Source organism: Cetorhinus maximus, chromosome 13 (genome assembly GCF_964194155.1).
Source record: "Cetorhinus maximus chromosome 13, sCetMax3.hap1.1, whole genome shotgun sequence".
NCBI lineage: Eukaryota > Metazoa > Chordata > Chondrichthyes > Lamniformes > Cetorhinidae > Cetorhinus > Cetorhinus maximus.
In genome coordinates, this window is record NC_135891.1 from 79,977,160 (window position 1) to 80,121,338 (window position 144,179).

The 144,179-nt window shown below is 42.7% G+C and overlaps 1 protein-coding gene across 1 annotated transcript; it reads left to right on the forward strand.

Annotated features, from left to right (window-relative positions):
- Nucleotides 1–7,279: 7,279 nt before the first annotated feature.
- On the forward strand, nt 7,280–98,111 carry LOC144688742 (dual specificity mitogen-activated protein kinase kinase 2). Its single transcript, XM_078555638.1, has 11 exons — nt 7,280–7,614; nt 30,423–30,633; nt 36,271–36,417; nt 50,507–50,584; nt 55,942–55,993; nt 61,281–61,405; nt 62,464–62,677; nt 67,634–67,698; nt 75,815–75,876; nt 80,944–80,989; nt 94,473–98,111. Exons 1-11 carry the CDS (start codon nt 7,523–7,525, stop codon nt 94,581–94,583), a joined length of 1,203 nt encoding a protein of 400 aa, XP_078411764.1. The 5' UTR covers nt 7,280–7,522; the 3' UTR covers nt 94,584–98,111.
- The last annotated feature ends 46,068 nt before the right edge of the window (nt 98,112–144,179 follow it).

Genomic DNA, 144,179 nt, shown 5'->3' on the forward strand with positions numbered 1-144,179 from the left:
CATGGAGGGATCAGAAAACAAGAATGAGAATTTTAAAATCAAGGCATTGCTTTACCAGGAGCAAACATAGGTCAGCAAGTACTGGGATGATGAGTGAACAGGTCTTGGTGCAAGTAAGGATACCAGCAGCAGAGTTTTGGATGACTTCAAGTTTATAGAGGATAAAATATAGGTGACCAGCTAGGAGTGCATTGGAATAGTAAAGTCTAGAAGTAACAAAGGTATGAAAGGGGGTTTCAGCGGGAGATGAGCTGAGCCAGGGTGAAGTCGGGTGATGTTGCAGGCGCAGACTTAGGTGATGTCAGAGATGTTAGTGGAAAGCTTATCTTGGCATCAAGTATTAAACAAGTTCAGGGATCCAACCCGAAGTCAGTGATTGAGGCAGGACCGTGCAACCCATTGCAGGAGTTTGTGTGGCTGACCCACCTGACACAACTGGCGTAGATAGCTCAGCCAGTATGTCAGGGTTTGCAGGAATAAGCAAGACCGGTGGGGACTATTCACCATAGATGGTAGGATCATAGCCAGAAGTGGAGCAGATCACAGAGCCAGTGTAGAAGGAAGGAACCTTGTAGCATTCAGGTCTCTTGACTCGATAAGTTGTGCTCCAGAGCTGGGACCCAAAGAATAAGTGCAGTATTGCAACAGCCTTCATCGTTGGAGATAACAAAATGGAGGGCCTGTGATTTGTGATTGGCATGAAGGTAAATCAGATCACCAGCATTAATTGAGGTGAGTGTTGGCTACACTCCTCGCAAAGCCTTGGATGTGTGATTGTATGGGTGATTGGCCTGGTGAAGCCAATGCTGAGTCTCAGTACCCTGTTGTCAGACAAGGGAGTCCACACATTGGTGAACTGGTCTCTCTGTGTCCATAATTCTGTAGCAGAAAGGCCTTGACAATGAAGATGTGACTTGAGTCATGCAGTGGCAATGGACAGAGCCAAAGGTGTGATAGGGTCTCCATGCGATTCGTGGCATAGGAGCTCATCCTCCAATGCCTGTAGTGCCTTCTCTGCTGGCTGGAGTTCTTCGATCTCCCAAGATCAATAGCAATGGCAGTGTTCCTGAAGCAGCTTGTCTCCTAACAGGGTGGAAAAGCCAGGGGCAGGATCAGTCCATATGACAGCTAGGGGGCCATCCAGTGGATGAAACCCAGTGCACAACTGGAGAGCATCCCTCAAGCTGCCATGGTATTCAGTGTCAATGATGCAAGCAGCTGTGTGAGAGATGATACACACTCATACAACTGGGTTGCCACTCATGCTTGATACCGTCAGCCGCTAGTGAGGCACCAACCGCCTCTAGAGAGTCACTCAAAGACTGAGGGGCAGTGTGCAGGATGGTCCAGAGGGCAGCGCAAGTATGACAAGCTAGCTGTAACCCATTCAACGGAGGCATCCATGTCAAGCGCATAGATATATCGGCAGGTAAACAATTTGAGCTGATGACATGACATTTTAGTTGTATGATGACCAAGACATAGGCGGAGAGCAATGATAAGGCCTTTCAGAACATCATGTGGAATTATAATGCCTTTCCTGGAGGGGGAAAGAGACTTATTGAGCTAAATGAGCAAACCATCTCATGCAATGGTAGCAACCCAGGGGTAGTTGACATCGTGAATATTGGTAAGCTTCTTAGAAGGGTGGGTGCCTTGCAGTAGGTAGGCATGCATGCGACAAAGGAGTGGATATTCTGCCTGGATAACTAGCCATGTTGGTGAAAGGGAGTTTGGTTGCGACTGACACAATGTCATTAAAGGATATCTAGTGAATAGTGAAATCTAAGGTCTGGCGCATGAAGGAACTGGCTTGGGATGTGGGATCCTCACAGTCAGGTGCATTGCAGCTTGCAAAATCTGATGGGATGTTCATGGATCCAGATAGGTGTCTGACAGAGGCCTGGTAGCCACTGACTGTGGAAAAGAAGGTAGTGACACAGGGACTGACAGAAAATTGTCCCCTGCTGAGTTTCTCAGAGACTTGCACACCAAGGATTGCTGCCTGTGAGGACACAAGGCCGATGCTTGGACTGCATAATATATGGACAAAGTACTTGATAGAAGTTGCAATGGACAGAGCTTTGATTTCACAAGGCAACCAGGTGATTTGACGGCCATGCAGTTTAGCACTGAAAAAACCAGCGACTTTTAAGTCTGTCACCACAGGTCACATGCAAGGTGGATACAATGCCATGTTTAACAGCACCATCCATGACAACCCAGGGTGATCATCTAGACGAGTAAGAGTAATGGTTTTAGTAGATGAAACAGCAGATTGTGTCAATTGAAAGTTCGTGTGCAGGGATCATCTGTCTGCTCGCTCCTTTCATTGGACTGACAAATGGCGGTAACAGCATCCAATGGGACTGTGTATGAGGCACACTGAGGGAGGACTTTTGAAAGCATCTTACAGATGAAAGATCTCATGCCAAAAACCTTTTCTGATGGAGAGCAAGTAGAGACAGTGGCCACAAAATGTGGGCTAGCCTGCAAGGTATCCCTGGGACCAAATCCATCACAGAATAATTGTAGTCTTAGGGCAGATAAGTCTTTGGGGCTGATAGACGTCGGTCACATCGTGACAGAGCATGTAGTACATGTTGCCAGTTGTGAAGATGTTCTTCAGGACTGTTACCACCACGGTAAAGGCCATCTGCAAATTTGAGTGTCATGAACATGGATCCTATCCCCAAATTCCTTATGGATATATTGAACTTTTAACTAAGAGATGTGTTTTTTCAAAAAGGACATACAAGCAAAAGCTGGCTGAGTAACCACTTGTTGGAAAATTCCTATGTGGATTATTTGACCGACTAATTCAGGGAGAACAGAATGTAGCACCTAAAAGGTGTGGCATGGCCTACTTCAGACAGACACACTTCAAGGGAAAAAATACAATGCAAACTGAACTGTAATATCCTGTGATTGCAGAGATAATAGAAAATGATTACCATCTCAGCCGAGACCACCTCCTGTTGAGTTATATCCCAGACTGTGAACATGAACTGAGTTGAAAACAGATCTGGGCGAAAGACGTTTGTTTTTTCCCTTCCAGGAATACATGAGGAACGGGGTTTTAAAAAGCCAACTGCAACCCTAGTTCCGTTTGTTGGTCTCATGTTCTGTTCTGGTGTGTGTGCTAAGGTCACAGCTGAAAAACACAAACTGGGTATCCCTGCGCTTGCAGGTAAAAAAAAACTCTCTGATTGCTGGAAGCAAGTCACAAGTCAGCAAAGCCAGTCGAAAAGGAAACAGGTCAACTCCTTTCAGCTAACCTACAGAACCAAGAATCTCCAAACTGTCCAACTGCCAAAGTCGGCACTACCAGAATCACTCCAACTTAACGGCCAACCGTGGTTCACCATCTACTCCTCACGGACAAGCAAAAGGACTCATTCATATATCCTTTTAACTTTTATTTTTGGACTCAATTTCTCAGTTCTAATCTGTGTGTATGTGTGTTGCAATTTTATTTTTTCTTCTTGCGTTTAGTAACTAATAAACTTGCTCTTTCTTTGACTCAAGGCAGCCTGGTTAAATTGCCTCCTATTAAAACAGAAATACATTTGGACTGGGAAAGGTATTCATGAGGGAAGGGATCCTTTTCAAATTAACCTTGTTGCAACCAACCAAGAAGGTTGAATAAAGAAAGGGAGCCAGTTCATCCCTCCTCACCCAAGAGCACAACAATTTGGGGTACCTCGTCCAGGATCATAACAAATTGGGGGAAGCTCGCCTGGGGACCGGTCGTAACAATGGCTATGCCCTCGTCTAGAAGATCACCTAGATGTCAATTCCTTGAGGACAGTTTCAGATCCAGACATGCACATGGCAGATCAAACGTATGCATAAACACCATTGTAGGGTGTGATCACTCCACAGTACTTCATGGAAGATCGTACAAACGGAATCTAGTAAAAGGCAGGTCAGATCTGTTGCAATAATGGGCTTCCACTGGGAAATCAAGCATAAGGTTGAGCCCACATCTGGTATGAGTGAAGGGTGCAGCTTACTGCAGCGCCCGACATCAGCGAATGCTCCGACAAGTTGAAAACCCCTACTCCGTTTCTTCACAAGAAATGATGGATTAAGGTACTCCACAGTGATCCCCACATCTTCAAGCTGAGCAAAGATCCAAGGCTTTCAAGGTCATCAAATCATTGTTGCAACTCAACAAGTTTCTTTTCCTTTATCCTTTCATGGGATGTGGGTGTCGCTGGTAAGGCCAGCATTTGTTGCCCATCCCTAATTGCCCTTGAACTGAGTGGCTTGCAAGGCCATTTCAGAGGGCAGTTAAGAGTCAACCACATTGCTGTGGGTCTGGAGCCACACGTAGGCCAGACCAAATAAGGAGAGCAGATTTCCTTCTCTGAAGGACATTAGTGAACCAAATGGCATTTTTACAACAATTGATGATAGTTGTCATGGTCAACATTACTGATGCCAGCTTTATATTCCATATTTATTACTGAGTTCAAATTCCACTAGCTGACATGATGTGGTTTCAACTCATGACCCCAAAGCATTAGCCTGAGCCTCTGGGTTACTAGTCCAGTGATATTACCATCATGCCACCATTTCTCCCCAAGTTTGTCGGTTATACTGGGGGAGGCGGCCCTTTCGTTGTGGAGGTTGTACAGATCCCACGTTGACATTAGCCTAGAAGGGTCCAGCCTTGCCATTGTAACTTGAGAATGCTGGATCAAAGACGTCATCATACTCCTGAAGGAGCATGTGTAACTGAGAACATGCATGCTGAGGCTGCATGTGATCATGATCCACAAGAACAAATTCTGAAAACATCTTACATTTGTGTTGCTTGGTAAGTGGCTATGTCATGTCGCCCTAAAAAGACAGAGAATCTTGGTTGCTAGGGGTGAAGACAGGTCATATCTGAGTAAAATATTCATTGCGAGACAGTACTTGCGGTTCATGGGAGAGGTTTGCGATGTGAATCCTGTCATCAACAATAGCCAAATTATGTGATGGAAGCCAGGTTTGGGTGGCTTGGTACAGTTTGGTCCTGAAGGAAGAGAGGACAGTTCAACAGCAAATATCATCAGGTCTGCAAGATCAACAGGTAGTGTCATCTCGATGAAATCCCCTGGCCAGATTGTTGTTGACCTTGAGGAAATGTGAAGTACATGGACTCATCTCACTCTGCATGGGCTGGAGGAAGAATGAAATCCATAAATATAAATGGTGGAGTCACCTACTAGCACTAGGAGCTTGGCCGATCAAATTGACACATCACTGGTTTCCATGAACGGAGTGGCTGCAAGTACCTCAACATCAAGGTTCTCCATGACCAGACCTTCAAAGGCAAGGTTGTGACGATCTCTAGACAAAGAGAAGTGTGTTTCACCAACCACATGTAAAGACAACAAACATCAGCAGATTGGGATGAACTCTTGACTGAGACATCAAGTTTCATAGCTGTGGAAATACAGATCATGTTGTCAGTGGCTCCACTGTCGATGGTCACCCAAATAGCATGGTGCTTGAAGAATGTGTCTAAGTAGGGTGGCTGATGGATCTGTACATTCCAATGAGACGTCAGCAGGTTTCTCATTCCCTTCAACTAAATGAGCGCCCGTGATGATATTATCATCATCATCCGAGATAGCAGCTATCTCACAAGCTTTAGCCATGTATTAGCAGTCTTGATTGGCAGAAAATTACATTTACTGAGAAAATTCTTATCCAGTTGGCCCGCTTGCTTACATAATGGGAATGACACCTGTTGTGTGTGCGGAGGAGAGTTACGGAGTCTGGTGGTGAGGATAAAGTGAAACCTTCTGGCAGTACTAGCAAGGGGAAGCAGCAGCACAGAAAGTGAATCCAAGGCTTGGAAGATCTCTAGCATGATGGATGCCATAGTATGTGACCTGAGCTTGGTGCCATATCTCTGTTTCAGTGGTAGGCTAGGATGAATGAGTTGTAGCCAACATAGGACCACTATGTTCTCCAGTGAGGCTGACATCTCTTCGTTAAGAGGTACACCATTATGACTGAACCCACCTTCCCACAAGACATTATCCTGAAAGAAGGCCATCAGACGGTGATAGAGATCCTCATGCAATGTCTGACTGCAATCTGAAATCAGCCAGGCTTTGGAGATGCCAAGGCTCAAATGAATTGACTGAGTCAATCTTTCCTAAACAACCAGTGCCTGATGCATGGCTGCCACTGTTTCCACTGTTACAGTACTGTAATATTGTGGACCAAATAAAGGTCAATATCTGTGTATAGGTGTCAAATAAACTCACCAATTTACTTTAGAGGGGGGTGGTGGGGTGGGGATATATCCCACCGCTGCCAGCATGCCTGTAGGTATTATTTACCTTCAGGTTGGCACATACACAGGATCACAATGCCAGCAGTGTTGATGTAGATACGTCGAGTTTTACTGCAGCCATGAAAATGAACAGTGTAATACAATGATAAACAATGGCCCTGCCCACTGGGCTCCCGATCACCTGAGGGTGGTAAAGTACAGTGGCGCTGGTTGCTGCCTCCCTGTTTCTAGGGGTGTTGGTTATCCTTTGGCAGGAGGAGGTGCATTGGGGATGGGTGTTCCAGTGCTGACTACACGCTCTCATTCCCCAGGGGTCGGGCTCCACTTGTGGGACACACACTAAGGCTCAGCACTACCTCCTGCTCAGAATTTCTATCATCCAAGAGGGAGAGGGGGGGGAAACACTCCCTTTGCTCGGCCTGGGAACTGAGAAGCTCCAGGCTGCGGCCTACCTACTCCCACCCCGGCCGCCACCAGCTGAACACTCGCTAGAGTACAGCACTGGGCGAGATGCTGAGTCAGCGCGCGCTGCGCAAGCCCCACCCCTCGTCTCCCTTAGCAACCAGGCCCCGCCCCTCGTCACAATTAGCAACCAGGCCCCACCCCTCGCCTCAATTAGCAACCAGGCCCCACCCCTCGTCTCCCGTACAAACCAGGTCCCGCCCTCTCGTCTTCCATCACCTCTCGGCCCCGCCCCTCGTCTCCCTTAGCAACCAGGCCCCGCCCTCGTCTCCAGCTCCAAATCAGGCCCTGCCCTCGTCTCCGGGTCCAAACCAGGCTCCGCCCTCATTTCGCTCACTAACCAGGTCCCGCCCTCTCGTCTTCCATCACCTCTTGGGCCCCGCCCCTCGTCTTCCTTAGCAACTAGGTCCCGCCCCTCGTCCCTCCATGACAACCAAGCCTCGCCCTCGCCTCAGTCTAGGCTCCTCCCGTCTCCCATAGCAACTCGCGGGGCCTCGTCTCTCGGTTTCACCCCCCGCGGACTTGGCTGTTCCTCTCCAGCCCGGAAGCAGTTGCCGCCGCCGCGACCCTTTACTTGCATCGGCGTCTTGGAGGGGCCGCTGCCGCCAGTCAAAATTCAAATGTGAATAAGGGAAAAGCCCTTGGCCAGGAGGAGAGGAGGGGAGGGGGGGGGGGAAAAGAGGATTATTATTATAATAATATATTAACCAGGGCAGCTGTTTACAGGGAGCGAGGAGCCGCTCGGGTGCCGTGTGTAAGATGTTCGCTAAGCGGAAAGCGGTGCTGCCCGCTCTCACCATCACAACCACCGTGGGCGAGGGAGCGTCTCCCACCCGAGAGGACAACGCCGAGTAAGTACAGGCCGGGCCGGGCAGGGCGGCGTGGAGCTGCCTCTTGAGGTGCTGCCTCTTAAGGCCTCGTCCCCACCGCGATTCCCTCCTCTCCAGGCTTAATGCATTCGGGCTTTTTTTTTCCCCCCCAGTGAAATTTATTCCAGCCTTTTATCCCTCTCCTCCCACAAATGCATTAAATTCCCTCAAAACAGTCCCTCCCCGAGGGATTTCGCACCGTTAATAACCTCAGCATTAACCCGATTTAAACTTGCATGAAACCTTCAGAATGGATGATCTTGGGTGACATCGAGTCCCTGGGGTTGATTGAATGGGTTGATTGATGAGTACTTCAGGGTAATGACAGGGATTGTAACCTTCTCATAAAAAGATTTAATACATCTTCAGATGGAAAAAAAAAACTGAAGATAGGGACTGCGTGTTTTCAGTCCCTAAATACTGGGACAGCAGTTCAGTGTAAAGCCATTTAATGGAAATCGTATATTTAGTTCGGAATCATGTTAAAAACATGGATAAAACCCAGTTTTGGGATTATTGAGGTAGGATTACCTTAACCAGCAAAAATGACAGAGCAGGCTTGATGAGCCAAACAGTCGTTTGTTCTTTGCTTCTAACCCTTGAGCCCGTAACGCCCAACAGAAGCCTACATTTGACCCTTAATCTGCGTTTTAATAAGATGATCTGGAGAGATATCCGGTTGGGTGCTACTGTTGGCTTTCATGCTGCTAAGTGAGGAAGGCAAAAAAACTGCGTTGCAGCTTGTCGACACTTTACATTAACTCCTGTTTACATGTGTTGATACTGGATGAGGACTGGCTCAGTTATGATGCCCCTGTGGAGGGCAGCTGAATCATTGCAACTGGTGCCATCAGGAGGAAAGGGCAAATTTTCTAGCACCAAGATATATTTATTTCCATATATTTTGATAAATTATAAATTCATTTTGGTTTGGCTCAGTGAAAGCGCTTGCACTCTGAGTCAAAGGTTGGGGGTTTGAACCTTACTTGAGCAGATCACCAAGGTTGATATTTTAGCGCAGTACGTTTTGTTTCCTCCCTTTTTTTGCCTTCCAGGCTGGTTAGCAGTCATTTTTTGAATTGCTCGATTTTGTTTTTAAATTGGCCATCTGAGAGATATTTGTGTATAAAACCATTGAACTGGTCCTGTACTTTTCAGATTTTCTTCACTGCAAAAGAGTTTTTGTTTATAATTGTTGAGGTAGTTTTTTGCTGCTTATGCAGGTGATGCAATTGTGCCCTATTGTATTTTTTCTGCCTATTCTCAATCACCCTCTTCCAGACATTTCTCAAGATTTTTTTGTTCAGAATTTCAAAACTTTGAAGGAATACTCGCTGGCTTATTGCAACATTGACAGGCTTCTGCAGCAGGCTTGCTCCCCATTGAATCTCTACACTTGCTGCTGCCCTTTTGCATGATCAAGTCATTAAATTTTAGGCAGTGTGCCTTTAAAGTTGGCAAACTGCAATAGTATTTTTCTAACCAGAACATTGTCCATCAATATCCAAGTTTTGCTACATCGATTGCTTCTTAACCTGTTTTATTAGTGGCAGTTAATCATGCACAGTAATAAAAATTGTTTGAACTCTGCACATTTTAACTTCTGAACTATGGTACAGGACTTGAACGGTGGGTTTGAGTTTAATCCAAAAGCTTGTTAAAGTGCCCTTATTTTGAGTACATTCTAATCGACATTTTAGCTGAGCCCCTCTCCAGTATCTTCGAGTGGTTTAAATATACTTCCTGACAGTAATCTCTTCATCTCAGATGCATACTGTATATCACATTTTTGTCACATTTTGCTAAATTGATACATGCATCTGGCTTGCATTATATCCTGCCCATTGGGTTTGTTACTGGTGATCTGATTCTCATCATTCATTAGTGATTTTCAAATTGCAGTCTCTGACACGTAATTCTATTTGAGTTGAACTTTTGCGTCAACATAGTGGTTTTAGTTGTACATCGGTGCAATGATAGTAGTATCATTCAGACGACAAATAAAGATTTCAATTTAGATAGTGTCTTTCATGGCATCTCAGCCAATTATGTAATTTCGAAATGTAGTCACTGTTGTAATGTAGAAGCGGCATTGCCTTGCACAACCAGCAGTGTGATAATGACCAGATAAACAGTTTTAGTGATCTTGGCTGGGACACCAGAGAGAACACTCCAACTTTACTTTGAAATAGTACCGTGGGATCGTTTACATCCACTTTGGAGGATGAGCCTTGGTTTAACATATTAACTGAAAGACGGCACCTCCGGCGGTGCAACACTCCCTCAGTACTGTCAGCCTGGATTTTGTGCTCCAGTATCTGGAGTGGGATTTGAACCTACAATCTCCTGACTCTGAACTGCAACTGCTAAAACTGAGCCACAGCTGACATGTTAGGTACTTATTCAGTACACTAAAGTTTCATTGTTTTAAGGAGACGGTCAAATTTTCCAGCCTTAATGTTTAGCAGCGGCACAAAGTTCATTTTGATATGTTTGAAGCCCCAAGAGAAAAGTGTTGCTATTTTCAGAATGTAACAGGCTGATGCTAAATGGACCACCAAGTATAAAGTTTGAATAGTGAATAGCCAAGGCAATGCTTGAAGCCTTGGTTTGTCAGCCAGTTTCACATACTGGAGTCATTTTGGCCAGCACATAGATGTTTTAATTCCTCAGCCTAGTCCTTCACTTTATCTGTGGGATTTCTGACGTACTTTCAGGAGGCCTGTGCCTTCCTGCCTTTCTCTTCTCCAGGCCAGTGAAATGTTTAGCCATGAGCAGAAAACCTGAAGTTGTATTTTAAAGTAGTTTTGCTGATGACATAACCATGTTACAACAAGGAAGTGCCTGTTGCACATCCTAGCACATCCGACTGTGAATATCTGGTTCATGTTAATATTTTAAAGGTAATTTTTGGTTATTGGAAGAGTAAAGTTTAACTGTAGAAAATGGGATAAATGCAACCAAAGTAGCTTGGAGTCTATTACACTTAAAAGGTTGGGACTATGTTGACTTGAGGGTTAACAGCTAGAAATGTAAGGGGCATAAAACAGCAGGTGGGCTTACTTACTTGGAGAACTGACAACAGCTATATTGCTTGCAAAAACGTGTTGTCCAGAGAGATGTTTTGTTTTGGGAGTTAGAACTAAATTAGTTTAAAAGCATTCAGTGAACTCTGAAAGACTAGTCGTCATGGAGATGGGTGGATCTTAAGAAGGCTCTCTGGTTTCCATCTGTGTGTGTGTTTGCTGGGAGAGGGGGTTCATTGCACTTTGGACTTCGTGTGGTTCGCAACTCACAGAGAAGTCCTGGGAACTGTCAGCGCGCTCCAGGTAGTTAGGGCTCAGAAGTCCTGTGGGGCAGAGAAGGTAGCGGAAGGTCACCGGTTCCGTGCCAGGCAACTGGGGCTCAGAAGAAGCCCTGGTAGCCATTTATAGCTTGGTGCGCCGGGAGACGTGTGCAGAGAAACCCAGGGGCAGTGCCAGCTTAGTTAAGCTAGCAGCCTGAGGAAGAGTTGAAAATGTGCCAGTAATTAAAGGCGGCAGTGCAGCTTTGTGAATCCCATGGAACGAGATCCCAGGAGAAGAGATTGAATTACCTGGAAGTGAGCAGTCATTGAGCAATCTGAATTGGAATGGTTTTCGACGGAATTCAGAGGCTAGATCTTCAAAAGTGGGAAGTTGAAATCTCTCATAAGGGAGACAGAATTTTAACAAGTAATTGTGACTCAATGGTCACTGACACCTGGGTGGGTTGCTAAGACATCTGTGGGATCTGTCTTGGTCACATCTGCCGTTTAATGTGCAGTGTGGTGCTTTTGACCGCAGTTTGTCTGTTAATTCATATTTACCTCATGTTAATTCTGAATGTTAGGGTATAAGATAGGGATTGTCGACTGCTTTAATTTTCTGACTTTGTATAGTAAAGTTTATTTTGGTTGTTTAAAACATGGAAAATTGTGGTTATATTCTCCTAGTTCGTAACTGGGATTTCAAACTTTGTCTACAAAAAAATTACTGGTCCCTAACCGAATCGTAATACAGCTCATAGATTTTTAAGAGCAAGAGGCAGAATGTTGAAGAGTTGGGCTTGGTTTGGAATCCACTTGTTGAACTTTTAGCATCTTCAACTTCAGGATATAAATGTAATGTGGAGATAGGTGAACAGAATGTTTATGATTACTGTATTTGAATTTTTTAAAAAGGTGGTAATCCACTGCAGAATCTCAGTAAACCTCAAACAGCTCTTACTGAATCTCCATGCATGCTGAGGGTACTTCAGTGCAGTGACTAAAAACTAAGAACAGAATTAAAACCTTGGTATTGAAGCAATGTGCTCTTTGTTTCTTTCACTTTATCTGTCCTCCTTGAAGAGTATAACTGATGTACAGTTCTATGAAAATCAGCTGCCCAACAGTATCTCACCCAAAATGGCTATTGTTCATGTGCATTGGTTGACTTTTGAACTCTAGAGAGACATCGCAACTGAGCCCATTTATAGTCAACTGAGATCACGTGCACTTTGCAACAGGATTACCAAATAGAATTCACAAGTGAGGGTTCTGGCTGATTTATCTTGTTCCTTTGCCTCTATAGCCTACAGGGTGATGAGTTCAATTATTGTTCCTACTGTTGCCCTGGTTGATCAGCTCAGTCAGCACGGACCACAGTTTCTTCCTAGAATGCTCAGTGACACATTGAGTGTTGCGTTTACCCACTGAGCCTTTGGGGTGCTACAGTATGTCATAGATACCAGGGAGTTATTTCAAAACTGTAACCTAAGCTAAGTTTGTGTGTGTAACATACCATTCAAAAATTGCTATTAATCCAAAGCTAAATTTAGCCAGGGGTTGGCAGCTGTTCTCAGTTTTGAATCAGTACCTCTTGTAAATCTTTCTTTGTAGGGTTAGATTTGTCCAACCAAGCACCAAAAGTACAGTGATCTGTGTACAACTCTGCTGCCAGTTCCCAACAACTGTTAGCTGAGAGAGCCCAGAAGCCATGCCTGACTGCTGCTTAATACATTTGGTCAAATCACCACAGTTTGCACAATATAAATATGTGAAGTTCATTAAAAATTTCCCCATAGACCTAGTGTACCCATAATGGTGCAGTTATAGTAGTTATATTATTTGCTGCATTTTGGTATCAGACTTATTAAGCTTTTTGTTAAAATTCACTCCTACTAAGCAGCTTGTCATGAGGCCATCCCATTTGGACATCATACAATTGGTGCTGCACACAGTGAGTCTGATCAGTCAGATCTCGTTTTGCGTAGCAAAAACTTGCATTTATATAGTGCCTTTAATGTAGCAAAATGTCCCAAGATGCTTGACAGGAGCTTTATCAGACAAAATATGTTATCAAGCCAGAGAGATGTTGGAACAAGTGACCAAACACATGGTCAAAGAAGTAATTTTTAAGGAACGACTTAAAGGAGGAGAGGCGGAGCAGTTTAGGAAGGGAGTTCTAGAGTTTTGGGACCAAAACAACTGAAGCCGCAGATGTCAGTGGTGGATGTGGCAGATGTCAAAGGCAATCGGGATGCGCAAGAGGTCAGAATTGGAAGAGCACAGAGTTCTGAGGTTGCAGAGCTGAAGGAAGTTACAGAGATAGAAAAGGACAGGTAGAAGAATGCAGATTATGCCCACTGACAAAGCCGAGGTCTTTAACTTGCTCCTGTGATCGATGGCATATGTATTGACTGAAAAACAACCTGAACCTGTGGTTTCACCAACTTGGTTGATAACATGCACGAGGAAGAGTTTTAGATTGACAGATTGTAATACTTCTCTACAACTTGTGGTTTGCATTGTTGAATGGTTCTGAGCAGTGCTTTTGTGAATAGTATTCAATGTGTGTTAAATTCTGTGCCACCTTGACTTGTTTCATTGAGAATATCTAGTTCTTATTGGAAATTAACATATATTAATGCATTTGACACTTGCCCACATGCAGTACCTTTTTTCTATGCTACAAATTCAGGTCACCCCCACTGTATACAGCTCAAATAACTGGCCTAATTTTCAGCAGTCCCCTTTTGCAGAATCAGAAAGTGGAACCAGAGCTAATCAGAAAGTGGAACCAGAGTTTTATCCCAGTTCAGTAAACAAAGTATAATGGAGATATCAAAATTGTATGTTTACTGAGGGGAAACAAAGGATGTCAGGGCACTGGCTTCTCTGACCTACTGGCTAATGATGCATTTCTTATTGGAGCAATTAATGGTGCTTGATGGAGTTTGAGGCATTTGGAGTACATTTATTTCTAAATTTTTGTTGATTTTAACATGTTACAGTATGTTTGAACCATGGGGAATACTGTTCAGCTGGATGTTTGTATCAAGATTTAAATATTGCTCCCATATAGAGAGACTGTTGTAGCATCTCCTTTACTGTCCTAAACACCAATACAAAAAAAAAGACTTGTTGAAAGTTAGGTTAACTTTTCTGTCTTTTAGCCACCAGTCTTTCTCAAGCAACTGTTGTTAACTCTTTGTACCTTTTACTGTAGCCATTGCACCTGACTACATTCTTCCTTCTGAGTTGCCCATTTGCTGCATCAAGTTGTAATCCTCCTCTATGCATCCATGTTGTGTTGAAATTAAGGCCTGTCACCAGTTCAGGCTGTGAACCCATCCCTGTCCACTCTTCCTCTTCCTTCTACATTCTGCAGGCAATTTTTTTAAAACTACAGTATAAAAGCTGATCCCTAGTCACTCCTATTTGATTGTCTCATCTTCTCTACTCCTCCCTTCAACCTTAGTGGACTCTTAGATGTGGTTATTAGCCCTTCATCCATGTTTTGCTGGGTTTTTAAAAAAAATAATAGAATCATAAATTCCACTCAATGGTCTTGTGGCCCATGAAAAGTTGCTGAAAAGCTACAATTTTATGTTGACTATATTTTGGGGGAGATGATATCATAGTGGTAATGCCACCAGACTATTAATTCAGAGACCCAGGCTAATATCTGGGCACATGGGTTCAAATCCCACCATGGCAGCTGCTGGAATTTAAATTCAATCAATAAATCTGGAAGTGCTAGCTAATGGTGATGGTGACATTGAAACTATCACCGATTGTTGTTTAGTGAATCAGATGAGTTTTTTTTTAATGCTGTTTAGGGAAGGAAACCTGCTATCCTTACCTGGTCTGTTCTTCATGTGAGAGTCATACGGACTTGAAACGTTAACTCTGTTCCTCTCCGCAGATGCTGTCAGACCTGCAGAGTTTTTCCAGGTATTTTTATTTTGTTTTGGATTTCCAGCATCCGCAGTTTTTTGCTTTTATTTTGGTCATCATGTGTGTCTGGACCCATAGCAATGTGGTTATCTCTTAACTGCCCTCCAAAATGGCCTGGCAAACCACTCAGTTCAAGGGCAGTTAGGAATGGGCAATAAATGGTGGCCTTGCCAGTGATGCCCACATCCCATGAAAGAATATCATGTTGTGCTACACTAAAATTAACTGGATGAAATGTGGCCTCAGTGACAAGCCCCAACAGACTTGCCGTCAGATGCATGCATACACTTCTCTAATGCATTATTTTTCAAAATTTCCAGTAGAAAAACTTAACTAATAAGCTCATTAGATGCTATCATATTTGAACTATGTAACATAATTACAAAGTGAAAGAGGTTACAGATGGCAAAACGGTATGCTTACACTGGCACCATCAGGACTACTTCCAACAAAAACCTGCTGCATAAAAAGAAATCAACACCTTTTTTTTCTTTCTGTTAAAATTTGTCGGTGACCTCATACTTCTCAGGGAGCTGGCTTGGAGAATGTAATGAATATATATGCTCAAACTCAATTAGTAGGTACAGTTAAAATGACACAATTGTTGGTTAGTTGCCTCTTGTTGATAATTCTGCTCCCTTGCACAGTTCCTCTAGACTAGCTCCCTGATGGTCTCATCAGCACTTGCTGTTTAAACAATAATCCTCTAGATTACAAAGGAGAACAGTGGCCTGGCTTCTTGTTGTTGATTGTGCAGTCAACTCTGTTGCTGGGGAAAGGGGAGGTGGGAAATACAGAAATAAACACAAGGGTGTAAAATGGTTTGATACTTTTTTTAAAAAGGGAGGTACAAATCCATAATTCACACTATAAATTGGTATTACATCTTTATGGTGTGTTCTTCATCCCTTTTCTCTCACTCTCACATACCAGCAACATATATTTATTATAGTGCTTTTAAATGTCAAAGCAGTTCGCAATTAATATAGGAGAGACGTTAGGGCAAATGGCAGAAGGATCGACTGAAGAGATGTATTTTAAGAAGGCTTTGGAGTTGCAGAGCAGTATAACAAGCAGGGCAATTTGAGGAGGGCAAGAGAACCTCTGATCTGTGGGGCATAACGGACTACTAATAGTAGTGGGGAGAGAGGGAACATGCTTTCGACCAGTTTTGGAAGCATAATATACATATGAATATACTGAACAAATTAAGAGCATGAGTAAGCAATTCAGCCCCTTGAACCTACTCTGCCATTCAATAAGATCAAGGCTGATCTGATTGTGGCCTCAATGCCACTTTCCTGCCCACACAGAGTGTGCAGACAGGAATGTAGGGCCAAGTTGCAGACATAGAGAAGTATGACTATGGAGGCACTTGAGCACAAGGAGATGGATTTTTAAATTGATGTACTGATGGAGGAGGTAGGTGAGTGGAATTTTTTGTTGTATAGTATGTGGTTAACAGTTTTAAATGAGTTGGAGTTTAAAGAAGATAGACTTGAGAGATTTGCAAGAGATTTTTTTGAGCAATGCAGGTGTTAAGGACACAGATCAGGGTTTTGACAGAGATGGCTAATATTTTGGAGGCAGAGCTATGCAACCTTGGTGACAATGGTTAGGGAGGGTTAGAATCAATGGAAAGGGTACAAAGTTTCTGCTGGTGGATGAAAACAATGGCTTCTGGATGAAGTTGAGCTCATCCAAGACTCTGTTGGAGGTGGAGTCTGATATCACAAGACAGCATGGGTGTCGAGACAAGTGGTAGAGCTGGGTGTCCTCAGCATGCATCTGAAAACCAGCCCTATTACTTCAAACAAGGTTGCCAAGAGGCAGCATGTAGGTGAAGACGGCATCAAGTATAAATTCTTGGGGAATTCCAGAGGTAACAGTACAGAGTGGACAAAAAAGCTAGTCTTGAGGATTCCCTCTTTGTGATAGAATAATTAAGGCGGATAGTGGAGGAGAATGTGTGGTCAATATGTTACGACTGCAGAGAGATCAAGGAGGACAAGTTGGGATAGTGCACTGTTTTCCATAGTCTTAGAGGATGTAATTTGTGGCACTGATTGGGGCTGTTTCAGTAGCGATAGAGTTCGAAACATTAGTGAAATTAAAATGCAGAAATGTAAGAATGATGGTTTGGGAGTTGGCAATACATTCAAAGATTTTGGAGAATAAAAGGAGGTTGGCAATGGGGCAGTTCTTTGAAAGAACACGGGATGGATTTTTTGAGAAAGGGACTGTTGGTACCAGGAGAAGGGTCAATTTACAATGTTGGCTGGCATTGGCCCAGATAGGGAAGTTTAGGGTGCTCAGCAGTTTATTGGGAATGGAGTCAAGGGAGATGGATGAGGATTTCATGGACATTTGAGGGCATGAGAAGAGTTAGGAGAATAACACAGTTTCGGGGCTAGAGCAGATGGGAACCTGAGGGGTGGCTTCACTTGGTCATGGGGAAGGTGGGTTGGGGTAGAACAGATCCAGCTCTTATCAATTATAGTGACATTTTCAATAAATTCCTCAACCTTGTTGGAGTTAAAGAGGAGAAGGGTTTAAGGAGATGTTTAGTAATAGTCAGACAAATAAATATGTGGCTACAAGAGCAGGTCAGAGGTTGGGAATTCTGCAAAGAACAATTCACCTCCTGACTCCCCAAAGCTGTCCACGATCCACAAGGCACAATTCAGAAGTGTGGTGGAATACTCTCCACTTGCCTAGATGTGTGTAGCTCCAACAACACTCAAGAAGCTCCACACTATCCAAGATACAGTAGCCCATTTGATTAGCATCCGATCCACCACCTTAAACATTTACCCCTCCACCACCTACGCACAGTGGCAACAATGCAATAACTCACCAAGGCTCCTTCAACAGCACCTTCTAAACCTGTGACCTCAACCATCTAGAAGGGCAAGGGCAGCAGTTGCATGGGAACACCACCATCTGCAAGTTCCCCTCCAAGCCACAGACCCTCCTGACTTGTAACTATATTGCCGTTCTTTCACTGTCGCTGGGTCAAAATCCTGGAACTCCCTACCTAATAGCACTGTGGATGTACTTACACCACATGGACTGCAGCGGTTCTAAGAAGGTAGCTCACCACCACCTTCTCAAGGGCAATTATGGCTGAGCAATAAATGTTGGCCTAGCCAGCAATACCCACATCCTGTGAAATAATTTGAAATAAGAGTAATGGGTGACTTTGGCATAGGAGAGTGAGGCACAATAGTGCTTGATTATGATCTGGCCAGATCTGGTAATGGATGGCTGAACCATTTGTGTGCCAGATACAGTCCAGTTTCTTCCCTTGAACTATATGGAATAAAGATAGGGATGATCAGGATAGAAGAGAAACATTTCACTGAGGACAGATACATCAGAGGTGGAGGAAAGACGATGGTTGACCAATGTAGAACTATTGTGGCAAATGGACAGCCAAAGATTGGACATTTAGCAGCTGAAAGTTCTATTATAAGTAAGTTGAGGGAGGGATTTTGCCAGGGTAAACACAGAAGAATGTGAGATTGGAGAGGATTTGGAGGATATAAGTGTGTGAGGAAGCAATTGGAAATGTCTTTGAATGAGATGATGAGAATAAAGAGGTAACACAACATGGCAGGGTCAAGAAGGTGGCCATGACAACCGATAGGAGAAATCATAAGGAGGAAAGGAGAGCAGTGATATTTTGCAAGAGAAGGCAAGGTTGAGAAGTCTCAAAGGTGAATAATTGCTTAGGCCAGAGGCTTTGGGAGGAAAGGAGGGAAGCATATGTTTTAGGTAAATAGAAGCTTTAACATTGAATTTAATTTTTCTAACTTGAATGCATTTGTTGGCAAATAGAAAAGAAATGGCAGATGGTGAGCTGCTGTATCTATTCTCTGTGCTCCAGACAGTGTATTCAGAGTTCACTATTTTGCCAATCAGGCATATGCTTTTAAACTAGATTATTTAATGTCTATAACTTGCCATGTAAAAGGGCAAGTAGTATTTCTATCATTTTCACTGCTTTTTGTTTTCTACCACACTATTTCCCAGATATATTCAAGGTTTTCTTGGGTTATGTCTGACATGGAAACTCGACGCCAAACCAAGCTATTAAGAAATCACAGAAGTTACATTTGCTGAACTAGCAGTCAAGCCTCTCATGATGGGAACACACCCCATTTAGCCAAGTCCAGGGAACTGACAGCAATAAAGTTTTAAGAACCCCAAGTGCACAAAGAAGTACTGCTTGAGTTTTATCAACTAAAGTGACATAGCTTGCAACCACAGGGCAATGGTATGAATTTTGCTGCTTGTCCAGTCTGGACCACCCTACCACTTAGGGTATTCACTTGCATGGTTATCTGGAGCTGAAGGAAAAGCATTCCAGCTTTTGGAGATGGGTCTACCCTTCCAGCTTTTATTAAATAGTTATACAAGCAGTTCAATCATAACATATATAGGAGCAGAGCAGGGCATACAACCACTTGAGCCTGCTTATCTATTGAGTAAAATAGTGGTTGTTCTTCAACCTCAACTCGACTTTTCCGCCGTATCCCATGCCTTTGATTCCCTTCCAGGAAGTCCGACTCCAAGAATCTATCAGTCTCAATCGTGAATATACTTGACGACTGAGCATCCATGTCCCTGTGGGCTAGAGAATTCCAAAGATTCAAAATCCTCTGAAGAAATTTCTCATTTGGCCCCAAATGACTGTCTACTTATCTTGAGGCTATGCTCCTAATTCTGTATCCTGCAGCCATGGGAAAGAACCTCAGCATCTCCCCTGTCAAATTTGAACATATTACACTTGTTTCCTTCATCTAGCATAGATTGAAAATAGTTGACACCCCAGCACTGATCCTTGTGACAACCCAGTATTATAACCTGAAATGACTCATTTGTTCCTACTCTCTGTTTTACACATATCTCAATCCATGCTAATATATTACCTCTAACCCCATGAGCTCTTAGCTTGTTTGGCATCTTTATGCCTTTTGAAAATCCAAATATACGATCCCCTTAATCTATCCTCAAAAAAACTTGATAGATTTATCAGACAGTTTTCTTTTCATAAAACTATGTTGACTCTGACTAGCTATACTGTGTTAACAGGGCACTTAGAAAAAATTATCCTTAATATATTCTAGAGTTTTCCTGATGACTGATGTCAATCTAACTGGCCGATAGTTCCCCATTTTCTCTCTTATTCTTTCTCATTTATTGAATTGTAGTGTTACAATTTCTACCTTCCAATCCATTCCATCTGGAATCTCTCCAGAATCTAGGGAATTTTGCGAAGTAATATCTACTATCCCTATCCCCTCATTTAGAACCTTTATGTGTAGGTATCAGATCCAGGGGGTTTGTCGGTTTTTATCCCCTTAATTTCTCCTATACTCTATACTTTAGATTCCTAACTCTCCTTAGACCCTTGATTCCCCTCTATTTCTGCTACGTCTTTTTGTATTCTACAGTAAAGAGAGATACAATATACGCTTTGGCCCTGCTATGAATACACGGCCAGCTATTGCATGGAACTTGGTGTAACATGGTTCCGTCTTGGACCCCAAAATTTCCATTTAAATTTGCCATCACCCAGCAAGCAAGTCAGTAAAATGAAACCGTGTTGCCATTTACGTTCCCAATTTAAAGCTAGATCAGAAAATAATTTAAGGAAGTAACCCATGTACCCATATACTGGGACCCTCCATTTCTAGGAGTTTTCTTGATGGTATACAAGTTGGGCATTTGTATGGTGGCTAGTACACACAGAATTGAGACATGCAGACCTCAGTAATGATGTATGTGGACCCCTTTGGTGGTATCCAGTCCAAACAGCCTATACACTCAAATAGGAGTCGTGAGACTTGAGCAACACCCCTAGGTGGGAAAAAATGTTGGTTTTTATAGGCATGGGCAGATGCATCTGTCATGGGGCTTTTGCCTACCTGCCCCTTCTAAATGATTGCCTTCCTTCTGATGCCAAGCAGAGCTGGAGGGCACTGTTGGGCACAAATCAGGCATAACTACCAAAATTGTTACCCAAGGAATTTCAAGGCCTTGGTCCTTGCCTCTCTGAACTCCAGCTCTGCAATGAGGTAAATTAAAAATAAATAAAACTTAGTTCTTTGGCAGCTCCCAGTGACCCCCTTGAGGACCACTAGTTAGGTCATTGCAGGTTCAGTGGAAAGTGGAATTTGCACTTCTTTGGTAGGAAGTTAAATCCTAAAGTAAGAAGCAAATACTCTGCGCGTTGAAACATTATGCTGCTGTTTCCCCAGCGTTCCCCAGCCCCAACAGGTTGGTCAGCTGTTACTATCACATGCTGATCTTGCCTGGTGCACAGAGGTACTTTATGGAAGGTGAACTGAAGAGTGATTAGAAGCAAAAATCTTCATACAACACCAACAAAACATCCATATTATTCTGGCTACAGTCCTGGCTTGGTGCTTTTGAAAGGACCTTGTCATAATGCGGTTTCACCTAGAGCACTGTCTTAAGATATGATCCCTGTATACCATGTTATAGTGGAGTCCCAATGTATTTGTTTAACGCCTCTGCCATTTCCTTTTTCTTGTTATAATCCCTCTTGTCTCAGCCTCTAAGGAATCCATGTTTACTTGCACTATTCTCTTCTCTTTTACTTATTTGTAGAAACTCTTAGTTTCAGACTTGTGTTAATGGTATGTTAATTATATTGTTAAGAGATGCATCTTGTTTAATTAAGTACTTAAAGCACATATAAAGAGAGACTGCTGAGTTGGTAGGTAGGCGGCAGGCATGTAATGCTGCATTCTGTAAATAAACTATAAAGAAAAGAATTTGAATCTAGTTTCATCACCATCTGGCTTAGATTCCGTTTATCATTAAATATATTACTATTGAACTCTATGAGAAATCCATCATCATATGATCACTCTCTTTGAGAGAATTCCTTACTGTGAGATTACTAATTAACCCTGCCTCATTGCTTCAACTTTTGTTTTCTGGTTGATTTTTCATCATATCTTTCTAGGAGATTGCCTCAAATGCATTAAATACATCCTCTGAACTACTTTTGCTAATTTGATGTGTCTAAGTCTGTATGAAGACTGAAAACTCTTGACAATCGGAATGTTGCTGATTATTGCAGGGGGAATGGAATATAAAAGTTGAGAAGTTTTCCTGCAGCTGTACAAGGCTTTGGTGAGACCACATACGAACATGGAGCAGGAGTAGGCTTCTCAGCTCTGCAGGCCTGCTCCACCATTCAATAATATCATGGCTGATCTGATTGTAACCCCCCACCGCCCCCTCCACCTACCCCTGAAAGCCTTTCACTCCCTTGTTAATCAAGAAACCTGCCTAGCTCTGCCTTAAAAATATTCAAAGACCCTGCTTCCACTGCCTTTTGAGGCAGAGTTCCAAAGGCACATGTCCCTTTGAGAGAAAAAAATTCTCCTCCTCTGACTTAAATGAGTGACCCCTTATTTTTAAACTACGACCCCTAGTTCTAGATTCTCCCACAAGAGGAAACATCCTCTCCACATCCACTCTGTCAAGACCCCTCAAGATCTTAAAGGTTTCGATCAAGCCACCTGTTACTCTTCTAAACTCCAGTGGATACAAGCCTAACCTGTCCAACCTTTCCTCATAAGACAACCCACCCATTCCTGGTATTAGCCTCGTAAACCTTCTCTGAACTGCTTCTAATGCATTTACATCCTTTCTTAAATAAGGAGACCAATACTACACACAGTACTCCAGATGTGGTCTCACCAGTACCCTGTACAATTGAAGCATAACCTTCCTATTTTTGTATTCAATGCCCCTCTCAATAAATGATAACATTCTATGGGCAGGGCAGACAGAAAGGTGGAGTTGAGACCACAACCAGATCAGCCATGATCTTATTGAATGGTGGAGCAGGCTCGAAGGGCCATATGGCCTACTCCTGCTCCACAGTCTTATGTTCCTGTTATTGCATTGTCTTTTATACAAGCTCCTCATTTCTTGACTAGTACTGTGTCCAACAATACACCATTAGGTGACCTATAAGCTATTCCTACCGCCGTTTTCTGCCCCTTGCAACCCACACTGATTCTACTTTTTGTTCTTCCGAGTTAAGATCCTTCCTCATTGTTGTTCTTACGTCATCATCGACTTGACCATATTTCTTGCAGTATTCCTGTTAAATTCTCTGCCCTTTCCAGTCACACTGGCTCGCAGTCATACACTCCTGCCCCTGACCACTAACCAGACCTTTACCACTATTTAACCTGAGGGGTGCGACTGCCTTCTGAATCAAATGTCTAGGCAACACTCTCCCTACTTGATGCCCCATAATGTATGTACCATAGACTCCAGATCAAAATTGAGCTGAAGTTAGCTGACTTACTGGGGAACTTGCTCCCTATCTAACCTTGTTTAATTTATTTAATTGAAGTTAATGCATTTAATCTTTTTTTTTTGTTTTTTAACTAATTGCTTAATTTGCTTTAAATGATAGGTAGATTAACTTAAATGTTTGTCTGCAGCTTACCCAGTTACCCTGCTTTGTGACATCACATCGAAGGTTTTTCTCCAGAGCCCCTTACAGACTGCCTTTTCAACCGCTCCATCCTTTTCTTATTATTGGATCTATTTTTTTATCTAAAGGATACTCTTTTTATTCTTTTGTGGGATATGAGCATTGTTGGCAAAGCCAACATTTGTTGTCCATCCTAATTGCCATTGAGAAGATGGTGGTGAGCTGTTGCCTTGAACTGCTGCAGTTGGCGTTGGTACACTCACAATGCTATTCCAGGATTTTAACCCAGTGATAGTGAAGATATAGTTCCATGTCATGATGGTGTGTGGCTTGGAGGGGAACTTGCAGGTGGGGGTGTTCCCATGAGTCTGCTGCAGTTGTCCTTCTAGGTGGTAGAGGTCACTGGTTTAGATGGTGCTATCAAAGGAGGCTTGGCAAGTTGCTGCTTGTAGATGATGCACACTGCTGCCACTGTGCATTGGTGGTAGAGGGGTTTAAAGTGGTGGATAGGTGCCAACCAAGTGAGCTGCTTTGTCCTGGATGGTGTTGAGCTTCTGGAGCATTGCTGGAATTGCACTCAACAAGGCAAGTGAAGGTTTTTCCACCACTGTTCTTAATACATAGATAAATGATAAATAAATAAATGATAAGTTAAACACCTAGCTCTGATTCCTTGCCGCTCCTTATACTGACTGTGACGTCCATTTTTGAGTTTACTCCCCTCTTGTTTGGATTCAGCAGTTGCACACTGCTCCAGCGGTACACAGGTGTACATAAGACTTGACCGGTTTTGATTTTGGACTGTTAGTTCTGTCACACAGGTTTGCTTCCATTCTTCCAGGCATTTTGCCTAGGAGTCAACTCAGCTGACCTTCCCCAATTCTCCTTCCAAAAACCCCTGAGAACAGTCACCAGTTGAGTCATTAAGCTCAGGGTTTGACACTTCAGATATCTCAAACTCCTTACGAGTGGTGAAAATGTGTTGTTGCATTGTTGTCATCCTGCTGTGATTGCAGCACAAAGGCACCATATCCCATTGAATGGTGGGTCCATAAGTTGGAAGGGAATGAGTTTCAGAAACTATTGCCTTTCTGCATCATGGTTGATATCAAGCCTTGTGTGTGTGTATATATAGAAGCATGTGGTCTCTTACGCAACCTTCAGGCAAAATCTTCCTCCTCCAATCAAGATTTAATTGCTTTCCTAACCAACCTTTCATCTAACATCCTCTGTAAACTTGAGCTCGTCCGAAATCTCCGTATCCTATCTCGCATCGTCTCATTTGTCCATTACCCCTGCGTCCACTGACCTCCCGGTCCACCCATGCCTCAAATTTAAAATTCTCGCCCTTGTGTTTAAATCTCTCCTTGACCTTACCTCCTCTGTAACCTCCTCCGGCCCTAAAACCACCAGCAAACATAGGTACATAAGAAGAAAAGTGGACCATTCAGTCCCTTGAGCCTGTTCTGACCACATTCTGCCCACTTTGGTTCTATAACCCTTAATACCTTTGTCTAACAAAAATTCTGACATTTTCAATTCACATAATGTTAACTGCTTTTTGGAGGGAGAAAGTTCCAAATTTCCGCTGTCTGTTGTGTGGAGAAGCTTCTGGCATAAAATTAGAGCTTGACTGTTCAAGAATTAAAGTTATGCCCCCTTGATCTGGACTTCCCCACCAAAGGAATTGGTTTCTCTCTCTCTATCTACCCGGTCAAATCTTTTAATCATCTTAAGCACCTTAATTAGATCATCCTTTAATTGAGCGAGCACAAGCCTAAGCAGCCTGTTCTCATTACCCTTTCAGCCACAGTATCATTTTGGTAAATCTACACCACCCCTCCAGTCAACATATCCTTTCCAAGATCCAGAACTGATGGCATATAAACAGAGCTCTGTACCGCTGTAACATGACTGTTTATTCCAGCCCTTTTGAGGTAAAGGCTAACACACTATTAGCCATTTTTATTTTTTGTACCTCTCCTCCAGCTTTCAGTGAGTTCTGTACATGGACCTCTAAGCTCAGTTACCAATGTGAATCAGCGGCTGATACCCCTTGATATCCACTTGGCATAGCTTGAAATCACCTTTCAAACTGTACAAAATCCATTTGTTTACTCCAATCATTCTGATTACTCCAAAGTGTGTAGAATATGCAAAACAATTATGCAGAGATCAACAATTCTGCCTCTAATATCCAATTAATTGATATTTTGTGGTGCTATTCAGATCCTCTTGTGGATGGAGAGAATTGCACTCTGGAATGCCAAGCATGTATCTACCTTAAACAGAAACCTGCTTCCCCAGCCTCAGAAGGCCAATGCAATATTTGGCAGTTCTGGGCATTGATCTCCCAGACCATTACTTTCTTCCTCTGCTTTCACCCACCACAAACCACACCCCTCCTCCTGCCCAGCCTAGAGCAATTTTTGAACCTTAATATACACCTGGAAGTTCCCCTCCAAGTCACTCACCACCCTGACTTGGAAATATATCGCCATTCCTTTACTGTCACTGGGTCAAAGTCCTGGAGCTCCCTTCCTAACAGCACTGTGGGTGTACCTATACCACATGGACTGCAGCGGTTCAAAAAGGCAGCTCACCACCGCCTTCTCAAGGGCAACTAGGGACGGGAAATAAATGCTGGCCCAACCAGCAAGGCCCACATCCCATGAATAAATTTTAAAAACTGCTATCTAAGCCTATTGCCCTATCGTTAGGTTGACAATGCAGCATGAAGTCCACTTCCTCCCAGTAGACTATTTCATTAAGGCTTATTTACCTACACAGCACATTCTACCATCTTTCTCAATTGTCATGTAGAAGGTAATTGGAAATGTTTATTACTCAGACAGTAATTCAGTGAAACACTCTTCAGACTTGAGGATGCCTTTGAACTTGCTAAAGGCACTAGATTTGGTTCTCAGTGACAGCCATAGGGCCCAATTTGAACATGATTAATAATGGATTTTAGCCAACAAATAAAGTTAATTTAACTTTCATGTGATTGTGCACCTTTAAGGATGAATCCCAGTCCTTTGAAATGACCCTGTTAGCCTCCTGGCATGCCGCATTATAGTCTACTTTTGCAACAGCTCTGGATTACTCTGAACAGCCTTCAGGCACTACTTTAAAGACAGATCCTGCTTGGTGATTGAACAGGATCTGATTTTAGTTTGTTTATGGCTTTGGCTACAGAGGTATCATGGGCTACATCATCTGCTCACACAGAGTCTCTTTGTAGTCACAGTTGCAAATGCAGATGCACAGGAACAATACATCCAACAACACAAGCTGAATCAATACTGCTTGTGATTATATTGGAGCCAAATTCAAAGCGTTGTTGTGCATCATTAAACCTGCCTTTTTTGACTTTAACCTAATTAGCTACTTAGTTGTATTAACAGAATCCATTATGAAGACCCTTGAGATGCAAATCCATCCCCCAACCTTCGTCATGAAGTATCTATCACTAAGATAAACTAGAATCCTACATTTCTGTATCTTTCTAATTGATTTGCTTCTGTCCTACATAGAGTTGCTTGAAATCCAGCAGTGTTTGGCCCAGTGGAGTGACATGAAATTAACAGCATGCTATGGTAAAAGTTCTGGGTGACAATTACCACGCCATATGAAGCTGTATTTTTGATCATAACTTTGGAAAATGTCCCAGCAAAATATTCCTCAATCCTTAAATTAGACTACCTGACACTGTCCCAAAGGCCTAGTGCATAATAAAACCATCCAGAGTATCCTTAAGGCATAGAGACTAGAAGGTTCTAGGTTCGTTCACTGATCTATGCTAACTGATCCCAGCCACAGCCACAAATTTGGACACCTGATATTTAAATCCTATATCCTTGCCAGGCCAATATTTGTCAGATTTCCTAATTCCTAATCAAAGTACATGTGTAGATGTTGGTTGAAGCTGTGGGATTCCTGTGATACATTCCACAGTTGAATAGCCCATTATTACTTGCTATCTAAGTTTATACAAGACAAAGAGCATTTGGGCGAAGTACAAGAAGGTGAACGTCACATGTGGAACTGTATCTCAGTAAAATATCCACAACTCCAGTAGAGGTAACCACTATGGGTGGGGGATGCAGGGAGGCAGCAATTAGCCATTTTGGGAGGAAAAAACAAAGTAAGCCAGTGAATTTGTCCAATGACCACAACAGTTTCCTTTTGGCCTATGAATAAAGTTCTTGACTGGTGTTGAATTCCTGTTTGATTTGATCTATGGTTCAGTGCAAAATCAGAATTGGGTTAAATCTGCACAAATGTAGACTTATTACAACAAGCAGAGTGAGGAAACTATCATCCAAACAGTGTGGCCTGTATTTAAAGAGGATACTAACAATGAAAGGGCCACATTGTAAACCTACTTCAACCCCAAGCATCTTTTTGTATACACTAAATAAACATGAGATGGGGTTACAGCAATGGATACATTTCCGCACTTCCTTTCAGATTTCAAATATTACATTTTGAACTAGATTATTGTCAGCTGTTCACATGTCTAGTAATAAGCTGCATTTTTCCCTGCTATAAGTTTGATTATCATTGACTATTTCATTTTGTGGCTCAGTTGTTAACACTTGGCTCTGAAGAAGATTCCAAGTTTCAAGTCCCACTCCAGGACCTGAGCACAAAAAAACTAGGCTGCGCTCTAGTGCAGAGTGAAGGCAGCACTGTCAGAAGTGGTGCCATTCAAATGAGACATGGGATCAACTGAAGGCCTTGATTCAATGGCATTATTTTGAAGAAGAGCAGAGACGTTTTCCCCGATATCCTGACTAATACTTATTCCCCAATCAGCACCACATTATCTGGTCATTATTCCATTGCTGTTTGTGAGAGCGTGTTGTGCAAATTTTCTGTTGCTTTACCACAGTGACCATACTTCAAAAATGCCAGTGAATATTTATTCATTCGTGGGATGCAGATGTAGCTGGCTAGGCCAGCATTTATTGCCCATCCCTAATTGCCCTTGTTTAGAAGGCATTTAAGAGTCAACTACATTGCTGTGGGCCTGGAGTGACATGTAGGCCAGACCAGGTAAGGATGGCAGATTTCCTTTCCTAAAGGACATTAGTGAACCAGATGGGTTTTTACGACAATCAACAATGGTCTTCACTTTTAATTCCAGATTTTTATTGAATTCAAATTTCACCATCTACCATGGTGGGATTTGAACCTGGGTCCCCAGAGCATTAGCCTCGGCCTTTTGGAATATTAGTCCAGTGACAATACCACTATACCACCGCCTCCCCATAAATCATTGGCTATAAAGCATTTTGAGATTTTCGGGAGTCATTAAAGGCACTATATAATTGTGAGTCCTTTATTTTTCTTTTTAAGTACGCCCCAGAGCCCAGTATACAGATCTTAGGCTGTGTTTTCTTCAGCATTTTTATTTTACACTATCTGTAGTTTGACTTTGCTCTTTTTCACTTTTCATCTCTTGTTCTTTAATACCCATTCACCATAACCATAATACAACCATGTGTCTGTTGCATGTAGGCCAGAAATATTGTGGCTTTTGTTTTGAATTTTTTTAAACCACAGTACACTCCCTCGGCTTATTAGTAATTACTTGCTTTATAACTACTGTTTACCATTAGTGTAGTTAAAAGTGAAACAAATATCTTGACCGTTAAATGAACATCACCTTCAAAAATCACAAAATATTACAACGAATCATTTGAAAAGTCAGTGCCTAATACAAGTAAGTTTCAAATGACTGCGCAAACTATTGACCAGGCAAAACGGGTGTGCAACCCAAATGGCCACCTTCCCTGCTTATTCAGTGAGGCACAGGTTTAATGTTCTTACAAGTCCCCAGTGTACTTTTGGAGTTGCCTTGCAAAACTGCAGTTGCAATATGTCAAAGATGTATTTGGGAGCTGAGTGTTGAAACTAATTCTTGAAATAGAAATCATTAAACTGTATTCCTTGAAATGAAAGTGTATAATTTCAAAAAATATTATTGCACAATTTGAATCTTATATGGAAAACGAGTGACCAAAAACTCTTCTTTTTGCAAGCAATTTTCCAGGCACGCATGTTTGTGTTTAACATGTCTGTGTTTGGTGAGAGAGTTATTTCCTGTGTCTTGTCACTGCATGCAGTGGCAAGATAACACTGTATCATGCTGTACATATTAAGATAGTCCCTAAACAGGATGAACCTTTAGGGCAGGGAGAGTTATGTTGCAAGAATGAAAAATAGGTTAAAATCATAGAAATTTACCATGCAGAAGGAGGCCAATTGGCCCATCATATTTTGCCAGCCAAAAAAGAGCAATCCAGCTTAATCTCACTTTTTGCATATCCAAGTACTTTATAAATTATGTATTTTACATATATTTTGGACATGCTGAATTTTCAGAATATTTAAAGTTTGAAGACTGGTTTCATAAATTAGATATTCAAAAATGTTGTGAAATTTAAATTTCTGAATCATTAAATGTCAAAATAAGTTGATAGTGGCCTACTACTACAACATACATTTGTCTCGGTATCACGATGAAGTAAGCGGGGAGTTGGAAAGAACCATTCCAGTTCCTGGTCACTGTCCTAAAAGTGTTGGTGAATCAAAGATGAGACCGGTCAGTGTGAAGCTTTTCCCTCTTTAGTGGACAAAGGCATCAAACAATCACTGGCCAGGCCAAGCCATGAAGTTAGGCATGATGCTGTGGGATGTGGGTGTTGCTGGCTAGGCTAACATTTATTGCCCATCCCTAATTGCCTTTGAGAAGGTGAGAAGCTGCCTTCTTGAACCGTTGCAGCCCATGTGGTGTAGGTACACTCAGTGCTGTTACAGAGGGAGCTGTTACAGAGGGAATTCCAGGATTTTGATCCAGCGACAGTGAAGGAACATATCTACTAAAGAATCTACTACAAAACTCAATTCAGGAGAGCATGAATGGTATAAGGGGTAAAATTCAGAAAAAAATGAAGGACAGCAATTTGAAACTGAAGTCCATAATTATTTCAGAGGATCTTTGTTTCAGTTCAAGATCTTTGAAAATTTTTTTGTTTTTGTTTTTAGAGCGAACCTAGAAGCCCTACAGAAGAAGTTGGAGGAGCTTGAGCTTGATGAGCAGCAGAAAAAGAGACTTGAAGCCTTCCTCACACAGAAGGCCAAAGTTGGTGAGCTGAAAGATGACGACTTTGATAAGATATGTGAACTGGGTGCTGGCAATGGTGGTGTCGTCACCAAAGTACGTCACAAGCCATCGGGGCTTATTATGGCAAGAAAGGTAAGCTTACATTGGCAGAGTTTGGTGACTGGTGATCCCTGCATTTGTTGTGGCAATATCCCAGTACTTAGCAACTGTAGCTTCTCGAATTTTTTGACAAAAGTTTGAGTTTCAAATTGTAAAAATTTAATAGATTCTTCAGATGGAAATTCGACCAGTTATCCCCTAGTGGGCTTTTCTTGGAAAGCCCATGTTAATTTTGAGTAAATTTAAATCAAGAATCCATGCACAATGTCCCATAGATTAACAGCGGCTGTGTACAAATTGTCATGTAAAATGTAATTTACCACAGAAAATCAGCCTTTAAGTGGATATGAAGCATTCAAGAGTGGCAAAAAATTAATTTGTATTTTGTATTCTATGGGCAAAATAAGATAATATACTCTAGATATATTGGAGTCTAGCTATGAATATTAAAATTTGCAGAACTATTGAATGTTTTAAGGATTGTGTGCAACATCATTATTGTGTGTCAATCGTGACTTCGTTGTTAGTGCCCTTGCTTCTGGAGTCAGAAGTTTGTATGTTCAGGTTCCACACTCAGATTTGAGCACAAAGACCTAGGTTGTGCTCCAGCGCAGTATTGAGGGAGTGCTGCACTATTAGCGGTGGAATCTTTTGGGTGAGACATTAAACTGAGGCCCATATGCCCCCTCACGTGGGCACGTGATCCCATGGCACTATTTTGAAGAAGAGCAAGGAAGCTTTTACCCCTCAACATCACAAAAAGAAATGGATTGTCTGTCAATTATCACATTGCTATTTGTGGGAGTTTGCAGTGTGCAAAGTAGTGCTGCATTTCCCACATTTTAAAAGCACTTTATTGACTGTAAAGTGTTCTGGTGGCCATGAACGATGCTTTCTAAACGCAAGTTTCTCTCCCTCCCTTTATTTTGACATTTTCATTCAATGCTAAAATACAGTAAAAAGCATAGAATTGCTATAGTTTTTCTTATACTGAAACACCATTCTGAGAGGGTGAACTCAACTGCACTTGTCATTTTCAGCTGATGTGTTAATCTTATTATAGAATCATAGAATAGTTCAGCACAGAATGAGGCCAGTCAGTCCATCAAGTGTGCACAGGCTCTTTCAAAAAGCAATCCAGTTAGTCTCTTTCCTCATCTCTTTCCCCATATAGTTGCAATTTTTCTCCTTGAAGTATTTGTTCAATTCCTTTTCGAGCGTTACGATTGAATCTCTATCCACCACTCTATGCAACAATGCATTATCTAATAAACAGTTTTTCCTCATGGCGCCTCTGATTCTTTTGCCAATCACCATGATATCTTTGTGTTCCTTTCTATAAATACAATACTGGTATCTACCTGACAATGTAGAAAATTTCCCGGGTGTGTCCTGTCCACAAAAAGCAGGACAAATCTAATCACCATTATCAGTCTACTCTTGATCATCAAAGTGTTGGAAGGTATCGGCGACAGTGATATCAAGCTACAGTTACTCAGGGATAACCTGCTTGCTGCTGCTCAGTTTGGGTTCCATCAGGGCCACTCAGCTCCTGACCTCATTATTGTCATGGTCCAAACATGGACAAAAGAGCTAAATTCCAGAGATGAGGTGAGAGCGACTACCCTTGACATCAAGGCAGCATTTGTCAGAATGTGGCATCAAGAAGCGCTAGAGAAAAGAGAAAATCTAACCATCTCCCCTTGATATTCAATGGCATTACCATTTCTGAATCCCCCACTATCAACATCCTGGGTGTTACCATTGACCAGAAACTTAACTAGACTAGCCATGTAAATACTTTGGCTGCAAGTACAGGTTAGGGGCCAGGAACTCAGCTCCTGACCCCCAAAGCTGTCCACCATCTACAATGCACAAGTCAGGAGTGTGATGGAATTTTCTCCACTTCCTGGATGACGGTGGCTCCAACAACACTCAAGAAACTCGATACAATTCTGGACAAAGCAACCAGCTTGGTTGGCACCCCATCCACCACCTTCAACATTCGCTTACCCCACCACCAACGCACAATGGCAACAGTGTGTACTATATACAAAATGCACTGCAGCAACTCTCCAATGCTCTTTTACAGCACCTTCTCAACTTGTGACCTCTACCACCTAGAAAGACGAGGACAGCAAACAGATGGGAACATCAGCTGCAATTTGCCCTCCAAGCCACACAACATCCTGACTTGGAACTATATCACTGTTCCTTTACTGTTACTGGATCAATTGCTGGAACTCCTTTCCTATTAGCACTTAGTGTACCTACACCATATGGGCTACAACAGCCCAAGAAGACAGCTTACTATCATCTTTTCAAGGGCAATTAGGGATGAGCAACAGGTGCTGACCTTGCAAGCGATGCTCGCATCCCATGAAATTTTTTAAAAATCAGTATTCCTTTCTCCCTGTTAGATATATTCTGGTTACAGATGCCTCTAAATACTGATGTGCAAATTGACTACAATTTTCTTCATAATTGATCAATTGCTAGTCAGTATTCAGCTCTAGAGTTGCATAACCAGGAATGCATGATACTGACACAAGCTGTAGCTTATCAGCAACCAAAACCATGCTTAACAAGTGTCTGGAGCATCCCTATAATTTTTATTTACTGTGCTTATCTAAATCCTTGCCCTCCGACGTACTCCACAAAAGATTAGCTTTCAAATACAGAGCTGACACCTAACTGTACCTCTCCATGACTGTTCTCCATCTTTTGACTATGCTATCAGATTGCCATAAAGTTTTGGAGGAATCAAAGCTTCCCCAATTTAAAATTGAGAATCTCTTTCCTTGCCACTAATCCCATTCTTCTCCCCAGCCATATTCTCCATCTGAACCACACCAGCTGTAATTGCAACCCTGAACCTTAAATCCCACATCCTAACCATGCCCAAGACCAATTACTTCCATATTCACCATGTTTCTCACCTTTGCTCCTGTTCGTCCCTTTTAACATTGATACCCTTATTGGTCTCCAGATTTAACTGCTCTAAAACTGTTCAAGCTGATTTCCCATCCTCCATTCGCCACAAACTTCCATCTTGTCCAAAACTCTGCTACACATATCCTATCCCACAATATCTAAATTCTGCTTACCCATCACTCATATCCTTACCCACCTGCACTGGTCAATAAATCCTTCCAAGGGCTTGTCTCAACCTGACTTTGCAATCTCGACCAGCCCTATATCAAATCACTCGACTGCAGAATTCTTTGCATTCCTGCCATTGGTGGCAGAGCTTTTAGCTGCCTTGGATCTATATTTTGGAACTCACTCCTAAACCAGTCCATCTTTTGAAAATCTCCAGACATGACTACCCTTAAGAAAGCTTCTACTCTCTGCATTTGCACATTGTCGATTTTCTTGTATCTTGGAAAGTGCCATGGAACATTTCTTGTTTCAAAGTTGCTAAATAGATGCATTTTTTGTGCTCAACCTGCACCTGTTGTGATATTCCATCGAGCTTTACCTTTATGCTCTTGGATATGTATTTTTGGAAATTTTTGTTTTGGGAGAAACAATGTCTCTTACCAGGCTTTTAACAATCCTACTAAATGTTGCATAACCAGGCCAAAGTAACTTGAGTTTTCCGTGCACGTTTTGGCTGCCACTCTGGGCTTGAGCCCATCATTTTATTTCCGCTTTTTAAAATAATCTTTTCTCTTTACCCCTCCTAGACTCCTCTCGTCTATTGTCATGCCTCCTTTCACTTCTCCCCTCTTTGGTGCTCTACCTTCCTAAATCCTTACCTTCCCTATCTGTAACCTCCTCCAACCCCACAACCAATGTTCCCTTCAAGCTGTGCGGTGGTGCAACATACTGAAACCTCTCACACACACCGCAAAGTACCTTCTTTCAGAAGAGACATCAAAGCAAGGTCCTGTCTGCCCCCACTCCCCAGGAGACTGTAAAAGATCCCATGATAATATTTCAAAGAGGAGGAGGAAGATGAAGTGAGAGATCTTGGCGTACAAGTACACAGGTCCCTGAAGGTAGCAGTTCAAGTAGACAAGGTTGTAAAGAAGGCATATGGAATGGCAGAGGTATAGAATATAAAAGTAAGGATATAATGTTGGAATTGTATAAAACACTGGTGAGGCCACAACTGGAGTATTGTGTGCAGTTCTGGTCACCACATAACAGGAAGGACGTAATAGCTCTGGAGAGAGTGCAGAGGAGGTATACAAGAATGTTGCCAGGGTTAGATAAGTGTAGCTACGAGGAGAGATTGGATAGGTTGGGGTTATTTTCCTTAGAACAAAGAAGGCTTGATTGAGGTGTACAAAATTATGAGGGAATAGATAGAGTGGACAGGATAAAATTGTTTCCCTTGTTGGAGAATTCTAGAACCAGGGGACATAGATTCAAGATAAGTGGCAGAAAGTGTAGGGGGGACATGAGGAAGAACTTTTTTACGCAGATGGTAGTGGGTGTCTGGAATTCGCTGCCCAAGTTGGTGGTGGAGGCAGAAACTTTAAACTCTTTTAAGAAGTACCTGGATCTGCACCTAAAGTGCTGTAAGCTGCAGGGCTATGGGCCGGGTGCAGGAAAGTGGGATTAGAAAGGGCACTTGGGTGTCCTCGGGCTGGCATGGACAAGATGGGCTGAATGGCCTCCTTCTGTGCTGTAACTTTTCTATGGTTCTAAGTGCCCTGTGCCCTGGCCTACATTTACCCCTTCATCAACATTAAAAAAAATATTATCTTGTCATTATCAGTCATTTTGTGGGAATTTTCTGTGCACAACTGGTTACCACAATTCCTACATTATAACATAACTACACTTTAAAAGTACTTCATTGGCTGTAAATGTTGGTCATGAAAATGATATAAAAATGCAAGTCTGTCTTTTTTATGTTTCACCATTGCTGCTCTTTTAAGCTAGTTGTGGACTACTAGCATCACTTGAAGGAACTGGCTTAGAAGAGATGCTGAGTTGATGATATGAGGTAGTTTAATGATCCTCACTGCTGGCAACCCAAGAAGCTTTTCCCTTTTGTTTTCAGCAGTTTAATTCATTCCCTCAAGGTCACACAGTGAATTTGTGTCTCCTCCAAGCCAACCCTTCAGTTGAAGATCATCAGATTTAACTATTTAAAAATAAGTATTAAAAGAATTGGCAAAAGTAAGCATCAAAAGCAGCTGAATCGTAAGTTTCTAAAAATTCAGCACCAGTTAAGTTTGAAGATAACCATTACATGATAAAGCAACTCAGTTAACTTTGCCCTAAACAGAGTGTTCAAGTGAAGGTTGCTGTTTGCCCAGCTAGTATCATGGCATGTGTGAAAAACAAAAATTGCCTCCATGAGGTCCCCACTGAGTGTATTAGAAACCATGCAGTTTGACTTATATCATTGCTCACTAATTTGTATGCTGCACCAGACTTAAAGTAACAGATCTCTGCACTCCATCTGAATGAGTTTTTGTAGTGCGCACCAACAGTGTGGTATCTGGAAAATCAGCAAGAAACACATTGTGTTCCAGGAAAGTCCCATTGTGACATTCCTAGAAACTGATTTTGTAAAAGTTGTAAAGGCTTGTATAATTCCAAGTGAAATGTATCATGGTTAGGTTTTCTGTTTGTTTTAAAGTATAGTAATGATACAAATAGTCATCAATAAAGGATCTAACTCCAAGATTTTATTCTTCATTTCTCCAGCTGATTCACTTAGAAATAAAGCCTGCTATCCGCAATCAAATCATCAGAGAACTCCAGGTGTTACACGAATGTAACTCACCATATATTGTGGGCTTCTATGGAGCATTTTACAGTGATGGGGAAATCAGTATATGCATGGAACACATGGTAAGTATTAACACTATCAGTAATATGTCTCAGCACTGCACTGGCAAAATATACATTACAGATTTAGTTTATTATAAAACCTTTGCAGCCTCGAGACTGCTTTGGATTTGTCTAATTGGGGAAACATGTTTCTTAATCAGCTTGTATTTATTAGAAATAAAATATTTTGAAGTTCTGTTTAATTCCTCATTTAGAACATGAGATAACCTATATTTTTGGAAAGTATACATAATTACAATTGCGTGGAAATCACTAAAAATAATGTATTGTGTTCATTGTCTACATTACGGCTGTCAATTTTCTTTAGCATTAAATACAATTTCTCCCTCATTGGTTGTCTATTTTTCTCCACTAATTGGTTATTCCCTACTTATATTAGGCAAACCATTCTTCCCAATAGCATGAAAACAACTGAATTACATTTATCCAAAAATAAATCAATAAATCCTACCTACCTATCTTCCAGCAGCTAGCATAGGATTTTTTTGTAACTTGGCCTACTATTGTTCTCTATATAAAACACAATTGGAATATGCCTTTTCAGCATCTCGTTGGAATCTTATGATCACATGGCAATCGCTAATTGTAATCCAGTAACTATTCTTTGTGTTTTCTAGCAATCTTGTTGACTGGTAAGCACTTAGCAGTTTTCTTCCATGTTTAAAGTTCCAGATATATGCCTGTAAAGACTGACCAGGCAGGGGTGGATGGTAGTGAGAGGATCAGTCAGTATTTCTGGAGTTACAGATAGTGTGGGCTGTGGATCTGAAACTGTGCTCTCATGGACATGGACTCTGGACAATCTATCCTTTGCCAGGTTTATTTTAATCATTGATCACTGTCAGTAAAACGATTCTATTTTTTATGCCTTCCTCTTTCATAAATATTTAACAATTACGGGAAGGGTTTGGAGAGGTTACTGAGAAGTGGTGAGGAGGGGAGTGTCTGGTGGTGAGGAAGGGAATGGAGTGGCTGGCAGTGGCGAAAGGGAGGAGAAGGGTGTGGCCAGCGGTGGCGGACGGGAATGGAGTGGAGGGGGGGAGGGGCCGGCAGTGGCGAAGGAGAGGGGGAAGGAGTGGAGTGGCCAGCAGTAGGGGAGGGGGGTGGAGTGGCCAGCAGTGGGGAGGGGAGGGGAATGGAGTGACCAGCGGTGGCGGAGGGACAGGGAGGGGAGGAGAGTGGCCGGAAGTGGCAAAGTTGGGGGGGACCTCTGCATTCCGCGCTTCTCCATCCATATCCCCAAACACTGTTTAATAATTGCTGCCGTTCTCTTAGATTTATCCTCTGCTGCTGTTTTTCATATGTGCGTCTAGATATGGAGTGCCCACAAGGACACATCAAGTACACTATAGCCAAGTCTCATCAGGTCAGTTTTCATCTCTATATAAGGGCACCAAGATTAATTGTACTGTCAGAGTCATAGAGGTCAACAGCACAGAAAAAGGCCCTTCCGCCCCTCGAGTTAGCACCGGCCAAATAAGTACCTAACTATTCTAATCCCAATTCCAGCACTAGGCCCATAGCTTTGTATGCCATTGCATCGCAAGTGCACATCCAAATACTTCTTAAATGTTATGAGGGTTTCTGCCTTTACCACCCTTTCAGGCAGTGAGTTCCAGATTCCCACCACCCTCGGTGAAAAAATTCTTCCTCACATTCCCTCTAAATTTCCTGCCCCTTACCTTAAATCTATGCCTCCTGGTTATTGATCCCTCCACCAAGGGGAAAAGTTCCTTCCTGTCTACCCTATCTATGCCCCTTAATTTTATACATCTCAATCATGTCCCCCCTCAATCTCCCCTGCTCCAGGGAAAATAACCCCAGCCTATCCAATCTCTCCTCATAACTGAAACTCTCCAGCCCAGGCAACATCCTGGTAAATCTCCTCTGCGCACTCTCTGGTGCAATCGCATCCTTCCTATAATGCGGAGTCCAGAACTGCACGCAAAACTCTAGCTGTGGCCTAACCAGCGTTTTATACAGTTCCAGCATAACCTCCCTGCTCTAATATTTAATGCCTCAGCTAATAAAGGCAAGTATCCCATATGCCTACTTTAACCACCTTACCTACCTGTCCCGCTACCTTAAGGGACCTTACTGCTACGTTAACACCACCTAACTCGGCACAAACTAGGAATTGAATCAAGGTGCATAATACATTTACCCACGCAGTCATCCGGGAGTAACCTGTTTCCTCCAACTCATCACTATATTGCTAAGCAGATAGCACAGATGCCTTGCTGTTTGTCGTAACCAGGGTGATTTTCTTTTACTTTCCAATTGATGTTCTCTAATAACCTTTTATATTTCAATTTTTATTATGAGGTAATTACTAGCATCCTCTGACAATATTCCCCCTATTGGGATAAACCCATCAGTAAGAAAGAAAGAACTTGCATTTATAGGCCATGATTTTGCAAGCTACTTTGCCAATAATATGCTTTTTGGAAGCAGAATCACTATTGTAATGTCAGAAAACACAGAAGGAAATTTGCAAAGATCAAGATCTCTCAAACAGAAATGAGATAAGTAGCCGGTTAACACTTTTGAAAATGATGTTGGTTGATAGAGAAGTATTGGCCGGCACATTAAGGAAATTCCCTGCTTTTTTCACGAAGTACCACTACATTCATGAGTGGGCAGATGAAACCTTGCTTTAACTCCTCAGCTGAAAGACATCACCTCTTGACAGTCCAGCACTTTCTCAGTACAATACTCAAACATCAGTCGAGATTGTGCTCTAGTCACTGAGTTAGGACTTGAACCCACAACCTTCTGATTCTGAGGCAGATGTGCATATGCTGATCCATGAATGATACCAAATACAAGTCTTAGAGTATTCCTGTGATCCTTTAGACAGTTGGATCATCCAGGAATAATGTAACTTAGTGCAGCTCTTTGTGTAAACAACATGCTTGTGCCCTAGTGTTCTTGCTTCTTACATTATTAACTTTTGGTTTGCAATTTGGATGGCTAAGGTGCCATATAAATATATATAAAATGGGGAAATAAATTCTCGACAGTGACTGTTCAAAACGGAATTGCACTGAATTGCTCAAGGGCCACACTTATGATTGCTGCAACACACACCAAGGAGTTGGGAAACATGGCTACAAACCAGTTCTTCATGTAACAAGTTTCTGACCTCAGTCGTGGACAGCTGTTAAATGGAGGACAGGTACATGACCACAGGAAGAGGATTGGGGAAAGCTGTAGCACCAATTTTATTTTTGTGTAGTTTTTCTGTGCACGCTCATTTCATTCCTTAGCTTTTTCTCACTGAAGAGAAAAGACAAATATGAAAGGAACAATGCTGAATCCTGACTCTGCCAACATTCCAATATTGGTCAGGCTGCAGACTACACTGCACGTGAAGCACCAAATTTGCAAGTGGTTTAACAGTGAAGGAGAGGTAGACCAAATTGATTACTGTTGGTTTACGTCCATTTTTTCCTACTTAATTCCTTTTTTTTTAAATGTGTACAGGGCTGCTTGCTTTTTAATGAGATTCATTGTATTAACACAGCCTGCATTAGAGAAGCTTTTGTTGCATAGAATCCTCAATTATTGATGGTCTGTTGTGCTATAGGATTGATTGTAGTGACCTCTGGGGCGTGCCTTCATTTATTTTTACTGACCATCACTTCTTCGTTATATAACGCAAGTGTCTGTATTTTAAATTACGTTTGCTTCAAGTGAATTCGGCCTTTGAGGTAACATTTTATTGCGTAGGTTTTGAATATGGAATCTGATTCATTTGTTTTTTTTCCTTTAATTTGTTTTGCAATGTAGCACTGGTGTACAAAGACACTAAGAATCTAGAACTTGGCAATACTTATACTTTCAAGATGAATATTGAAGCAGTACATGAAACAAATGTAGCATCGTATGTGAACATTCTTGTCAATTCATTTTCCAAGCAAGGACTCAGCACATAAAGACACAAAGTAACCAATTCCCTACAGGAATAATATCAGAACAAGGTAACAGATTTGCCATCAGAGATAATGTCACCACCACCACACGCATGCCAACCATCAGTTTATTGAGCTGACAGCATTTCAGTTTGTGAGCATTTCAAAATTAAAATGAGCTTTTTTTTCCACTTTCTGATTTGAAGGCAACATGGTTTGGACCTGCTGGACCATTAAACCAATAGTTTTCCAACTGCTTTTTCATGAATTGGAGCAAAAAAGGTTTAGGATAAGCTAATGGTTTTTGTGTTGCTAGTGTGTTTATTTAGCACTTGTCCCTGAAGAAGTTATATATAATCTGCTAAAAATACTATTTTGAAAAATGTATTTAACATATACTCAGCTGTTCTATGTGAAGATTTATTTTCTTCAAAACTCCTGTTTTTTTTTGGATGAGGCTGCTGATGTGAATGCATAAATGGGACATTTCTGTTACTGAACTTCACAGTTAATTGAAAATAAAATTGAGGAGGGCTAGTGTTATCCGCATTTTCACTTTGCTCTGTTAGCCTTGGCTCAGTGAAATTAATTTCACATCTGCCAAAGAATTTTGTTGGCTCAAGCCCTTCTTCAGAGACTGGAGCACATGATCTTGGCTGACAGCAGTATTGAGGGAGTGCTGCATTGTTAAGAGGTACCAGATTTTGATTGAGATGTTACATGTGGCATAGTCCTTGGCTTCTTTGTTGCCATGCTGTAACAGGAGAACCCATGCTTCTGTTAGAGCAGTAAACATCCACAGAGAAATGTGAGGTATGAAATTGGTAATTAATAAATGCGTAATAGCTTGCAAACCCTGGACTGGAGGCACTTGAGCCAACCTGAGAGCGTGCAACTCAATTCTGTCCCATTGCACTTTCTAACTTCTTGGCTTCATGTGTAATGAGGGCTATTTGACTTTTTTTTAAACTTTCCGTCAGCTTTTGCTAGTTCCTTAAGTTTGAATGTTTAAACAAAAAGTAGTAATACTGCAAGGGTTGCATCAACACAAACAGAATTAAAAATAGCAGTTGTTAACTCAATGAGATATTGAGGGACGTAGGAAACAATGTCATTTGGGCAAAAATAACCTTGGGAAGTGAAGCGAGGACGTTATCCATGTTTTTTCAATTGTTCTTGGGATGTGGGCATTGTGGACAAGGCCAGCATTTATTGCCCACCCTTAATTGCCCTTGAGAAGGTGCCTTCTTGAACCACTACAGTCCATATGGTGTAGGTACATTCACAATGCTGTTAGGAAGGGAGCTCTGGGATTTTAACTCAGCGACAGTGAAGAAATGGTGATATAATTGCAAGTCGGGATGATGTGTGACTTGGAGAGGAATTTGCAGGCGGTGGTGTTCCCATGCATCTGCTGCCTTTGCTCTTCTAGGTGGTAGAGGTTGCGGGTTCAGAAGGTGCTTTCGAAGGAGCCTTGGCAAGATGCTGCAATGCATCTTGTAGATGGTACGCACTGTGGGGTGCTGATCAAGCTTGTTGCTTTGTCCTGGATGGTCTTGAGCTTCTTGAGTTATGTTGGAGCTGCACTCATCCAGAGAAATGGGGAGTATTCCATCACACTTCTGACTTGTGCCACCTTTGCGGAGTCAGGAGGTAAGTTACAGAATTCCCAGCCTCTGACTTGCTCTTGTCGCCACAGTATCTATGTGGCAGCAACAGTATTTATATTCAAAGTGAAGGGAGTCAGTAAATTAAAGTCATGATTGAGAAGAGGTCATGATTATGTTCTCAGTGGATTAAATTATAAAATCTCATGTTCTGCCCTTGCTCAGCTTCATGCTCAACTTTAAGCTTTCTTCCTTGCGTGGAATTGCATACAATCTACAACACAACAACAGACCATTCAGGCTTGTGTGGCGTATAAACATTGGTATAGACCAGCCCAACTGGTCTATACCAATGTTTATATGCCACACAAGCCCCCCCTATTCTAATTACCTCTTTCCACCTTGTCCTCATATCCCTCTATTCCTTTCTTCTATGTGTGTGCATCAAGCTTCTCCTTAAATGTGCCTGTATGATCTGTTTCAACTACTCCACGTGGCAGCTGCTTATTAACTACTAAATTAGGTAATCATCTGACATATGGATAGGAAAATTGGGCTTGCCCCTCATTGAGTTAGAAATTATTAAAATATTTTAAATCAAACTTAAATTGCTGCAGACCCTTTTGAATGATCACAGGCTTTCTTCCGTAGTGCCTGATATTTATAGAGGTGACACTATCCGCCTTACCCTTACACCAGTGCTTCACTTTCCTCTGGAATTCTAGGATCCTGGATAACCTAATTGTTCGTTGATAGCTTTATTCTTCACCTGAGTGTCCAGGCAATGAGTGGCAGCAGGCTCTTCAGTCATAGGCATCACAGCTGACCTAATCCTGTTTTCACCCAGTGTTCACATATATACACTTTTCTCATCAGGGACTGCTGCATGGTGGTCAAGAGCAGGAATCTCGGCTTATGCTAGACATTGGGCACTGGCAAGCAGTAGCACTTCTATCAATCATTGTGCTAACTTAGCACAGATTTGCATTTAACCTGATTATTGTGACTTGTGTTCTAATCCACAAAAATAGCTGGCTTTGAGAGGGTTTTAAATTTGAAGTTAAATATATTTGTAAGATCACAAAAATGCACAAAGTGTTTTTTTGAACTTTCGGGGGCTGTTATCTCTGAGTGACCACAATGGTCTTGAAGGCATCTAGCCCAAGATGATATTTTTAACAATTGAACTGTTAGGTTCTTATTTTAAGACTAATTTCCTATAGGGCTAGGTGAAAAAAATCTTTAGCCATCTAATTTTTACAATTGCTGGTGTTGGGAAGAAAACTGAAAGTTGTGTACTGCCATGCAAAGGCAGAATCAGACAACACTGTTTTACAGTCAAATCTGTCTGTAAACAGCTTCTAGAAACAAGGAAAACCAGATCTGTGAAGTACTGAATGAGTTGACATGGAACATGAGTTTGTGTTGGTCCATTGATTAGCTGAGGCTCAGAATACCCTTTTATAAAAAAAAAATCTTTTACCAAGGTGAACTGAAGCCTGAGGCTACCTGCAGATATGTGAGAAAAATTGAAGAAAACTGTTTCTTTATTTTTTTTTTTGAAAAATATACTTTATTCATAAAATATCTGGAAGAACATCACAAAACATTTCTAAACAGCCATCACAAAAAGTGCAATCAGATTCAACTTTTATACATGGATCACGAGGTGCTTCAATACAATCAATGAATATTACAATCATTACAGACAGTGCAATGGTATTGGAGTCATCAACATACATCATGTTGCATCCTGAGGTGCTTCAATACAATTAGTATTCAATGCATACATTCATTGTGAGCCGTACAGCCCGAGGGGTCTATACCTTTCCCAGCCCCTCGGTGCACTATGGCAGAAAGGCCTTAGACAGCGACCTTTCCCCATTGCACCTTTGCGGCGGCTGCCCCAAGCTTTAGTGCGTCCCTCAGCACATAGTCCTGGACCTTGGAATGTGCCAGTCTGCAACACTCAGTCGGGGACAACTCTTTGCACCGGAAGACCAACAAGTTTCGGGCAGACCAAAGAGCGAGTTGATGACCCTCCAGCTGCAGTTGATGTTCGTCTCGGTGTGTGTCCCTGGGAACAGCCCGTAGAGCACAGAGTCTTGTGTCACCATGCTGCTCGGGATGAACCTTGACAGAAACCACTGTATCTCTTTCCAGACCTCCTTTGCAAAGGCACAATCCACAAGGAGGTGAACAACGGCCTCGTCTCCACCACAGCCACCTCGAGAGCAACGTGCAGAGTTGCTGGCGTGTTGGAAGGATCTGACAGCGAAGGCCTTTCTTACCACCAGCCAAGCTTGGTGCTTGTTGGAAAGTTCTGGCAATGAGGCAGTCTGCCAAATGACTGACAGTCTGCTCGGGGAAACGTCCGACAGGATCCACCATCTCCTTTACCCGCAGGGCCTCTAAGACCTTACGTGCCAACCACTGCCTGATGAACTTGTGGTCAAAGGTGTTCCTCTGCATAAATTTTTCCACGAGGGACAGGTGGTACGGCACTGTCCAACTACTTGGAGCTTTCCGCAGCACCGTGGCCAGACCGATCCTTCGCAACACCGGGAACAGGTAGAACCTCAGCACGTAGTGAAACTTGGTGTATGCGTACAGAGGGTCTACGCATAGCTTGATGCAGCTGCACACAAAAGTGGCCATCAGGATGAGGGCGATGTTGGGCACGTTTTTCCCCCCTTATCTAGAGGCTTGTACATCGCGTCCCTGCAGACACGATCCATTTTCAACCTCCAGATAAAGCGAAAGACGCCATCGCGCAGGAATGTGGAATGGGCCAGACCTGCCCATTGTACCTGCTGTTGTACAGCAACAGCGAGAGTGCCTCACACCTGATGACCAGGTTCTTACCCGCAATGGAGAGGGAGCGTCACTCCCACATGCCCAGTTTTCTCTCCACCATAGCCACTCGCTCCTTCCAGTTTCTAACACATGCCCCGGTCCCTCTAAACCATATCCCCAGCACCTTCAGGCCGTCAGCCCTAACGGTGAGGGGGACAAAGGATCAGTCAGCCCTGTTCCCAAAGAACATGGCCTCGCTCTTCCCACGATTTACCTTGGCTCATGAGGCCAGTTCGAACTGATCGCAGATGTGGATCAGTCTGCGCAACGACAGCGGATCTGAGCAGAAGACGGCTTTGACCTGAGTGCCTCCACTGCCTGGGATCGTCACTCCTCTTATGCCCGGATCCTTCCTGATGGACTCAGCAAAAGGTTCTATGCAACACACAGGACAGGGGAGAGAGGGCAGCCCTGCCTGCCTCTAGATTTAATAGGAAAGCTATCTGATTCATCTTGCTTAAACATGTGCTGCCAATCCTAAAAGTTGGCCGGATGCAAATGGCAAGCATTGAAGCTTCTCTGATAGCCACACCTCTTAGAGTTAGTATTTTATTGAGAAAAATAGCTTGGTACATGTGACCTTTACATAAATTGAGATTAGATCAAAATCTTATTACTTTGCATTTATATTGCAACTTTACAATAGCTGTCAAATATTTTCCACTTCTCATCAGCGCTGTTATTTACAGGAAATTAGGATTTGAACATATCATCATGTAATTACAGATTTTTAAACTCTAGACACAATTACTCCAGTAGTCTCCTTACTGGCCTCCCGTTTGGCAACTCTTCATAAGTTCCAACCATCAAACTTGGCCTCCTGTACCTTGCCTGGTCCTGGTTCTTTACTGACTAACACTAGCTCCCTGTCCACCAACATATTAAACTTAAAATCTTCAGTTTCCTCAGCAACCTGAGCTCCCTCTTCCTCTGGCACCTCCTGTGGTTTTATCTTGCCTCCTTTATATATCCTTAGGTTTTCTAACATTGGCCTACTTCCCTTCCTTTCACCCTACAATTGGTGTTAGAACTTTCAGCTTCTACAGCTATACTCTTTGACACTCTCCCTGCTTAACAATTTTTCCAATACCTATATTTTTAACAAAGCCTTCAGTCACCTCCTACTTCCTCCCTCTATCTTTTGGTTCCCTGCTTGCTCCAATTAGGAAATACAGGATATTTCCCTTACATTTATGACGCTTTATAAATAAATTATTGCAAGAATATTATCTTATGATTTTGAAGTTGCATTCGGATTAGGAAACAAATCAAGATTTTAGATTTTGTACAAGTATTTTAAATTATGTGCATATATCAGTGCCTTCAGGAGAGTAGGGTAGAAATCAGGAGTTGACTCCAAGAGATCTATGATTTTGAGAACAGAAAAAAAATTAGCATGCCATTAATATTAGCTTTCAGCTACCCAAACTTTGATCTCTGGAACTTGCGGGGATCAACAGCCAACTCCTGGTGCTATGGTTCTATGACCCAGTGACAATTTATCACCAGGAATAAAAAGCCTTTGTGTAAAAGGTCATTTGTGCACTATTGTAAGATCAGCCCAATATCGGTAATGAACTTTATCCTGTTCTGCCAAATATCTCTGAAAATGAGACTCTGGGTGGCATATACATTCGGCATGGGCAATAAATGGTGGCCTAGCCAGCAACAGCCAAATCCTGCGAGCAAATAAATTTAAAGAAGTGAGATTGTAGCCCATGGAACTCGTGCTTAATAGAACAGAGGTTATGTGTATAACTGTGTTTGTGGTCTAGCCAAACCTACGGGTCATGAGATAGCCCTTGACATCAAGACAGCATTTGACCTTGTGTGGCATTAAGCAGCCCTTGTAAAACCGCAGTCAATGGGAATCAGGGAAAACTCTCGGCTAGTTGGAGTCATATCTGGCACAAAGGATTTTGGGTGTAATTGTTGGAAGTCAATCATCTCAGTTCCAGGACACCACTGCAGGAGTTCCTCAGGTTAGTGTCCTAGGCCCAACCATCTTCAGCAATGACCTTCCTTGCATCAATAAGGTCAGCAGTGGGGATGCTCACTGATGATTGCACAGTGTTCATTCATGATGACTCAGGTATTGAAACAGTCCATGTACAAATGCAGCAAGACGTGGACAACATCCAGGCTTGGGCTGACAAATGGCAAGTAACATTTGCACCACACAAGTGCCAGGCAATGACCATCTCCAACAAGGGAGAATCTTACCATTGACCCTTGACATTCAATGGCATTACCATCGCTGAAGCCCCCACTATCAACACCCTGGGGGTTACCATTGACCAGGAACTGAACTGGACTAGCCATATAAATAGTGTGGCTACAAGAGCAGGTCAGAGGCTAGGAATCCTGTGCCAAGTAACTCACCTCCTGACTCCCCAAAGCCTGTCCACCATCTACAAGGCACAAGTCAGGAGTGTGATGGAATACTCTCCACTTGCCTGGATGAGTGCAGCTCCAACAACATTCAAGAAGCTCAACACCATCCAGACAAAACAACCCTCTTGATTGGCACCACATCCACAAATATTCACTCCCCCCACCACCAACGCACAGTGGCAGCAGTTTGTACTATCTACAAGATGCACTACAGGAACTCACCAAGTCGCCTTAGACAGCACCTTCCAAACCCACGACTGCCACCTAGAAGGACAAAGGCAGCAGACACGTGGGAATGCCACCACCTGGAAGTTCCCCTCCAAGCTACTCACCATCCTGACTTGGAAATATATCACCGTTCCTTCACTGCCGCTGTGTCAAAATCCTGGAACTCCCTCCTTAACAGCACCATGGTGTACCAACACCACAGGAACTGCAGTGGTTCAAGAAGGCAGCTCACCACCACCTTCTCAAGGACAATTAGGGCTGGGCAACAAATGCTGGCCCAGCCAACAATGCCCACATCCCATAAATGAATTTAAAAGTCAAAGACAGGAGAAATTTCAACAAATAGGGAATGCAGAACTCACTGCAACAAGGAGTTGTAGTAAGTAGCATGATTAAAAGGAAGCTAGATAAGCACATGAAGGAGAAAGGAATAGAAGGTTATGATGATTGGGTTAAGTGATGATGGTTGGAAAAGGCTTGTGTAGAACATAAACATTGGAGCAGATGAGTTGAGCTGAATGGCCTGTTTCTGTGTTTTAAATTCTATGTAACCTAGATACATTTTAAGCATCCCATTGATTTGGATAGTAAATGCACTGCACAGAACTGAATCATTCAGACAACAAAGATCCTGTGTCCCATCTGCAATCTGTGCTGAGTTAGCTGACCTCAGACAGAGCAGCAATAAAGCTGTTGCATATGGCCGGTGTCCCTAGGCTGGGGGAGAATAAATTAAAGCTGGGATTCTTGCTCTTCATTGTTATCCAGTACTTCTTGCTGGAAAGTGGTATGCGGTTAATGCTGAGCAAGGATGGAATCTGGTTTAGCGTTAATCCTGCCCTCCCCCGCTAACCCCCAACTCCCAATCTTTACTATTTTGTAGTATAGTCTGTGGTACTAATTATGTGGGCTCACCTATTATCAGTGCCTGCTGAGACACTCAAGTATGCAGGAGCTCAAGGAAACCTGAGCCAGAATCTTTAGGAGGTTGCCGTGGAAGAGGAGGAGCAAGGGGAGGACTGTAGAGATTTTTTAACTTAAGTTCTGTCAGCATCTCTGGTGTTACATTCGATCATTGTTCAAATGTTACTATTTGATAATGTTGAATATATATGTGGAGGAAGCATGTGAGAGCTGTTTTCTGACCGAGGGTTTGACTTGAAAGATAAATTTTGCATTTTTTTGTAAGAGTTTGGGCCAAATCAGTGCCAGATAATAGTTTATATTTGAGTGTTTTCTGTAATCTCACTTATTTTCTCCACCCCTTGAATTCTTTTGGACTTGATCTTTAAGAAAGCCATTCTTGACCCCATATAATGTTCTTTTTGTATTGAATCTGTTTTTTGAAAACATAGTAGCACTTCTGTCTCTGGAATTGTTACACTTTGATAAGTAGATTGATATTATTCTTACCACATGAGAATGTGTTGCTACTTTGCTGCTGCATTTCAGTGCACAACACATGCAGCCTTTTCAGCTTCTTGTTATTGTCTGTTAAAGCATGTAAAACCAGAAGTCTCCCAAGGCCTGTTCTGACTCATGGGGGGGTGAGGGGGTGGGTTTCCAGACTGTTGATGTATTTACAAGAATTACAACCACTCTTGTTCAAAACCAGTTCAGTAAGGCAAAATTAAAGGGCTGACACTGGGAATTGTAGGAAAGTGGAACGTTTCTTGGGCCTGGCTATATGACCTTGCTGTATGCTACTTTCCTGACCATATTACATTGCAATGGTGACTATCTTTTAACGGTTTAATTGGCTATAAAGCGGTTTAGGACGTTCCATAGTTGTGAAATGCAATTCTTTCTTTATATTTGTGCATCTGGCTGAATCATTAAACTCACTAGGTACTCTTGTTTTATGATTTGGAAATGCGAGAGTTACCGTCTATGTCAAGAGCTTAGTTGTTCTAAGGTGATTAAATTGGGAATTGAGGTTTTGGAGTACCTGTGGTAATGCAAGTTTTTCTCAACCCTCCTCTGGGCGTGTGTATTTGTAAACCACTAGAGGGTGCACTTTGTATATCAAAAAGCAGCTGTTTTAATGGATGTTGCAAGTTTCAAAACTATATGAAGTTACAAAATTTACCTCCTTCAAGCTTATTTAAAAGTCCAAAATGAGAAGAGCTTTAGGCTGAGACCAGTACTTACCCTCGTATTCTTGATGACCTCAGCACATTGATGTGGGGGGCCTACGAGATACCATCAATCTTTAGACCTTCCAGGCTAGGAATAGAGGGAATAACAACCAGGTTCTGAGATTCTGTTCTTGATGGCATATCTGTAACCCAGGCTTAAAAGTGTGTGTATGTGTGATTCGATGAGGCAGCCATGATATTTCCATAGTCAAAAAGTCTGCTGATTGCTCTTGGCTATCACTCGTGAGCAAGACAGTTTATGGGGGGTACTGGAGTACTTCTGTTTTTGTGATGTTAGGCAGTACCTCAGGAAAGGAGAGGATATTACAAATAGAATTTTCAGCCTTTAACAGTGCAAAGTATTTTTTCATATTTTAATTCAACATTTAGAAATTGATTTTCCCATTACCTAGTGGATATATTACACATGACTAAGGAACAGAAATTTTTATCATTTTTTGCTATGTGCACTTAATCCTGACATGACAGTATCATTTTGCAATGGTTTATTTGGTGGGAATTTATTTACATTATTAGATTTGTTTCGCTTTGAAGCTATATTGCACCCTTTCAGAGTAAAGTACTGAGGGGCTAGAATGCAGTATTTTGGATCTGAGTTACCTGTTGTACAGATTCATCTGCCTTCATTGATGAACATTTAAAAAGTGTCATTACTTTGGTTACCTTGAGCTAGTAAGGCAAGAGGAAAACTGAAGAACCTAAGCATTTGCTGCCTTAGTCGAGCCAGTCATGTAGAACTGGTTATTTTTGTAGTTATAGTATTTTTGTAACCTAGCATGAAGTGCCCATTTGCACAGTTATTTGTGTGTGGTATTTGCTAGTTTGACAGTGCTTGAGGCTGGACCGAGGAACACTTATCCAAATCATCTCAATCTTGTGTAATTTTTTTTCAAAAAAATATTCAAGTTTTCTCTTTCCCACTTCCTTTTAGGACGGTGGCTCTCTAGACCAGGTGCTGAAGGAAGCCAAGAGAATTCCAGAGGAAATCCTGGGAAAAGTCAGTATAGCGGTAAGTGTAACAATGTGGAGTTAAAATGTGATATGACCAGACTTTGTTTCAAATAAGTCAAGAAATGTTCCATAATATCTCATTCAAATCTATAATCTGTAAAAATGTGTCTACAATAATTAAAGAAGATAATAGGTGAGAATCCTGATCATACAGGGCCACTCAATGTTTCCCTGATAATGTAGTTAGTTTGTGTTTCCTCCCATGCCATGGACCATTTTCTGCAAGCAATTTATTCCCAGTTCTTCCCTATACCACCTTTTATACCAGCCCTGGCAAGGTGAGTGAGGGGGTTAAAGGTTTGCTGTTATAATTCTGGCTCCCTCACCAAGATGAACGTCTGCCTCCACTTAAAGGTGATGCGATTGGGATTTTCTTGCAGGAAAAAATCCATCATTTTGCCATCCACCTTCAGAACATTGATACATAAATAAGCTGCACCTTTAGAACATCTCCTAGGTTACAAGCTTAAGTGTGACAAATTTCTCCAATGTTGGCCCATTAGATTAAAGGGATGGTTGCTATAATACTCAGCCACATGGGTCGCAAGATCTCCAGTTTGTTCTGAGTTTAATGGTTTCAGCTGGGGTACTGCATGGTTTCTTTCATCGTACACCCTCTAGGTGAGGAAGGGAGAACAGAGTTATCCAGATCTCCTGTTTCTCATGACGACCCAGTGATTACTGGGGGCAACATAGCTTGTGGATGCCATAAGGTGACTGGATTTTGTACTCTATTATGCCCCAACAAGCAAATAGCCTGCCAACGCTCAAACATAAGAAACTTAGGAATGTGGAGACAAGAAAGTTAGGCTGTATTGTGGCAATGTTCAATTATGTCCTGGCTCACCTGCAGACTGATAGTCAAAATTCCCACATACTATTTCATTGTAGCCCTACCTCAACTTAACCTGTCTGGATGCTGAAATGCTTGGTCTATTTTCTTGTATTTTCCAAACCGTTTTGAAAGTGTTGCAATTAGGAATTCAGTGTGAAGCTTTAAATATTTAAACCCACATGTAGCAACTACCTTCACATTTCTTTAATTTTAGCTTTTATTGGTAGATAATTTATGCCGAAGGAAGGCAAGTATCACTTTATACCAGCAAAACCTGACTATATTTGAGCAACAGGTAATACCAAGAATGTAACTAAAAATAAAAGCTAAGGGGAGAACAAGAATGCGAACAATAGCTCACTTTATTTTTTGGTAAGTTCCAACTTATGTAAGTTATTGCTTTCTTTATCTGCCTCGTCAGACTTCTCTGTTACTGAGAGGATAAATGCATCACGTGGCCTGCTCACATTCCCCTTGCAAGGGGTTGCTCCAACCTCTGCTATTCACTTTTTAAAAACTGAGCAAACAGAACATAAGAAATAGGAACAAGAGTAGACCGTTCGGCCCCTTGAGCCTGCTCCGCCATTCAATAAGATCATGGCTGATCATCTTGTGTTTCGATTTCCACATTCCCATCTAACCCCGATAACCTTAGATTCTTGTTAGGCAAGGGAATCAATCTGCCTCTGCCTTAAATATTCAATGACCCCGCGTCCACCACCACCTGAGGCAGAGAGTTCCAAAGTTGTACAACCCTCAGAGAAAAAAAATCTCCTCACCTCTATCCTAAAAGGGTGACCCCTAATTTTGAAACAGTGCCCCCTAGTTCTGGAATCACCCACAAGAGGAAACATCCTTTCGACGTCCGCCTTGTCAAGGCCGTTCAGGATCTTGTATACTTCAATCAAATCACCGCTCACTCTTCTAAACTCCAGTGGAAACAAGCCCAGTCTGTCAACCTTTCCTCATAAGACAACACACTCATTCCAGGTATCAATCTAGTAAACCTCCTTTGAACCGCCTCCAATGCATTTACATCCTTCCTTAAATAAGAACAAAACTGCACACAGTATTTGAGGTGTGGTCTCACCAATACCCTATATAACTGAAGCATAACATCCTTACTTTTATGTTCAATCCCTCTTGTAATAAAGGATAGCATTCCATTAGCTTTCTTAGTTGCTTGCTGTACCTGCATACTAACTTCTTGTGTCTCATGTACTAGAACATCTAGATCCCTCTGCACCTCAGAATTATGCATCCGTTCTCCATTTAAGTAATACTCTGCTTTTTTGTTCTTCCTGCCAAAGTGAACAACTCCACATTTTCCCACATTTAAACTCCATTTGCCAGATCTTTGCCCACTCACTCAACCCATCTTTATCCACCACCTCATGCCCTCTTCACAACATACTTTCCTACCTTTGTGTTATCTGCAAATTTAGCTACCATGTCTTCACTCCCCTCACCTAAGTCATTGATGTAAATCTTAAAAAGCTGAGGCCCCAGTACAGACCCCTGTGGGACTCCACTTGCCACAACCTGCCAATCCAAAAAATCCATTTATGCATACTCTCTGCTTTCTGCCAGCCAGCCAATCTTCTATCCATACTGATATGTTACCCCCTACACCATGCGCTTTTATTTTCTGCAATTATCCCTTACGATACGTGGTACCTTATCAAATACCTTCTGGAAATCCAAGTACAGCACGTCCACAGGCCCCCCTTTATCCACTGTGCATGTTACTTCTTCAAAAAAACTCCAATAAATTGGTTAAACATAATTTTCTTCCACAAAACCACGCTGACTCTTTCCGATTGCCTTCTAAGCTCCTTTAATAATCGATTCTAATAACTTCCCCACAACAGACAACAAGCTAACTGGCCTACAGTTTCCTGTCTTCTACTTCCCTCCCTTGTTGAATAGAGGGGTTATGTTTGATACTGTCCAATCTGATGGAACCTTTCCAGAATCTAGCAAATTTTAGAAAATTAACACCACATCGACTACCTCTAGCCATCTGTTTTAAGATCCTAGGATGTAGTCCATCAGGTTCCAGAGGCTTGCCAGCCCACAGCTCCATCAATTTGCTCAGTACCATTTTCCTAGTGATTTCAATTTCACCAAGTTCCTTTCTCCCGTTCACCCCCTGATTTGCAGCTATTACTGGAATGTGTTTGTATCCTCTATAATGAACACAAGCAAAATATTTGTTCACCTCTTCTGCCATTTCCTTATTACCTACTATTAGCTCCCCACTGACACTCTCTAGAGGGCCAACACTTACTCTACTTACTCTTTTCCTGTTTAAATACCCGTAGAAACTCTTGCTATCCGTTTTTACATTTCTAGCCAGCTTCCTCTCATACTCTAATTTTTTTCTCCTGATTTAACCTTTTAGTCATTCACTGCCATTCTTTATATTCTGTCCAATCATCTGCCCTGCCACTCATCTTTTCGGAGTTGTATGCATTTGAACCAGCCTTAGTCCCCATTCTATTAACACTCTGTGCCACCATGCTGACTACATTTAAGATTTTTAACCAAAATGTCTAGTATAGTTTTGAAATCAGTAATGCAACATATATTTTTGGCATCCTGTACACCTTCACAGATGTGACAGATTTCTTTAGTTTATTATATCTTAAAGGTTCATTATTGAATTTAGTCTACCCCCTAATGCAGATCTTGGTACTCGATTGCAACACCTGAAATTAGAACATGAGAAGCTTTTGTAATTATAAATAACCATGCTGGGAAATGTTGATTACTGGCTATTCTATGCACTGTCCCTTCTTTCTCACTGTACCTGAACTTAACTGCTCTCTCCTACGACATTAATATTTTAATCATTGAAATACTTTCTTCTGGGATTTTTATCCTTTTATGTAATATCTGGATAGATTTCCAATGGGATAAAGTAAATTTAGAAAAACCTATAAATGAGGGAATGGACAGAAGTGACCTGACTAGCCTGAACTGATCCACTTTCTGCATCTTTGTATCTATAAACTGTTCCTTCGAATTGTGTTGGCCGTAGTCCCTGGAGGGCTCATGGGAACATAGTTTGTAGTTTGGCGTACTCATCTTGGGAAGGTAGAACTAACTCCAGAATGTTAATTTTATAATAGTTGCATCTTGAAGTTAATTCCTTAGCAATAAAGAATTAACTCTGGCAAATAGCAACAGTGAATGTTGAATATGATTGACTTAGTTGGCTTAACAAATATTTAAGTCTCATTTGAAGTTGGAACTTGAGCAATTTGTACAATATTGCATTTCCAGAGAAATAAATCACACGCTTTTCTTTACAAACTATCTAAAATTTGCTTATTAATTACTCCCCACCTTAACCTATTCACACATTCTACCAATTTGAAAGCTATATGTGTGGACTCCATTTTAGGCACTCAGTTGTCATGCTTGCATTCCTATACTGTGTATGAGTGCTGCCAGTAGAGAAGGTGTCTTTTTTTAAATATTTATTCTTTCATGGGATGTGGGCATCATTGACAAGGCCAATTTGTTGCCTTCCTTAATTGCCCTTGAACTGAGTGGCTTGCTTGGCCATTTCAGAGGGCTGTTAACCAACCACATTGCTGTAAGTCTGGAATCACAGGTAGGCCAGACCAGGTAAGGATGGCAGATTTCCTTCCCTAAAGAACATTAGCAATCAATGATAGCTCCCTGGCCACCAGTACTGAGACTAGCTTTCAATTCCAGATTTTTAAAAATTAATTGAATTTAAATTGACCAGCTGCCATGGTGCGATTTAAACCTGTGTCCCCAGAGCATTCACCTGGGCCTCTAGATTACTGCCGCAGTGATATTACCACTACACCACCACCTCCCTGTCTGTTATCTCAGCTTTTATTCTTTGCATTGTTTTTAATGAAATCCATTCTCCCTTTCTCCTTTCCCTGAACAGATAAGTCTTTTAAGTTTGCCTTTTTGCAAATGCATCTATATCTGAGGAAATATATGTGCATTTCCACATTCTCATTCAGCTCTTAATCTAGATACTGAATCTAGTTCGTCTGTTCAGGTGCAAAAATTTGGCTGAAGATTTTCCAGTGATCATAACTCAAACTTTCACTAATATTGTTGTTGCCACTTGCATTAAATACAAGTTTTGGAGTAACTATGACAACTGGTAATTGGACTTCAGTTATGAAACCTTTTATAGAATCATGGAATGAAACAGCACAACAGGAGGTAATTTGCCTCGTGCCTGTGCTGGCTCTTTCCCCACCATTCTTTTGCTAATCTTGTGATTGGCAGATCCACCATTATTCTTTTGTGCTTTGTCCTAATTTCTTGCTGAAGTTTTTGCAGTTTTTTTCCCTCTCTTCTGTCTTTTTAATTCCCAAGCTTTTATTGTTGGTTCTCTCCTGTGTATTTTTTCCACCTGATTCCAAGAACAAACTGATGAGTGCTGAGAGGGCTGATTTCCCCCAATAAATGGTATAATCACAAACTAATGTTTAATATGCTTTTTAATGCCATTTGATCTGCAGGTCCTAAGAGGTTTGGCATATTTGAGAGAGAAACATCAAATCATGCACAGAGGTAAGAAAATGATTAAATTGAAAACCGATGGCCTACATTCTTCTTAGTTCAAGTTACTTTTGAGAACAAAACACTATATAAGCCTTAACAGTTATAGTAAACCTCTAGAATCATGCATGTTACAACTGTCGGCTTTTTTTCTTGCGATCTACTAAATTAAACACAAGCTGTTTTGTAACGAGAGCTCCTAGTAGAGATCAACTATGTCAACTTAGATTTTAGATGTTTGTGTTCTGTTAGAAATGTTAAACTGTCGCTTGGTAGTACAGAAGTTGAATATTGCTAAAAAGAGGGACATGCATCCAAAGTTTTTCATCTTGCACTCATCAGGACAAATGCAAGAATGCCAAATTTCAAACAATCACAACAATTTAAACGACAGGCAAAAAGGGATTGGTTGGCAAATTGACATGGAAAAAGCAATAGGCTCCCCATGCTCCCTGGTAATTCAAAAAAGGAGCAAGGCTTGAACATGCTCCTTTTGTTCGCAGAGAACGGGTCCCTGCATATGAATGTGTGTCACTTTTGGCAAGCGTAAATGAGCCACGTTATAAACTCAACAGATTATCTTAAATTGGTTGCTACTGTAGCTATAAGCGCATTCGGGATTGTTCAGAAAGTGCTCACAAATTGCAGAATCACATCTAACAGCAGACTTTTTGTTTTGGGTAGTGCAAGCATGACTGGTTGAGTGCGATTTGTACTCTGCCTATTACGAGCAACCAAAGGAATGTGTTTGATTTGATCAGCCAATCACTAGGACATACAGTATGTACCTGGCATTGCACCTGCATTGAAATTCAAACACCACGTTTCTGAATTGTGTGGTAGGCAGATACATTCGCGATCTTTGAATCTGCAGTCGGATGCAAAGATTTCCTTACACACATTAATGCGCTTCATCCCGCAAATTCACTTTTGAAATGGAACAGTCTAACACGTTCCCTTTCTTCAATATGCTAGTTGAGAAATCCACAAATAGGTTCTCCGCTACTGTCTACCGCAAGCCAACCTTCACTGGGCAATATGCACATTGGGATTCGTATAGCTCCACATGTTATAATATTAGCCTTATCATCAATCTTGTAAATAGAGCCCTAACTATTTGCTCACCTTGCAAGCTTGACACAGCAATTGATAGAGTATGTCAAAACTATCCTGTGGGGCAATAGCTATCCTGATAAGATCATTGTTCGCGGTGTATTGTGTAAACTCGCAAATGGATGAATGGCCGCCAGTTTCGGACCTGAGAAATGCCCAAAGTACCTCAAATTACCCTGGAAAGACAAAGCATCTCAAAAATTTGAACAACAGGTTAAGGAAGCCATTTCATGCCACTACTATGCCGTGACTATGCGAGTTGTATTTTCCATTAACAGGATGTTGCTGTCAATCCAAAAAGACATTCTGTCTTGTCACACAATTGAGAAAAGTGTATGGATTTCAGTGCCAGTGCTGTGCCAGGTACATAGACCGTACATCCCAGTGATTGGCTGTTCGAATCAAATAGCATGTCCCTTTGGTTGTTTGTAATAAGCAAAGTGCAGGCCATACTCGACCAAAACCCAAAACAAACGTCTACTATTAGATGTGATTCCGAAATTGGCAGCACTTACTGAACAACCCTCAGTGTGCTAATAGCTACAATAACAGCCCGTTAAGGTAATCAGTTGAGCTCATAACATGGCTTGTATACATTTGCTAGAAGTGACATACATTCATACGCAGGGACCTGTACCCTGTAAAGGAATATGTTCAAGCCATGCGCCTTTTTTGAATTATCCAGGAGCTTGGGGAGCCTATAGTTCCCCATTGGCTGAGACATTACCATGGAGAAAGCAATTAGAGTTGACTTGCCAACCAATCAGCAACCTTTTCTCCTGTTGTGTAAATTGTTATGATCATTTGAAATTCGGCATTCTTGTCTTTCTTGATGGGCACAAGATGAAAAACTTTGACAACATGTCTCCCTCCAGCAATATTCAAATGCTAAACTGTGTGTTATGCAGCTTAAATGATAATAAAGGAGATAGAAATACTGGAATAAAAAAATTGGAAAACTTATTTTTTTTAAAATTAAAGGATTGGAACGCCCTACCAAAGACACAGGTAGAAAAAGAAGGAAAGCATTTATGAGTATAGGTGAAGCGCTGGAGAATGGAACTCGGTGAATAACTTAGAGGGCTTGCACAAATGTAATGAGCCAAATAGCAGCATTCTGTGTGTAAACCTCTAACTTTTTTGTTGTTTTGCCACTAATTCAGTAAATTGCTTAGTTAACCAAATCAGATGAAATATCCGATCATTTGCGCTGCTCAGTGGATAGCACCACCTCACAATAGGGCAAATAGATGCCAAAATCTTAAAAAGCAATGCTCCTGGAATAAAGTTTGCATAAGCATTGCTTTGAATGAAGCCCCTCCAAATTTATTCATTAATACTTGAATGTGTGTTTCAATAAAGTTGATTTGTACATGCAACTGAAAGTGATTGTAATAACCAACCACCCTGCACCCATCTTTAATCTGCCTTCTCTGAAATCAAGGTATCTTTGAGGATCACCCCATCTTGAATAGTTGTTTGGTAGTACAGAACTTGAGTATTGCTGAAAAAAGAGACATGTGTAAGCTTTTCGTCTGACATTCATCAGGACACTCGCAAGCGTTACCAATATAAGGGGGACAAACAACAATTTATACTGTTCGTGAAATGACTGCTGATTGGTTGGCAAGTGGCATTGCCATGGAGAATGCACCATTGGTGACTGACAGTTAACTGCCAAGCATAATTTGAAATTTAAACCAGGCAGCTTGACCCTGATTGGTAATGGCATTGCCTTGAGGAATGAGCCAGTAAATGACTGCCGTTCATTTTGTTTAGCTGAAACAGGTGCAACATGTGTTTATGGCCTTTCTGTCTGCAAAGAGCAGGGCCCTGTGTATTAATATATGTAACTTCCAGTACATGCAAATGTGCCACGTTGCGAGCCTGACTGACTATCTTAAATTGACTGTCAGTGTAGTTACCACATTGGACAATGTTCCCCACTCTACCATTATCACCAAGCCAACGGATCAACCCTGGTGCAATGAAGAGTGCAGGAGGGCATGCCAGGAGCAGCACCAGGCATATCTAAAGATGAGGTATCAACCTGGTGAAGCTACAACACAGGATTACTTATGTGCCAAACAGCATAAGCTGCAAATGATAGAGCTAAGCAATTCCACAATCAATGGATCGAATCTACACTCTGCAGTCCTGCCATGTCAAGCCATGAATGGTGGTGGGCAATTAAACAACTCACTGGAGGAGGCAGCTCCACAAATATCCCTATCCTCAATGACGGTGGAGCCCAGCACGTTGGTGTAAAGGATAAGGCTGAAGCATTTGCCACAATCTTCAATTGCATCAAAAATTACCTTCCTTCCATCCTAAGGTCAGAAGTGGGGGATGTTAACTGATGATTACACAATGTTCAGCACCATTCGCGACAACTCAGATACTGAAGCAGTCCATGTCCATATGCAGCAAGACGTGGACGATATCCAGGCCTAGGCTGACAAGTGGCAAGTAACGTTTACGCCACACAAGTGCCAGGCAATGACCATCTCCAACAAGAGAGAATCTAACCATCATCCCTTGATCTTCAGTGGAATTACCATCACTGATTTACCCACTATCAACATCCTGGGGTTTACCATTGACCAGAAACTGAACTGAACTAGCCATATAAATACTGTGGCTGCAAGAGCAGGTCAAGGGCTAGGAACCCTGTGGTGAGTAACTCACCTCCTGACTCCCCAAAGTCTGTTCACCATCTACAAGGCACAAGTCAGGAGTGTGATGAAATACACTCCACTTGCATGGATGAGTGCAACTCCCACAACATTCAAGAAGCTTGGCACCATCCAGGAGAAAGCAGCCTGCTTGATTGGCACCATATCCACAAACATTCACCCCCTCCACCACTGACACACAGTAGCAGCAGTGTGTACCACCTACAAGATGCACTGCAGGAACTCACCAAGTCTCCTTAGAGATAGCACCTTCCAAACCCTCAATTTCTATCATCTACAAGGACAGCAGACACATGGGAACAACACCCCCTGGAAGCACCCCTTCAAACCACTCACCACCCTGACTTGGAAATATATCACCGTTCCTTCACTATCGCTGGGTCAAAATCTTGGAACTCCCTCCCTAACAGCACTGTGAGTACCTACACCACATGGACTGCAGTGGCTCAAGAAGGCAGCTCACCACCACCTTCTCGAGGGTATTTAGGGATGGGCAATAAATGCTGGCCTAGCCAGTAACACCCATATCCCATGAATGAATAAAGAAAAAAAAATGTAGATACATGAGTGCCAAGGTACGTGTTGGCTGGTAACAGTGGAGCCTGAGCACAATTCACTGTCTTGAGAGGTAAAGGTTTGAAAACCTCTAATGTGGTACAGAGCCTTACAGACAAATTGTACAAGCCAACAGCATCATGCCCACCAAACCGTGTCAAGATGGTCCCTTCTTTCCCAAGGTGGAAGTGTTCTTGTGTTTAGTAATCTTTGAAGTAAATTCAAAAATTAACCAATGATGTTTCTAGCAATCTGTAGGAGGCAGAAGAGATAAACCTTGCTTCTCCCAACTTCAACTAGGAGCTGGATGCTAAACTAAAAGCTGTATTTTTAACAACTTTCCATCATCATAGCCAGTTAGTTTTCATCTCTGGTATGTTACTATCATTTAAATATTATAAAGGTAGCTAATAAGGATATTATGAAGATGGTCAATGTGGTTTCTAGGACAAATTTTCAATCTCAGAGAGCAGGAGTAATTTTTCATTTTTTTTCCCCTTCTCGGGCTTGAGTTTTTATCTCTTTTTGCCTCTCCCAGGAGATTGCATAGCGGTAGGAGGATGCCTGATCACGGTGCTTAACACATTATAACAATGCAAGGGAGGGTCAATGGACCAAGTGGCCTTCTGCCTACTATTTTGTCCATGACACCATTTCTGAAACTGATGTAATACTCCAAAATCAATTGCAAGGAAATCTCGATGACCCATGCCTAATAAGTAGGAAAGTTAGTGTTGAAAATTTCAACTGAAGGATGAAATACTTCACCTTTTTATTTGCACTGATGCTCTTAAATCTGAAAGTCCCAACAGTATTCTTTTAAAGAACATATAAACGCATTGTGCCTATTTGAAGGTAAATAGTGAGGAATGTAAGAGGTGTCAAAATGGTGGCAATTCTTGTGCCTCTTCAATTCTGTTGCCTCCTCTTTGCAGATGTGAAACCATCTAATATCTTGGTGAATTCTCGTGGTGAGATAAAGCTCTGTGATTTTGGAGTAAGTGGCCAGCTGATTGACTCAATGGCAAACTCCTTTGTGGGAACTCGCTCTTACATGTCTGTAAGTCTTTGTTCATTTACGAGCTTCATGCAGTTTTATTATTTAAAATCTAGCAATTTATGAGCAAGGCGACCTAACAAATACAGTGGTTCAAACTCTACTATGGCGTAAAATGTTTAATGTGACCCTTTGCATGATGCATTGTTTAAAAACTTCTGTCGTTTTAAGTGTTGTGGTCAATCAGAAATTTTAATATAGCCAGATCAGTAAAGTAGAAAGATCACAGTCTCTTAAAAGTTTAGAACTGCCCCATCAATTAGATTTTACAGATCATCCTAAAGAAGGAGAACATTTTTCAAAACATGATGTTTTGAACTATTTTAGCATCTCAAATATGTAACCCTTATTTTAGTGACTTTTTAGTACTTTGTAGAGTTGATTTTGTGATTATGTACTCCTAATAGGATGACACACTGAATGGATTAAAAATAGTAGCATTGATTCACACCATGTTCCCTGCTGAGTATTTACAATTCTTTCAGTATTCTTTCAGTATTTACAATTCTTTCTAAGTAACTACAATCATTAATCACCCACCTACTAATGTTGAATTTTTATAAAATAAAATCTGAGTAGAAATCACTTTGGTCATTTTTTTTCCTCTGGAAGCTTATTTGTAAATGCAATTTAGTACAAAATTAGGATCTTAAGCTAAAATATATCACCTAAAAGCATGTCCTAAATTGGTTGGTTGGTTGCTGTGACCCTGTGCAGTGCAGAAATGAGAAAAGGAACTATTTTAATGATGGCGTACTGGCAAAATGATTGAATTGTGTCAGCCTTTATCACCTGAATCACATGTCCCCTTCAGTCCGGAAAGTGAGGGAGGTGGCAAGGAAGTAAACGACTCCATGGGTATAGCCTTGTGATAACACCTTGTTCTTTGTAAAAAGTTCTGTTCTGTTACTTGTATTGATACTTAATGCCATTCCCCATCATCATCTTAGGCATTAGCTTCTTGGCTGCAGAGTTCGGTGTGAAGTGAATAGTTGGCATAATATTTGGCTTGTCTACTTATGATGCATATTGCTGTACTGTACTTTTTTTCCTCCTGACAGCCAGAGAGACTGCAAGGCACTCATTACTCTGTGCAATCTGACATTTGGAGCATGGGGCTTTCCTTGGTCGAGCTGGCAATCGGCAGGTATCCTATTCCTCCCCCTGATGGAAGGGAGCTGGAGGCCATCTTTCAGTGCCCATTGATGGATGGAGCAGGAGGAGAATCACACAGCACGTCCCCCAGGGCAAGAGCCCCAGGGCGCCCCATCAGTGGTAAGAGCTAGGCGGGTTTCTTGCTTATGCTACGTTTTTCACGCTTTAATCCAAGGTGTGGACAGTTTGGAAACGGTCCATATATTTGTAAGTATCTCAGCTGAAAATTAGTTGCTTTCTCTTACTAAACTTGACAAGTGATTTGTCATACTCCACTGTTTTTGAAAAGAAGTAACAGCTATATAGGACATACCCCACTGTTCCATCAATTTAAAATCAAAATCATTTGCCACCTCCAGTGTACCACTTGAAGTTCAAAAAGCTGGATGATTTCTCATGGGAGTTCAAGTTGTGCAGTGAGAACCAAGAGTTTGGGGTTCTCACTTTGCAAACTCTGCCGCAAAAGTAAATGGCTGAATGTTGAATCAAGTTCCTTTTAGCTCTGATATACCTCTGATTACTAAGGCAAAGGGAGGGTTGGTAGTATTTTATATATAAACTTCTCCTGGCTTGTTTTTAATATTTTTTTTAACTATCCTGCCTGTTAGCTACACTCTTATCTCGGTGGCTTTCTGGTGTTTTGCTGGTTTGGTTGTTCGCCCATGTTCTGGTTTGATGCAGTGACTTATTTTGAAGAGCGCCTCAATGCATCCCAAAGCAGGTTGATTGTATAGGAGCTTATGTTTGGCATGGATTGGAGAAACCACACTACAAAGTGAAATCATTACCAGTTTGGTGCTGCTGTCATGAACATGTGTGGAAACCATAGGTTGATGCCTGTAATTTCCCGTCCCTGATCTCAAATCTGCTTCCTTGGAAGGAGGAAAATATGAAAGTCCATCAGCTAGCCATATTCCGAAACCTCAATATTGGATGGAGACTCTGGCCTGTGCACTTGGCAGTCGAGTCCTGTGTTGAAGGGAAGAGGAAAGTGTTATCCTAAAAACTACTTTCACGCTTCAGGAGAGGTTTTGCAAAAATCCAGTAGTCGCACAAATACGTATTTGTAGTGTTGCTCATTCTGTCTTTGGTAACTTTTTCCAAATTAAATAATGTAACTATAATTTACTGTTTTGAAGCCAGTGTGCGATTCAAAAAATTAGACTTGACTCTGCACACTAAATTGTTGTCATTACTTAAGAGTGCTTCATCTATTAGCAGTGTACACCAGTACAGTTTTTCACACCAGTGTTGGATAAAGTCAAGTTTCTATCAAAATTGAACAGACCAGTCAAGACTTCAAAGTATTAAACTTTCAGTGTAGACATGTCGCCACAAAAAAAGGGTGGGACTGCCAAACCTAGAGCCCCCTGGTTATCCAGAAGCATACAGGCCAAGATAAAGCAGAAAAAAAAAATTTATGACAGCCACAAAAGACTTAACACTGTAGGAAGCCTAGAGGAGTATAGAAAGTACAGGGGTGAAGTAAAAATGGAAATTAGGAAAGTAAAGAGAGGATATGAAAAAATATTGACAGGTAAGATCAAAGAAAACCCAAAGATGTTTTACCAATACATTAAGAACAAGAGAATAACTAAGGAAAGGGTAGGGCCTATCAGAGATGTACATGGTAACTTGTGCATTGATGCCGAAGATGTGGGCAGGGTTCTCTGAGTACTTTGTCTCCGTCTTCACTAAGGAGAGGGATGATGCAAACATTATAGTTAATGAGGAGTGTGAAACATTAGATAAAATAAGCATAGTGAGAGAGGAAGTACTGGAGTGACTAACATCCTTGAAGGTGGATGAATCACAGGGCCAGATGGATTGTATCCCAGGCTGTTAAAGAAAGCCAGAGAGGAAATAACGGATGCTCTGAGGATCATTTTCCAATCCTCACTAGATGCAGACGAGGTATCAGAGAATTGGAAGTCTGCAAATGTTGTACCGTTATTTAAAAAGGGTGCAAGGGATAGGCCAGAAAATTATGGCCCAGTCAGTCTGACTTCAGTGGTGGGCCAATTATTGGAATCAATCCTGAGAGACAGGATAAACTGTCACTTAGAAAGGCATGGGTTGATCAGGGACAGTCAGCATGGTTTTGTTAGGGGAAGATTGTGTTTTACTAACTCAATAGAATTTTTGAGGAAGTAACAAGGAGGATTGCTGAGGATAGTGCAGTGGAAGTTGTTTACATGGATTTTAGTAAGGCATTTGACAAGGTCCCACATGGCAGAGTGGTCAGAACAGTTGAGACCCGATGAAATACAGGGGAAGATGGCAGGTTGGATCCAAAGCCGGTTCAGCAACAGGAAACAAAGGATAATGGTTGATGGATGTTTTTGTGAATGGAAAACGGTTTCCAATGGCATTCCACAGGGCTCAGTGTTGGAGTCCTTGCTGTTGGTTGTATATATTAATGATTTGGACATAAATGTGAGAGGTATGATTGAGAAATTTGCAGATGACTCAAAAATAGGCTGTGTAGTTGATAGTGAAGAGGATAGCTGTTGTCTCCAGACTTTCTAAGAACAAAATAACTAATTTTATCAATGTTCAGTAGCAGAAAACACTATGATCTACGTAAATATAAAGAGCATTGTCCTTGACAGAGCATATCCATTCAAGTGTTATAGTTTTGTTCTGAGAGAACTGCATTGCCATGGACCCCACAACACACATCTGACTGCAGTAGATTTCTCCAAATAAGTCGGCCTTTGACGCCTTGAAAATTCCCTCCACAAACGGGGGTTGACTTATACGCCGAGTATTAAAGTGAACCGCCAGCGTGGGTGTGGGTGGTTGCCACTTTTGTCACTCACCACATGCTCTTAGAAATTCCAGTTCGTTCAGGAATTCCTTATGCAAAGGAACATGAGTGCTAAGGGTAGTGAAATTTTATATCTGCTTTTGCCCCATTCCTAACTACCAACGCATCAAAGTATCTCATTGGTTGTAAAGCACACAGGGGTGTTCTGAGATCATGAAACATGCTACATAAATGCAAGTTTTTCCCTCTTTCATATGCCTCTAACCAGCAGTTAGAGGCCTGCTCTGTGTGGGCGTCTTAAACTCCTGTGCATCTTTGCAAAACAGACTCTGTCGCCTGCTTGACCCCTTGTACCCAGTTATAAGGTACTGAAAGGTAAAATGTTCATTTGTGAGGTGAAAAATTGAGGCTGACGACTAATGCAGGTATAGCATGTTATGGATGAAAAGGTGGGTCGACTTAGGCGCTGAGTATATGCAATAACGTTATTTTTGGGGTCAGAAAATTGGGGTTGTCTTATCCACCGGTTCAACTTATATACTACGATCTATGATGGTTTTGTGTGTCTTTTAATCAAGAGTTAGAATCATAGAATGATTAGGCAAAAAAAGGTTATTTGACCCATCGTGTCTCTGCCTGTTTATTGGTGAGTTATCCAATTAATTCCACTCCCCTGCTCTTTCCCCATACCCATGTAGTTAAAAAAAAACTTCCCTAGTATTTATCCTATTCTCTTTTGAAAGTTGCTATTGCTTCCACCGTCCTTTTGGGCATTACATTACAGATCCCAATAATCCGCTGTGTTTTTAAAAAAAATCACACTTTGAAATTCCATGCATTTTTGAAGCTAAAAAGGACCTAATTTGAGTAAAGGGTGCATTAATAGGTTAGTCAGCTTGCAATGCAATTTTCTGCACTTCTGTTGTTCTTGATTCAGTAATACAGCAAAAATGGAGTTAACATTTTCAGTCGATGACCTTTCATCACAATTGGAAAATGTCGCAGATGTCCCAGGATTTAAGCAAGTTAAGAGGCAGGGAAAAGGGGGTGGGGGTAGGAGAGGGAATTAAAAAAGCAAAAGGGAAGGTCTGGGATAGGGTGAAAGGTAGGTGCTAGGCAAAAGGGGGTTAGGAATGGGACAGGTAAAAAAGTTAAAGATGGGTCTAAAGGAGGTGTACAGCCATTACCTGTGCCTGCTGTTTGCATAAATGGGAGCAGTGGTTATTGAAATCACTGAGCCCAGAAGGCTGTAAAGCGTCTAATTGTAAGATGAGGCGTTGGGGTCATTGAGCTTCTGTTTAGCTTTGTTGGAACAGTGCAAGAGGCCAAGAATAGGAGGTTAGAGTGGGAGCAAGGTGAAGCATTAAAATGACTAGCAGCCAGAAGCTCAGGGTCACGCTTGTGAATTGAACGGAGGTGTTCCAAAAAGCAGACATCTAATCTGTGTTTGACCTTCCCAATGTTGGGGAGATGGGCATGGTAAGCAATGAATAAACTATATTGACTGAAAAGAGGTAGACGTAAACTTGCTTTTTCACATGGAAGGAGTGTTTGGGACTCTAGATGGCGAAAAGGGAGAAGCTGAAAGGACAGGTATTGCATTGGCTGCACTTTCATGGAAAGATGCCGTGGGAAGGGAAGTGGGTTATGGGAGAGTGAACCAAGAAAGGACTGTTCCCTCTAACATCTTGGTGATAGTTTGGTTAACCTGCAAGTGTGACTGTGGGATTCCGGTCATTTACCATTTGGCTGTCTCACCCCCATTCCAATTTCTGTCCTTGGCTTCCTGCAGTATTCCAAAGAGGTTCAACCGAAGCTCAAGGAACAGCACCTCATCTTTCAATTGGGCACTTTTCAACCTTCTGTATTCAACATAGATTTCAGATCTCAAGTGCTGGTAATATTTCTGCAGTTGTTGTTTATAGTTCCTCTATACTCATGTTTTGTTTCTACTACTTGTCCCATCACAACATCCTTGCACCATTATCCTTTTTGTCATTAATCATTCCTGCCTTTCACTCTATCACACCCTTTCCTTTTTATTCTTTCCTCACCTTCCCCACTTTTCTCTGCCTCTGTGCTTGCTTAAAACCCTGCTACACCTGCAATACTTTCTAATTCTGACAGAAGGTCATTTCCAAAGATGCTTCCTGACCTGCTGAAAATTTCCAGCATTTTCTGTTTTTATTTCCAGCATCTGCAGTAATTTTGCCTTTGAACAGAGCTTTGAACAGGGTTCACAAAGGTGCATGTATGGAACAGAGATGTCAGTACTTCAGCTGACTTGTTGCCTTTCTATTGTGCAGGACACGGGATGGACAATCGGCCAGCCATGGCTATTTTTGAACTTCTGGATTACATTGTTAATGAGGTTTGTACTTTTTTGTGTACATTTATAGTAAAAAGGCTCACTTTTAAATATTATTAACAAAGGATAAATGTTTGGAGGCATAATTCAAAATGTGTCTGAAGAGCGGTTACCTTTTTGTGCTTTTAAGTTGTCTTAGTTCTGTTTTAAAAGCTACCTGCTGGAAATTCTTTATTCATTCTCAGCTTGCCCATAGGAGGGAGAGTTGCATCTGGAGAAGATTATATGTAATCATTTACCTTCACTGCATCCACAAGTTATTTTCCCCCTACCACATTGCTATCTTTAATTGTTCCTTGCAACACGTTTCATTGCAATACAAGCCAATCAGCCCCTTGTACAAAGAAATCTTGGATAAAACCTATTCTTTTTGTAAAAACCAAGTTATATTTGTCGACATCCTTAGGATTTGGCTTCCTCTCTTTTGCCTTCCAGCCTCCTGCCCCCTCACCCAAAACTCTCTCACCTCCCATACAAGAAACTGCTCTAAGCTCCAGTTGGGAAACTTCATCTTGGACTGTTAACAAAAACTTGTGATCTGTCCATGAGAGCTGCTGTCTTTGGCTCCACTCAATATATAAACCCTTTGAAGCAATGAAGGAGCAGCAGAGCTACTACTGTATCCACGTTTTTCTGCAAAGTGTTATTAGAATTACTTTCACTTAAGAGATGTTGAAGCCAATTTTCCTGAACTTTGCCCCTCAGGACCATGCATTCTGCTGGCACACAGCTCAGGAGAAAGGGAATGGAGACTCATTATTCTGCCTCTCTGTATTTCTGGGCAATCTCTCAGGAGATAGAGCCATTGCAGGCCCATCGCTACAATTTACATGAGGCAGAAATGAGTGTTTCCAATCTCTTGCCTCTGCTGGAGTTGTGGTCATGTGATGCCCCACAAAACTGGAAAAGCGCTCCAACCAGGAATTCCCCACAGTCCAGAAGGTCTAATGTGGTCACCAACTGGCACTGATGGGAGCCCCAGAAATTAAACTATAACTTTGAATCGTTGAATGGTTACAGCACGGTTGGAGGCCATTCAGCCTGTCAAACCCGCACCTGCTCTCTGCAAGAACAGTTAGACTAGTCCCACTCCACGCTGTTTTCCTGTAACCCCAAAACCTTTTTATGTTCAGGTGCTTATTCAATTTACTTTTGAAAGCTAGAATTGAAACTGCCTCCACCAAACTCTCAGGCAGTGCATTCCAGATCCTAACCACTCAGTGTAAAAAAAAAAAAGTTTTCTCATGTCGCCTTTGGTTCTTTTGCTACTCACCTTCAATCTGTGTCCTCTGGTTCCTGAGCAACCAGAGGGACAGTTTTTCTCTATCTACTCCGTATAGACCTCTCGTGATATTGAACAGCTCTGTCAAATTTCCTCTCGGCCGCCTGTTTTTTTTTAAGAAAAACAACCACATTTTCTTCAATGTATCCTCTGAATTGAATTCCCTCATCCCTGGAACCATTCTCAAAAATCTTTTCTGTACCCTATCTAAATCCTTCACATGCTTCCAAAAGTGTAGTGCTCAGAATTTGATACAATACTCCAGTTGAGGTGAGCCAGTGTTTTATAATGGTTCATCATAACTTCCTTGCTTTTATTTTTTGTGCGTTGATTTATAAAGCCCAGATCCCATATGCTTTTTACAACCAGTTTCTCAACCTGCCCTGCTACCTTTTGAATACCTGTGCCCGTAAAATTCCAGATTTCTCTGTTCCTGCACCCCCTTTAGAATTGTACCCTTCATCCTTCTTACCAAAATGTGTTGCTTCCCCATTTTTGTGCTTTTACTTAGCCACCAGATCTTTGAGCATTGGTGCCTGCAGGCTACTGCCTTTGGTGGCCATGAAGCAGCAATTGAAAGTGTAGCTGCAGGCCTGAAAATGCTCTCAAATGAGCTCCATTAACTATCTTGTGCACAACAAAAGCTCATAAACATTGCTTCCCCAAAGCTTGAGGCCATCATCATGTTTGACGTTCCTCGTGCTTGTAGGGTGAAAACATTCCACTTCTCAAAGAAAATATGCCTGATGTAGCTAATGCTTGGACTGGCCTCAGTCAGACAATCCCCCTGGAATACCTGTTGGAACAGTCCACTTGGCTTCACTACTCTGATTTAATCTAAAAAGTGAAGTTCAGGTGAATTCTTTTGAAGATTTAATGCCAAGTGAAACAAGCCTCTCCCTTTGTTTATGGTTGGTCAGTTGTATATAAGAAGGCTGCATTTATTGATAATGTTGGACACGCTCAGTTGTACTGTTTTACTCCGTCACGTCATTGCGACGCCACAGTGAACTTAATCGCACTTGTCAATATAGTTGCAAATGTTTTTCTCAGAAATGTGTTGGAAAAGCTTGTTTAGAAGATAATTTGAATCATCATATCTGCCACACCCTTGGGATATTTGAATTAAGAAGGCTTGATATTTTCGATTTAGTTTTGAAGGACTTTGTCTAGCCAATCTCGGCAGAAAACATAAGAGTACTTGGGTAATTTTCTCATTCGGATATCATATCCTAACCGAGGATAAGGCAATTTTATTTATTTTTTATTCGTTTATGGGATGTGGGTGTTGCTGGCTAGGCCAGCATTTATTGCCCGTCCCCAATTGCCCTTGAGAAGGTGGCGACAAGCTGCCTTCTTGAACCGCTGCGGTCCATGTGGTGTAGGTACACCCACAGTCCCACAGTGCTGTTAGGAAGGGAGTTCCAGGATTTTGACCCAGTGACAGTGAAGGAACGGTGATATATTTCCAAGTCAAGATGGTGAGTGACTTGGAGGGGAACTTCCAAGTGGCGGTGTTCCCATGTGTCTGCTGCCCTTGTCCTTCCAGGTGGTAGTGGTCATGGGTTTGGAAAGTGCTGTCTAGGGAGACTTGGTGAGTTCCTGCAGTGTATCTTGTAGATGGTACACACTGCTGCCACTGTGGTGGTGGAGGGATTGAATATTTGTGGATGGATCACCAATCAAGCTGGCTGCTTTATCCTGGATGGTGTCGAGCTTCTTGAGTGTTGTTGGAGCTGCACTCATCCAGGCAAATGGAGAGTATTTCATCACACACCTGACTTGTGCCGCCTTGATGGTGGACAGGCTTTGGAGAGCCAGGAGGTGAGTTACTCGCCTCAGGATTCCTAGCCTCTGACCTGCTTTTATAGCCACAGTATTTGGCTAGTGCAGTTCAGTTTCTGGTCAATGGAAACCCCTAGGATGTTGATTGTGGTGGGATTCAGCAATAGTAATGCCATTGAATGTCAAGTGGCGATGGTTAGATTCTCTCTTACTGGAGATGGTCATTGTGCGGCCTGAATGTTACTTGCCACTTGTCAGTCCAAACCAGATATTGTCCAGGTCTTGCTGCGTTTAGACATGGACTGCTTCAGTATCTGAGCAGTTGCGAATAGTGCTGAACGTTGTGTAATCATCAGCGAAAATCCCCACTTCTGACCTTATGATGGAAGGAAGGTCATTAATAAAGCAGCTGAAGGTGGTTGGGCTGAGGACGCTACCCTGAGGAACTCCTACAGTGATGCCCTGGAACTGAGATGATTGACCTCCAACAACCACAACCATCTTCCTTTGTGCTAGGTATGACTCCAACCAGCAAAGAGTTTCCGCCTGATTCCCATTGACTCCAGTTTTGCTAGGGCTCCTTGATGCCACACTCAGTCAAATGTGACCTTGATGTCAAGGGCAGTCACTCTCACCTCACCTCTGGAGTTCTGCCCTTTTGTCCATGTTTGAACCAAGGCTCTGATGAGGGCAGGAGCTGAGTGGCCCTGGCGGAACCCAAACTGGGCATCAGTGAGCAGGTTTTTGCTAAGCAAGAGCTGCTTGATAGCACTGTTGATGACCCCTTCCATCACTTTACTGATGATGGAGAGCAGACTGATGGATAGGTAATTAGCTGGGTAGGATTTATCCTGTTTTTTGTGTATGGGACATACCTAGGCAATTTTCCACATTGCCGGGTGGATCCCAGTGCTGTAGCTATATTGGAACAGCTTGGCTAGGGGTGCAGCAAGTTCTGGAGCACAAGCCTTCAGTACTATTGCTGGAATATTGTCAGGGTCCATAGCCTTTACAGTATCCAGTGGCTTCAGCAGTTTCTTGATATCATACGGAGTGAATTAAATTGGCTGAAGACCGCCATCTTCAGTCTGGGGACCTCTGGAGGAGGCCGAGATGGATCATTGACTCGGCGCTTCTAACTGAAGATTATTGCAAATGCTTCAACCTTATCTTTTGCACTGATGAGCTGGGCTCCCCAATCATTGAGGATGGGGATATTTGTGGAGCCGCCTCCTCCTGTGAGTTGCTTAATTGTCCACCACCATTCATGACTGACTGTGGCACTGCAGAGCTTAGATCTGATCCTTTGGTTGTGGGATTGCTTAGCTTGTCCAACACATGCTGCTTATGTCCTGTGTTGTAGTTTCACCAGGTTGGCACCTTATTTTAGGTCTGCTTGGTGCTGCTCCTGGCATGCCCTCCTGCACTCTTCATTGAACCAGGGTTGATCCCTGGCTTGGTGTTAATGGTAAAGTGGGGGATATGCTGGGCCAGGAGATTACAGATTGTGGTTGAGTACAATTCTGCTGCTGATTGGCCACAGTGCCTCATGGTTCCCCAGCCCTGAGTTGATAGAAACAAAAACAAAAATTGCTGGAAAAACTCAGCAGGTCTGACAGCATCCATGGAGAGGAAGACAGAGTTAATGTCTCGAGTCCGTATGACTCTTCATCAGAATGGAGTTGCTAGATCTGTTCAAAATCTATCCCATTTATCACGGTGGTCGTGCCACACAACACAGTGGAGGGTGCCCTCAATGTGAAGTCGGGATTTTGTCTCCACAAGGACTGTGCGGTGGTCACTCTTACCGATACTGTCATGGACAGACGTATCTGCGGCAGACAGGTTGGTGAGGATGAGGTCAAGTAGGTTTTTCCCCCTCCACCTTCCGCAGACCCAGTCTAGCAGCTATGTCCTTTAGGACTCGGGCCTGCTTGATCAGTAGCAGTGCTCTGACACTTTTGTTGATGGATGTTGAAGTCCCCTACCTAGAGCACATTCTGCACCCTTGCCACCCTCAGTGCTTCTTCCAAGTGGTGTTCAACGTGGAGGAGTACTGATTCATCAGCTGAGGAGGGGGCAGTACGTGGTAATTAGCAGGAGGTTTCCTTGCGCATGTTTGACCTGATGGCATGAGACTTCATGGGATCTGGAGTCAATGTTGAGTGGGGCAGAACATACCCAGGGGCGGTGATGGTGGTGAGATATTGTCTGTAAGGTACGTTTCTGTGAGGATGACTGTCAGGCTGTTGCTTGACTAGTCTGAGAGACAGTTCTCCCAGCTTTGGCACTAGCTGTTAGTGGCTAGCTGGCCCAGATGTTGGGGCTTTGCAGGGTCGACAGGGCTGATTTTGCCATTGTCATTTCTGATGCCTAGGTCGGATGGCCCGTCCGGTTCCATTCCTTAGACTTTCTATCCGATTCCTTTTAGACTATTTAGCAGTGAGTGGCTTGCTAGGCCATTTCAGAGGGCAGTTCAGCATCAACCATATTGCTGTGGGTCTGGAGTCACATGTAGGCCAGACCAGGTAAGGATGGTAGATTTCCTTTCCTAAAGGACAATAATGAACTAGATGGGCTTTTCCGACAATTGACAATGGTTTCATGGTCATCATTAGACTTTTAATTCTAATTTTAATTGAATTCAAACTTCGCCATATGCCACGGGATTTGAACCTGGGTCCCCAGAGCATTGCCCTGGATGTCTGGATTACTAGTCCAATGACAATACCACGACGCCACATAACATAAGAAATAGGAACAAGTGTAGACCATTTGGCCCCTCAAGCCTGCTCCGCCATTCAATAAGATCATGGCTGATCATCTTGTGTTTCGATTTCCACATTCTCATCTGACCCCGATAACCATTGATTCCCTTTCCTAACAAGAAACTATCTACCTCTGCCTTAAAAATATTTAATGCCCCCGCCTCCTCCACCTTCTGAGGCAGAGAATTCCAAAGTCGCACAACCCTCAGAGAAAAAATTTCTCCTCATCTCTGTCCTAAAAGAGCGACCCCTAATTTTAAAACAGTGCCCCCTAGTTCTGGACTCACCCACAAGAGGAAACATCCGTTTGATGTCCACCTTGTCGAGGCCATTCAGGATCTTGTATAGTTCACACAAATCACCCCTCACTCTTCTAAACTCCAGTGGAAACAAGCCCAGTCTGTCCAACCTTTCCTCATAAGAAAACCCACTCATTCCAGGTATCAATCTAGTAAACCTCCTTTGAACCACCTCCAATGCAATTACATCCTTCCTTAAATAAGGACACCAAAACTGCACACAGTATTCGAGGCGCGGCCTCACCAATGACCTGTATAACTAAAGCATAACATCCTTACTTTTATATTCAATCTGTCTCATAATAAAGGATAGCATTCCATTAGCCACCTTAATTACTTGCCGCCTCCTGCATACTAACTTTTTGTGGCTCACCTAGATCCCTCTGCACCTCAGAATTATGTAACCGTTCTCCATTTAAGTAATACTCTACTTTTTTGTTCTTCCTGCCAAAGTGAACAACTTCACATTTTTCCACATTAAACTCCATTTGCCAGATCTTTGCCCACTCACTCATCCTATCTATATCCATCTGCAACTTTCTCATGTCCTCTTCACAACATACTTTCCTACCTATCTTTGTGTCATCTGCAAATTTAGCTACCATGCCTTCACTCCCCTTATCTAAGTCGTTGATGTAAATCGTAAAAGGTTGAGGCCCCAGTACAGACCCCTGTGGGACGCCGCTCACCACATCCTGCCAATTAGGAAAAGACCCATTTATGCATACTCTCTGCTTTCTGCCAGCCAACCAATCTTCTACCCATACTAATATGTCACCCCCCTACACCATGCGCATTTATTTTCCATAATAATCTTTGGTGTGGCACCTTATCAAATGCCTTCTGCCCACCACCTCCCCTTAATTCCGATCCTATTTATCTGCCATAACAAAATTTTAATGATGAATCACACGCAGCAAAGTAAGTTTTATTTTCAGGACCGCAGGTCAGAACCTGCTCTGCAATTAAGGTCGCAGGTCATGGTTAAATAAATCAAAGCCATACACTGGATATAGCGTCATTGGCTTTCTGCGCATGCATGGACCAGTGTGCAGATGTGTGTCAGCAGCCCTCTTTGTGGCCATCTTGCATTGACAGGAGACAGTGTTTTAAGAAGCACTTGCATCATTCTATCTCTATGAAGTATTTATCATCTAATGAATTTTAATGCAATGATTATTATATCGGGAGCAATGGATGCAAACAGCAATGAGACGAATGACCAGTTAATCCTTGGTGCTTAAGGGAGAGATGTTGGCCATGATAAGTTAAGCTTTGAGGGAGTGCTGGCCCCAGATTTTCAAAGAAATGTTAGGTTGAGATGCTTTGTCTGATCAAGAATGATACACAGCTCAGCAAGACTGACTATTTGAGCAGCAGGAAGATATTATTTAGCTTCAGCCTGAAAACTCTCCTCATACAGTTGCCAAACTTGCCTTTCCTTTGGAATTTGGTACCCAAGCTACTTACAAAGAATAGCAATAGACTTTTTACCATTTAAGTAACTCACCCTAGTTTTTGCATTCTAAAATATAATCCAGTGAACAAATTCTTACAGCTAGGATTTATTTACTTTAAAATGTTGCTTTTGCGTAACAATTGGTTTACAAATGGAAGTTGTTTTGCAGTAAATCACTTTGAGCCAGCATGCTAATGTTACTGTTGACACTATCCATATGCTGATTGTTGAAAAATAATTGAGTCCAGGAGGAAACATGACTACTTAAAAACTTTACTTTAAATGGCGCCAGTCACTGGACCTGTCTAGGTTTTTTTTTAATTTACTCTTTCATGGGATGTGGGCGTCACAGGCAAGGCCAGCATCTGTTGCCCACCCCCAATTGCCTTTAAACTGAGCGGCTTGCTAGGCCAGATAACTGATGTGCAAAAATGCAGCATATATGGCCATCTGGCAACGCAATGTGCTGAGGAAACTCCTATTATTTCCAGTTACTTACTGACCAATTTGTTATTTTTCCTTCCAGCCTCCTCCTAAACTCCCCATTGGTGTGTTTACACAGGACTTTCAAGAGTTCGTAAATAAATGGTAAGTAATTGCACGGCATGCTGTGTGGGAACACTGATACATAGGAGCATAGAAAGTCCTACGATGGGATTTAATGTCCTGATGTAGCTGTTAGACCTTTACGATTCTGTCTCTCTACTTCTCCCTTAACGCAGCTGGCTTCATCTAATTCTTATAATCTTAACATCACCTAGCCACAGATATCTGCTACACTTAGTCCACATTTTTGCCCTTTTTATCTAAATGTGAAACATGAAACAAGTCAATGAGAATTGGGAGTGGGGGGTGGGGTGGGGAGTGAAATTCTCCAGTGGTTGGAGTCATACCATGCTCAAAGGAAGATGATTGTGGTGTTGGAGGTCAATCATCTCAGTCCCAGGACAACATTGCAAGAGTTCCTCAGGGTAGTGTCCTAGGCCTAACCATCTTCAGCTGCTTCATCAATGACCTCCCCTCCATCATAAGGTCAGAAATGGGGATGATCACCGATGATTGCACTATTTTCAGGATCATTCATGACTCCTCAGACACTGACACAGTCCATGTCCGTATGCAGCAGGACCTGGACAACATTCAGGCTTGGTCTGGTGTGTAGTCTGCATGTTACTTGTCACTTAAGTGCCAATCAATGACTATATCCAACAAGATAGAATCTAATAATCTCCCCTTGACATTCAATGGCATTACTATCGCTGAATCTCCCATTGTCCATGTTTTGGGGGTTACCATTGACCAGAAACTGAACTGGACCAGCCATATAGATACGATGGTACAAGAGCAAGTCAGAGACTGGGAATTCTGCAGACAGTAAATCACCTCCTGACTCCTCAAAGCCTGTCCACCATCTACAAGGCACAAGTCAGGAGTGTGATGGAATACTCTCCACTTGCCTGGGTGAGTGCAGTTCCAACAATGCTCAAGAAGCCCTACACCATCCAAGACAAAGCAGCCCGCTTGATTGGCACCCCATCCACCTTAAACATTCACTCCTTCCACCACCGACACATGGTAGCAGCAGCATGTACCATCTACAGGATGCACTCAGCAACTCATCTTCCAAATCTGTGACCTCTACCAGCTAGAAGGACAAAGGCAACCTATGCATCAGAACACCACCACCTGCAAGTTCCCATTCACCCTGGCTTGGAACTATATCACCGTTCCTTCACTGTCACTGGATCAAAATCCTGGAATTCCCTCCTTAACAGTACTGTGAGTGTACCTACACCACATGGACTGCAGCATTTCAAGATGGCAGCTTACTGCCGCCATCTCGAGGACAATTAGGAATAGGCAGTAAATGCTGGCCAGCCAGTGAAGCCCACATCTTGTGAAAGAATTTTTTTAAATTATGGCTTGTTATAATTTTTTAATTCTTCAATATGTATTAACGTGTTGAATGCTCAAGCCGCATCACTTTGAGAAGATTCTCTAATATTGAGAGACATTATAATTTGTAGAGCTTCAAATTGAGGAAAAAACAGAATGCTGTAAAAACTCATGTCTAGCAGCATCTGTGGAGAGAAAAACAGAGTTAACGTTTCGAGTCCTGCTCTGAAGAAGTCATATGGACTTGAAACGGTAACTCTGTTTTTCTCTCCACAGATGCTGTTAGACCTGCTGAGTTTTTCCAGCATCTTCTGTTTTTGTTTCAGATTTCCAGCATCAGTATTTTGCTTTTATTCAAACTGAGGCTGCTAGCAGAAATTGGCACTCTTTTGCCAGCCTGTGCAAGTGTCAGGAAACCAAGAATGAAAGGGATTTGATTTTCTTTTATGACCTAATATAGATTTAAGAGCTTTCTGTCCAACTCTAAAGTTCTATCTAGGTAATTTTAAATGAGAATACAGTAGTTTCATTGTCATAATTTAATTGAACAGCATCTTCCAGACATTACATCTGATTAATGCTTCCTTCAATGTGGCTAATCACTTTCAATCTTAAACTTGCCTGTTCAGTATCAAACCGACTAACTCCCAATGCCAAGTACTTCCCTTCTGATTCACATTTACACTCAGGACTTCCACAAAATGCCTTCTGAATCTGTGCAGTAGGGTGTTGGTCCCTAGGCATCTATTCCTGCTGACTAGATGGCTTATCAGAACTCCAAACTGAGCACCCAAAAGTTAGCCACTTGGTCACATTCAATATGTTCTGTGTTCAGTGTGGGAGAATTAATGAAGGTGTTCAAAATTATACAGGATTTGATGAGTTGAATAGAGACTAACCACCTTTGTTGGTGGGTCAGTTATTAGTAGGCATAAATTTATCAAAGAGTGAAGGGAGAGGTTAGCAAAGAATTTCACACAAGTGGCTTGTTAGGACATGGAATGCTCTACCAAAAACGGTAAGTTCTTAATTGTTTTGGAGAAGCTAGCCTAGTAGATGCTTAGAAGCCCACTGGGAATCTTAACTGTATTCATGTATGTTTAAGAAAGATGCTTTATGGTGTTGTGGACTGAACGTGACATTGAACTCGTGATAGATGTAAAGAAATATCTTCTATATTCGAACAAAGATGGACAGGTCACATGGATGGTATGAGTGCCATTTGATAATCCAGTTTTGTATAGGATTTTTTCCATTATAAAAATGAGCACCTTAGAAGGCAGTCTCCCTCTGAGAGTGGCTTGCAGATAACTTGCATTCATCTTGCTTCATATTAGTACAGTTCCAGGAGCAATTTGTTTCTTGCATTGTTTAATAGTGCGCAACATTGGATTACAGCTGTGTATCTGTAAACCCTGTGCTGTGGATGTATAGTTTACACTATCCTCTTGAGTTTCACTAGGATACAATTGTATTGGTTTCACCTTAATGTTTTCTTAACCAAATACATTCCTGCTATTGGATTTTTCATTCAGAATCTTCTACATTGTGAATTTTCTTGTCATTGTTTTTTGAGCCTTCCACACAATGGAGTTAAATCTGGGCTTTATGTTGGTTTAACCCACCTGGGATTAAATAAAGCTACGGCCTGATTGTTGTGGCTTGGGTTTGCTGGTGGGCACAACTACTTAATTGGACTTGTTACAGCTTCTCTGCAGCACTGTCTAAAAACTTTAGCATTTGATCAAATTCAGTGTTTGTTCTATGTGCCTGGTGTTGGAACTTTGATGAAGGGGTTCAAAATTATTGCGGGGTTTTGGTGAGGTGAATAGGAAATACCTCTTTAGTTGGTAGTCAGTAATTTGAAGAGATAAATTTACCAAAAAATGAAGGGATACGTTAGGGAATTTTTTTTTACTAGGGGATTGCTAAGACATAGAATTCAGTAGCAGAAAAATGGTCAATCTTGACACTTTTTTAAAAGATAAGTAGATAAATATTTGAAAAGAAAAATGTTAAATGCTATGGGGAAATGGAATTGGAAAGCCTTTTGAGAGCCAGCACAATGGCCAAAGATATTTTTTCTCTGCTATAGAGTCCTTATATACAGATAAATGAGTGATTGATTGTTTTTAAGTATCTGCTGTGTTCTGTAGGAACCACTCCTGCATACCCTGAGGAATGGAAAGCTTATCAGTGGGTAAATTGAAGATGGCAGTCCTCATCTGGATCAGGAAACCCTTAGTTAGTCGTGGTCTGTAATAAACTGCTCCCACCTGGTTTTCTGCTATAGCTAGTTGTCCTCCACCTCCTCTCCTCTCTCTCTCTCTCTCCCCCCCACCCCCATAAAAACTAAAAGTAGAATAGACAAATTCAAGGACTTAAGTCTTGAATATTTTTTCGGGAATTAGCTATTCACGTCCCATATTCCCTATGATCTCTGTAATCTGCATTCTCTTAAAGCAGTATAACAAGTTTGCAAATTTTAAATTTCATGATCATATTAACTCTTAAAACGTGCCCTTTTTAGCTTCTGTATTACCTTCAGATTAGATGCCATGGACGTTTTCTATTTGTCCTTGTACAACGGTCACAGGTGAATCATGTTGAATGCAAGGTTAAATAATAAACTTCAGATCCAACTTCACTGGTAGTTTTGGTAAGTTGACCTTGGTTTTCAGTTATTTTTAGTATCTTACATTGACGCTTATAATTAAGATACTGAAGGTAACTGGAGATTATACCTCGCCCTTTCCTGGATATAGTAGTCTTTGCTTGGGTTCAATACTGCCTGCACCCATGGGCACTGGATCCAGTTGACCTTTCTTTGCATGCACCTGTAGGTTGAGTGTGGCAGACAGCACCGTAGCTACCCACACTTGTGCTTCCTGTAAAGCTTAATAAATATTGCAATCCAAGGGTAGGGAGATGGGATGCTGCCATGTATCGGGACTCTTGTTCTGTCCCCATTTGAGTTACCCTGACAGGATATGTAGATGGTATTAGGACAAAGTTGGCCGTGTCAAATAGTTTTCTCGCTATGAAGAATAGCCATTTGTCTGTGGTAAAGGAAAGCTAATGATGTTCCAGATGAATCACCTGCTGTTTGTTAATTGTTCCTGTGAAGCACCTTGGGACATTTTACTATGTTAGAGGCACTATATAAATGCAAGGTATTGTTACTGATACTCTTTAGTGTCAGATTAGTGAAGAAATGCATGTGTATGTGCTGTGTTTTAGAACTTCATCCTCATGTGGAAGTTTGGTGCTAACTTAAATTATGTTTGGGTATTTTTCTCCTGTGGGTTATCAGTTGTTTTTTTAAGGTTGTACAGTCATGGCTGGCACTTGCTGATGATGATGATGATTCCTGCAGTTGGCAGTTAGTCAGGATTTTATGGTTTGTACATTGGTGATTTAAAGTTCTTTATGGGAAGTATTTGGCCATTGTTTTATCGTGTTAAGCTCATTGTGATGCTTCAGTATGATTTGTGTCATATTGTATTCTTTAAATGTAAAATTTGCTATCATTTTAAATGTTATATTCTGTGTACATGAGAAGGTTCCAGGCCGTGTACATTTATATAAATGTTGCGTTTTAATTGCATACAGTGGCTATATCAAAAGGAAACGATTGATTGTGAATATACTAGGTATGAATTTTTAATGCAGTGCAGCTGAAGGACTCTGAGCTTGGTTTTGTATCTTCAACTAATCTAGAATACAGTGCTGTTTACTAATTAATTTTTTAAATTGCAGCTTATTCAAAAACCCAGCTGACCGAGCAGACTTGAAACTACTTATGGTGAGTGTGTTAAACCTTCAGTTATCAATTTGCATCTACTCTGTGGCATTTTAAAAGTGGTAACACTCTTTCCAACCTGATTATTCTGCTTAAAATGGCACTCAAGCTTCTCCTTTCTGCAGAATTACTGAGATTTGTATCTTTACTGAATTCCAATAGGCCATTTGGCCCAACTACTCTGTGCTGATGTTTATGCTCCCCATCCTACTTCATCTAAGCCTATCAGCATATCCTTCTATTCCTTTTTCCCTCATGCTTCCCCTTAACTATATCTCTGCTGCTCATGAAAACTGCTCCTTATGGTAGCAAATTCCACATTCTAGCCACTTTGGGTAAAGGCATTTCTCCCGGATCCCTATTGGATTTTTCTCTGATTTCCAAAACAGTAGAGAACCTAATCAGCAGACAGATGGTCATTTTGTTTTGACGGGCCTCATGTTTATTTTGGTCAGTTAATCAGTACATGTTTAAACCAAGTCATGCTGTTCTAATTCTGAGCAGCCAGTGGCAGTGTGCTAAATTATATAATGATCTGAATTAGGAAAATGCAGCTCTACCAATAAAAAGAAATTACTGAAATATAATGCACTTCAATTAATCCTTTTTAATTTATCACGTGGTTTCTTAAAATTTAGCTGGCAGTTGCTTGCCCTTTTTCTGCACTCAGATTTAGTTTGAGTTCTATTCTGCATGTTCAGGTTTGTCACACAATGTAATAGAAGCTGCCTTGGGTTTTCATTCACCGTGTAATGAAGCCTGTGGTACCAAGATAATGCAATGAGAATTGTGTTGAGAATTGTCAGAATAGTTCCCCCGTTAAGTTGGCTATTATTGTGATATCACAAATAGATAACCTGCCAACAAGCTTTCAGATTTACTGACGTCAAATTAACAAAACAAAAATTACAATTTCTATCTAATCTATTTTGTTATAACTATAAGTGAGATATTGGGCCAAATCTTCAATGGAGTGGCAATCACCGTCAGATTGCCACTCCACTCCATTTTACTTACCCCTTAGCCTGCAGCTGCCCATTTCTCACCCAGGCGTCCAACCCGGGCCTGCTGAGAAATGTGCAGTGCAGCTGCTCTTGGAGGCCTGATTACAGGGCAGGGGGAAGTAAACCCACACCCCTTTTTTTTACGGCATTAGCTGCCGTAAACTGGTATGTATAAATGCTCCAGCAACTTAGAGAAGCTAGGAGTGAAGTTAAGTGTGTAAAGTAAGTGTGTGAGGGGGTAGGGTGAGTTGTTGGAGGGGCTGGGGGGGTTGTTGGTTGGGTGGTTGGAGGTAGTTGGGGGATTGGGAGGGTGCTCGGGGCTGGGGTGGGGGGTTAGTCAGGGGTGGGATGTCAGGGGTTGGGAGAGGTTAGTCCGGTGGTCAGGGGCTGGAGGTTAATCGGGTGGTCATGGGGGTAGTCAGGTGATAAAGAGAGCTAGCTATGGGGGCCGGGGGTTAGTCGGGGGATCCAGTTGGTGGATCAGGTAGTGTCGGTAGTATAGTTATCCAGCACAAAAATAAAAATACCTGGAAAAACTCAGCAGGTCTGACAGCATCTGCGGAGAGGAACGCAGTTAACGTTTCAAGTCTGTATGACTCTTCAACAGAACTAAGGAAAAATAGAAAAGAGGTGAAATATAAGCTGGTTGAGGGGGGTGGGACAAATAGAGCTGGATAGAGGGCCAGTGATAGGTGGAGATAGCCAAAAGATGTCATAGACAAAAGGACAAAGAGGTGTCGATGGTGGTGATATCTAAGAAATGTGCTAATAGGCGACCTTAAGGGTAGAAAGCAGGACGAGCAAGGTACAGATAGTCCTTTTGTCTATGACATCTTTTGGCTATCTCCACCTATCACTGGCCCTCTATCCAGCTCTACTTGTCCCACCCCCCTCAACCAGCTTATATTTCACCTCTTTTCTATTTTTCCTTAGTTCTGTTGAAGAGTCATACAGACTCGAAACGTTAACTGTGTTCCTCTCCGCAGATGCTGTCAGACCTGCTGAGTTTTCCCAGGTATTTTTATTTTTGTTTTGGATTTCCAGCATCCGCAGTTTTTTGCTTTTATCATAGTTATCCAGCAGTCGGAATGGGTTTTAATGCTTCTAACTTTTTCTGGGTAACTATTCTGCTAACAGAATTAGAACCACCTTAGGTCTCTGGCTTTAAATTGGGCTTTCAGAGGGTTCCAAGCACAGGGTAATCTGCCAATGGAATTTGGAACTGCCCAGGCAATTCCCATGCATCCCTTGTGTGAGGACTTCCAAGGGAATCCCAGATCATCCAGGATACCCCCCCGAGTAGGACCCTCTCGGGAACTGAAGATTTGGGCCGTTGTATGAGCACGCTACAATCAATCCATTGTTTGAGGCCTCGTTAGAATTGTGAGCAGTAAAAGCAACATTTTAGATAAAAACAAAAAACTACTGTGGATGCTGGAAATCCAAAACAAAAACAGAATTACCTGGAAAAACTCAGCAGGTCTGGCAGCATCGGCGGAGAAGAAAAGAGTTGACGTTTCGAGTCCTCATGACCCTTCAACAGAACTAAGTAAAAATAGGAGAGGGGTGAAATATAAGCTGGTTTAAGGTTGGGGGTGGGGGGGTGGTTGTAGGGACAAGCAAGCAGTGATAGGAGCAGATAATCAAAAGATATCACAGATAAAGAAACAAAGAGTTGTTGAGGTTGGTGATATTATCTAAGAGAATGTGCTAATTAAGAATAGATGGCAGGACACTCAAGGTACAGCTCTAGTGGGGGTGGGGTGGAAAGACTGATAGGGCATTGCAGGTGTAGATTTAAAAATAATGGAAATAGGTGGGAAAAGAAAAATCTATATAAATTATTGGAAAAAACAAAAGGGAGGGGGAAGAAACGGAAAGGGGATGGGGATGGACGAGGGAGTTCAAGATCTAAAGTTGTTGAATTCAATATTCAGTCCGGAAGACTGTAAAGTGCCTAGTCGGAAGATGAGGTGCTGTTCCTCCAGTTTGCGTTGGGCTTCACTGGAACAATGCAGCAAGCCAAGGACAGACATGTGGGCAAGAGAGCAGGCTGGAGTGTTAAAATGGCAAGCGACAGGGAGGTTTGGGTCTTTCTTGCGGACAGACCGCAGGTGTTCTGCAAAGCGGTCGCCCAGTTTACGTTTGGTCTCTCCAATGTAGGGGAGACCGCATTGGGAGCAACGAATGCAGTAGACTAAGTTAGGGGAAATGCAAGTGAAATGCTGCTTCACTTGAAAGGAGTGTTTTGGCCCTTGGACGGTGAGGAGAGAGGAAGTGAAGGGGCAGGTGTTGCATCTTCTGAGTGGGCATGGGGAGGTGCCATAGGTGGGGGTTGAGGAGTAGGGGGTGATGGAGGAATGGACCAGGGTGTCCCGGAAAAGCAACATTTTGTTTGGGGAACTAAAGCATATGTTCACATTCAATGCACTATTGCTTGATCCTCTGGCTGATGTCCTGAGTTTCACCTGAGACCCAGGTACAAAGAGAAATAAGTGCACCAAAGTTAGAAACCTGTGTCAAGGGAGGGCTTTTTCCTTTTATGAAGAGCTCAACAGATGGTTCTTTGAAATGTTTTTAACCTTCAAAATTTCACTACTTATCTACCCACCTTTACCCAGTTATTTGACAAGCTGATAACAGACAATGGGAAGCGTTGACCTTGACTGCACTAAATATGACTTCCCTGAGGTTATGGTTATGAATCTCAATTAAGTTATAAAAGAGCAGCCAGATTCAGTGAATTGTATCGATTTCTTGCGCCAAGGTCCTATTCCATGATCTTGAGTAGGTTTGGCTCAAAAGACTTTACCAAATGTTCATGTATTCGATTTAGTGCCCATGCCTATGTGTTCAGCAATAAAGGTTGTACTTGTGTGCAAATCAGTAGCGTCTACTAATATGTGAAAGAGTGGCACTGCATGCAGGTAACTCCTTTCAAATTGAATTATAACATTGACTAATGCATATACAGCAACAACTTATATTGCGCTGTTAACTTCATAAAGCATCTCAAGGTGGTTCACAGAGCATTATGAAACAAAATATCGCACTGAGCCACATAAGGACATATTAGGTCAGGTGACCAAAAGCTTAGGCAAAAAATGGTGGGTTTTAAGGAGCATCTTAAAGGAGGAGGGAGAAGCGGAAAGGTGGAGGGAGGGAATTCTAGAGCTTAGGGCCTAAGCAGCTGAAGATACAGCCACCAACGATTTTGCGATTAAAATCAGGGATGCTTAAGAGGCCTGAATTAGACCAGCTCGGGCATCTCAGAGGATTGTACGGCTGGATGAGAATGCAGAGACAGGGAGGAGGTGAAGCTGTGGAGAGATTTGAAAACAAAGATGAGAATTTGCTTAAATGGGAACCAGTGTAGGTCAGTGACCACAGAGGTTATAGGTGAAAGGATTTAGTGCAAGTTAAGACACGGGCAACAAAGTTTCGGGATTACCTTAAGTGGACGGAGGGTAGGATGTGGGAGACCAGCAACGAGTTAATTGGAATAGTCAAACCGAGAGGCAAGAAAGGCATAAATGAGTGTTTCAGTAGCAGATGAGCTGAGGTATGGGTGAAGTGAGGCAATGTTATGGAGGTTGAAATAGGCTGTCTTAGTGATGGCATAAATATGAGATTAGAAGCTTATCTCGGGATCCGATATGGCACCAAGCTTGTGAACAAACTGGTTTAGTCTGAGTGTTGTCAGGGAGAGGGAATGGAGTTCGGAGCAGGGACCAAAAACAATGACTTCAGCCTTCACAATATTTAATTTGAGGGGATGGAACAAAGTTAAGGATTCACGTGTGGTCTTGCCCTTTGCAGTGTATCTGCAGCTTTGAAACACAATTCTCTCTCCAGGGTGATCTCGTGTATGATTCCTTCCTTGTTAATACCCTTCAGTGAGTAGACTTTGCCCAATGGGTGAGAGTCCTGCACCACTGGCCTTTTATGGGAGGAGAAAGATCAATCAAGCTTTTGTAACTTCTCATTTGCTATGCTTTTACACGATTGATCAATCTCCTGTTAGTGATGTGATAATCTGCCCATTATAGAGCACTTGCAGTTTTTGCTGGACCAGAGCCGAAAATAATTGCTCTTTATGGAATGAGTGGAATGACACAACAGCTGTCAGTTTTTTTTTAATAACCCTAAAATTGTTGCTAGGAAACATCCACTGAGTTTCTAGATTTATAGAAATTATATACAAAACTCAGCCATTCTCGGATCTGTCTTTCTACCCTGGAATTTTCCACTCAGCTGCATGCATTCTACTCCTATTCTTATGACAATGGTCTCAATTGCCTCAGTTACAAGATTGAAATGGCTTCTTTCTCTCTCAAAAAAACATTAATCAGAAAGTAAGTGGATGACTTATGCAGATTCTGTGTACACAGAGCAATAACACCCATCCCTTAAGGCACTTTGTACCCTTGTGAAAATATTATTGGATACGTAAATCATCAATACCTACTTTTTTCCTAATCAAGCACACCTTTTCTAGGGTAATCTGCATATAGATTTGGCAAATCAAATTTGTAACAATACCATAGAGGAGGAATTCCTGGAGTGTATACGGGATGGTTTTCTGGACCAATACGTTGAGGAACCAACTAGAGAACAGGCCATCCTAGACTGGGTATTGTGTAATGAGAAAGGAATAATTGGCAATCTAGTTGTGCGAGGCCCCTTGGGGATGAGCGACCATAATATGATAGAATTCTTCATCAAGATGGAGTGACGTAGTTAATTCTGAGACTAGGGTCCTGAATCTTAATAAAAGAAACTACGATGGTATGAGGCGCGAGTTGGCTATGATGGATTGGGAAACGTTACTTAAAGGGATGACGGTGAATAGGCAATGGCAAACGTTCAAAGAGCGCATGGGTGAACTGCAACAATTGTTTATTCCTGTCTGGCGCAAAAGTAAAACAGGAAAGGTGGCCAAACCATGGCTTACAAGGGAAATTAGAGATAGTATTAGATCCAAGGAAGAGGCATACAAATTGGCCAGAAAAAAACAACAGACTTGAGGATTGGGAGCAGTTTAAAATTCAGCAAAGGAGGACCAAGGGATTGATTAAGAAGGGGAAAATAGAGTATGAGAGTAAGCTTGCGGGGAACATAAAAACTGACTGTAAAAGTTTCTATAGGTATGTGAAGAGAAAAAAATTGGTGAAGACAAATGTAGGTCCCTTACAGTCAGAAACAGCGGAATTTATAAAGGAGAACAAAGAAATGGCTGACCAACTAAATACATACATTGGTCCTGTCTTCACAAAGGAGGACACAAATAATATACCAGAAATGTTGGGTAACACAGGGTTTAGTGAGAGGGAGGAACTGAAAGAAATCAGTATTAGTAGGGAAATGGTGTTGGAGAAATTGATGGGATTGAAGGCCGATAAATCCCCAGGGCCTGATAATCTACATCCCAGAGTGCTTAAGGAAGTGGCCCTAGAAATAGTGGATGCATTAGTGGTCATCTTCAGATTCTATACACTCTGGAACAGTTCCTACAGATTGGAGGGTAGCTAATGTAACCCCACTATTTAAAAAGGGAGGTAGGGAGCAAACAGGGAATTATATACCAGTCAGGCTGACATCGGTAGTGGGGAAAATTCTAGAGTCCATTATAAAAGATTTAATAGCTGAGCACTTGGAAAACTGGCAGAATCGGACACAGTCAACATGGATTTACAAAAGGGAAACCATGCTTGACAAATCTACTTGAATTTTTCGAGGATGTAACTAGTAGAGTTGATGAGGGGAGCCAGTGGATGTGGTTTATTTGGACTTTCAGAAGGCATTCGACAAAGTCCCACATAAGAGATTAGCATGTAAAATTAAAGCGCATGGGATTGGGGGTAGTGTATTGAGCTGGATAGAAAACTGGTTAGCAGACAGGAAACAAAGAGTAGGAATAAATGGGTCTTTTTTCGAATGGCAGGCAGTGACTAGTGGGGTACCGCTGGGATCGGTGGTGGGTCCCCAGCTATTCACAATATATGTTAATGATTTAGATGGGGGAACTAAATGTAATATCTCCAAATTTGCAGATGACACAAAGCTGGGTGGGAGGGTGAGCTGTGAGGAGGATGCAGAGATGCTTCAGTGTGATTTGGACAAGCTGAGTGAGTGGGCAAATGCATGGCAGATGCAGTATAATGTGGATAAATGTAAGGTTATCCATTTTGGTAACAAAAACAGGAAGGCAGATTATTATCTGGCTATAAATTGAGAGAGGGGAATATGCAACAAGACCTGGATGTCCTCGTACACCAGTCACTGAAGGTAAGCATGCAGGTGCAGCAGGCGGTAAAGAAGGCAAATGGTATGTGGACCTTCATAGCGAGAGGATTCGGGTACAGGAGCAGGGATGTCTTGCTGCAATTATTCAGGGCCTTGGTGAGACCACACCTGGAATATTGTGTGCAGTTTTGGTCTCCTTATCTGAGGAAGGATGTTCTTGCTATAGAGGGAGTGCAGTGAAGGTTTACCAGACTGATTCTTGGGATGGCGGGACTGACATGAGGAGAGATTGAGTTGGTTAGGATTATATTCGCTGGAGTTCAGAAGAATGAGGGGGGATCTCATAGAAACCTATAAAATTCTAACAGGACTAGACAGGGTAGATGCAGGAAGGTTATTCCCGATGGTGGGAGAGTCTAGAACCAGGGGTCACAGTCTGAGGATACGGGGTAGACCATTTAGGACTGAGATGAGGAGAAATTTCTTCACCCAGAGAGTGGTGAGCCTGTGGAATTCGCTACCACAGAAAGTCGTTGAGGCCAAAACATTGTATGTTTTCAAGAAGGAGTTAGATATAGCTCTTGAGGGTTTGGGGGGGAGAAAGGGATCAAAGGAAATGGGGAGAAAGCAGGAGCAGGCTATTGAGTTGGATGAACAGCCATGATCATAATGAATGGCAGAGCAGGCTCAAAGGGCCGAATGGCCTACTCCTATTTTCTACGCTCCTGTGGTAAACATTGGGTAGACATCAGCCTGAACCTAAATCCTTTCCTAAGAGAATTTGAATTTCCGTCATTTCAGACTGCTCTAGTTTATTCTAGCCTGTAGCATGTAACTCTGGTAAGAATGTGAATTCCACTGTGTGAATTAAAAATCCTGTGCCTGAAGAACTGAGTTGAAGAAAGACTGATATTGAGCAATTGCTCACCGAGTGGTCTGTAAAAGGAGCCTGATGTTCTGCAGCCTGCCAGGGAGAAAACCATCAACTTGAATCCTTTGAGCAGAACTCTAGCCAATTCCTGTAATATTTTATAAATGCAAAGTTTCTGTGAGGGTCCCAATGGCTGATTGTGAGTGGGGGAGAGGAGTTTAAAGGCTGAAACATCAAGGTCCCTGGTTCAGTCCCACAGTTTGTATTAAGTTGGCTTTAAGTGTCCGAATTGCTACAATTGCTTTTAGCTTACCTGAGCTTCCTGCTCCTAACTTGCTGTTCAGGAAGCCCTGAATTGGACTTGTGATAGCTCCCTTGAGCACACCTTCAAATAGCCCACCAATGCTATAGGCATAGATGATGAATGGCAATTTGAGTTAGCTACCAGCCTGTGGCTGTTCATGGAAGCAGAGCCTAGCAAAGAGTTAATGACCTCAGGAGAAGAAGAGTTTAATGGCAGAAACAAGAGGATTTTTTTAAGCCCATATGAAACTTGTAACAATCCTCCTATATTTTATGAAATAGTGGTGTTTGCATTTGACCACTGAAAGTAACATAAGAAATGGGAGCAGGAGTAGGCCATACGGACCCTTGATCTTGCTCCCCCATTCTATAAGATCATGGCTGAACTTTTGCGTTAGCTCTACTTTTGTGACCATTTTTCCCAGGTCAAAGGTCAAAATTTTGGTGTCCTTTCTCCTGAGTTAGAATCCTTATGTGTATATTGGTGTTGTCACTAGAATTTCACAAGACGTGCTGTTCTTGTGAATCTTTCTACTATGTGCACTAGGTTGTGTAAGTATTCTGAAGAACAATTGTATTGTGTAGATTTTGTTCCAACTGAACTTCATTAGAATCATATAAATCATAGAATCATAGACATTTACAATATGAAAGGAGGCCGCTTGGCCCGTTATGTCTGCTCTGGCTGACATGGAACCATCCAGCTAGTTCCACTTTCCGGCTCATCATCTGTGTCCTTCTAAGCTATGACACTTCAAGTGCATATCCAAATGTTATGAACATTTCTGCTTCAATTATCCTTTCCAGACCCCCATCGCCCTCTGGATGAAAGCATTTCCTCTCAAATTCCCACTAAACTTCCTAGCCCTTACCCTAAATCTATGCCCCATGGTCATGGCCCTTCCTATCTAAAACAAAAACAGAATTACCTGGAAAAACTCAGCAGGTCTGGCAGCATCGGTGGAGAAGAAATCAGTTAACGTTTCGGCTCTTCATGACCCTTCGGCAGAACTAGCCTGAAAGTTTCGGGGATATCTCAGAAAATCCTGTACCCAATGCTACAATGGCTTTTTATGGACTTTTCCTTTCCTAAAGCTCATCTCCACAGCAAAATGAATCACATGGGTCTTGTATCCATGTAGAAGAGCTAATTAGCTATCCTCTAGACCCCCAACTCCATTCTAGCATGGAATTAAATAGACAGTTTAAGTATAACCATTTATAGAGCCTGGCATTCTGAACACCTCTCTATGAAACTTGGAGACTAACAGCCTACCCACAATCAACACCATTGCGTTTGGTACCAATGGCGTGCATGCACAGAGATTTGAGAGGAAAGATTGGCCAGGCTAATTGGGCAATTATTTTAGGTTGTTTTTAGGTTGATTTTAGGTTGTTTTCTTAGGAACAGAGGAGGCTGAGGGGAGACCTAATTGAAGTGTATAAAATTATGAGGGGCCTAGATAGTGTGGATAGGAAGGGCCAATCACATCTTTCCCATTGTACAGTGACCAGAACTGCTCCTAAATTCTGTACCTCAGCTATTACGGACAAGTATCCCATATGCCTTATTGATCACCTTATCTTCTAGCCCAGCCACCTCCAGGGATATGTGGACATGCGCTCCAAGGTCCATCCATTTCTCTACCCTTCTCCATATCCAGCCATTTATTATGTATCCCCTTGCCTTGGCCTTCCCCAAATACATTACCTCACATCCCTCTGGATTGAACTCCGTTTGCCAAAGTTCCACCCACCTGCCTAGTCCATTGATATTTTCCTGCAGTCTACAGCTTTCTTCTTTATTATCAACACATGCCTAATTTTTGTATTATCTGCAAATTTCTTAATCATACCCTCTAATTTCAAGTCCAAATTATTGATGCATACCACAAAAAGCAAGGGACTTGATACTGAACCCTGTGGAATCCCACTGGAAACAGCCTTCCAGTCACAAAAACACCCGTCAACCATTCCTCTGCTTCGCCCTCTGAGCGAATTGTGGATCAAACTTGCCATTTTGCCTTTATTCTTTCAGCTTTTACTTCTGTGACCATTCTGCCATGTGTGACTTTATCAAAAGGCTTACTAAAAATCCATATAGACTACATCAAATGCACCACCCTCATTGACCTTCCATGTTATCTCCTCTAAAAATTCACTCATGTTAGTCAGACACGACTTTCCCTTAAGTCTGTTTTTAGCTGCCTTTGATTCATCCGTGTCTTTCTAAATGAAGATTTATCCTGTCCCTCAGAATTTTTTCCTATAATTTTCCCACCACCGAGATTAGGCCAACTGGCCTGTAATTACTCTGTTTAAAAATGGGGAAGGGAATACACAATAGTACAATATTACCTGTCCTCCAGTCCCCTGGCACTGTGTCTGAAGCCAGAGGGGATTGGAAAATGATGGTCAGAGCCTCTGCTATTTCTTCTCTTGCTCCCCTTAACAGCCTAGGTTACATTTCTTCCTAGCCTGGGGATTTAACCATTTGCAAAAATGTTAATCCACTTAATACTTCCTCTCTCACTGTTAATTTCATTTAATATTTCACACTCCTTCTCCCTTATTGCAATTACATGTCATCTCCCTCTTGTGAAAGCAAATACAAAGTATTTATTAAGAGCTGTACCCACATTCTCTGCACCCACACACTGGTTATCTATGGTCCTTAAATGACCAACTCTTTTAGTTTTCTTCTTCTTTGTGTTTATATAAGAAACTTAGATTTTCTTTGATTTTATTTGGCAGTATTTTTACTGATATATTTTCATGCCCTTTTTGCTTTTCTAATTTCCTTTATAATTTCAGCCCTACATTTTTTATGCTCCATGTTTTCTGCAGATTTGAGCCCTCGATATTTGTCATAAGCTTTTTCTTTATTCTCTCCTTTAAGCCCCTTGACATTGGACTCTGGATTTGTTAGTCCCAGTCTTTTCCTTTAAAGGAACATATTTTCTCTGAGCCCTCATTACCTCTTCCTTGAATGCCTTCCACTGATCTGGCTCTGATTTACCTTCAAGTAGCTTTTTCCAGTACACTTCAGCTAAATCACACCTCAGCTTCATAAAATTAGCGGTTCTCCAATTGAGAACTTTTATTCTTGGTCTACCTTTGTCCTTTTTCATAACTACCCTATATCTACTGAATTATGACCACTACCACCACAGTGCTCCTCAACTGATGCCCCTTCCACCTACCTAATTTAATTCCCTAAAACTAAGTCTAGAACTGCCCTGTTTCTTGTTGGGATTGCTGCATACTGGCTTAAAAAAAGTTCTCCTGAATGCATTTTAAGAACTCTGCTCCCTCTGCTTCTTTCACACTCATTCTATCCCAGTCAATATTAGGGTTGTTGAAATCCAAAGTTATTAATGCCCATTTGTTTTAGTCCTTCTCAGATATTTGCCCACATGTTTGCTCCTCTGTCCCCCTCTAACTGTTTGTGAGGTCTCTGATGCACTCCCAGTAGTGTAATTGCCCCTTTTTGTGCTTCAGTTCAAACCATATGGTCTCATTTGGTGATCCTTCTGCCATATCATCTCTTCTCACAGCAATAATTGTTTCCTCAATCAATATTGCGACCACGCTCCTTTTTTATCCCCCTTCTCTATCTTGACTGAAAACCCTGTAACCAGAAATTTTGAACTGCCATTTCTGCCCTTCTTTCAACCATGTCTCAGTAATATTTCCAGACCAGAATTCTTTCAGCTCCTCTGATCTGAGTTTTTTTTAAACTGAGTTATGAGAGATATCTTTAATTTTGCTCTCTATCTTCATTTCACCGGGTAAAAATAACTCAGCAATATTCCAGTGGTGAGGCTTATATGTGGCTTGAATCCTGTAAGCATTGCATGGATTTTCAGGGGACATCGCTGTGATTTTATTCAGTTAGACAACCAGACTAATTCTTTGACCAGTGGAGGTTAATACTCAAAGAATGAGCCGGGTGCACCAAAAGTGAGCACTGTGGTGTGATTATCCATCTATAATATAACTAGGTAATCGCGTCGAAAATCTGTATCCTTTTTCTTCAGCAGCAAAAGTGTTAGTCAGATTTTGATTTGTCGAACTCAAAAGTGAAAGAGCTGTTTTGTTCTTGCATCAATGGCAGATAAACAGATGCGCAAACCAACTAATTTTACTTGTAAATCTAGTATTAAGGAAATCAGGTCTAAATCCTTTTGAACATTACTCCTTTATTCTTCCCTGAGCTTGAAAGTTACAGTAAAACTATAAACATGGACATTTACATTGCAGGCCAGTGTCATTCAGCCCATTATCTCACTGCTAGCTCTTCAATAGCATAACCCAAAAACTAATCCCATTGCCCTGCTCTGTCCCCATTGTATTGATTATGTGGCCTGTTAGTGCATAGCAGAAAATAAAATTAAATGCCTGGACCTAATATTCACAAGTTGTTATTTTTTTAAAAAGCCTATTTACATACTTTTGCATGGGAATTAAAAGTATCCATTATTTGAAAGTGTAAATCTTCCCATTTGAGGGATTTGGAGCATTGAACATTAAACAAAAACTGTTGGAATTGCATTTGAGGAGGGAAGTACAATGAAAATGTTAAAATACGTTTGTCAGAATATGAATGTGTTTGTTGCTGGTCATGTATTACACAGGAGATTACCTTTTTAATCCAAGTTTATATAATCTCCAAATAATGATTCCTTTGAGGCCAGATAATATCAAATGCATCAATGTGATATACTGAGGGTTTGTGACTCTCATTGTAACATTGCAGCAGGAATCAACTCTTAGGTGAAATTGGAATAATTGCAATTCTACACTATATGTTTACAGGATTTTGTCATTGAAATTGTCATTGTGGAAAGTGTTCTAGCGAAAGTCAATACATCTCTTATAGTGCCTTGTAATTTTATTTCTGAAACCTGGGTGAGCTAGTTGAGATGAATACATTGTTTCTCATTCCTATCTTATGTTTGTCAGCTGATAATACAACACAATTTGAAGGACTAACCTAACACGTCAGGTATTCAACTGTGTTCCAGTAAAATGTTGACTCTTGCTTCTTGCTTTTTCACAGAGCCACACGTTCATTAAGCGGTCTGAAGTAGAGGAGGTGGATTTCGCAGGCTGGTTGTGTAAAATTATGGGGCTGAACCAGCCCAGCACTCCAACACGCACCGCTGTGTGAGGAACGACCAATACCCCTCTTTCCCCACTGCACCTCCCCCGCACAGCTCCCGTCCTGCTCTGCTGATGTCTGTCAACCACTGCTGTCGTGACTGTGGCATCAATCAGGACTCTCCCTGCATTCAGAAACTAAGTGAGGAGTTTTACATCTAGGCAGCATTGGCAGTTTAAAAAAAAACTTTGTCTTTCTTTAGCTGGTGAATTTGTGATTTGAGCTGATCAGTTTCCTCCTTTTTAGTATCAATACCGATAATATGGTGATTTACATTTGGCAGTAACTTGCCTGTCATTCAAGACACACAATTTTTCTTCTGCAAGTGAGTTCTGCTAGTTGTCAAAGTATAGTGTTTAATGTCACAGTCCTATGTCACATCTCCTGTTACTGACAGATGTTTCACAGGACGGAGGCAGAAAATTTGCTTTCCTGTTTAAATATCAATATTGGGTGTGATTTTTGTTTTTTGGTTTAATGTGCTTACCAGAATAGTGCCATATGATGTCGTTATTTTCTTAAAGGGATGCAGATTGAAGTAGAACATCCATAATGGCTAGGTTGCCATTTCAGGTAAACCCAGTGTAAGCCAGATTTATTCCAAGTGTTCTCACACTCAACGCCCCTCAGACACTGGATTAATTAAAATTTAAAACTGAAGGGTATCTTAAATTAGTTGGCGTTTTCAATTGTGCTTGTTGGTTCCCCTATTGGTGCAATACTTAGTGTAGCATTCAGCTGGTGATCAAGCAGGCGAGTAATTTAATTCCCTGTTGTATATTTTTCTTCACATCCCTTCCAAAGACACAGTTGAGAGTAGCTGTGGTAATGGATCCTTAAGTATGCTTTTTTTAAATGACCTGCAGACGTGTTGATGGAGCAAATTTTTCAAATGCATGATTGACCATAGGTGGATATCTTGTTCAGTAAAAATGTGCATGCTAACTTTGTAGCTGATGTTATTTTAACTGTGCTTTTTACATGTTTAATAAGGATTCCTTGTGGTTTGAGCCAAATGGAGTCATTGTGATGTTTCTGGAAGAGTTTATGGTATTTAACTGCTTAGGTAGTTGGCAGTTCACCAGAATGACTATTCATCATATATTTGTAATGTTTTGAGACCTCATTTAAACACCTTGCCAAAATGCAACATTGACTGATGATCCGCTATGGGAATTCATTCTTCCTTAAAATTTGCTGTATTGCAGACACCTGGAGATTTATATGTGCTTACCAATAGGAGATAATGAGTAGAAGTACCATTTCTGGAGATTACAGGAGTATCTCAGTAATGGGTAGGAATGCTGGTCCTTGGGATTGTAGGTGTGTATGTTGGTAATGGGGTACAATACATAAGAGTATCAGTCCCTTTTCTATCACTGTTTTATTTTAGAAATGGACATCAAAAAGACTTCCATTTATTCCGTAATAACTTGCAAGTGTTGGGGTCAACCTGCATATTTCATTGTTGTAATGTTCAACGTTTTTACATTTGAAAGATGCCAGTAATACTGCAAAAGTTAAAATTAATTTTAAGTGGTTGACTAATTCAGTTCCTAGTGACGGTTCTGAGGTGGCTGAGAGATGTTACACTGAATTTAGAATCAAAGTTGTGGTCATTTTCAACAGAAAAAACTCACCAATGTACACATGGTGTTTGAGTAGACAGTGCAAGCCCTTTCAAAGCACTTATATCAAAGAGCTGTGGTAGATTCAATAGTTCTAAAATGGTGAGATTGGTTGAAAAATCTTTCAAAATATTTTAAATTGTGGGAATACAGTCATTGCTGTTTGATACTGTCCTCGATCTTTAAGCGGACGCTTCGTTCTCCTGACCATGTATCCACATTGAGGTTTGACAAATTGTGCGGCAATTGAGCTTAAAAAAAATCAGCTAAAGGAAGGCACTGTTTTCTTTTTTCAATCCAACCTCTCTCTCTTGAGTTGTAAATTGTAATGCCTTCTTAGTTCTGGACAAAAACAAAAAGAGGGTTTTACCAATGTTTCTGTTCTTAGTCTACTCTTTAGTTCACTTTTTAAAATGCTTTTATTTTGCTGCTTCACTGCTAGACATGGTTTGTAACTGGGGAAGAGCTTGTTTCCGAAGAATAGGGATTTGATCTTTGCAAGCACTGGCTTTCCAAATATTCTGTTACCATTGCGGGTAAAATGTGTACAACATACTGTGACGTTCCCCTTATCTTGCAGCATTTATTTCGGTCCTTGACAGAGTAACCTGTCTGCTAGTTATCAGGCTTACTAGGGTAAATCTTTTTTATGGTTTTATGTACTGTATTCATCTGAAATTTCCTGAATGACACAAAATCTAGTCTGTTTGTGAAGCATGTTTTCACAGAATTTAGTGCTGCTTAGAGTTGTGCACTTGTGGTGCCCAGTTTGGTTCAAGGATATTCTTGACGATCACTGTAGACCCAGTGGTTTGTTAACTAATAGTTATTTTTGTGGATAGAGTATTATCGGCCACATAGTAACTAAGTCTCCCATTTCAACCACTAAGCACTCCGAGGGGCCAGTTAGCCAATTATCACCATTTACAGGAAGAAAAGTCAACTAGTAAACCCTGATCAAGAATTGTATAGATTGAGAATTTTGAACAATGGAAATGATGTTATGATTCCCAAACCCATTTGTTTTGTGGGTCATTATGCCTAAGGAAGTACACCTTCCACTCAAAATGGTGCACACCTAGACTCTTTAAAGTGGTTCCACCAGAAGAGTAGAATGCACCTGATTCAGAATCATGAAAAGTAATGTTAAGATTCCACTTGCAGCTTGGGCTGAATGGAGTCAGTTGTGAAACAAAAAATGCTAAGTTCTCACAATCTTTTTTTACGCACTTCAAAGAAGAACTATTCATGTGATTACTTGTGTAGCTTTAGAGGTTATTTCATTACTGGCTCACTTAACCATTTTGTGACTGAACTATACAGCAGCCAAGTGTTTTTGAGGCAAACTGCACCCTAAATGTACTTCTCGGGAATATGAATCCGTTTAAAGTGCCTGGGGGAAAATAATAAACTTAATTTAAGAAATACAAGTTTAATCTACTGAGGCGACGAAGGTAAAAGAAACGCACTGTGATTAGAATAATGGAGTTGAGTTTTGTGCTGGGATCTCAGTTGTTTGTGTTGTGCTCCTGTATAGTTGTCTATGGATTGTACATGCCTATGCCTTTAAATAAATAAAATACATATAAGCTGTTACTGTTAAGGCACTGGTGCATATTGGTGTATGTCACTATATCAGGTTTATAATGTTGTGTCTGATGCACTTGTTCCCTTTTGTGAAGCCTGTGGGCATCTTGTGCTACTGGTTGTGGTTAGCTCTTTAAAGCATAACTTTGTAATGTGTAAAATAGATTTGGCTTATTACAAAAAAAAATCACCAGTAGCACGAGTATTATACTGATTGTTTTTAAGCTTTTTTTTTCTTAAGATTTTGTAAAGCAAATGATGTGGACTGAATGTATAATTTAATCACCTGTTGCATAAAGTTATTAAAACTGAAGTGACAATTGTTTCGTGTGAATTAGCAAATGTACAATTTTGTCTAAAGTATGTGAACTAAGAAAAGAGGCTTTCTTTTTTTTTTTGAAGATCAGTGCGGAGTTTATTTTAGTGGACAGCTTTCAATAGGAACTAAAAGCTAAAAGCTACTGCGGATGCTGGAAATCCAAAACAAAATAAAAACAGAATTACCTGGAAAAACTCAGCAAGTCTGGCAGCATCGGCGGAGAAGAAATCAGTCAACGTTTCGAGCCCTCATGGCTCTTCGGCAGAACTGCCGAAGTTCTGCCGAAGAGCCATGAGGGCTCGAAACGTTGACTGATTTCTTCTCCGCCGATGCTGCCAGACTTGCTGAGTTTTTCCAGGTAATTCTGTTTTTATTTTGTTTTCAATAGGAACTACCTGGGTTTGATGGAGCTGACACGCTTGCACTTTAAGCGTTCTGTCGGTACGTATTTTTAATTCGAACAAAATCATTTGTAAATAAATGACACTTTACATAAATTGGGAAGCTTGTTGTTATATTGTATAAAAACAGGAGCTAAATGGTCAGCCATTCTAGTTAAACTTACATTCAATCATAATTTTTTAAAACTATAAACATTTCCATACTACACTTTTTACCGTATGATTAGGGTGGGGGGGTTAAAATTTTAAGACAGAAAATGGGAAGAAGACAATCTCCTATTCAATCATTTGTTAGACTATAGTATATATTACAATTCAGATTCTCCCAACTCTTTATTGATTCTCAGGGCAGTTCCAGTAGGCAATCCCACAAGATCTGTGAACTAAGTGAATGGGTTAACCTACAACAGGATTAATGCTTATCCAATTTTCAGGTTACATGACAGAATGGTTTTTGGGATACCAACCATGTGCTTCTGATCTCTTCAGTAGCTAGAAAACAACATGCTGGCAGACCATATCTTTTAGGCAAATGCTACAAAGATTTATTCATTGTAAGCTGTAAATTTATAGTTTATATTTAGCAGGTCTGGGGACTAAATATTCTTGGATACAAAGTGATCAGGAAAGACGGGGAAACCAAGAAAAGAGGAGGGGTAACAGTATTGATTAAGGAGAACATTACAGTGCTGGAGAATGAGGATGTCCCAGAGGGGTCAAGGATAGAATCTATTTGGTTAGAGTGAAGGAACAAAAAAGGTGTGATTACGTTGCCTGATGTAGTTTATAGGCTGCCAACTAGTGAGAAAAATGTAGAGGAACAAATTTGCAAGGAAATTAGAGAAGTGCAAGAGTTATAGAATAGTTATAATGGGATACTTTTACTATCTTTGTCTATATTAGGATAATTATAGTGTAAAGAGCAGAGAGGAGCAGGAGTTTCTACATCAGTATGTTTCCATTCTAATGAGAAAGGTGCAAATACTGGATCTGGTTCCTGGGAATGAGATGGACCAAGTGGATCAAGTGTCAGCAGAGGAACATGTAGGGAACAGTGACCATTACATCATTCTTATGCTGGCTATGGAAAAGGGCAAGGAGCAATCCAGAGTAAGAATAATTAATTGGGGGAGAATCAACTTTAATGGGGGAAGAACAGATCTGGCCCAGATAAATTGGAATCAAAGACTGGCAGGCAAAACTATAACTAAACAATGACTGCCTTTAAAGAAGAGATAATTCAGGCACAGTGAAGGTACAAGGAAAGGTAAGACAAACAAATCCAGAGCTCCTGGGATGACAAAAGAGAGAGTTAGTTGAAGCAGAGAAAGGGTGCAAATGACAGTTGTCAGGTGGATAATACAGTTGAGAATCAGACTCAATATAGATAGCTCAGGGGAAGTGGAAAAACAAATAAGAGAAACAGAGAGAGAGTATGAGAAGAGACTGGCAGCTATCATTAAAGGGAACCCAGAAGTTTTCTATTGGTATGTAAATAGGAAAAGGGTGGTGAAAGGAGGACAATTAGGGACCTTAGAGGGAATTTAGCATGGAGGCAGGGGTCATGAATACTTAACATCTTCTTTCTTAATAAAGGCAGATGCAGTCCCAAGTTAGTGAAAGAGGAGGGAGTTGAGAAACTTGATGGGTTAAAAATTGTTAAAGAAGCGATATTAGATAGGTTGGCTCTAATTAAAATTTATAAGCCGGCTGAGCTGGGTGAGATGCATCCAAAGATATTGAGGAAAGAAAGGGTCGGAAAGATATTGACCATAATTATCCAATCCTCCTTAGAAACAAGGGTGGTGCCAGAGGACTGGAGAATTGCAAATATTACACCTTTGTTCAGAAAAGAGTGTAAGGATAAGTCAAGCATATACAAGCCTGTCAGTTTAACCTCTGTGGTGGGGAAGCTTTTACAAACAATAATTCAGGAAAAAAATTGATGGTCACTTGGTCAAATGCAGGTTAATTAAGGAAAGCCAGCATGGATGTGTTATGGGCAAATCATGTTTAACTAACTTGATAGTTTTGTTCATGAGGTAACAAGAGGGAGCAGAGGAGGGTAATATGCTTGTTGTGATATGCAGGGAGTTCCAAAAGGCATTTTAAAAAGTGCCACACCCTAGACTTGTGAGCAAAGTTAGAGCTCACAAAGGACAGTAACAGCATGGAGTCAAATTTGGCTTGAGTGACAAGAAGCAAGGAACAGTGGTGAATGATTGGTATTCTGACTGGAGAAAGGTTTATATTGGGGTTCCCCACAGGTTGGTGTTAGGAGCCCTGCTCTTTCTATATTGACCTAAACTTTGGTGTACAGGGCACAATTTCAAAATCTGGGTGTCATGAAACTTGGAAGTATTGTGAACTGTGAGGAGGATAGTGTTTAAACTTCAATAGGAGATAGGTTGGTAGAATGGGCAGACAAGTGAGATTGGTGGAAGGATTGAGAACCAGAGGACACCAATTTGAGGTGATTGGCAGAAGAAACAACAGCGCCATGCGGCAAAAAAAAATTTATGCAGCGACTGGTTAGAATCTGAAATGCACTGCCTGAGTGTAGTGGAGGCAGATTCAATCAAAGCTTTCAAAAGAGGATTGGATCATTATTTGAAGAGAAAAACATTTAGAGCTACAGGGAAAAGACAAGGGAGTAGCACCAGGTGAAATGGTCTTGCGGAGAGCTAACACAGACGTGAAAGGCCAAATGGCCTCCTGTGTTGTAACCATTATAAGATTCTTTGATTTGTACTGAAGCAAAATAAGTCCACAGATTAAAAAGTATTTTCACTGGTACTTTGAACATCTTTTGAGACCAAAATAGTATTACAATTCTTTTATCAGCTTCCATTTATGTACATCACCTTTAACATTGTAAACTGTCCCATAAAGTATCTGATCTATAAAGTAATAGATCCAAAGCTTAAATGACTATAACCTGGATGTTTAACTCCATAGAGTTCAGACTTCGTTCTATGATGATAAGTGGTAAAAGGTAGTGGATTAAAGATATGGCAAAAAAGCCTGTTGTCTTTATCCCAGCCTCAGGCCCCGGATACAGAACCATTAATCAAACCAGATCAAAGGCACAATGGTGGGATATGCTAGCAGTCCCTGTTAATGAACGCTGGTGCTTATAGTCTACCCAGCAATTGCAAACATTAAGTTCTAACCTGCTTTTATAAAACAAAATGTTTTCTTTTGAAGACCCAGCCATTAAAAGATAATGTAAGCTTTCATTCTTTGAGACTTGTGTGAGTGAAATCTACAAGTAGAAATAATTATCCTTCAAGGACCCAGAATTTTGTTGTTCATGGTTCAAAAGCAAATAGGGTAGCCAAATAGTCACACCCAAGTAAGAGTTTTGGCTGCAGTTGAACGCTTGGTGACTTCAAACTGTTTTGTGTGTTTGGTGTAACCTCTATCCCTCTACTGCATCAAATTTACCATGCTGAACCTAGCTAACTTTCACATTAAGAGAATATTTCATAACATAGACAGAGCTTGAATTTATTGCAGATCGCAAGAGGTTTAGCTCCTTGGAATTCTCTTTCTCCTTTTGTGTCTTGGTCCATGCTGTTAACTGAGGCAGTCTTAGTCATGGTTCAGTTGGTCGGACTCTCACCTCCAAGTCAGAAGGTTGCAGTTGAAGTCCCGTTCCAGAGCACTAGAACTAGGCTAATGTACCGCTGCATTATATAGAGGGAGTGCTACTGCACTGTTAGAGGTAGCGTCTTTCAAGTGAGATAATAAATTGAGGCCCCATCCGCATTCTTAGCTTGACATAAAAGATCCTATGGCACCATTTTGAAGAAGAGGGGAGTTCTTTACAATGTCCTTGCCAAGGTATCCGTTAATCAGCATCACTAAAACAGATTATCTGACCATTACCACATTGCTGTTTGTGGGACCTTCGCTGAGTGAAAATTGGTTGCCATATTTCCTACATTACAACTTTAACTACACTTTTAAAAATACTTCATTTAATATAAAGTGCTTTGGGACACCCTGAGGTTGTGAAAGATGCTGTCTATGTTTGTTCTTGTACTGGAGGTTCTATTTTTTAGCTGAGATTTCAGATTGATTTCCCACCTCCAACCCCCTTTAATAGATCTTAAAAGATCTGTTCAAAAAAGAACAGTATTCTGAGTAATAATGATAAGACACTAAGTAAAGGCAGCATTCTTCTTCAAGTGTAGTACAGAGAAAACGGGTCAAGTAAAGATTCATGATGACAGAATTTATCAAATAGGAATTTTCATCTGAGTGAGAGGAAGCAAACCTGATCAAAAAAAGTATGAAGAAGAAAAGACTGATTTGAGAAACGAGCTGAGTTCACTCAGAGAAAATAGTAGATGTGCTAGGGGAAGACCTCAGTGTAAAGAGCTGTATAGAGTTAACCCCTGCTAAAGAACTGTCAGTGCAGGGAAGGGACCTTGTAAAAAGAGCTATAGGAGGGGGTAAGGCCTCTCATAAGAGCTGTGTGCAGGAGAGCCCCTCAAAGAACTGGGTGTGGTGCCATGGTTCCTCGGGAAGTTTTGCTTAGTAATAATTCAACTGAACAAATCTACTACTGATGCCAGTGTAACTAATTGTTTGTCTTGAATATCAAAACATTCATTGTCTTCAGTTTGTTGTTACAATCGATTTGTGATTAAAAGTTCTATTCCTTTTATTCTTATAAAATTATATTCTCCATGTTTTCTTATCTCTCTGTACCGGGTACTGTATTAACTAACAGAATTCACAAGGCCTACATCACATGTAATCAAATTCTAGGTGTAGCGAAGCATTGAGAGCCCTAAACAGAGTTGTTTCAGTGTAACCTCCCTCCATTTTGATTTTTCTCTCCGCCCACCACCACCACCGGTTTCTGACTTTTTGGAGTTTACTCCCTAGTTGTATGTCAGTACTGACGGGAGTTCACCCACACAGGAAAGTTTGTAAACTCCTCTGCCACATGAGATCACTGTGGCGATCTCTATACAGACTGCAAACATAATGTGGGAAGTTGGATTCCAACAGCTCCTGTGTGTCCATCCAAAATCTCCCCTTGGTTAAGATCAAGGACTCACATTATGGCCATGAGTCCATAGTCCAGAGCAAAAATAAAGAACTTACATTTCTGTAACACCTTTTACAATCTCATGATGTCCTAGAGCGCTTTACAGTCAATAAAGGATTTTTGAAGTGTAGTCAGTTACAATGTAGAAAATATGGCAGTGGATATATGCACAGCAATGTGATAATGATCAGATCTGTTTCAATGATGTTTGGTTGAGAGATAAATATTTGTCCGGACACCAGCGTGATCTTGTAAATAGAGGCATGGCATTTCTTACACATGAGAGGACAGGTGAGGCCTCAATATCTCATCTGAAAGACAGCACTTCCCACAGTGTAGTGCTCCCTTAGTTCTACACTGAAGTGTCAGTCTAGATTATGTGCTGAAGTGTCTGGAGTAGAACATCAACCCAAAACCTATTGTCCCAGAGGTGAGAATGTTATAACTGAGCCACAGCTGGTAAAAGCATTACTCAAATTTTAGTTATTGCATTACACATTACAACAATATTACAAAGTATTTACTTTTCAGAAACATGCCTTTCAGCCCAGATGGTCTGTGCTGGTTTTTATTCTCCACATCCCTACTCCCACGTTTCTTTATCTATCCCTAACTGCATATTCTTCTAATTCCCTTCTCCATCACACTTATACAGCTTTCTCTTAAATACATCCATGCAGCTTGGCGCAACCACACTATGAATAAAGATATTTCGCCTGAATTCTTGAATTTGATTTATTTCTATCTTGTATTCATGGTACCTATTTTAAAGTCTCCAACAATTGGAAACCGGTCCTCAGTTATTATTTCAAGTCGAATATGACTTTTCAGAACTGAAGGAAGGTAGAATGTGGTGGATTTTATGTTGCTGAAGTGGGGTGGTGAAGAACAAAAAGGAAAGTCTGGATTAGGGTAGAGGTTGGGAGAGATAAAATAACAAAGATGTTATGAGACAAAGGGCAAAGGGAGTGGTAATGGTTATGGTAAGATGTGAATGGCAGAATAATGAACAGCACTGCCTGAAAGTAAAAACATGAAAAACAAGATTGACTGGCACATGGCAAAAAAAAAAACAATCAAGTTAGGCAATAGAGCTCAATGAGCCTAGAAAGTTGTAAAGTGCCTAATCGGAAGATGAGATACTGATCCTCAAGCTTATGTTGAGCTTTGCCGGAACACTGCTCACTTGAGTGGGGCTCAAACTCAGCCTCCTGACTGGAGAGCAGATGTTGATCAGAGAGACTTTCAATTAAAACAGATACTACTTTTTAAGTTGTTCAACATAACAGCTGAATGTTCATCTAAATAAACTAATTGCATTTAAAATAGATTATCTGCAAGCAATAGTTATAATTCTGTGGGTTTATTTTTAAGTGATACAATTTTATATGCAGCCCAACACCTCCATAAAAAGGATCAGAGTGTTTAACATCAACTTTGCATTTCTACTGTGATTATATAAAAGTTGAGGGCTGTAATTGTGATCATTAAATTTGACCCAGTTTCCTGGAGCTGCTATTGCTTTGAGGGTGGAGTGGGCATTGCAGACATACGAAAGCCAGAAGGGAATGCATTTTACATTGTCAATCTCCCAGAAACCTCTCTGCACTGTAAAAAGACTTAACCATTTAGTAGCTGAAGGCCCATTTTGCTGCATTTTTTTTTTTGACATTTGTGCTTTAAATGCAAATTATAATGTGTGTGTAGACTCTGATGTTAGAAGGGGCTGTGACAGCTACAATTATACAGCAAAGTACGTATCAGAATTAAAACCAATATTATCCTGCCTAGGTAGGTCTGGGAGCCTTCTTCCCCCGCCCCAACATTGCCTGTGGCAGAACCTGGAAAAATGTCAAGCAACCAGCAGCCTTTTCCTACAGTCTGCAAACATTCTCTGTTTTCCTTTTATTTGCGAGGCCACTTTCTGGTGGGCAGACACTGCAACCATGCCAAGAGAAATATGGAACCTCTGACCTTCTTGATATGTGCAGCAGATATTTTGATCCATGGCTGTACACAGGCTTACACCATGGTGTGCCATCTTATTCTCGTGGACTACAGTCAGGGTGTCGAGTTCGAAGTCTCAATCTTGTGTTGCCTCTCCTGCTCTGGATCCTTGATTTCTGTTGCCCTATCCCCTGCTCTGTCCCTGATGTATTGCCTCTACTCTGGGTTCCTGATGATGTGTTGCCTTCTCTCCTGCTCTGGTTCCCTGATGTTGTTCTGCCCCTTTCTTGTTCTAACCCATATAATGTTGCTATCCAAACTTCCTGTGGACACTTGAAATACGAAGAGAAGGAGGGATAAGAGGCATTCTTTTCTGGCTCTTATTGAAGCAAAAACAAAATATTACAGTCGTTGGAAATCTGAAATAAAAACAGAAAATGCTGGAAACACTCGGGCAGCATCGTGGAGAGAGTTAACGTTTCAAGTCGATGACCTTTCAACAGAACTTCTGAAGTGTAGGCATTGTTGAAAGTGTAGACTAACACACAGACAATTTCCACTAGTAAGCTGTGGTATTAGTTGAAGGATGAATATTGACTGGTTGAACTTAAGAACAGCTATTACGGTCAAGTAACAGTCTAGATTATATGCTCGAGTACTGGCATGAAGCTTAATCACATAACTTTCTGACTCAAGAGGTGAGACTATTATCAACTGGCCTAACAACAACTTGTGACTTTGCCTCTCCATTGGAGAGTTAGCGAGGGGGAGTTTGGCAAGATGGATGGGATAGGGTGGCTTGGCATCCTAGATTGAGAGGCATAGCGCACAAATTTTACATAACAGTCATTTTTATGAAAATTAGTGAGACAGCAACATTATATGTAGGCGTAGGGCATGACTAAGATTCCAAAGGAATACTCTGCATCTATCTTCACTGAAGAACAGAATGCTCTCAGGTGAGCAGTACAGAGAAGGCAGTAGCCCTATGCCTGCACAGAATATTTCCTTTTTGTGTCCATATTTGGCCCCACCCTCCCTTTGATTACCACCCCTTTACTATTCATAGCAAACTCAGATAAATTACACCACTACATCCAGAATTGTACTACACCAAATACTCTTGAGAGCTAGTCACCATGAAACTGTTCATCCATTCCTCAATAAGTCATGATGCTGCGAGCCATCTCCTCCTGAAGACCCATCTTCATTTATCATCTCAACTTGGCTCCTCATGGGAAATAAGGCAGGCAGACTTCTGTGAGAGGTGTCAGTCAAGTCCTTCCGAAACAAAAACAAACAAATACCTGGAAAAACTCAGCAGGTCTGGCAGCATCTGCGGAGGAGAGCACAGTTGACGTTTCGAGTCCTCATGACCCTTCAACAGAACTAAGTAAAAATAGGAAAGGGGTGAAATATAAGCTGGTTTAAAGGTGGGGGGTGGGGGGGGTGTTGGGACAAGCAGCCAGTGATAGGTGGAGATAACCAAAAGCTGTCACAGACAAAAGAACAAAGGTGTTGAAGGTGGTGATATTATCTAAAGGAATCTGCTAATTAAGAGTAGAAGACAGGACAGACCAAGGTACAGATAGCTCTAGTGGGGGTGGGGGAATACTAAAAGGTAGAAATAAACAATGGGTGGAAATACATTTAAAAATAATGGAAATAGGTGGGAAAAGAAAAATCTATATAAATTATTGGAAAAAACAAAAAGGAGGGGGAAGAAACGGGAAAGGGGTGGGGATGGAGGAAAGAGTTCAAGATCTAAAGTTGTTGAACTCAATATTTAGTCCAGAAGGCTGTGAAGTGCCTAGTCAGAAGATGAGGTGCTGTTCCTCCAGTTTGCATTGAGCTTCACTGGAACAATGCAGCAAGCCAAGGACAGACATGTGGGCAGGAGAGCAGGGTGGAGTGTTGAAATGGCAAGCGACAGGGAGGTCTGGGTCATGCTTGCGGACAGACCGAAGGTGTTCTGCAAAGCGGTCACCCAGTCTGCATTTGGTCTCTCCAATGTAGAGGAAACCGCATTGGAAGCAACGAATGCAGTAGAATAAGTTGAGGGAAGTGCAAGTGAAAAGCTGCTTCACTTGAAAGTAGTGTTTGGGCCCTTTGACGGTGAGGAGAGAGGAAGTGAAGGGGCAGGTGTTGCATCTTCTGCGTGGGCATGGGGAGGTGCCATAGGTGGGGGTTGAGGAGTAGGGGGTGATGGAGGAGTGGACCAGGATGTCCCGGAGGGAATGATCCCTACGGAGTGCCGCCAGGGGGGGTGAAGGGAAGATGTGTTTGGTGGTGGCATCATGCTGGAGTTGGCGGAAATGGCGGAGGATGATCCTTTGAATGCGGAGGCTGGTGGGGTGATGTGAGGACAAGGGGGACCCTATCATGTTTCTGGGAGGGAGGAGAAGGCGTGAGGGCGGATGCGCGGGAGATGGGCCAGACAGGGCCCTCAACCGTGTCCGGCCCATCTCCCGTGCAATGGATGTTATCTACTTGGACTTCCAGAAGGCCTTTGACAAGGTGCCGCACAGGAGGCTGCTCAGTAAGGTAAGAGCCCATGGTGTTAGAGGCAAGGTACTAGCATGGATAGAAGATTGGCTGTCTGGCAGGAGGCAGAGAGTGGGGATAAGGGGATCTTTCTCAGGATGGCGGCCGGTGACTAGTGGAGTTCCGCAGGAGTCCGTGTTGGGACCACAACTTTTCACTTTATACATTAATGATCTAGATGAAGGAACTGAGGGCATCCTGGCTAACTTTGTAGATGACGCAAAGATAGGTGGAGTGACAGGTAGTATTGAGGAGGTGGGGAGACTGCAGAAGGATTTGGACAGGTTAGGAGAATGGGCAAAGAAGTGGCAGATGGAATACAACATAGGGGAGTGTGAGCTCATGCACTTTGGTAGGAAGAATAGAGACATAGACTATTTTCTAAATGGGGAGAGAATTCAGAAATCTGGAGTGCAAAGCGACTTGGGAGTCCTAGTCCAGGATTCTCTTAAGGTTAACTTGCAGGTTGAGTCGGTAGTTAAGAAGGCAAATGCAATGTTGGCATTTATTTTGAGAGGACTAGAATATAAAAGCAGGGATGTGATGCTGAGGCTTTATGAGGCTCTGGTCAGACCACATTTAGAATATTGTGAGCAATTTTGGGCCCCGTATCTCAGGAAGGATGTGCTGGCCCTGGAGAGGGTCCAGAGGAGGTTCACAAGAACGATCCCAGGAATGAAAGGCTTAACATATGAGGAACGTTTGAGGACTCTGGGTCTATACTCGATGGAGTTTAGAAGGATGAGGGGGGATCTGATTGAACCTTACAGAATACTGAAAGGCCTGGATAGAGTGGACATGGGGAAGATGTTTCCATTAGTAGGAGAGACTAGGGCCCGAGGGCACAGCCTCAGAGTAAAGGGAAGACCTTTTAGAACAGAGATGAGGAGAAGCCTCTTCAGCCAGAGAGTGGTGAATCTATGGAATTCATTGCCACAGAAGGCTGTGGAGGCCAGGTCATTGAGTGTATTTAAGACCGAGATAGATAGGTTCATGATTGGTAAGGGGATCAAAGGTTACAGGGAGAAGGCGGGAGAATGGGGTTGAGAAACTTATCAGCCATGATTGAATGGCGGAGCAGACCTAATGGGCTGAATGGCTTAATTTCTGCTCCTATGTCTTATGGTCTTATGCCCAAATGCAGCAAGACCTGGACAGTATCCAGGCTTGGGCTGACAAGTGGCAAATAACGTTCACGCCACACAAGTGCCAGGCAATGACCATCAACAAGAGAGAATCTAACTCTTGCCCCTTGACATTCAATGGCATTACCATCGCTGAATCCCCCACTGTCAACATCGTGGGGGTTACCATTGTCCAGAAACTGAACTGGACTAACCATATAAATACTGTGGCTACAATAGCAGGTCAGAGGCTAGGAATCCTGTGACGAGTATCTCACCTCCTGACTCCCCAAAGCCTGTCCACCACCTACAACGTACAAATGTGTGATGGAATACTACTCACTTGCCTGGATGAGTGCAGCTCCCACAACACTCAAGACAAAGCAGCCCACTTGATTGGCACCACATCCACAAACATTCACTCCCTCCACCACCAACACACAGTAGCAGCAGTGCGTGTCATCTACAAGATGCACTGCAGGAATTCACCAAAGCTCCTTCGACAGCACCTTCCAAACCCACGACCACTACCATCTAGAAGGACAAGGGCAGCAGATAGATGGGAACACCACCACCTGGAAGCTCCCCTCCAAGTCACTCACCATCCTGACTTGGAAATATATCGCTGTTCCTTCACTGTCGCTGGGTCAAGTTCCTGGAACTCCCTCCCCAACAGCACTGTGGGTGTACCTACATCACATGGACTGGAGCGGTTCAAGAAGGCAGCTCATCAGCACCTTCCCAAGGGCAACTAGGGATGAGCAATAAATGCTGGCCCAGCCAGTGAAACCCACATCCCGTGAATGATTTTTTAAAAAATCTCATCAATAAGTTTGACTGCTGCTTTAACCTGAATATAAGGTACAAAAGTCTTAGTCCTAGAAATTCAATGGCTTCCTCGAGCAGCCCTACCACTGCCATTGCAGCAGAGAAAGGATGCACACAGGTGCCTCCTCTGTGTGCACTGGAAGGCTCTGCATGAACACTATCCTGAAATACAGCCAATCAGTTGATGAAGTGCCAAGAGTCCAAATTTGGACCACGCAGGTCCTATGTTAGTATTCATCATTCTTCAAGGAAAATGATTGTGGTTGTTGGAAGCCAATCATCTCAGTCCTTGGACGTTACTACAGGAGGTCCTCAGGTTATTGCCCTAGACCCAACCATCTTCAGCTACTTCATCAATTATCTTCCCTCCATCATAAGGTCAGAGTGGGGATGTTTACTGATGCTAGCACAATATTCAGTTCCATTCATAATCTGTTCAGATAATGAAGCAGCCCTCGCCCACATACAGCAAGATTTGAAAATATTTAGCCTTGTCATGAGAAGTGGCAAGTAACATTACCGCCAAACAAGTGCCAGGTGATGACCAACTCCAACAAGAGAGAATCTTACCATCTCCTTCATTACCATCGCTGAATCCCCCACCATCAACATCCTGGGGGTTACCATTGACCAGAAACTTCACTGGACCAGCCATATAAATACCATGGCTACAAAAGCAGGTCAAAGGCATGAATTCTGCAATGAGTAACTCATCTCCTGACTCACCAAAGCCTATCCACCATCTACAAAGCAAAAGTCAAGAGCGTGATGGAATACTCCCCACTTGCCTGGATGAGTGCAGCTCTCACAACACTCAAGAAGTTTGACACCATCCAGGACAAAACATCCCGATTGATTAACAACCCATTCACCACACAGTGTACACAGTGGCAGCTGTGTGTATCATATACAACTCTCCAAAGGCTCCTTCAAATACACCTTCCAATTCCACAATCTCAACAACCTAGAAGAACAAGGGTAGCAAACGGATGGGAACACCGCTGCCTGCAAGTTCTCCTCCAAGTCACACACCATCCTGACTTGGAACAATAGCATCATTCCTCCTGAAGGGCAATTTCCAGTGGGCAACACACATGACATGAATTAATATGAAAAAGAGGCCCATGGTCAAACCATTAGCAATTGCTCATGAAACCAGATAGCCAAATGAGAGTGAGTTGGGAGTTGAGAAGGGGCATAAGGCATGTACATACCGCCAACCTCAATGTTCAGTGACTTTGGTTCCACATGATGCTGGGAGCCATTTCCTCCGTAGGGCTCATGGGATGCAAGCATCTTTGTACCCCTCCAGCTCTGCTCTGTTCCTCTCTATCGTGTGCCACCTTGTCCTTCAAGAGAGAGAGCAGAATGTCAGTGATTGTGTAGTGCTATGTTTGGGTGATGTGCCTGCCATAGCTGGAGGCGTGGTGGAGGCAAGAGTCTGGTGTGAGGTTTGCAGCATTGCTGGATGTTGTGCGTGCGTGTGTCAGGTGGAGTATCTGAATGTTAGGATTGAGTCCTGAGTGTCAGGGTGTTCTGCTGGGCGGGTGAGGGGGATGTGGTGCATTGAGCAATGTGAGAGGTTGGAGGTGTGGTGGATGGGGGATGTCATGTGCATTCACTGACCTTGACCACTCATGAGGTCATTAGACTTCTTGTGGTGCTGCTGCCAGACCCTCAGGTACAGAATCCAGGGATTGACCTCCCTGGCTGCCTGCTCCCACTCCTTTCCGAGGGCATCCCCTTTCCCACCTACCCACTGTCCTGTGTCTCTCCCCCTACCCAACTCCACCACAAATGCCTCCAACATCGCATCCGTCACTCTCTTTGCACTGGTGTTCCATCTTCTGATGGTTTTTATTGCAAAACATTTCTTTCATGCAGCTTCCCTTTAAGAGAGTCCGCCTGCCTTTAAGAAGAACAAGCTGGCTGCACTGCATGGTTTCCAAACAATGCTGTGAGCACAGAGACCACAGGTAGCATTTAGAAGAGGTGAGCAGCTCAGGCTAAAAATAGAATCATCCAGGTGAGTGGGTACACCAAATTTACATGTTGCCCACATCAATCTGAATAGTTGCGTGCAGGCAGGATGCAACACCTCGCCCAAAAATGTCCAATTTCTAGTCTTTTGCGTTTTCTGCTTTTTGAAGCGAACAGGAGTAACTTTGGGAAACTCACATGGGAGTCCAAAGCTCAGTTGTCATAAATGAACAAAGCATTTGTTCAAAACAATTGTCAGAAATGAGCATTGCCTGTGCCCATACACAGCACATATAAAACTCTGGATTTCCGATCAGATGAGGCACAGATCCACTTATTGAAACTGCCTTTTTGTTGAGAATAGTGAAGTAAGTTTGAAGAGAATCCAAAATGTTAACATTAACCACCCTCTCCAAATGCTGCACAAAGGAAGATTTTCCCAATCCTTCACAAGGGTTGCTACCATATTCCCTGGCAAGGCCATATCCCAGCGGTTGTCAAACAATTCAGGGCCCCCTAATGTTGCACTGATCCTAACATGTGCACATGTTATCAAGCTCCCTGAGTGTACTAAGTAATAAAAGTGTACAGTGATTTCACCAAAATATAAAGACAGGAAATCAGCTGAGAAATTGGCTAAGAAAAACATTTACTATGGAACTAACACCTATGCTGTGTTTTTCAATGTTTTAAATAAAGAGAGGAGGAAATAAATGGTGGCTTTCATGACCTCAGGACTTCCCAAAACATTTTACAGCCAATGAAGTATTTTTGAAGTATTGTCGGTGACATTTCTCGACACTGGACTTCCCTGTTTTCTTGGTTACCTCTTCTCACAGGAAATGTGTTTAATTTCAATGCATTAAAAGAAAACCATGAGGAAGTTTATTGAATTTATTCTTAATTTTTTGGGAAAAAAAATCAGATATTAAGAAAATGCTCAGGGAAAATTGTATGAGTTGGTAGCAGTAAATGTTATGAAATAGGGTTAAAGATGCTTGGCTGAATGCAGGAGTTGAGGAGGAAGCAAGTGTACAAAACCTACTTTTTGAGCATTGCCCCAAAATATGCAGAAACCTTTCTAACTTTGCATTCAACTTCCCTTTTTCCCCTTGTCTTAGAGAATCATAGAGCACCTAACAAGACCATTCTGCCCAAACTTGCTGAAAGAAATATCCAATTAGTCCACTCCCCTGCTCTTTTCCCATAGCCCTGCATATTTTTCTTTTCTAAGTATTTATCCAATTCCCTTTTGAAAATGCTTCCACCATTCTTTCAGGCAGTGCATTCCAGATTGTAACAATGCATAAAAACATTTGTCCTCACCTCCCCTCTGGTCCTTTGCCAATTATCTTAAGCCTGTGCCCTTTGGTCTGTCTGGTTGTGGACACAGTTTCTCCTTTCTCGCTCTGTCAAAACCTTTCATCACCTTGCACACACCTATTAAATTTCCCCTGAACATTCACTGTTCTAAGGAGAGCAATCCCACCTTCTACATAACAGAAGTACTATAACTTAATGGGTAGGATTTTCCGGTCATCAGGCAGGCATGGTGGGCGGGTCCGGGAGCAGCCGGGAAACAGTCCGCCGCCCGCGATCGGCCCCTGACCGCAATCTCACACTGGCTGACCAATTAACGGCCAGCCAGCATGAAAGGGGCTCAGTGCCGCTGGGGTGGGGATGGGAAGAGCGAAAGTACAAAAATCCATGCATGCGTGGGGGAGTGCGCACTGAAAGCTCCCTGAAGGGAGCCTCAGGGAGCTGAAGGAACGCACAATCAAAAAGAAAGATTTTCAAAATGTTAAAAACATGTCCTGACATAGAACTCAGTAACAATAGCAGAAACATAATAAAAATTATGTCTAACATTTTTTTTAAATTATTGATGGAAATCTCATCCCACCTGTGCATGAGGTTTCCTAAACAATCCAAAGGCCGCCTGGCCGATTTGTCTGCTCGCCAACCGTAAGGTTGGATGGGCCGAAAAAAATTGGTTTTAATTAATTGATTAAGAGCCTAAATAGACTTCTTAATTGTTGGCAGGCGCGCAGCCAACTCTCACGCGCATCCAGCGACCAAAATATCACGTGAGTGCACAATGACATTGGGACGCTCGCCCGACATCATCGCACGCTATTTTACGCCTGATCGGGTTGGGCGGGCGCTCACCCACGGGATGTAAAACTCTGCCCAATGTCTTTTCCTTTTCTTCCTTTGCAATATCTATTTTTCTTCCGTGTTGGGTCCCTTTTCTTTCTCATTCTTCAAGTTTTATTTCTTCATAGCAGTTTCATTCAGTCTGTCTGTCAATCTTTTTTCGATGTTCTCACCCCCAAGAAACTTCCAGCACAGACACTTGAACTAAAGGATCAGATATCTTCTCTAATATTGGAATTGAGTTCAATAAACTGGTAATTAGTGGGCTGACACCAGAAAAAATAACCATGAAAGCTGTGAAAAAAAAAACAATTGGTTCACTAAAGTCCTTCAGGGAGGGAGCCTGTCATCCTGACTTGGTCTGGTCTACATATGCCTCTAGGCAACATGGTTAACTCCTAATGTTTTCACAGCAACTAGGGATAGGCAGCAAATACTGCCTTACCACTGTAGCCGACTTCTCCAGAACATATTTTTAAAATAATAACTGTGGCTTCCTATTTTAAAATTTGCTAATCATTAAATCTACTTTTACAAATTCAGGTCTGTCCTAGGTATCTTCTGGACATCTGCTGATGTCACTTGCATAAGTAGATTCCACAGCGATAATGTGCTAAAGACTCACCACTGCCCAATGTCAACTTAAAATCTAAACCAGTGAAGCAACAGCGGGTACCTCTTGTAACCTGAACTGGATATTCATAATTTTTGCAAGCCCCCATCTTTTCAAAAGCAAACCAGTAAAGCACCTGGTAAGACAAGGGCAGCAATGAATTGTTAGCCTGCTTTACTTCATATCAAATTGACATAGAGAGCAACAGTTACCATCAGATGCGTCGAATTCAATCAGTACAATGTGTCTGAGCATAATAGTACAAAAATAGCAAAATACACTAAACTTCCCAAATCAGTGCACCATCTTGATTATCTTAAAATTTTAATGTTTAACTTTTAACTATTATCCTGAATTTTCCTTCTGGGCCTGGTGAAAGCTTGCCCTTGCCCCCAGAGCATTTTATTTGTCTTCAGTGACTGGCCATTTCTCTGTCTTCTTTTCATCTTGTACTGTGAACATTTTGAGTGCCTGTGACCACAAGCTTCCCAACACAATAGACATGAGGTGATGATGAATTGTTCAGACAGACTAAGAACTTGTTTACTGATTGTAATATTCAAAGACATTAAAACCTGGCGCACTAGCATTTTTCCTTTTTTTTGGTCTCTGTCACCTTTTTAACTTGTGTGATACATTTGCTTTATAAGTACCAGCAAGTTTCAGGCAGACCAAAGTGTGTCTTTCACCGAGTTCTTGGTCCTTTAGCCACAGTCGATGTTTGTCTTGATTTGCGCCCCTTGGAACAGCTGGTGCAGCACAGAGACCTGCGTCACGGAGCTGCTCAGACAAAAACTACTGCATCTCTTTCCAGACCTTCTTTGCAAAGTCACGTTCCAGAAGGAGGTGGACAACAGTCTCTTCCCCACCATAGCCACTTCGAGGGCAACGTGCGGAGGGGCTGAGGCTCCTGGCATGCAGGAGGGATCTGAAAGGGAGCTTTTTCACCAACAGCCATACTTGTTTTGAACAACTGAGTGTTGCAGACTGGCACATTTCAAGGTTCAGGACTATGTGCTAAGGGACTCACTAAAGCTTGGGGCAGCCGCCGCAAAAGCGCAATGAGGAAAGACCACAGTCTAAGGCCTTTAAACCGTAGTACACCGAGGGGCTGGAAACTGTGTAGAACTCCTTGGGCTGTACACTTGACATGGAATGTGTACAGTAAATATCACATGTATTACAATTGTATTGAGGCACCTCAGAGTGGAATATTCAGTATGGAGAAAAGTTGGGTTTTATTGTACTTTCTGTAGCATTCCATTTGAAATGTTTTGGAATGTATTTTTACAAATTTTACAAATAAAGTATATTTTTTGAAAAAAATGGCTTCAAAGTACCCTAATATGTAAAGGTTTTTTGGCACCAGAATTCTCTCTATAGAAAGCTGGTTTAAAAATCCTGACCTCTATTTGCAGGAAATCATCCTGTATTTATATGTAAGTCAGGATCCCTCCAGAATATTGTGCTCCAAAGGAGGGTGAACGGCATTCAGTTTGAAACTTCTTTGAGGACACAGAGTATATTGAGCACAAGCATGATCCTACAACAGGGGAACCCCTCTCAATGATTTTCAGCAAATAGGATACTCCACACGTGGTTTGTTCATCTCTGATGGGAGGACATAACTGTACAAACACCCATATCCCCAGTGCACTGCACTCTTATACAAGTGCACATTACATCACATTGGATATATGGCACAGAAACAGGCCATTTGGCCCAACCAGCCCATGCTGGTTTTTACGCTGCACTCAAGCCTCCCCTCACCTTTCCTCATCTAAATCTACTATCGTAAGCATTTATTCCCTTCTCCCTCAAATACTTGTCTAGCTTCCTCTTAAATGCATCTATTTTATTCACTTCAACCACTCCATGTGGTAGTGAGTTCCATGTTCTTACCGCTCTTTGAGTAAAGAAGTATCCTCTGAATTCCCTATTGGACTTCTTGATGGCCTCCAATCCCACATAAACAGATACACAGAAATTCAGCTCACTTCAACCATTGGGCAGCTAATCAGTTATATCCAATTATTTGTACACAGGGCCATTATTTTACAGTGTCAAAACCAGCTTTTCTAGACAGGATCCTGGGATTTTTTACTGGTCTTTTGATACCATGTTCCATCACTCCCTCTGTTTATAATTAGTGGTTTTTGGTGACTGAATGGGTGAGATTCAATTTTCGTGATGTTGGCTCACTGGATTTTTGCTGGTGACTTAAGATTATCATCATGATTCTATCTATTTTACACAAGAACTGCCAATCGATGACCTTGGTTATCCAGAAAACACTGTACACCAGTCCACCAGTTCTGCATCCCAATTCTGAGCATGCAGTGTGTTGTAGGCACAAATGCACATGCATGGATCACACCTTAATGAACATTACAGCAAATGTTACCATTAATTAAAGTAAATGTTACCACTAATTAAGGCGTACTCTGCCTATATTTGTTCTGTTAATGCCAAGGGATGTCAGCAGATGCCTGTGTGGTTGAGCTGCTGATGAACAGCAGGGCAACAGTGAGTAAACAGAGTGGAGAGCTCCCATTGCAAGCAGCGTGAGGTTAATGTCCCAGTGCAGCAACTCGAGGAAAAGAAGTCATCAATCTACTGCTGATACCATTCTCATGCTTCCAGTTATCCTTCATTCTTGGGAGACAGATGTTTTGGCCCCTCCTTGTCATTTCTCTTGCCTCTCCATGGAATGGAGCTCAGTGTTGTGGGTTTTGCAGAGGCATCAAGAGCTTTGGATACAATCGATAGCCAGCAACCTGCAATCCAAATGCCTCCCCTAAGAGCAGCTCAGTTAAATTACATTGGCATAGGCTGGACGATAAATTAAGGGCTCCCCGGAGGTGCAAATATTAGCATATCTGGAGATTGGGTGGGGGGGGGTGATCTGCTTCCATAAGACTCGAGAAACTGGAGACGGAATTTTCCCTGAATTGCATTAAGTGCAGGGGTGGGTGTGAAAACACCTTTCCCACCCTGGAGGCTGTAGCGTCCGCTTCCCGGTGAGTCCCACCTCATTAAGAATGTATGCACGGGAAACTCGTTGGGTTGCTGGCAGACAGGATTGGGTTTGTCTGCGATGCCCTGACCTCAGCACTTTCTCACTCCGGGCGCCATGTTTAAAGTGCACCAGAGCGCAGCCTACTTCATGTCTTCAGACCAGGACTGCTCCAGGCGACAGATGGCCCCGAAAGCAAAGAAGCCGGCAGCCCCCAAAATTTAGTGATGCCTCTCTGGGGCGCCTGCTGGACCCAGTGGAAGCTCGCTGCAAACTCCCCTACCCCCGCTCTGGGTGAAAACCAGCCACCAAGCTCACCAATCCAGCATGGGAGACGGTGGCAGCGGTGGTCAGCGCCAATGCCCTCTTAAAGAGGACAGCCACACAGTGCAAGAGAATGAATGATCTCCTCCATTCTGCCAGGGGAAGTGATTCTTCTCATCACTCTCAACTCACACACTCACAAACCCATCACACATCCACAGGGTTCACACTCACTACTAGCTCAAGGGGCATCACCAATCACCCTCTCACAGACACCCTCATCCCCCCTGCCTATCGTGTCCTCATGCCATCCATGGCACCACTCACACTCTGCATGTGCCAGGCATTCTTCTCATCTGGCCTGGCAGGCATCTTGTTTATACTCTCCATCTGTCGCCATGCAGCCCACATGAGGGAAACATCCCAGACTGGGGTTTTTGGGGAGGGGGGGGCATGCCCAAGCTGAAGATCCTTAGGGTCTTTGAAAATAGAGCCATCCAGCTTCCTGGCAAAGCTCTGGGCTGTTCCTGTGCAGATGGTGAGGTTGGCAGCGCTGAATCAAGTTAGCAAGCAACATCCATCGGGCAACCATACTGTGAGTGATGTCTCCTGTCCCCTGCCATGCACTAATGATCTCTCTTTTCTCTCGCAGGCACATCTGGGAAGCAGCCAAGAGCGGCGATGAGCCAGGTCATCGACTCCAGCCCCGAGGACACCTAGAAAAAGGAATCCACAGACATGCCAATGTAAGACCCGTCACAGCGCTCACCCACACCCTCCACCAGCGCAGAGACACACACCTCGGTGGGACCTAGCTCTAGATTAGCCTCGGGGTCACAATCTGCTGTGCACACTGTGCTGTCTGATCCACAGCAGGTGGAGGCAGGGAGCTCAAGGGTGCCAGCGCTCAGAGGACTGCTCGTCAGGCCAGGAACCTGCTGAGTCCGAGTCGTGAAACGAGCCCCTGGACTCGCTTCTACCTCAGTTGCTGGAGCTGCAAAGGTAAGCTCGGGAACATCAGGAAGGGATGTCCGCTGCACTCCTCAGATTGCAAAGCACAATGGAGGAGTCCTTGAGCTAGTAGTGCGAACCCTGTGGATGTGTGATGGGTTTGTGAGTGTGTGAGTTGAGAGTGATGAGAAGAGTGACTTACCCTGGCAGAATGGAGGAGATCATTTATTCTCTTGCACTGTGTGGCTGTCCTCTTTAAGAAGGCATTGGCGCTGACCACCGCCGCCACCGTCTCCCATGCTTGGTGAGCTTGGTAGCTGGTTTTCACCCAGAGCGGGGGTAGGGGAGTTTGCAGCGAGCTTCCACTGGGTCCAGCAGGTGCCTCAGAGAGGCATCACTAAATCTGGGGGCTGCCGGCTTCTTTGCTTTCAGGTCCTGTCCGCCTTCAGTATGAGGTGGTAGCACCAGCATGCCAAAGCACCGAGGTCAACGCTGGTAGGATGGCAGCAGCCATGGAGACCTTGGTCCAGGCATTAGTCCTGCTCTACTGCAGGAGATGCACTCTGTCACTTGGGGCATCCATCAGTGTCAACGCAAGGTGGGTGGTGGGGCTGGGGGGGGTGGTGGGGGGGGTGCGGGGTGCAGGACATCTCAAACTCATTCCAACTGCCCCTTCCTCTCAAGGAGCCAGCCAATGGCCCTCAGGCACCATAGGGAAAGGGATCAGCAAGCGCAGGCCCTGGGACCATCCATCCAGGTGACTCCAGGGATGTCCAACCCATCTGATTCCTCCCTTCCTGTGACCCCCACAGCTCCAGCTCTGCAGGGCGAGGAGGGTGCTACTGCCGCACCCCAATACCTTGAAAGCAGGCCGGGACCCTCCAGGTCTTGGCCTTCCAGAGGATATGAGCCAAGGTCATCACAGACAGGGCATAGCAGTCAGCAGGCTGCCTCCACCTCTGCTGTGGATGTCGGGGGAGCACCAAGACGTAGTGATAGGGTTAGGAATGTTAAGAAGATATAATTGCACAGCCTGGGCACGGGTGTTAATCACTTGTATATAATGTTCACTATTGTCAATAAACTCTCAAGAATGTCTCCCTGCCTATGGCTCCTTGTTATGATGAGCAGTGTTCGTGTCACTCAGATGTGAAACCTTGGTTCCTGCACAAGGTGAAAGGAAGTGTCTCAGTTCAGGGCCTCTTCTCTGTGCTTTGTGTAACCTTCAGACTAAATTGATGATCCGGCTTCACACTCACTGGATACATTACTGATGCCTGCACCTCGATGGTGCTGGTCATTGCTGTCAGAATGTTGTGGGCAGGCACCACAGAGTTCCATCATTCTCTCTGTGTGCTCTCAGCACCTTTGAGATGGGCTGGCCCCCCCATCTCGTCAGTATCTGTTTCCGGTGATGGTGTGGTCCCGAAGGGGACAGGTGAATGAAGGCTGCCAGGTGCTGTTAAAATATCATCACTGCATCTCCATTGTATGACCCTGTTCACAGGGTTTCCCTCAGCCAGATAGGTGTCAGATGTTCACAGACGCAATGTGAGGATGTCAGAAGTGTCCTCACTGCATCTCATCATCATCATGAAACTTGCAGCTATTAGGGCCCCATGAGCGTCCCTGCCTCGTCTGGCCAGTGCGATGGCCTCATTGCCGGCAACCTCGCCTTCCGGGACCTCATCACCCTCATCCCATTTGACGTCCCCCTCATTGGAGGAGATGTGCAGCTCTCCCATCTCCTCCTGAGCCAGGTCTTCCCCCCACTGCAGCGCCAGGTTGTGTAGCACGCAGCAAGCTACAATGATGCGTGACACCCTTTGGGAACTGTACTGGAGTGCTCCACCAGACCTGTCGAGACACTGGAACCTCATTTTCAAGATGCCAAACATTTGCTCCACCAAAGTCCAGGTTGCAGCATGAGCCTTGTTATAGCGTCGCTCTGCTGCAGTCTGAGGCCGCCGCATGGGCATCATCAGCCACGTCCTCTGTGGGTAGCCCTTGTCCCCAAGGAGCCAACCCTGCAGCATCTCTGGACCCTGGAAGATGTCAGGGATCTGAGACCTGCTGAGGATGTAGGAATCACGGTGCTTCAGCGGTATTGTGCGCAGACCTGAATGATGCATTTGTTGCAGTAGCAGACCAGCTGATCATTCAGCAAGTGGAATCCCTTGCATTTGACTTAGTTGACTGCTCATTGCCACAGAGATCTAAGCACCATATGAGTGTAGTCGATGGCACCCTGCACCTGTGGAAAGCCAGAGATCTCTGCAAATCCCAGTGCGCTTGCTTCCTGTCTTGCCTGATCCCAGTCAAAATACACAAAGTTCTGTGCCTTCGTGAATATGGTGCCCTTGACCTCCTGGATACACATGTGCGTGGAGGCTTGCAAGATCCCGCACAGATCACCAATGGAGCCCTGGAAGGAGCCACTGGTGTAAAAATTGAGTGCTGCGGTCACTTTCACTGCCAGTGGCAGTGGATGCCTTGTCCAAATCCCCATGGCGCCAAATCCTGCAGAAGGTGGCATATGTGGCTGACCAGCTCCCTGAACATGCGCAGTCTTCGGTGACACTGGTTCTCAGTCATCTGCAGGAATAACAAGTGCCATCTATGGACCCTGGGCCTAGCGAGGTGCCTACAAGTGATGGTTCGCTGTGGATTTTCAGCTGCGTGTACAGAGGCCCTGCCATCCCTTCATCTTGAGAGTGGTGCTCCTCCCTTTGCCGAGCCAGGTGCCTCTGTCGCAATCTTATCTTTCTTCTCTGCTTCTCTGCTCCCTGTAAGCCATGAGGCATACCGCTAGATCACCAGGCTCCATGATCCTGATGCCCTCCTCCTGCTGGATCAACGAGAGAAACGCGAGGGTTAACATATGTCTCCTAAGGACCTTACTTGGTTAAGTCTCTGGCTCCAGCTGGGTGTCAAGACCCCTTCACGCATGCTGGAGAGTGCTGGCCACCACTTGGATGGCCAGTGTTTAGTGTGCTTCACGGCTGCCCGAAACCCCCCCCCCACCTCCCCCCCCCCCCACCCCCACTCCACCTGACCGACTGATGGCAGCTTTGTCCACTGGACTGCATGCTGTGCTCTCAGCTCAGGCACAGGCATTCCCCTAACCTGCATTGCAAGGCTGCACTGTTAGCTTGAACCATGATAGTTACTGCTCCAAACCTGAATAAACACATTGCAAGGGGCCCTGAGCGCCTCCATCAGTGACTGCGCCATGCCCGGGGATTCTACAACTTGCCCAGTCAGCCAATTGTTCTGCTGCCCCCTAAAACTCACATTCATTTGCAGTGTGTGCCCAAGGGGTGAAAGATTCTGGAGCATTTAGTAGAACATTCATGCTTTTGCATTGAGTGGGCAGAAATGCTTCAGAGGCCCGACTCCAAGCCTGTCAATGGAGCTGCTGGTGAACGGTCTCAGCTGTGGAAGAATGTTCATTTTTGACAAACTTTTCCAAGTGCGGGACTGCTTCCATCACCTCCCCCCCCACCCACCCCCACACACCCTCCCCCATACACCCTCCCCCACACCTCGGCATGTGTTTGTGTACTTCCATCAGTCTGTGCTGCCTTGCCCTCCCCCATCCTCCGTGGCCCCACTCACACTGGAGCCCTTGCTCCAGCACCGCACTGAAAGCCAGCTGGCAAAAAGTGACTTCCCCGTGCTCCCTCGAATGCACGGTGCCTCTTCCTTGATGTGCTACAGGCGATCCTCGCAAGTGCTACGCAATGTTTTGTGCGCTCACCTCCGAGTTTAAGGCAGTAAATCATGCCGTTCAGAAGGCACAGCGGTGTGGGAATTAACTTTGACATGGGGGGGATGATTCCGGCATGCCGGCACAATAATCAGATACAAATTTAGTTCCTTATGTTGGACAGCGGGAAACACAGCCCGCCACTGACAGGGGGAGGGGACAATCGCGTCCTGGATTTACGTCACCGGGAAACGTGACTAGAGCAATCTCGCGCTATTTTCTGCTCACACTGCCAAACATGCCCGCCACAAATGGGAGCGGAGAATTCCGCCATAGGATTGTTTTCCTTAGACCACAGAGGTTAAGGGGAGAACAGAGACCAAAATTATAAGGGGTTTTGGTCAAGTAGATAGGGAAAAATTGTTCTCACTGGCAGGGAGGCCAATAACCAGAGGACACAGGTTTAAGATGGCAAAAAAAAAAATTACAGGAGAAATGTTATGATCTTGAACACATTTATTTTATTCTTTCATGGGATGTGGGCATCGCTGGCTAGGTCAGCATTTATTGCCCATCCCTAATTGCCCTTGAGAAGGTGGTGGTGAGCTGCCTTCGTGAACCACTGCAGTCCATGTGGTGTAGGTACACCCACAGTGCTGTTAGGAAGGGAGTTCCAGGATTTTGACCCAGTGACAGTGAAGGAACAGCGATGTATTTCTAAGTCAGGATGATGAGTGACTTGGAGGGGAACTTGCAGGTGGTGGTGTTCCCAACCATCTGCTGCCCTTGTCCTTCTAGATGGTAGAGGTCATGGGTTTGGAAGGCGTGCGAAGGAGCTTTGCTGAGTTACTGCAGAGCATCTGCACTGAGGTCCCTGGATTGAGATGGTACACACAGCTGCCACTGTACACCAGTGGTGGAGGGAATGAATGTTGCAGGTGGTGGATAGGGTGCCAATCAAGTGGACTGCTTTGTCCTGGATGGTGTCGAGCTTCTTGAGTGCTTTTGGAGTTGCACTCATCCAGGCAAGTGGAGAATATTCCATCACACCCCTGGCTTGGGCCTTGTAGATGGTGAACAGGCTTTGGAGAGTCAGGAGGTGAGTTACTCACCACAGAATTTCCCAACTCTGACTTGCTCTTGTAGTGACAGTATTTATATGGCTGGTCCAGTTCAATTTCTGGTCAATCGCAACCTCCAGGATTTTGATAGTGGGCGATTTGGTGATGGTAATGCCATTGAATGTCAAGGGGCAATGGTTGGATTCTCTTTTGTTGGAGATGTTCATTGCCTGGCACTTGTGTGTCTTGAACCTTACTTCCCACTTATCAGCCCAAGCCTGAATGTTGTCCACGTCTTGCTGCATATGGGCATGGACTGCTTCAATACCTGAGGGAGTCGTGAATGATGCTGAATATTGTGCAATCATCAGCAAACATCCGCACTTCTGACCTTATGATGGAGGGAAAGTCATTGATGAAGCAGCTGAAGGTGGATGGATACTACCCTGAGGAACTCCAGCAGTGATGTCCTGGGCCTGAGATGATTGACCTCCAACAACCATAACCATCTTCCGCTTTGCTCCATATGACACCAACCAGTGGAGAGTTTTCCCTCTGATTACCACTGATTCCAGTTTTGCTAGGACTCCTTGATGCCATATTCGGTTAAATGCTATCTAGATATCAAGGGCACTCACTCTCCCCTCAGCTCATGAGTTCAGAACTTTTGTCTATGTTTGGACCAAGGATGTAATGCGATCAGGAGCAGAATGGTTCTGGCGGAGCCCAAACTGAGCATCAATGAGCAGTTTATTGCTGTGTAAGTGCTGCTTGATAGCACTATCAATGACACCTTCCATCACTTTGCTGATGACTGAGGGTAGACTGATGAGGTGGAAATTGGTTATGGTGGATTTGCCTCGCTTTTTTATGGACAGGACATATCTGGGCAATTTTCCACATTGCTGGGTAGGTGCCAATGTCGTAGCTGTACTGGAACAGCTTGGCTAAGGGTGCGGCTAGTTCTGGAGTACAAGTCTTCAGTATTTTTTCCAGAATGTTTTCAAGACCCATAGCCTTTGCAGTATCCAGTGCCTTCAGCTGTTTTTTGATATCACATGGAGTGAATCGAATTGGCTGAAGACTGGCATCTGGAATGCTGGGGACCTCAGCACTTCTGCACTTCTGGCTGAAGAAGGTTGCAAGTGCTTCAGCCTTGCCTTTTGCACTGATGTGATGGGTTCCCATTATTGAGGATGGGGATAATTGTGGAGCATCCTCCTCCAGTTAGCTAGTTTAATTGTCCACCAACGTTCACAACTAGATGTAGCAGGAATGCAGAGCTTAGACCTGATTAATTGGCTGTGGGATCACTTATCTCTGTTTATCACTTGCTGCTTCCACTCTTTGGAATGCAAGTAGTCTTACGTTGCAGCTTCACCAGGTTGGCACTTCATTTTTAGGTATTCTTAGTGCTGCTCCTGGCTTGCCCTCCTGCATGCTTCATTGAACCAGAGTTGATCCCCTGGCTTGATGGTAATGGCAGAGTGGGCCATGAGGTTATAGATTGTGGTTGTATATAGTTCTGCTGCTGATGATGTCTTACAGCGCCTCATGGATGCCCTGTTTTGAGTTGCTAGATCTGTTCTAACCATACACGAACATATGAACATATGAAATAGGAGCAGAAGTAGGCCATTTGGCCCCTCAAGCCTGCTCCGCCATTCATTAAGATCATGGCTGATTTGTTTGTGTTTCGAATTCCACATTCCCATTTACCTCCAATAACCTTTGATTCCCTTACCTAACAAGAATTTATCTACCTCCGCCTTTAAAATATTCAATCGCCCCACCCCCACCACCTTCTGAGGCAGAGAATTCCAAAGTCGCACAACCCTCAGAGAGAAAAAGTTTCTCCTCATCTTTGTCCTAAAATGGCAAACCCTAATTTTAAAACAGTGACTCTTAGTTCTGGACTCACCCAGAGGAAGAAACATCCTTTCCACGTCCTCATTGTCAATACCAGAATTAGCATGGCGGTAGTTCCACGCAACATGATGTGAAGATGGGACTTTGACTTCACAAGGACTATATGGTGGTCACTCCTACAAATACTGTCATGGACAGGTGCATCTGCAACAGGTAGGTTGGTGAGGACCAAGTCAAGTAGGTTTTTCCCTCCTCTTGCTTCCCTCACCACCTGCTGCAGACCCAGTCTAGCAGCTATATCCCTTAGGACTCGGCTAAGGCAGTCAGTAGTGATGCTACCGAGCCATTCTTGGTGATGGACATTGAAGTCCTCCACCCACAGTACTTTCTCTGCCCTTGCCACCCTCAGTGCTTTTTCCAAGTGGTGTTCAACCTGGAGGAGTATTGATTCATTAACTGAAGGTGGGAGCAGTAGGGGGTAACCAGCAGGAGGTTTCTGTGCCCATATTTGACCTGATTCTATGAGAGTTCATAGGTCCAGAATCAATTTTCAGGACTCCCAGGTCAACTCCCTCCTGACTGTATACCACTGTGCTACCAGCTTTGGTGGATCTGTCCTGTCGGTGAGACAGGACATACCCAGGAATGGTGATGCTGGTGTCTGGGACATTATCTGTAAGGTATGATTCCATGAGGATGACTCTGTCGGGCTGTTACTTGACTAGTCTGTGAGACAGCTCTCCCAATTTTGGCACAAGCCCCCAGATGTTAGTAAGGAGGACTTTGCAGGGTCGATACAGCTGGTTGTGCCACTTTCATTTCTGGTACCGAGGTCGATGCCAGGTGGCTTGTCCGGTATCATTCCCTTTAGACTTCACAGCAGTTTGGTACAACGGAGTGACCTGCTAGGGCATTTAAGAGTCAACCACATTGGAGTCACATGTGGCCCAGACCAGGTAAGGACGGCAGATTTACTTCCCTAAAGGACTTGGCCATATGGGTTTTTACACAATCGTCAATGGTTTTATAGTCACTGTTACTGACACTAGCTTTTAATTCAGTTTGATTAATTGAATTTTAATTCCGCCAGCTGCCATGGTGGAATTTAAATCCATGTTCCCAGAGCATTAGCCTGGGCCTTTGGATTACTAGTCCAGTGACATTACCAGAATCAGTGGTGGAACAGATCCTATAATAACCTTCAAAAGGAAATTTGATAAATACTTGAAAAGGAAATATACTTAAAAAAAGCAAGCATTTACCAGGCTATGGGGAAAGAGCAGGGGATTGAGGCTAATTTATTTTTTATTTGTTTATGGGATCATTATTGCCTATCCCGAATTGTACTTGAGAAGGTAGTGGTGAGTTGCCTTCTTGAACCACTGCAGTCTGCAAGGTGTAGGTACACCCACAGCGGTGAAGGAAGTTCCAGGCGTTTGACCCAGCGACAGTGAAGGAACAGCAATGTGTCTCCATGTCAGGATGGTGTGTGGCTTGTAGGGAACTTACAGGTGACAGTGCTCCCATATGTCTCCTACCCTGTTTCTAGGTGATAGAGGTCAGGGATTTAGAAGGAGCCTTGCTGCAGTGCACGTTGTGGATGATACACACTGAGTTCACTGCATCGGTGGTGGAGGAGTGAATGTGTAGTTGGTGGATGGTGTGCTGATCAAGCAGGCTGCTTTGTCCTGGATGGGGTAAACCTTCCTATTGGAGCTGCTCATCCAGGCAGGTGGAGAGTATTCCAACATACTCCTAAACTGCGCCTTGTAGATGGTGGACAGGCTTTTGAGAGTCATGAGGTAAGTTACTCACTGCAGAATCCCCAGCCTCCGACCTGCTCTTGTAGCCACAGCAGTTATACAACTGGTCCAGTTAAGTTTCTGGTCAATGGTAACCTCCAGGATGTTGATTGTGTGGGATTCAGTGATGGTAATGTCATTAAATGTCAAGGGGAGATGGTTAGATTCTCTCTTGTTGAAGAAGGTCATTTCCTGGCACTTGTGTGGTATGAATGTTACTTGCCACTTACAAGCCTAAGCCTGAATGTTGTCCAGATTGTGCAGGATATTTCAGTATTTGGATAGCTAGCACAAGCACAGTGGGTCGAATGTCTCCTTCTGTGCTGTATGATTCTATGATAAGCACTTGCAGATTTAGAGAGCAAAAACCTTTTGATTTATGATTGTCAGGGTGTTGCTGAATTCAGCCTGAATATCATCATGGTCAGCATTAGAAACATGGTGGAACTCATTGGATTTGCAAGTGTTCTAGTATACAACACAGGCCTTTTATTGTTGTTTAACACTGTTGATCTGAAACGTATCCCATTTCAATTATTTCACACCTGGAAAGTGTTATCCACACCCAAACATTTTCATTCACAATACCACCAGGGAGAGAGGCAGGGTTCTACACATGTTATGGCACAACCAATGGTAAATGCTAAACTGTTCAAATCCCAAAGGGAAACTTGAAACAACAGCCACAACTTGTTTTGCAATTTGTATAAATATTGAGATGCGTGCCTTGAATTCAGAAGTAATAAGACCCCCAAGTCTTATAGGTTTTTTACAAAACTAAGTTAAACCTTTATTAATAGAAGAAATGATTTTAAATACATACGTAGATCTACAAATTACTACTATGATAACTTCTAAATCCCCTAATTAATCTAACTCCCAGTTAGACTTTCGTTAAGCAACAGTAAGGCACATAGGTTTTAAAAGACCCAGGCAAAGAAACAGGATACCCTGAACCAGTCGAATTCAGATACCCTGAACCAGTCAAATTCAAAGTGAGTTTCCTTAACTTTAGTTCTCTGTAGACAGCATCTTGAGGCTTAAATGCTGAAGGTGTTTCACATTTGTAAGATCTTAGAATGCCTACCCTTACACACAGCCTTCATTCCTTTACACATATTTCCCCCTTTGAATGCAAATTCCCATTGTTTCACTATGTCTTTGGACTTTATCTTTCTAATAATAAAAATCTCTCATAGTACCAAGTTTACCAGTAGTCTTTGGGGAAAATAAACACACTGTTTCTTAACTTCCCCTGGCTAAGTGTAATATTTCACTCCCATTCTTTTGAAAACAATCTAGTCTGGTTTATTTAAAAATGCAAATGTTCTTTTACACCTTACATTCTAAACTTCCTCCATATTCCTACTTAACATTTCAAACCCAGTTTATCTTCTAACACATCAAAGCCTTCAGGCCAGCTGCCTTTAATCCAATTAAGTATGTCACACACACACAGAAACACAGATACATATAGGCTCAGGTACCATAATTTTACAATAAATTCTAATAACAATATTATACCTTCCTGACATCCCCCTCCTTATTTAACAATGAACCGTCATAATTTAAAAAGACGGCTTCATTTTTATTAACCTATCTTATACTATCTCCTACACTCATCTATATACTCACACTATTACATTACCAGATGCGTTCATTAACATTATTTATATAAATCCTTTGAATCAACAGAAATACCCCTTTTCAAATACCCCTTCACTATCCAGATTAGAGGAAAAGCAATTTCAGAATCCTGCATTTCTACTTCTTTCTTATTATCTACCTTTGATCCTCTTGCCTGTCAACGTACTTTTTAAACATTTTTACATGACACATCCTCTGCTTCTTTCTTCTGTTTAGAGTATTTATTAAATAATTCACTTCACTCAGCTTCTTTTCAATCCTGTAAGGCCCACTAAACCTTGCCTTTAACGAGTCACCCAGTACTGGAAACAGAACTAATACTTTCTCCCCAGCAACAAAACTGTGAGCTGTAGCTTTCCTGTCTGCTTTCACTTTCATCACTTGATATCTTTAAATGTTCCCTAGCTAACTCACCCTCCATCTTTCATTTGCCGAAGCATGATAAGGCCTCCATTTTCTCAATAAAACATCACCCTTAAGGTAATAAAATCCTGGAATACATTTTGCCTCTGTTTCTGAGTAAGCTGTCTGATGTAAATGTTGTATATACGTATCCTTTATCTATAACTCCACTAACCGCCTTGAGTTAAACACTTCAGCTGAATTGTCCTTTGTTCTTTCCTCCTGAACAATGTTATCAAACACAGTGTCAGCTAATTGGATTTCCACACCTTCTCCCTACCTTTGAACTTCCTGTTCTTCTTGTTTCAACCTACGACCCTGTGACTTAATTATCACACAAACTGGAAACAATCCAGGATGCTCTCTCTGCAACACTTCTGTTGAAAACGCTTCTATAGGCTGCTCAACTACCATAGGCATCATCCACATCTTTTATCCAGCTATATCATTATAAATTGAACCCCTGTAATGGGCAATTTTTCCACTACTTCAACAATCGCCTCACCTGTTTTTCACTTACTCTTTAAATTTACCTTCCACAATGGAATAGGTTCAGCATCTCCATGAAGCTCATTTATTATCACCTGTTCCTGCAATACTCCCTCTGAACAACAAATGTCACTATCCCACAACATTAAGGATTGACTAGCCCCTGTGACTCTTAAAATTTTAACATCCTTACCTACTCTACCTTGCACACATAGAAAGACTTTCCTTTCACACACAAAATCTTTAAACATTTCTGCAACCTGTTCCTCCGAATTCTCTTGGGTAGATTATGAACACATTTCCACTTCTTTACCTATCACTAATTCTCCCTGTTTTACCTGTACACAAACTATTGGTTTTTCCTGTGCCTATACCTCCGGACCCACAGTACTTTTACTACCAGTACTTCTCTGCACCCCTATAATTCCAACAGATTTTCCCTGCAGTTTCCAGCACACATATTTCATATGTCCAACTTTATTACAATGAAAACACCTCAATTTTAGAATGTCACTTCTACCCTCAGCACCTTCCTTTTTATTCTGAGAAAAAACTTCCTGTGAATTTCCACCTACTCCTTCTTTTCCCCGTCTACCCACCTTCCTTTCACTTTCCCACTTACTATCCTTTTCTGATTTAAATAGGTGATGATAAAAAGGTTTAGCTCTATGAACTAACTCATAATCATCAGCTATCCCTCTCTTCCTCCATGAGTTCTCACTACCGAAGGAATTGGATTTTTAAATTCTTCCTGAAGAATTGCCTCTCAAAGAGCTGCATTTGTTGTCTCTATCTTTATATCACTAGTCAAAATTGCTTTGTTTTACTCTTTCAAACGCAATATAAGTTTTCCCAGGTTGTTTTCTCATAGTCCTAAATTTCTGCCTGTTTGCCTCAGGAACCAACTCATATGCACTCAAAATAGCCTTTTTTACCACATCATAGTTCACCAACATTTCTTCTGACAGTGAAGCATAAACTTCATGTGCTCTACCCACCAACCTGGATTGTAACAACAATGTCCAGTTTTCCTGTGGCCATTTCATCTGTTTAGCTATCTTCTCAAATGAAATAAAGAATGCTTCCACATCTCTTTTCGCAAACTTTGGAAGAGCTTGTACAAATTTAAACATCTCCCCACTGGGTTCTGGTTTAGAAATAAGTCCTTCCTCACCTACTGGCATCTCTTTTTTAACTGCTTGCATTTTAAGCTGGAATTCTCTGTCTCTCTCTTTTTCTCTTTCCTCCTTTTCTAACCTTGCCATTTCTAATTCCCTTTCTTGTTTTCTTTCTCTCTTGTTTTTTCATTTCCTTTGCTTATTCAATTTCAAGCTTCTTCATTTCTAACTGAAGTCTCATTACCTCCAGCTATGACTCACTAGTCTCAGGTGTCACTTCCAACTTTAAATGGTGTGCTATACTTTCAATTATATATGCTTTCTTTGCCCCTGCAGGTAACCCCAATTGTAATTTACCCACCAATTCCATTAAATTATCTTTAGTTATCTTTTGTAAACCAGCCAAAGTTATAACTTCAACTCCCAGACAAGTCCGAGCTACTGCCAAAGCCAAATTGCAATCTCACCACTTCAAAAAAACCTTACTCCTGAATTCAAAGTGCTTCTCGTACTGGTAACCTGAAGATTCACCAACTCTAAACCAATCAAGGAATCTCAGATATATCCCGCAAAGAGCCCCCAACTATGTTATGGCACAACAAATGGTAAATGCTGAGCTGCTCAAATCCCAAAGGGAAACTTGAAACAACTGCCACAACTTGTTTTACAATTTGTATAAATTGTGAGATGCGTGCCTTGAATTCAGAAGTAATAAGACCCCCAAGTCTTATAGGTTTCTTACAAAACTAAATTAAGCATTTATTAACAGAAGAAATGATTTTGAATGCATACATACATCTGCAAAATTACTACTATGAAAACTTCTAAATGTCCTAATTAATCTAACTCCCAGTTACACTTTTGTTAAGGCAACAGTAAGACACATAGGGCAGAATTTTGTCCTTGGTGGGTGGGCAGACAGCCAACCCCAGCCACTGAAACAGGGCCCGCCGCCATTTTGAGTGGGCGGGCCAATTAAGGCCCGCCCAGCGGCCTTCCCAACAGGAAGCGCTATGCGCTTCCTGTGCAGTGGGGGGAGGGAATCCCCACTTAAAAATTTAACTAAGTGCTGTCTCAGGGAGATCAGTGACAGTCTGAAAAACTTAAAAAATAGAAAAATAAAAATGTTATTAACATGTGCCCCTCATGTGACAATGTCACACGAGATGGGACATGTTAATAAAAACGACATAAACTTTATTAAACTTTTTAAAAATGGACATGAAACCTCATCCCGCCAGTGGATGAGGTTTCATGCTTTATCTGAAGCCCGCTGGGGCTCCTGGCCTGCCCGCCAACCTTAAGGGTGGATGGGCAGGTCTTTAACGATCTTAATTAGCCTGTCAATGGCCTTAATTGGCCATTGACAGGTCGGCAGGCTGACAGCTGATTTCGCTGTCCCCCCACCTTCCTAAAAATTTAAAGGGACCGGGGTGATGTCGGAGGTTCCTCCTGATGTCATCCCGTGTCATTTTCCCATCGTCGAGTGGGCCCCGCCCCCAAATCACCCACAGGAAAATCCTGGCCATAGATTTTAAAAGACACAGGCAAAGAAACATGCTAACCTGAACCAGTTGAATTCAAAGTGAGTTTCCTTAACTTCAGTTCTCTGTAGATGGCAGCTTGGGGTTCACATTTGTTAGATCTTAGAATTCCTACCCTTACACACAGCCTTCATTCCTTTATACATATTTTCCCCTTTGAATGCAAATTCCCATTATTTCACTATGTCTTTGGACTTTACCTTCCTAATAATAAAAACTCTCATAATTCCAAGTTTACCAGTGGTCTTTGGGATAAATAAACACACTGGGCAGGATTTTGCCGTCATTGAGCGGGGGCGGGGCCCGCTCGCCAACCCGTAAAATAGTCGCGGTGACGTCGGGGGGAACTCCCGACGTCACCACACTTGATATAAATTTTCAGGAAGGCGGGAGCGCAGTAAAATCAGCTGTGTGCCCGCCAACCTGTCCATTGCCAATTGAGGCCATTGACAGGATTAATTAAGCAATAAAGGACCTGCCCATCCAACCTTAAGGTTGGTGGGCAGGCCAGGAGCCCCGGCGGCAACTAGAAAAAACATGAAACCTCATCCACGGGCGGGATGAGGTTTCATGTAGGCTTTGAAAAATGTTAATAAAGATTGTGTAAAAATTATGGACATGTCCCAACTCATGTGACATTGTCACATGAGGGGACATGTAAGGGAAATTTTATTTTTCTACTTTTATCCATAAGACCATAAGACATAGGAGCAGAAATTAGGCCATTTGGCCCATCAAGTCTGCTCTGCCATTCAATCATGGCTGATAAGTTTCTCAACCCCATTCTCCCGCCTTCGCCCTGTAACCTTTGATCCCCTTACCAATCAAGAACCTATCTATCTCGGTCTTAAATACACTCAATGACCTGGCCTCCACAGACTTCTGTGGCAATGAATTCCATAGATTCACCACTCTCTGGCTAAAGAAGTTTCTCCTCATCTCTGTTCTAAAAGGTCTTCTCTTTACTCTGAGGCCCTCGGGTCCTAGTCTCTCCTACTAATGGAAACATCTTCCCCACGTCCACTCTATCCAGGCCTTTCAGTATTCTGTAAGGTTCAATCAAACCACTCCTCATCCTTCTAAACTCCATCGAGTATAGACCCAGAGTCCTCAAACGTTCCTCATATGTTAAGCCTTTCATTCCTGGGATCGTTCTCGTGACCCTCCTCTGGACCCTCTCCAAGGCCAGAACATCCTTCCTGAGGTACGGGGCCCAAAATTGCTCACAATATTCTAAATGTGGTCTGACCAGAGCCTTATAAAGCCTCAGCAGCACATCCCTGCTTTTATATTCTAGTCCTCTCAAAATAAATGCCAACATTGCATTTGCCTTCCTAACTACCGACTCAACCTGCAAGTTAACCTTAAGAGAATCCTGGACTAGGAATCCCAAGTCCCTTTGCACTCCAGATTTCTGAATTCTCTCCCCATTTAGAAAATAGTCTATGTCTCTATTCTTCCTACCAAAGTGCATGACCTCACATTTCCCTGCGTTGTATTCCATCTGCCACTTCTTTGCCCATTCTCCTAACCTGTCCAAATCCTTCTGCAGCCTCCCCGCCTCCTCAATACTACCTGTCCCTCCACCTATCTTTGTATCATCTGAAAACTTTGCCAGAATGCCCTCAGTTCCTTCATCTAGATCATTAATGTATAAAGTGAAAAGTTGTGGTCCTAACACTGACCCCTGCGGAACTCCACTAGTCACCGGCCGCCATCCTGAGAAGGACCCCCTTATCCCCACTCTCTGCCTCCTACCAGACAGCCAATCTTCTATCCATGCTAGTACCTTGCCTCTAACACCATGGGCTCTTATCTTACTGAGCAGCCTCCTGTGCGGCACCTTGTCAAAGGCCTTCTGGAAGCCCAAGTAGATAACATCCATTGGCTCTCCTTTGTCTAACCTACTCATTACCTCCTCAAAGAATTCTAACAGATTTGTCAGACATGACCTCCCCTTGATGAAACCATGCTGACTTTGCCCTATTTTACCATGCACTTCCAAGTATTCTGAAATCTCATCCTTAATAATGGACCCTGAAATCTCATCCTTAATAATGGACTCTAACATCTTACCAATGACCGAGGTCAGGTTAATCGACCTGTAAGATCGGCCTGTATCATTTTTACATGTAGAGCCAATCTCCCTGAGGCTGCGCTTAGCCTCAGGGAGATGAGTGCGCTCTTTCATGTGCATGCGCGAAAGAGCGCACTCTCGATTTTGGGATTCCACCACCCCCACCCCCCACCCCCGCCCGCACAGGGAGTGCATAGCGCTTCCCTGCAAACATCATGCTATCATGCTGGGCGGGCCTTAATTGGCCCACCCACATAAAATGGTGCCGCACCTCCGATCGGGGGCCCGTATGCGCCTGCCCATCAATTCAGCCCACTGTTTCTTGACTTCCCCTGGCTATATGTAATGTTTCACTCCCATTCTTTTGAAAACAATCTAGTCTGGTTTATTTAAAAATGCAAATATTCTTTTACACCTTGCATTCTAAACTTCCTCCATATTTACCTACTTAACATTTCCAACCCAGTTTATCTTCTAACACATCAAAGCCTTCAGACCAGTTGTCTTTAATCCAATTAAGTCTCACACATATACCTGCAGAGACACATATAGACACAGATACCACTATTTTACAATAAATTCCAGTAACATTATTATATCTTCTTGACACACAAAATAGCTGCTTTTAATCCACCTCTCACCACCAGTCTCAAAGCTAAGAATACAGAAGCAAATGATGACTGAGAGACAACAGTATGTGAAATGCAAGAACATGTGGTGAACACAAGTACCCTTACACAATGTGTAATTACTGAAGTAATTTTGCTTCCTAGAAAAACTATAGACTTCACTCAGGGGAATACATTAACTCTCAACTCATGTTGGTGAATCAGTTTTGGAAATCATTTTATTTCCCTACAGATGTCTGGATGTTGCTGAAGCAGTGAAATAGGAATTTTAAGCAATCGATTCCTAGGCAAAGGGTAGAAATTAAGATTAAACCTCATTAGGCACCATAGATTTTGTGTTTACTGCATTTCTTCTAAATTTGAAAATTCTTCCAGTTTACGATCTGTAAAATGAATGGTTCAGGGGATAAATTACACTGTGTGGTGTCATACTACCATATACAGACTCGGGACATTGTAGGATACAGTCCTGTCCGTACTCAGTTTCAACAATGGTGACAGAAGTATTGCTGCAATGTGCTGGAGGACGCGAAGGAAAAGAATCAGCCAGATTTGCCACTGTTAATTGCAGTCCAATAACCATTGTAAAGGCTATGGGGTATGTAATATACTAATCATAGTGCTGCTGCAGTAACCCAGAGGTCTTGAGTTTTAATCCCTTCTTGCAAACTGAATATGATTAAAAGAGAAATTTTATTCATTCAGGGAATGTGGGCATTGCCAGCAAGGTCACCATTGATTGCCTATCCCTAGCTGGCTTTTGGAAGGTGATGGTGGGTCATCTTCTTGAACTGCTGCACTCTATATGGTGAAGCTGCTGTGGCAGCAGCATTGTGGCAATGCTAGTAGCCTGGTAAATTGTGAACTAATGTCAGAAACAAAATGACCATGGAAGATGCTGGATTGAAAAGGTAGCCTGTCACTCCAGCTGCACAGGATTTACCTTTTTAGCTCCCATTTGCTAAGAAGGATCTTCACCTTCTCAGGTCAGGTTAAGCGTGGACTCTAAATGCAGCCTCATCAATGCTACTTACATGCCAAGAACAAATAATAAAAGGAGAATACAGATGGCCATATTGAGTGAGAACAGGATCAGCAAGGCCTGCTCTGGTTGGGGGCTTTGAGAAGAAAACATAAAAACACAACCATGGTTCCTGGGAAGATGTACATGTGGTTGTTGGACAAGGGTGGGACTGGACATGGGTGTGGTGACTTCACACACGAAGAAAGATGACTGGGTGAAGGTACTGGGAGTTATAACAGGAATTTCATACGTGGGTTGAATGATGATATTGCTTTTACACTGTGATTCATTTCTCTGTTATACTCTAGTAACACTGGGCCTCGCCCCTCAAGTTTCACCCCTCTGCTCCTGAAAGGGGAAATGCTAACTCTAGATGAATTAAAGCTCCACAGGTACCTGCAGCACTTTGCTATCTCACTCCAGTGACCACTCTCAACTTCTGAGCAATTGCCTGTATTGCATCACTTAATAAACTATCAGGGGTCCTCTGTATAAATGATTTAATGAAGTAGTCACACAGACTATGTGGAGCGTGCCTGTCACTATAAGCACTGCAGAAAATGCATGAAACCCTACCAGTTTCGTGGCCAAGAAAACAGATCTGAACCATTATAGATTGGGCAGGACCTGTCACTACACTGCCAGGGTTCTGATATGGTTTGCACCAGCATTGCACCAGACTGCCAGATATGAATAAAAACAAATAGTACAGTATACTTGTGTTTAGTTAAATTACAAGGACAGGTTGCCTCATGTTATAATCACCTTATACTGGCAATAGGCTCTCCCCAGTTTACATCCTCATTTGCTTCATGCCATTCTTCAGCCAAGAGGAAGTAAGAAGTTGCATTTATATGGCACCTTTCACAACCTCAGGACATCTAAAAGTGCTTTATAGCCAATGAAGTATCCTTAAGTGTAGTCACTGTTGTAATGTAGGGAATGTAATAGCTGTTTTGCACACAGCTGACTCTCACAAAAAGCATTGAGATAATGACCAGGTGATGAGTTTTAGTGACATTGGTTCAAGAATAAATATTGGCCAGGAAAATTCCCTTGGTCTTCTTCAAATGGTGCCAAGGAGTCTTTTGCATCAATTTGAGAGGACAGGCAGAGTCTCAGTTTAGGGTTTCATCTAAAAGACGGCATCTCTGACAGTGCAGCACTCCCTCATTACGGCATTGAGTATCAGCACAGATAATGTGCTCAAGCTCTTGGAATGGGACCTAAGCCCGCAACTTTCCGATGTAGAGGCTAGGGTGCTATCGCTGAGCAAAAGTTGACAGTATTAGGAGGGTGACGAAATTGCCTGATAGGAGGTATTTGCTAGTTTTATTGTGTAGTCAGCTGCTAACTGAGTTCACTTTAAGGTGATTGTATCTGATAATTTGGGGAGCATTGAGACATTAGAAGCAGAAGAAAGCCATTCATCCTCTCAATTCTGTGCTGTCATTCAATTAAATCATGGCTTCATCCACCTCTCTTGGTTACATATCACTTGATATCTTTACGTAACATAAATCTACCAATCTCAACTCCGACATTCCAAACTGAGCCCCAGCCTCAGCAGCTTTTTGGGGTAGAGGGTTTGAGATTTTTGCTACTCTTTCTGTGAAGCTGTGTTTCCTGTCATATTCCTGAATGGCCTAGCTCTAACTTTAAGGTGATGCCCTCTTATTCTTAACGTTCCACCAGTGTAAATAGTTTCTCTCTATCTACCTGTCAAATCCATTTAACATTTTCAATGCCTCGAATGCATCACCCCTCAATCTCCTACACTAGCAAAGTTTATGAAACCTGCCCTTGTAATTTAACCCTCTTAATGCTGGTGTTATTCTGGTGAACCTGCACTTGTACCCCCTCCAATACCCTTCCATTATATCCTTCCTGAGGTGTGGTGCCAAAAACTGAATGCAATATTCCATATGGGGTCTGACCAAAGCTCTGAACTACTCAAGCATAACTTCCAAGTCTTTATATTCCAGCTCAAACATTTGCTAATGCAAGCTAAGACAATGGACGGATTTTAATTGAGCCCAGTAGAGCAGGCATGATGGTAGGGGAGGGGAGGGTGTGCTGGGAGAATCGGGCAGGAATACACACATCCAATTCCTGACATCAGGAAAACTGCCCCCGGTTAAGTTCAAGGCAGGAAAGGCCTGATGTAGCAATCCTGCTCAATGGTGGTGGGATGTCAGCTAGGTTCATTAATAAACCACTTGACAGCAATTATCCCTGAGCCCACGGGAATTCTATGGTGGCTCCAGTGTTTAACAGATCTCGCAGGGCTCTCCTGTGCCTCCCGAAGACCACCCAGCCAACCTTGGGGTTTGCCTGCTGCCTCGTGGTGAGGGGTTAGGTTCCTTGTTGAAAGGCACCTAGTTCCTGGTCAAGAGAGCTGACATTGAGGGGGTGGGGGTCCACTGAAAGCCACTCCCTGCCTTTGCCTCTGATCCCCATGTGCCCCCCCTCCGGTGACCCCCTCCCACAACTCCCATTCTGCCCCACTCATCTATGTCCTTGGATGTAGTGGCAATCCTTGGGTTGTTCCTGGGTGCATCACCGACAGCAGCCGCCTCTCCCCCCGCCAACGGTGCTGCAAGCAATGGAGAGCGGCCAGCCTTTGATTGGCTGGCAGCTCATATTGGGCGGGATTTCCATCTCAGGTGTCCTAAGTGCCATGGGACACTCGACCATGGCCTGTTAAGTGCAAGACAGGCATTTAATTGCATCGGGCCTCCCCCAAGGAAGTGACCTGGGGTTCCCACCAATTCTCTAATCACTGGGGGAGGGGGGTACCCCTTCGCAGAAACAAAATTCCAGCCAGTACAATTGTTCTGACACCTTTGCACCAGTCTCTGGAGGTATGCGTGTCTCATTGCTGGTAACGTAACTGTGTGTAATGCTTGCATTTCAGAACATAAGGTGCAAGTGTCTGCGCTTGTGCATGGTGTGCTAGTCAGATGTGATGCTGCCTCCTTGGATGTCTCTTCACCTGTCTGAGGGATGCCTCTGGGGAAAGGGGTTTTGGGATGTTTCTGGAACCTGCGTAAGACAAATGAGGAGCTCGTGATGACAGAATGGCGAGATGTGTGACACCCTCATCCTCTTTAGTGGCATCCTCCGTCACTGTGGCATTATGCTGATGTCCACTTGTTTTTTTTTTGTTCCTACCACATTATGTAAATAAATGCTCTTATTGTAAAGCAGAGAGGCAAGACTATATTAACTTTGTGTAAAACATTGGCTCCTCACCAGTGACAGTGAAGACTCCAGGCTGTAGTGCAGTTCTCTGTGCTGGTAAGATTCCAGAGTCTTTATGTTACCGTTCATTGTGTCAGCACAGGCTTGGACCATTCACATCTATCTGGTAGGTCCCTTGGGCCTTTCAGTTTAATTGTTGAATCTCTGTTGTGCCTGATGATCCCTCACACTTATAGCTTCCTGGAAACACCTTGTTCTGACACCCTGGGACTGGACACCTCCATGTTCAGCCAGGCCGCCTCATACAGCAGAAGGCTCCCCTCCACATCACCTGCCTCATCCTCTCCCATGCCCTGCTCCTCCTCTTCCGCCACTCGACCAGTCCAGACAGTGAAAGTGCATCTTTAGCAGCCCAAAGGACTGCTCAATGAGGGTTCTGGTGAGCAGATGGGTTTCGTTGTAATGTCTCTGTGGCTTTGTTTGTAACGCACGTAGAGGGATGAGCAGCTGTCTCCTCTAACGATAGCCCTTGTTCCCCAGAATCCATCCATGCACTTGGGGGGTGGGATGGAATAGCTGTGGAAGGTTGGACTGACAGAAAACGTAAACATCATGGCAGCTACCAGGAAAGCATGCACATACATTATGGAAGCTCGTCCTTCACATGAACATTCAGGGAGTGATAAACCTTCCCGTTAATAAACCTTTCTGGTCAGTCACTTAGTGCCTTGATGTCAACATGGATGCAGTCAACAATGCCCTGCACTTGAGGGAATCTGGCAATGGCGGCAATACCCTCTGAGCCTGCAATGCCCCATCATTTGTAAATCTGGTGTGCTCTCCAGTTTTGGCAAAGAGGGCATCTGTCACCTGGGTAATGTAGCAGTGTGTGGCTGACTGTCAGATGCTGCAGAGGTCACAGCTGTGACCCTTGAAAGAATCCCACAGCAAAAGAAATTCAAAGCAACACTTACCTTGACTGCTACTGGCAGACCGTGGCCATCACTGGAGCAAACTGTGATCTCCTCACTGCCGAGGGCACCAATGTTTGTGACCATCTGTCTAGAGCTGTGCAGTCTCCTTTTGCACTAGTTCTCAGTCATGTCCAGGTAACTCTACCTGTAGATTCTGTGCCTAGGGTAGTATTTCATTCTCCACTGTGCCCCTTGTTCTTCTCCTTTGGCCTCCTGACACAGAGAGTTTTGCTCTTCATGTGTATGCTGCCGCTCCACAGTTTCAATGGCCTCAATTTCGAAGGGCGCAGAACTCACTTTCAGCTGCACGCCTCCTGATGCTCAGGTGTGGACCCCACAGCCTTGGTCAATGCCTCGATGCCAACTCAATGCCAGGAGGATGAGAGTCCCCTGCACCGCCAAAGTTCTGCCTTCTGCCTCCTCCCTTGTGCCTTGATGCGCTGCTGCATCTTTTCACTCAGGGGAGTGAGCCCTTTCACCCATCAGGTAATATGCCACTAACCTTCCCAAAGTTCTCAACTCTCCTGACTCACCTCCAACTTGTTCTCACCTCAGTGTGCCTGATAGCCGAAAACTCCTAAAGGATAGCTGCCTCCACCAAAGTTCAAAAAGCTTCCGAAAGTCAGGATTTTAACAAGCTCTTGGGTACTTTAATTGGCCTGTTTAGGAGAATGGGCGAGTTCAGGGACCCGCACTCCCCACTGCCCTTATGAAAAGTACTGACTCTGGAAACTGAGGTGGAACCCCTGGTTACCTGATGTCGCCACCATTATTATTTTGCCGCCCGTCTCCATTCCAGTCTGCAAAAATCCGGCCTTAAGCTCTAATTGTTTGTTATCCCATTCATGCTGATCTATACTGGCTCCCTCCACTGCCTCAAATTGAAAACCTTTGTAGTCAACTGTAAACCTCACTATTACCTCACCCAACCCTACAGCTCTGGAAACCTCCCTAACATTTCACTTCCCTGAATCCAGCCTCTTGTGCACTCACCCTGCCCCCCCCCTACCCTTTCAACCTAACACTGGCACCTGTGCCTGGAGCCACCTCATTCCTACTCTTGGGAATTTCCTTCCTAAACTTCTGCTTTAGCCCTCTTTCCTTTGTAAACCTCCTCTCTGGCCAAGCTTTTGACACACTTTCTAATCTCTCCTTTTCTGGTTCTGTGCCTGTTTCTCACTGTAATGTTGAAGGCACTGCAGAAATACACATTGTACTTGCTGCTTAGCATCACTCCTCATATTTCCCCTGGATAATGATTGCTGTAACACAGGTGGGTGTTGTTCAAACTGCCTCCAGTGGTGTCTCCTGTCTTGTCTGATTGCCAATATGAACCAATCTCCAGTTTCATTGAAGGAAGCTGATTTTGCTTGTGAAACATTGGCTTTTGCTATATTTGCACTCCTTCTTTAAAAGCTAGTGACAATTTTGCTTCCATCATCACTTTTATTGGGCCATTCCCCATCCTAGCAACTCTCTGTTTAAAAAAAACTCCTAATTTTCTATTAGTTCTTTTGGTAATGGCTTTAAAGTAATGTTCTCTTGTTACTAACTCAACAACCTATGGAAATATATTTTTTCCTTATTTACCTTGTAAACCACCCCTGCCCCACGCCATAATTTGAATACAAGAAGAACAGCAACTTGTACAACACATTTAACATAATGAAACCTTCCAAAGTGCTTCACAGGAGCATTATGACACCAAATCACAAAAGGAGATATTAGGTCTGAGGACCAAAAGCTTGGTCAAAGAGGTGAATTTTGAGGAGTCTCTTAAAGGAGGTGGAGAGGTAGAGAGAGGGGTATTTCAATGCTTGGGGCCTAGGCAATTGAAGGTGCATCGATCAGCGGTGGAGCAATTAAAATCGGGGATGCTTAAGAGGCCAGAATTAGAGGGGCGCAGATGTCTCAGGGGGCTGTTGGACTGGAGGAGAGTACAGAGATATGGGGAGTAATGAGGCCATGGAGGGATTTGAAAATAAGGATGAGAATTTTAAAATCGAGATGTTGCTTGGCGGAGAGCCAACGTAGGTCAGCGAGCACAGGGGTGATAGGGGCACGAGATTTGGTGTGGTATAAGACATGGGCAGCAGAGTTTTGGATGAGCACAAATTCACAAGTGGTAGAATGTAGGGGACCAGCCGCAAGTGCATTGGAATAGTCAAGTCTAGAGGCAACAAAGACATGAACGGGGTTTTCAACAGCAAATGTGTTGAGACAGGAGACGTTCGGGAGGTAAAAATAGGCAGTCTTAGTTTTTGGCGCAAATATAAGATTGGAAGCTCACCTTGGGGTTAAATGTTGTGAACAGAATGACTTAACCTTAGACTGCAGCCAGGGAGAGAGATGAAGTCAGTAGATAGGGGACAGAGTTTAGGGTGGGACTGAAAACGGTGGGCGGAATAATACGGGGGATGGGGAGGGGGAGGTCTGCACGACCCCAACCTGGAAAACCAGGTCAGTGTGGAGCCGATATGTCCCATACTGACCTGCCCCACAGCAATAAAGCGCTGCCGGGCAGACTAAGGAGATCGGAGTGGGACTTTCCACTCATTGGTGGTGGGGCGGGGGGGAGTCCTGCCAATTGGATTGGCCGGCAGCTCCATCAGTCCCGGCCGCGCCAGGAAGGCCTCACCTTCGACACTTATCTGACACTGCGTATCTACACCTAGAAGTTACCACGTTTTGAGGCAACTGTTACTAATCCACTCCCATAAGTGGTTCAAGCATCTTTATTTTTTGGGACTTGATCCTTAACTGCCCCCTGAAATGGCCTCGCAAGACATTCAGTTCAAGGGCAACAATTAGGGATGGGCAACAAATGCTGACCCTGCCAGCAATGCCCACATCCCGTGAAATATATATAAAAATAGAATCAATTTGTCCTACATCTCTTTGCACGTTACTGCAACCTGAGAAGGTAAAGTCTCCCCTAAACTCTGGGCTGGTATTATCTGGATCACCAACCTTGTCACATGGAGGGGGCAGGGGCACTTTTCAATTTTTTCTCACTCAAGAGGCCTTTAAGCAAATTTCAGCAAGATAAGGTTTGGAAAAACATTAAACATCAATTAAAAAAGAAGCTAAAGTATAACGAAAAACAACTTGCTCAACAAAAATACAATGTCAAAGCAATAAATTGATAATTTAAAAAATGAGTGATAAATAAAGATGACCATTAGAGTGCGATAGGGTGAGAGTGTGTGTATCCGGATCACTCCCAGTCTCAGGGTGCTCACTCACCCTCACCCTCACCCCCGGTGAGAGTGGGCGATAGGGTGAGAGTGTGTGTATCCAGCTCACTCCCAGTCTCAGGGTGCTCATTCACCCTCACCCTCGCCCCCTGTGAGAGTGGGTGAGAGTATGTGTTGGTGTATAGGGGTGAAAGTGAATGAGAACCCTGAGGTTACACTAGACAAATGCATTCTCCCCTCTCACATAAACAGACTAGTGCTCTCGCTTCTCAAACACACACTTGTACTCTCCCCTCTCACACTCACGCTCTCCCCTCTAAAACATTCACTCTCTCCTTTTACACACACATTCACACACACACTCACACACTCTCGCATCTTCACACACACAGACTTGTTCTCCCCTACACACACACACACACACACACTCTCCCC

Coding starts and splice junctions, on each gene's coding strand:
- LOC144688742 (XM_078555638.1), top strand. CDS start 7,523: ATGTTCGCTAAGCGGAAAGCGGTGCTGCCCGCTCTCACCATCACAACC. Junction 62,678..67,633: donor CCCAGGGCGCCCCATCAGTG/GTAAGAGCTAGG, acceptor TCTATTGTGCAG/GACACGGGATGGACAATCGG. Junction 67,699..75,814: donor TGGATTACATTGTTAATGAG/GTTTGTACTTTT, acceptor TTTTCCTTCCAG/CCTCCTCCTAAACTCCCCAT.